Here is a 110,564-nt window from a genome sequence, read left to right on the forward strand (position 1 = left end):
CGCTGTCTTGATTACTCTAGTTCTCCAGTAAGTCTTAAATCAAATAGTATAAGCTCTAGCTCTTTTCTTCTTTTTTGAGACTGGTTTGTCTATTTTTGGTGCTTGGCATTTCTATATTAATTTTAGAACCAGTTTGTCATTGTCTACAAAAAGTACCACTGAGATTTTTATTGGGGTTGTGTTCAATCTATAGATCAATCTGAGGAAATCAACAAACTTGAGTATTCCAATCCATCAACATGACGTGCCTCTCCATTTATATGCTTGTATTTTTTATAAATAGGTTTACGTATTTTATGCTATTGCAAATGGTAACTTTTATTTCATTTCTCAATAGTTTCTTGCTAGCTATAGAAATACAATTGATTTTCTTTTATAATTTGATAAGTCATGCAATTATCTTTCTAGCTGCAAATATTGAATTCGTAACAATAATAATATTGTTATTTACTTGTGTTATCTATTAAAACAAAACAAATCCAAAATACTGATGAATGGCAGGATTCACATTGAGTTTGGGGCATTCGTTTTTTGTATAAAATATTGTTGAGTGAACAAGTACCAATTCACACTAAAGTGATAGGTGGGAGAAAATGCTATAGAACATTGTGTTCCTATAATATACAGCAAGGATGATTTTAAACTTTAAGTTTCTTAAGTCCCCATATGAAAGCATTGTAATTCATTTACCTCTTTTTTATGCTACCAGACTTTCTCTACTCTGTAATATTCAATGTTCATCAGCATAATATACCTTACTATATTTATGCATATGTATCTATTTATACCAAACAATATATTTAAGTTACAATATTGTTTAAAGTTAACAAAATAGTTTTAAAGCATAGATAATTTTGTTGAAGCATATTAGATGGTAATACTCATAGTACTTAGCAAATTTTGCCTTTATGGAAAACCAATACATATCACACTTGGATAAAAATACGAAAGTAGAGTATACATGAAGGTTATGTTGCAACTGTATTCATTTCTTTATTTTATTTTTTCTTTCTTCTCTTTTTTTTATGCATATCCTTATATACTGGTACTTTGTTTCTGTAGGAGATATTCTTAAAAGTAGGATTACTGGGTCAAAGAATATGTATATCTAACAATAAAATAAACATCCATGAACCCATGACTTCACACAGATTGAAACATTTCTAATCTTCTAGAAGCTGCTGGAGGTTGCTCTCTGCTCCATTCCCCCTAGCCTCTCCATAAAGGTGACCATCATCTGAAGGTTATGTTCACAAATTTCTTGCTTTTCTTTATAGTCTACAGAAAGATAGACAGAGACTTACCTAAACAATATATCTTGTTATCTTTATTTTTAAGCTTTATAAAAATGAGTATTATGATGAAATAATATTTACTTTGAAGCAAATTTTGATGACTAAAAAGTTCTCAATAAACACTTAAATCAAATTGCTGGTATTATTTGCATAGTTTACAAAAATGTTACTCTATAAAATATCTAGATAACGTTGTGTTAATAAATATCAATAGCTCTTTGATTTAAAAGTGATGAAAGACAACCTAATTATAATTGTTTTTCATATATCCACATTTTCTTTCAGTGGTATGAAACTGTCTGGATATTTAAAAATAGGTTACTTTGGCAAGAGAAAACTTGCTGAACTCTGGAAAGTACAAAGTAGACACAATGGACGGTTTCTGAACCTGGAGAAGAAAAGATAATTTTCTATAAATGATTTTTTTCACATCTGTGTTTCTTATATTCACATGTAGATATCTCAATTGCTGTATTACCAATTTGCTTCACTAGATGGAGATATGAGGCATAATAATTACAGATGCCTTCAAAAAGGAAAAATAACAACTTGAGAAAATAATTATTTGTAGAGGAGAAACTATTGCTTGTAAGATGTCATCTTAAAGGATATGATCTTCCATGTAGTGAATTGTTCGCTCCAGGGAGAAACATTTGCTGGAGATTGATAATGAGTACTTTATTAGTGAATAATAATTCATTAGTGAACTGAGTGGACTCCTTCTTTTATTCACTCACTCATTTGTTCATTTTTTCATTCAGTGACTAAGCATTTTTCACACCTAGTGTGCCCAACATGGCCAGGCAGCGGGGATATGGAAATAGGAACACAATCCCAGCCCTCAAGGAGCTCACAGCCTCAGTCAAGTAGGGGAGATAAGTACATAAATGATCAATTAGAATACATTTGGGGAAGAACTATCGAACGGATTCACATGAGGTTCAGTGATGGCATCAAGAAAGAAATGACTAGCTCTTATTGAGTAGGAAAAGATGCCTGGGATGAGTTTTAAGGGATGAACAATTCAAGGATGGGAAGAAAACTATAGCAATAGTCCAGACAAAACTTGGTAAAGACCTGAACCAAGTGAGTACCTCTGGGATAGAAAGGAGGAGATAAACGTACAAGATATGGAGGAGGCAGAATAGGTTAACTAAATGACTAAATGATTGCAGGGATCAGAGAGTAGGAAGAAATTTCCTAGATAGTTTAAGGTAAGTGCTGTGGAGGTCAGGATAAAAATTCAACATGACAATGAGAAACTGAAAACAATTTTAATAAAGCACCGCTACTCATATCTTAAATTGTAGACTGCCTCCCCACCCTTTCCCTCTTCTTGAGATCTCACCCCATTCTCTGTTTGCTCTGGCATGTGAACTTGTTCTTCCTGCTAAATGAGTCAGTCTCAGTTAGATTTGTGCTGACATGTATTAAATTTCCTGTAAAAGTAAGAAACTAGTGTGTCATCCCTTTCTCTCCCTCTCCTTTTCCCTCTCCCTCTCTTTCCTTCTCTTGCCTTCTCTCTCTCTCACACACGCACGCCACACACATGCACATACAGGGAAAAGCATATAGAAAAAAGTATAGTGTCATTTGTAGAAAACTACAAATAAAAAGATGTGGAATGACTATTCATACAGCAGAAAAACAACCTTACACTCACAACGAACTCTAAGAAACTGCAGTTTTTACTATTAAGTGTTCTTAAATCCTGGAATGGAATATGGGTCTTACTGCAAGTATCTAAATCATGATACATACTCATCTATTTGCAATAGTTTTCTAAGCTGATTTTTAAGTTCTATTGTTTTATGCAAAAGATTAGAGATCTAGAATTTTAAAGTTTCTGTTTTTGGTCTTCCTTTGAATTTCCACTGTGAATTTAGCTATGTTTTCATTTAACACCCATATGTTGAAGTTTATCTGTCCCTAACACAGAGAGTATATTAATATGTCCTCAGTGAGTGTGTGAGAGTCAGCAAGAAGAAGACTTGCCATGACCCCACAAATCAGCCCAGACAGCCCTGGAGGCAACTTGAGAGAGTAAGAGAGAGCGAAGAGAATCTGAAGTCACAGAGAGCACCTTCCGAACAGGTAGAGTGGAGCAAGCACCAGAAAGAAATGAAACTTTAAAAATTCTGACTTGCGTTTGAAACTTTTGTGTTTTTTTGATTTGCATAATGGGGAAGCAGAATGAATTTACATGTGTATATTTGAGTCCCATCCAGGGATTCTCCCAGCCTCCCATTCATGTCTTCATGTATATCCACATCATTTCTGTCTACATCTGTACCCTTAGCTACACTCAAATCCACTTCTGTATCTTCTCATCTTCTTGCTACCTCATCCCAGCAATCAAATAGAGTGGACAGAAGAGCTTTGGGAGTAACCACAAGGCAACATCGGACGATTAGAACGAACTTGACAAGTACAAACTCCATTGACCTTTATAGTATATTTCTGAGAAAATTTACAAAGAGTTCAAGTCAAAATCGTTTCAAATGTAACACAAGCTGGTGGAAGGAGCATAAGAGGTTTATATCAAAATGTCTTGGGCCGGCCCGGTGGCATAGTGGTTAAGTTTGCTCCCTTTTGACAGCCCAAGTTTGCGGGTTAGGATCCTGGGTGTGGACCTACACCATTCATCAAGCCATGCTGTGGTGGCAACCCACATACAAAATAGAGGAAGATGAGCATAGATGTTAGCTCAGGGCCACTGTTCCTCAAGCAAAAAGAGCAAGATGGACAACAGGTCTTAGCCCAGGGCCAATCTTCCTCACTAAAAAAAAAAAGTCTTGATTTATAGTGATTGATTCTAGGGCTGGAGTAAGAGAAATCTAATCGAGCCTGGAAAATCTTGTGTCAGAAAATAAGGAAATACTCAAAACAATAACAGCCTCACAATGATGAGGCATGACAAAAGAATACAAGATCCAACTTACAAGAGTTCCCAATGGCCAAAGTTGAAACAATTTCAGCAAAAAAATAAATAATGATAGCCTTCGGTTATAATCCATAACAGAAAATAAAAATCCATCAGTCTATACATATTGATATAAATACATTACAAAATTTCCACCACGTAAGTATCACAATATTAATTGTTGCAGGCAAGATCCAGTGATACTGAAATCCATGGGTGAACGTTTGAGGGAAAACAGATATTAGCAGAGTCCCCATGTATCTCCTGCAAGATATTTATCAATTACAAAGGAAAAATAGTAAAATGACAGTGGAGAAACCTGGCGGACATGATCTCAACCAAGAGATCAAGGTTCACTTCACCAGTAATAAGACATATCAACATGTGTATTTCCTGATAAAATGCACTGAGAAAGACACTTCACCTCTGTGGTATTTGTGCCAAAAATACATAACTTCAATCTAATCTGGGAAAACGTTAGACAAATCCCAGTTGAGGGGCATTCTACGAAATACCTGAGAAGTACTGTTCAAAAGTGTCAAGGTCATGAAAGACAAAGACTGAGGAACTCTCCCAGATTAGAAGAAGCTAAGGAGACCTAACAACTAAGTGCAATGTGAGTTTGTGGACTCGATCCTAGAATGACAGTGTAGTCTAGTATAGACAGTGTAGACAGTCTAGTGTCTTTTTGACATTAGAGGGAAAACTGATGAAATTCAAATAGGGTCTGTAGTTTAAGTAATAGTATTGTACCACTGTTAATTTTCTGGTTTTGATAATTGAACTGTGGTTGTGTAATTGTTAACATTAGGGGAAGCTGGATGAAGGGTCCACCTGAACTCTATGTGCTGTTTTAAAACATTTCTATAAATCTAAAATTACCTTAAATTAAAAGTTTTATTTTTTAAGAATTTGGTTCAAATCTCAGCTCTAGCACCTTTTAGTTCTGTGAACTTTCTGGTTATCCTTTTCCTTATTAAACAGGGAGCTAGGATGGATGACCCCTAACCCATTATGGAGAATGGGTTGCTCTCTTACCCACAATATTTGCCTTCTTTTACATCAGCTGGCCAAAGGACCATTGATCAGCAGTTGTTGAAAAGGAGAATCTTGACAACAGTTGTAAAATGATATTTTCAGGTAATTCGTCTCTGCAGTTCAAGTTTCCAGTTTAAGGCAGAATGATATAATTCTCCAGAATGACTGGAGAATTGTTCCCAGTTTATTAAGGGTCAGAAGCTGCTTTAATACATATTATGCCAAGAGGAAACTTACTCTCCCAAAAGTATTGCTAAAGAAAGAGAATTATAGTCTAGAAGAAAACAGAAAAATAGAATACTACCAGTTAAAGAGCAGTGGAATTATGAGGGGTCGTTTTGTTTCCAAGTTTCTTTAATGTCATCATTGTCTTTTTAGAATTTAAAATACATCTGCTAGAAAAAAAATCCTTGTGCTTCTAATGCGTAAACATATTGCTGAAACTGGCCACCTCTGTAATCCTAGCATCTAGAGAGAATGTCCCAGGAATGCTTTGGCAGCTAGAAAATAAATCAGCTTGGCAGAGTTCATTTCCCTTGATACCCTCCCACACACCCACATGTGCATGTCTCTTGACCACTACGGACATTCCATGCTCTCCCCTTCCAACAGCATCCACCTCCCTGTTCTCATTCTCCATGGCCCTTTATCCCTGTAAATACACAGCATCTAATTCAAGCATGAATCTGGGCTCAAGGATACAATGCCCCAACTAGGATGGATCCCCTTTTCATTATGTTTTCCAAGTTTAACTAGGTTTAGTTGTTGACAATCAGAAAATTTCGTCTTATTGACTGTTCCATTTTTTCTCTAGTTTTGAAGTTCTACTCATCAAGGTTGTCCTTCAATGCAACAACCAAGTGTTTTTAATTTCTAAGTGTTTAATTTCTAAGTGTTATAGGAAGTTGAATTTTGGGTTTTTTTTTTTTAAGTATACCAGAAAGTTTCTGCAATCAAATCTCTGTAGAGTAGAAATCACCCAGAAAACTTTCTAGGAGCCTGTTTAGAATGATTTACTTTCAGAAAAACTAGCAAGACCTTTTCATGGGCCTCACCCTCTGGAGTGCTCACAGCCATGTGCCCCAAGGAAAGCACATGCTTTCTGCATTATTTAGCATCGTTACAGCGGTAAGGAAATTACATGGTGGTAGTAATGGTGTTAGGTCAGTACTTGTCGGGATTGCATGACCCCTTCCAGTTGCCTGGAGCTCCACTCAATTGTTTAATGGTAGCCATCTACTCAGAGGTGGCTCCTTTGACACCAGTCCTAGGTTCTACCAGGGAGTGCCTTTAATCTCTAACTGGGATTAATCCAAATATCTGAAGTTTTATCCCGTTGAGCACCAAAAAAAAATTATTTAAACTGTTCTTGATGGAATGTTCATGTATTTACTCTTACTTGAATTTAAAATAGACTATATTGCATATAATTTAACATTTCTGGGTAAAGCCTGTTATAAAATGTGATGCCCTGTGGCTAGGGGAATGTATAGCATTGTCTGATTTTGTTTCAATTATTCTAGGACCACACTCTTTTGAATTCTTAGGTCATACTTTCAGTTTTTCGCTTTCTCCTTCACTGTCAGGGTGTCAGGCTATTTACTATTATCAATGTGCCTTCCTGTGTACTTTTCTGCTACTTCTAATCTGATGTAGGCTTGGGGATGAGATATCTGGGATCATAACACCGTGTGTACAATGGGATCCATAGATCCAGAGGGAGGCCTGCTAATGTCTCACATTATTAACATGCATATGCTTTTAATATGATCCAGAAGAAGTGAAGGAAGCTAGAAAGAAAAGAAAATGACTCAGTGGACTTCATTCTTGAAAAAAATCTCCTTCCAGCAGCAAAATTACAAACACATAAGATTATATAGTTCTTTAATTGAGGCATATTTCATACACAATAAAATGCACAGATCTTCAGTGTACAGATTAAGTTTTGACCCTACCTAGGTAACCATTACCCAAAGCAAGATACAGAGCATTTCGATCACCTCCGTGAAACCAGCAAACAGGTAGACATTGATGATTAAGAAGTTAGGAGCAAAAGTCCTTTTCCTTTTTGCAATTACTGATTATAGCCTTTAGCTGTTCTCCCGCTCATTGTTAACTGTGCTGTTTAGGCAACATGCTATCTGACTCCCACTAGGTTCCTATAGATAACGTCTCCCTGGAGCCTGGGTCACCATAGTAATGGGTATTTGAGCTGTTTTTCAGGGATTAGAACCCCTTGTCCTCTTCAGGCCTGTTGAGACCACCAACCCATCAACTGGGCCAGCGCAGATATCCGATAAGCGACTTTTTGACGTCAAGAGGCTAAAACTCCTCCCTCAGATCATGCTAATGCCGCCTTTTTGTGAACATGCATCCTATGAAGAGCCATGAAGTCTGACTACGCTTGCGCAGATCATCAATTATCTCACCTCTCCTCACCTCCAACCATCTATCTCCACATTTCAGACCACTTTGCCCCCTATCCCATGTATATCCCTGAGTCCCTGTTTTCAGGGAAGTGGATTTGAAACTCATTCTCTTGTTTCCTCACTTCACTGCCTTGTGATTAAAACTCTCTCTCTGCTTCAATCTTGTTGGCTCAGTGTTTGGCTTTCTGGGTGACGGGCAAAAATGAACCTGGGTTCGGTAGCACCTGGAAGTTCCTTGTGCCATTTCAAGCCAATGCTCCCTTCCTTCCACCACCACATACACGTCCAGAGACAACAGTTGTTCCAATTTCTATTGCTATAGATTCATTTTACTACCCTCGAACTTTACATAAATGGAATCATGCAATATGTACTCTTCCATGTCTGGCTTCACTTGTTCAGTATAATGTTTTGGAGATTAAACTTATTGTGTGTTATTGGTGGTCCATTTCTTTTCGCTGTTGAGTAGTAATCTATGTACAAATATGGCACAATTTGTTTATCCAGTCTTCTGTAGATGGAATTTGGATTGTTTCCAGCTTGTTGCTTTTATAAATAAAGCCCTATGAATATTTGTCTTTTTATGGACATATGTTTTTGCTTCTCTTTTTTTTTAAGATTGGCACCTGAGCTAACAATTGTTGCCAAACTTTTTCTTTTTTTTCCTGCTTTATCTCTCCAAATCCCCCTGGGACATAGTTGTATATCTTAGCTGCAGGTCTTTCTAGCTGTGGCATGTGGGATGCCACCTCAGCATGGCTTGATGAGTGGTGCCATGCCCACGCCCAGGATCTGAACCCACAAAACCCTGGGCTGCTGCAGCAGAGTGCAAGAGCTTAACCACTTGGCCACGGGGCCAGCCCCTGTGTTTCTCTTGAGTAAACACCTAAGAGTGAATTTTTTTAATGGGTCCAATCTTACTACTTGTTTTTATAATGACTTATATTTACATAATCATTTCTTAAATATTATTTATTGGCTTTTAATTTTTAGAATTAACCAAAGACAAAGCAAGTGAAATATAACTGTAATTTCAGAAGAGAGAAAAGACTGGAGAAAAGAGCATGGCAGGTAAAAAGAACAGTACATGCAAAGCCCCTGAGGAAAAAAGCATTTGACGTGTTTGAGGATCTGAGTGAAGGCCATGTGGCTGGAGCATAATGTGTGAAGGGAATAGTGGTAGGAGATGAAGCTGATATGTACAGCTGGGGTCAGATTATGCAGGGCCTGGTAGGCTGCATTAAGCATGCTAGATTTTATCCTAAACCCATCCAACGAATGGTTTTAGGAAGCTGAGTAATATGGTCCATTGTTCTCCATGGAGGAGATGGAAGTATAAAGGAAGAAGCAGACAAAGCTTCATTAGTAAAGCTTTGGAGAGATGGGCGTGGCCTTTTGTAGGCTAGAGATGGAGAAACACGTGCATATTTGAGATATATTTTGGAAGTAGAATTTGAGCTCATGGCATCAACCAAATGAATTTCTAAGTAAAAAATATGGGAAAATTATTTTTATTTTTTTAAATATTGGCACCTGAGCTAACATCTGTTGCCAATCTCTCTTTCTTCTTCTCCTTCTTCTTCTTCTCCTCCTCCTTCTTCTTTTCCTTCTCCTTCCCCTCCTCCTCCTCCTCCTCCTTCCTCTTCTCCCCAAATCACCCCCAGTACATAGTTGTGTAGTCTAGTTATAGGTCCTTTTAGCTGTGCAGCAAAATTTTAAGTAAGTGTCCAGGCACTATTTTTGAAATCTTAAATTTATCATCTTTTTGGCGTGGGCTGGTTTTCTATAAATCATTAAAAGATATTGCCAGGACAGCTAAAAGAAATGAGACAAAGGAGAAAAGGCGAGCAAAAAAGCAAAGAATGGGATAGAAAAAGAGATTACCTATTTAATTTCAAGTATTAAGGAGCCAGTCCTAAAAACAGAGAAGTGGGGTATCAACAAACGATGCCTTATTGCAGCCCATCTCACTAAGCTTTTCGAGAAGGATGGGCACAGAGACCTGTTTCTTCTCTTGGTTTCATATCTGCCTCTTTGATGAAATAGGGAAACACTCAAGCCCTTTACTACACAGTGGTGCAGAAACGTTGCTGTCCCCAAAATACGTTTTGTAACACGAACATATGCTTCTGAAATCACTTTAAAACGCATTTTATTTCAGTGAAATAAGTCAGACACAGGAAGACAAATACTGTATGATATCACTTATATATGGAATCTAAAAAAGCTGAACTCAAAGAAACACACTAGAATGGTGATTACCAGGGGCTGAGGGGTGGGGAAAAGAGGAGATGTTGGTCAAAGGGTACAAACTTCTAGTTGTAAGATGAGTAAGTTCTGAGGATCAGATTTACAGTGTGGTGGGCCGGCCCCGTGGCCGAGTGGTTAAGTTTGCGTGCTCTGCTTCGGCAGCCCAGGGTTCAGATCCTGGGCATGGACATGGCACCGCTCACTAGGCCATGTTGAGGCGGCGTCCCACATGCCACAACTAGAAGGACCCACAACTAAAATATACAACTATGTACTGGGGGCGTTGGGGAGAAAAAAAAAAAGAAGATTGGCAACAGTTATTAGCTCAGGTGCCAATCTTTAAAAAAAAAAATTTACAGTGTAGTGATTACAGCTAATAATACTGTATTGTATACTCGAATGTTGCTAAGAGAGAAGATCTTCAATGTTCTCACTACAAAAAAGCAATGGTAATTATGTGACATGAGGCAAGGGTTAGCTAAAATCATTTCTCAATGTAAAAGTGTATCAGATCAATGTGTTGTACATCCTAAACTTACACAATGTTATATGTCAATTACATTTCAATAAAGCTTGAAAAAATAATACACATTTATTTTACTAGACTCATTCAATTTGGGATCTAGCCAGTGGCCATGCCAAGGGATAGTGTAAGGAGACTTTACTCATGCCCATCATCTCCTTCGGTCCCCCTGTTGAAGCTCCCAATAAATACACAATAAAGAATAAGATACATGCTCTACAAATGAAGCTTCGAGGCCTATCTGCTAACCCCACTGAATTAGTTTTCTAGGGCTGTTGTAATAAATTACCACAAGCTGAGTGACTTAAAACAAGAGAAATTTATTCTGTCACAGCTCTGGAGGCCAGAAGTCTGAAGTCAAGATGTTGGCAGGGTTGACTCCTTCTGGAGTCTCTGAGGAAGGATTTGTTCCATGCATCGTTCCTAGATGGTGGCTGCCGGCAATTCTTGGAGTTCCTTGGCTTGTAGATGCTTAGCTCCAATCTCTGCCTTCATCTTCACATGGCCTTCCCTACTATGTCTCTCCATGTCTTCTCCTTTTCTGTTCATTACAAGGACTTTTACCATTGGATTTAGGATGTACCCTAAAGCCAAGACAATCTCATGTTGAGATCCTTAATTTAATCACATCTGCAAAGACCCTATTTCCAAATAAGTTCCCATTCACAGATACCGGAGGTTAAGACTTGGGCATAACTTTTTGGAACCACAATTCAACCCACTACACTCACCTTCTAATCTGATTGCTGCCTCTAAGCCTCTCCTATAGAAATTCTGGAAAACCTCTGAGTGTGTCCTCCTGGTTCTCATCTACAGTTCACCACACAGCACGAAAATAACTACCAACTACTGAGTATTTACCAGTGACAGGCACTGTATATGAACATCTATATATGAAAAGAGTGCTGCTATTTTAAATTAATCATTGTTGTTAAAATCTTACTTATAAATAATTTTTAAAAAGCTAACGGTGCCACAAGATTTCTGATGAAGAACAGCAGTCCCTTGTCTCATCATCCTTTTCTAATCCCTTCCTATCCCCTAGAGGAAACTGCATTCAGTTCATTTGACTTTCTGCTAATTTTTACATCCAAGATTATAAATAAAATCCTTATGCTGCTATTTCTTGATTTTTCTATTTTAGACAGTATTTATTGACTTCTTATTATGGACTATGAGAATTTTGCCTCAACTCCTTCATTTCTTTTCCCATTCTCCCAATAGGGGGAGAATATGACAGTTTTGTTTACTTCTGAGCTGAGTAGAGTACTATCATCATGATATGTTTACTTGTACAAATTTTGTTTTTCCTGGAGTTAACAATTGCCTTGTCTTAGTTTTTTGTGTATATACATTTGTTATTCCCAAACTATCAAAATCATTGTAAAATCACTCTTACTACTATATTTTCTCATGGCCAAATGCGTCAGGTAATCCATGAATTCCATTTTTCTTGATGTGGGGGACTTTTTCCCAGAAGTGACCATTGTCCTGCTCCAGTTGAGGCCTTGTGCACAGTTGTCCTGACTCTTCCCTTCTCCATCTATTGAGAATTCCTCCTGCTTCTCTTCTATATTGGAGTCGCTGTTTCCTGCCCTTTGTGTCTTCTTGGTTCACTTGCCCCAATTTCATAAAGCACATTATCCAGTAACTTCTTGAGAAAGAAAACATAGGAAGTACCATTTCTGAGACCTTTTGAATCTGAAAATGTCTTGATTGATAGTTTAATTTGATACAGAATGCTTCATTTAAAAAACATTTTTTTCTCTACATTTTACAAGAGTTATTTCATTGTCTCATTAACCTCTGAGTTGCAGTTAAGAAGTTTAAGTCTAAGTCTAAATCTGCTCCAACACACATTTTTTTAGCCAGTCTCCCTGTTTTAGCCAGTCGCCCTTATTCCTCATCCATGTCCTCAGTGGTGTTTGGTGCTGCCAAATCCTGAGCTCTCCCAGTGTTCTCTGGAGAAAATCAGCTTCTCCTCATTGGTGTCCCTTTCCTCAGGCCCTTAGGTTCAGCTTTCTTGGGTTGAGGTTTGAGCTTGCTAAGTCAATTACATTCCTCCATCCAGGGGTGACCACAAAAATACTCAACCACTAGGAGGGCATAAGCACTGAAGGGACATTGCCTAAAAACAATCAATAGGGTCATATTAATGTCAACTGATGAGTGCCAATTAAATATTTGCTCTGCCTCCATCCGATTTCTTTTTTCCAAAACTGGTAACATTTCATGTTTATTGTTGTCTCCTTTCCTATTCTCCTTGTCCTTAGGTGTGTTTGCATTTTTATATTCCTTTACTATCATTTTGGTGGGACTTCAGCATAAGTAGAAACAAATGTATGTGTTTAAAAGCTGTGTTTAGCAAAAAGTCTACAAGATGCTCTATTCTGTTATCACATTTACTCCTTAAACCAACCTTATTGTGAAAGGTATTAGCTCCATCTAACAGAAGGAAACTGAGGTACAAATATGTTTACAATGCTTTCTCAAGACTGGATAGGCAATCATTAGTATGGAACAAAGTTCGAATCAGTTGGTCTGGTTCCAAAGTCATGCTCTTGCCTCCCAAAGAGCAAGTATCTCTCAAAGTCCACGGGGGTAATTCCTATAGCCCTCTCTCTACATTAATATGCTTTTCCTAACCTTCTGCTAGTTACACGTTTTTCGAAGTAGGTCAGCTGTCCCCTTGTATTGGAAGCACTTGGAGGTGACTGTTCTAAATGTGGATTCCTGGGTTCCACCCTAGACCCACTGAATCTCAGTCTCATGGAGGTTAGAGATTGAGATTTGCATTTTAAACTAGTTCCTCAGAAGATGATGATTCCTAGACATTTTGAGAAGCATTGCTCTAGTCAATGTATGCCTCTCCAAAGCAGTAACACCAACCATGCCTTACCAACCTGAAATACTTTTGCTCTTGGGTGAGTTGGGTAGGTCTTAGTGAGTCCAAGCTGTTACACATTAATAGTAGAAAAGAGTATCTCAGATAAGTGAGGGGCAATATTGAGAAGTAAGTGTTCAGAGTCATTTTTCCCAGTATAGAATATCTAAAAATGCTACAACGAAAAACCCCCATAAATATGCACTACAAAAAGTACATTTTTAAAAGCTAGCTTGGGATAAAAATAAGGCAAATGGTAAGAGGACCAGAAAAGACTAGAAAGCAAATCCAAAGGATAAGCTAATGTTTGCACTGATCCTGGTGGCTGGGACATCCCAGGGAGTCAGGAGACAAAGCCTGAAGACTGAGCAGGTGGAAGTCAGACTGTACCCCCACACAAAGTCAGGCTAAAGATGACGACATTGCAGTAAATGAACCAGATAGATTACCCACCACACTAATGTTAGTTGTGAATCTGTTAGAAGAGAATGTTGTGAATAAATTTGCTGTGAGCCCTTTTGAGGGTAAGCATTGCTTAGATACCACTCTAGAAGCCACGCCTCAGAGAGGCAGCTACAACACAGTGGTTAAGACTGTGACCTCTGGAGAAAATTGTTTGCGGTATGATCTTGACCCCATCATTTTCTCATTGTGATCTTGGACAAACTCTTTAACCTCCCTGGGTCTCAATGTCCCTGTCTGGAGACACATAGCTCACAAAGTTGGTGTAGAGATTATATTATTAAATACACGTCAAGCGCCTTCACCAGTGCCTACACAAAGCAAGCTCTCAGCAAATCTTACCTGGGATTACGTACAGTGGTTCCCTGACAGCAAATGTGAAGCAGACGAGGCTCTTTGGGCTTAAGCTTTTAATGTCCAAATAACACCCATTTAGCTTAGTATATAGAAATACAAAGAGTGGTCCTGATTTCTGGTATAAACATTGGCGAGTTATTTCTTTAACATCCTAAACACTGTGAGTATAAGTAGTAGATGCGTTCATAACTACTTCTTCATAGATATGCAATTCCACATATTAATTTCAGGGCCTAATTTATTCTGACTGGATCTAGTCCCTCCTTCTTGTTCTCTGTTCTCATCTCCTGCCATTGGCCCATCACTGCCAGCTCCGGAAACACAACCTCAACATGGCCTATGGCCCATCCCAAACTCAATTGTTCACCAGTTCTGCTGCTGCTATTTATTACCAAATTGGCTTCTTTAACACTTTCAAACATTCTGCTTTGCCAAGCCTGTATAACTTCTACATAAAGTCAACAAACAGCTGTTGATTTTTATAGTCACCACACCCTCTCAAACGCTAGAAAACCGTCAAATTCCCTGAAAGTAAATTTCATATTTAAAAATATTTTTTAAATGGAAAAAAAAAGCCCCCTCTTTTACTTGAATTGTGTCTTATGGGATTGGTCATGAAACTTTAAGTAATAGAACTTTGGATAGGTTATTCCTAGCACCCCAAATGTATCCTGCATTATATCCAGTCATAACTCACTGACGTCATAGGTTGGAAAGGAACATTCAAAATGAAAAGTGGTGTTACAGATCTGGGAAAATTTTTTCTTCTTCACAAGCTTCCTTTTAGTCTTAAATCAAGTTTTAAATATGTGGAAATTAATTTAAAATTACTCATTAATGACTTTCCTCTTTTGATTCATGTAACTTTCAAACAACCATTATTTATGAATATCATCTTGTGAATCCCCAGAATCAATTGGTTTTTAAAAAGGTGAAGCGAACAATCTTGTCATAATGTTATTTTTACAACTGTGAGCAAGGAACCCACAGCAAATTCCTGCTGCATCTCATATTTTAGAAGGAATTTTTCCTGTAATATCCCATACTTGAAATTTAAATATTTTGTTCTGACATGCAAAAACCAAAGTTTAATGTAATGAATGAGGGGGCCATGTTACTGATTGAGAACACAGCACAAAAGCAACAGAAGAATCTTTTAATAAGAGATGGCTCAAAACAGCCAAAGTCCAACCTACATAAAGCATTGCTCTGCCTTGATTTGCTTGAACAAGAAGTTCTAGTCACAAAGCATTCACCATGGGGATTGTACTTGGAGGATAAGAACATCTGGACCCAGCCATAGTAGAGTAGAAACAGATGGCGACTTCACGGAGGGAGAGATGTGGCTTTTCTACTGCTGAGAGGTGCTCATGTTTTTCCCCCTGTTTTCCTAATAATAATAAACAACTAGGATAACAAGGAAATTGCTTAGGTGTCTCTATCTAATTAGCTTCAAAAAATACTTCATAGTTCTAGAACTTTCCAAAGAAATTGTACATTTGTATCACAAGATGCTATAGTAATAAAACATTACATGTTAAACAAAATATCAATAAAGATCACATCATTATCTTTATACCAGAAATATTTCATTGGATTTTGAATGCGGCCTAGTGCTTACTTTGCTGTCTCCCATCATCCCTCCTCCTTCACCAAATAAAAAGGAAATTACAACATTGTTTAGTGCATATATATAAACTTTGAAGCTAGACTGTCTGGGTTCAAATCCTGACTCAGTGGTTCACTAGCTGTGCCCTGGGGCAAACAAGTTATTTAACTTCTCTGTACTTTACTTTCTTCATCTGTAAAATGGGAATAATACCTTATAGAGTTGATGTGAGGATTAAATGAATTAACTTAATACATGTCAGCACTTAAAACAATGCCAGCACATAGTAGGCACTCAATAAATGTTATGTTAATTTTATTATAATCTTTCAACAGACCTTTCTTCAGGCTGATCATTGATAAATTACGAAATTCCTATCCTTCTTTTCAGTGCCCAATATGATAGGAAATCATGTTGCCTCAGGGACCAGTGGAAAGGACATGGTGTTGGGATCAGAAGATTCTTCCTCAGACACGGTGACAACTGTATAACCTTGAGCGAGTCCTTACTTTCTGCGACTCCCACAGTCATGCAAATTCACTGAGACGTCAGATGCCCATCACCTAAGCTGCTACCTAGGACTCACACAATAAGCAGTTCTTGATTACTGGAAAAAATGGATATCTGTAAGATTCTCTGGGATGTTACTCATAGTGAGCCCTTCTTTATTAAGTTTGTCAAAAGTTGTAGCAGTCAACAAAGCTCTTAAGAGAAATTAGATAAGGAAACAATGTCCATCAGTTCTGAAAGCTTGGTTAAGCCAATTTTGAAGACTAGATTCTAATATTAGGCCAGTTGGTACCCAAAGGTTTCTCTTTGGTTTCTGCTCCCTATAAGCCAGGGGTTCCTGCCTTCAGGAGCCTCATATATTACGTAAATGAGTGAAACAGTAGAAGAGGGAGTGTTAGCAGCCGTGGAAAACGGGATTGCATGGGCCCCATCAGAAAAAGGATTCTAATTAAAACATTCTGTCCAAAACTCATCTGTAGGCCAAAGTCAATCCTCAAACAACCAGACATCAGCTTTTGTTTTTGCTTTTTAATTGGTATATTTAACTGAACGAGGTTTACATTAACTGGTATTTAGTCTTATTTGCAGTTTTATGCAGTTCTTTGCTAAACTTCTCTTACTAAATTCCTAGATATTTATTCAGGGTGTCCTTTCTCCTCCTCCGTCATCTACTGATGATGCTAACACCATGCATATCTTGCAGCTGTCAGGCACTGTTAAGGGGTATGGCTAGCTTCTCCTAGGAGCTCATTAAAGCCATACCCAGGGGAGTAACTGGAATCATTCAACACTCATTCAACGGGTATTTAGAGAGCACCTAGTCTGAGCATAACCAAACATTACGGTGACATCTAGGCAGGCTTTTCCATTTTCCAGCCCCCATTTTACTAAAAGGATTTGGATTTAGCAAATCATGTCATCAGTTTCCTTTCTTATTCCTATAGACAAGCTGGTGCCTTCCATTTATCAGGAGTAAAGCGTTTTTTTCCTTGTTACTTATAAGTAAAATCACGGCAAATCTGCTTCTAACCTTGCCATTTCTGAGCTTGCTCTAAAGTTGTTCTGAACTCTGTTCAAGTCACCCAAGCCAGGATCTATGAAGCACCAGATACTCTGCTCAACCACATGCTGAGGGTGGTAGGGCTTTTTGTCCCTCTGGGATCTGTGATCTAAAATGACCACCTGTGACTCTGGTAGACATAAAATGGATAAACAGAATTGTAATTGCACTACAAAACCAGACGAAATACAGGGCTGATTTTAGAATGGTAAAGCTCGTAAATTGGTTGTCAGAGGAGAATCACGGCTGTTACTTTAGTCCCACTTACATTTTTTGTTTGCTCTCAGAAATCAGGTTGTTCTCTCCTCATTTGATAGTTGAGGAGACTGAAGCCTGATGGGGTAAACACCCTGCAAATCCTCACAGAGGCTGAGAGACCAGACCTCGGGCTCCTGACAGACAGGACACTCTGCACTGCGCAAGGATGGCCTCCTCCTTTCTGTACTGAGCAACAATCGCCAATTGCCCAAAACCCAGAGAGTGTTTTAGGAACATATTAACTTAAGAATTTCATGTTAGATGTGAGATGACAATGATGATGATGAAGAGTAGGGTTTTTTTTTTTCAATTTAATACATTTGATTGAGTGAAAAGTTTGTGCCAGCCACTGCCCTGAGCCCTCAGGTAGCAAAGACGATTTTCTTGAGGAAGACAAACACGTGAAAAACACTGCAACATAATCAGTGCTGGAAGGGAGGTACTTAATGGGGGCAGGGGACACAGAGGAAGCTCCTTATCTCTGCTTGAGGATATCAGGGAGGACCTGAGGAGTCCCCAGATGGACAAAGAATGGAAGGGTATCTGTGCATTGGAAACAGCATGTGCAAAGTTTGGGAAATGAGAAAGGGTGTGGCTTCTGTAAGGAACCGTACACAGTTTGCAGGATATTTGTGTCAATGTAGGAAATGTGCCAGATCTTGAAGGGCCTTCCATCTCATGCCGAGAAGTTTGGATGATTTCTGCAGACATTTGGAAGTCACTAAAGAGGACTCCCTAAGAGGAATGTCATGGTCAGATTTGCATTTTAAAAAGGGTGCTCTGGCTGCCATGTGTGGGATCAATTAGAGGAGGGCAAGATAGAGGCAGAGCAATTTTAGAAAATTAATGAAACAATACAAGCATGAAACGATAAGGCAGCAATAGGGCTAGAGCAAGCAGGGATAACACTGACACAGCTTTGATGACCTGCTAGATGCAGGGGGCTAGTGAGAGACAGGAGAATTTCAGAGTGACTCCTAAGCTTCTGACTTGAGGGGTCAGTTGTGTGATGGTGCTTTCAGAATATAGGGTAGATTGGGGAGAAAAGAGGATGTGTTGGGTTCCAGGTTGGGAGGACCATTTTGAAGATGGAAGGAGCAGGTCAAGAGCTGGGAATATATATTGGAGAATTTTCATCTTGTGGGTGGTAGTTGAAGCTCTGAGTGTGGATAGGGTTGCCTGGAAAGATGTGGAGAGCGAAAAGAGAAAAGTAATGAGGACAATACCAGGATGGCCAATACTTGAGAGTAAGAAGAAGAGGTGAAGCTGACAAAGGGAAATAATAAGTGGTCTGAAAACAGGAGGAAATCCAGGAGAGAGTGTGGTCATGGAAGCACATGAGAAGTGAGTGTCAACTGTCACCAGAGGCCAAGTAGGACACAATCTGAAAGGGAGACATTGAATTTGGAAACCAGAAAGTCATTTATTTGTTCAAGTCAGTGAATACGCATTAAGCACCTATTAAGTGAATATGCTGCTCAAGGCACCAGGGATAAATCAATGAACAAAACAGAAAATAAAAACCCTGCCCTCTAGGCTTACATTCTAGTGGGAGACACAGACAACAAACAAATAAATATGTGAAATTTTAATATGTTGGATAAGCACTATGGAGAAAAATAAACAGGAAGGAGGTGTGGAGTTGGGGTTGAGAGAGATGTGGATGCAATGTAACATCGAGTGATTCAAAGGTTTTGGTGAGCAAGTGCAAAGGCCTTGAAATTAGAGTGATTTTTACTTGTATCAGTTTCAGTCTAGTGAAAGTAAAAGTAAGACTGCAGCGACTTGAAGAGTGAATGAGAAGAAAAAGAAGAAAAGAGCTAACGAAAGAGAAAGGAATGGAGTAAATAACTTCTCCATGAAACCTGATGCTAAAGAGAAGGCATGAGATCCTAAGTGCAGGTAGAATGGATGGGGAAAGAGTAGATGAAGGTTTGGAAACTGATAATTTCACAGGGTGGAGGCTGGGAATCGGGGCTGCGAAGCTGCACAACTCCAGGGACGTCCGTTGCTCCCTGTAATTGTGAGATGGGGTCTTCCCAACTCCCTCACTCCATTAACTCCATTTTTGCTATGAATTAGGAAGCAAGGATGTCTATTTTCAATAGAAAGAGAACAGTGATGTCATGTGGGGCTTCAACTGGTTGGGACACTAATAGTAAAGAAATAAGTAAAATTTCTCGAAAGAGTTGATGTCAGAAATAGAAATGAAAGTTGAATCTAGGGACAAGCAAAATGGTGGCCAAGTGGCACTGAGAGCTGGGAGGATGGTTGGGCCATACACTGCACCCTTCACTCACATCATCTCACCCAATCTTGCCAACAGTCTAGCAAGAAGAGCTTATTCTGACTTTCTGGATGAGAAATCCGAAGTCCACCGTGGGGAAGTACCATGCACAAGCTCATGAAGCTGGGAGGTGGTAGAGCCAAGATTCCAGAGATGATGAACTTTCCCCTACAACATGCCACTTGAGATACAAAGAGGAATAGAATATACAGTCGCTGCTCTCAGCTCTCACACACTATTGGGAACAAAAGCATATAAATAACTATAAAACAATGAGATGAACGTGAAACTCGTTTATGAGCAAAGTGCCGTGGGAATATAGGCTTGTAAATTCTCCCAGGCGGCTGTATATTTACGGTCAGCAGGAAGGGAGAACAGGAATGACGAAGGCAAGATATTAATAAAATCTCACGATAATACAATGAGTATCCTTCACTGCTACTTTATTTTAAAATATGTATCCATCATTTCTCATTTTGAACCAGCAACTTCTTTAGTTAATATGTAGTTGGTTATTATGAGCCTGATTTGCAGATTTTTAAAAGTAGAGAGTTTAAGACTCATATAGTTAAAGTGAAGTGCTTCGAGATACGAAAACTTTTACATTTTGTATAAGGAATGAGGGAAATAGGAATTTAAATGTATAGTTATAGACTAAGTGTATATATAGATATAGCAAAGACTATATCTAGTTTTTGCACGAAGAAACGCTAGAAGGAAAAACCAAAAACCTCTCGGGTAGAGGTGTGGGGAACGATTAGAAGGGATAGGCATATAAGTGAGACTTTTCTGAGTACATCCTTTTACAGAGTTTTTGTTTGTGATCCTTGCAAATGTTTTACATATTTTTAAAAAAGCAAACCCTAAAATTAAAAACAGACTGAAACAAATTAATCAAACTATGTATCAAATGGGTAAGATAACCACACAGAGACAAGAATTTTGAATGAATTTTTTAACACAATGCTCTGATTATATATCTTACTCCTACATATTCTAAGGACAAAAATAATTTTGAAGACATCTTAAACTGCACCCTGTACTTCTATTTTGAGTTGTAATCATAGCATTTTTGAGAGTACTTTGTGTATATTGTAGAATAAAGCAAATAAATACTTTGAAATTATTAGAACCAAGATGTTTAGTGTAAGAAAAACAGTGTACAAATATGAAATTATAGAAGTTAAGAAAAAATGTAATGTTAATATCTGAACTGACCTGTGCATCAAAGGACACAATCAACAGGTGAAAAAGCAACTTAGAGAATGGAAAAAAATATTTGCAAATCACATCTCTGATATAGGATTAATATCCTGATATATAAAGAACTCCTACAACTCAATAATAATTTTCAAAAAACAGATAATCTGATCAAAAAATGGGCAAAGGACTTGAACAGACATTTCTCCAAAGAAAATATACAAATGGCCAACAAGCATGTGAAAAGATGTTCAACATCACTAATCATTAGGAGTATACAAATCAAAACCACATTGAGATATGACTTCACACCCATTAGGATGGCTACTATTATTTTTAAAAAACACAAAAATAGCAAGTGTTGGTGAGGATGCGAAGAAATCAGAACCCTTGTGCACACTGTTGATGGGAATGTAAAATGGTGCAACTGCTGTGGAAAACAGTGTGGCAGCTCCTCAAAAAATTGAACATAGGATTACCATATGATCCAGTGTTGTCATTTCTGAGTATATACTCAAAAGGATTAAAATCAAGGCCTTAAAGAGATAGTTGTACACCCATGTTCATAGCAGCATCATTCACAATGGCCAAGAGGTGGAAGCAATCCAGATATCCATCAGCTGATAAATGGATAAACAAAACGTGGTATATACGTACATTGGAATATTATTCTGCCTTAAAAAAGAAGGAAATTCTGACACTTGCTACAACATGGATGAACCTTGAAGACATTATGTTAAGTGAAATAAGCCAGTAACAAAAAGACAAATAATGTATGATTACACTTATATGAGATACCTAGAGTAGGGAAATTCGTTAGAGACATAAAGTAGAATGGTAGTTGCCAGGGGCTGGGGCAAGGGTACAACGAGGAGTGGTTGTTTAATGGGTTTAAGGGTTTCAATTTTGCAAGATGAAAAAGTTCTGCAGATTGTTTGTACAACAATGTGAATACATTTTACATCACTGAACTGTACAGTCGAAAATGATTAAGATGGTAAATTTTGTTATAGATATTTTACCACAATTTTTAAAAATCTGAATCAAAACAGCAGTATGAGCTCCTGATTTTTAAAAATATATTTCTTAGTGCTGTCCTTTGAAAGGACCAGAAGCAATGGCATCCTTAGTCTTGGTTTCTCATGCCATTTCCCACCAAAAGGACCAGAACTCCTTAGACAAATGCCTGATTTCAGTCCTGGGCAGAGAAATACAAGATGAGCCCAGGACATCTTAATGCACCAAAAAGCAGGAAAGCTCTGAAAGACTAATGGGGATGTGCCAAAAGGACACAAGAGCCAGGGTGAAGAGGCTCCCACTGGACAGATCCAAACAATCCGGACATCAAAAGGAATAACTGATTGTAAAATATTAAATTTTTAAAACTCGATGAGTTCATGGAGACAGAAATTATTACACCAACACCTTACCCTAATATTTGATAATTAAAGGGGAAGAATTAAGCATTCATCCTACCTTTTTGTAAGGAACTGTAGTTCATCGCCAGTGGATGAGGGGAAGCTCTACGGAAGAATGCAGTTAATAAATGTGGAAAGAATAATAGAAACAGAAAATCACCATTTTGCTACCTCCAATAAACTTGTTGATTCAGGCAAAGATTATATATGGAATCTAAAACCATTAGGTAAAGTGTTGTAGAGAAACAAGATATTCACACAGTGCCAATGTATCACCCATAGATTACTTACTAATTACAAAGGGAAACATTATCAAGAACTGTGAAGGGTCTGAGAAAGCCCTATCTGCAAACTGACAAGGTAGCCAGCCAGTCTCTTGGATATCTTCAAAAGACACAGGACTTCTGGCTTCATGAGAACTTATTCCTCACTGTGTATCAGCATTTTTGTGTTGGTTCCTCAAGACCCACAGGGCAAAGCAAAGAGGGCCAGGTGACACCTGCACACCATGGGTTGTATAACAATGAAAGAACCCTGAACTTAGGGAACCCTAATCTTTTATACTGGACAGTAAGCATGCCTGCCCTTGGCTGCAGAGACTGACACTATGTCTACCTTCCAAGGCTGTTTGCTATCCAAACTTCCTCGAAAACATAGTCCAGCGGGAAAAAAGGGCATTCAGTGCCTTGCTCACAAGTTGTCCAGAAAAACGAGAGACCTGTGGAGAACTGTCTCTCCATACATACACAAAGTGGAGAGGTCTGGCCATTGCCACCTTAATCAAGTGTTCAAACTTAGCATCACTAATAATGGGACACCTGTGCCTCCTGATGGGCTGCAACACAGAGCACACAGGCTCCCTATGAGTCTTCACACGGAATTGAATCAAATCTTTAAACATAACGTCCCGGTTACAAGACTTACCAGGAAGAGAGGGACAAGTTACCACCACCAGGAAGCAATCAGACAAATCTACATTTGACAAAGACAACTGGTCCAGTCAATTTAAAAAATCAATGTCGTTTTCTAAAAAAGGATACGTGGAGGGAGAATCTAGTATAAAAGAAGACATAACCAAATACAATGCATGAATCTTGATTGGATTCTGAAGCAGAAAAAAGACACTTTGGGGACAACTGGGGAAATTCGAATGTGGACCGGATATTAGATTATTTTAAGGAATTGTTTTCTTAGGTGATAATATGGGTTTTGCAGCTGAATGTCTTTATTCTTAGAAAATACATTTTGAAGAGTTATGTATATCTGCAACATATATTCAAGTTGTTCAGCAACACACCCACTCACTCAGACATTAGATTGAACTACAGGAAATTTTTCCTATTCAACCATTTTCTATTACAATTTCATATGGTTTAACCTAATAAATAAACAAAACAAATATAGCAAATGTTAACAGTTGTTGAATATGGTGGTTGATATACAAGTGTGATTGTACTATTGTTTTGACTTTTCTGATTATTTGAAAATTTTACTAATAAAATTTTGAGAAAACAAAATAAGAAAAGAGATAGTTTGACATAAAAACTCACTGAGGAAGTCAATCCTGCCTTTGCCATTTAGTAGCTATGTGACAGCCATGATGCCAAGAGAAGGTTCTTGGGGAGGGGAAGGGAACTGGGAAGGCTTGATTCCATCCACATCCTCCTTGGGGACCCCACCCACGCAGCCCCAATAAGCATAACCCTACTTAAGAACAGGGTAATTTAGCACAAGTTTCCTAAGTACTAGATTTTTGCTCCTAAGGCCCACCCACCAGATGCTACGTGACCCAGGCGAGTTACTTAATTTCTCCAAGGACTTATTATTCAGTAGATCTGAAGGATGAAGAGGAAAGAGGAGTTTAGGATGACTTCCAGATTTCTGGCCAGAGTGACACCTCAGGAAGAGGAGGCGTAAGCATCCCTGGGTGGTTGGGAGCTATTTCAGGCCAAAGGACTCAAAGAGGAAAGAGACCTTCTCTTTAGAAGTGATTTGGGTACTGTCTAATTTTAACGAAATGGGATTTCTTTCTGTACCCCAAGCTGATGAAGAGGAATACAGCAATTATGTCTATTTTCCAAATGTCCTATAACAAGTACATACTGCTTTACTTTTAAAGAAAAATTATAAAGTAGTTCTGGTATAAAGCTCAGAAACAGCAAAAGCTGACACAAGATTTTGTATATTATGAGCCATATTTTTAATTGAGCAATTATATGATTATGAGCTAAATAGTAAGCTTTCAAGTTCATGCATTTGAACTTAGGAAATAAATTTACATCAGTCAATGAATAATAATAAGATGCAGCTTGGTGTGTTTCGGCAGCAGCTGAGGGAGAAACTGACAACAGCAATAACTGCATGCTCAGGGCACCCACACTGGCAGCAGAGGTGGCATACGGAGAAGAGGTGGGCAGTGAGAGAGAGCTCACGGTTGGAATGCCGGGAGACAGAAGACATGACAGGGCAGCTGGGGCTATGAGCCATGCAAGATCCCCAAGGAAGGAAGAAACATGGGTGGGGCAGGTTGGAGGTCCAGTAACACCACCAGGAGCAAATTCTACTATTAGTAGAAATAAGAGCCACACGATGGCTCACCAGTTAGATTCCTAGGCATTAGTAATAGGTTACCCCTGACCCTCACCCTAACGCTGTAAGGCAGGATTGTTACGTTTGGTTTTTGTTTTGTCAAAGTTAAAAAAGAAAAGAAAGGCAAATAGTACAGGAAGACTTACAGCAAAAAGCAATTGTTCCTTGCTTTTTGCTTCCCAGCCTCAGACCCACTTTGCAAGTGCAAACCACTTTTACCTTCCTGGCTTTCCGTTGTCCTGCTGATGCTCTCCAATGGTGTATAGATAGACCATTGAGATGCTATTCATTTATTGACTCCTGCAATGCCAGGTCAAGATTCAGCTTACTTAGTATCACACCCACACACACAATAGTTACATCACTATTTTTAGTTCTATTGTTCACTTTTGAAACTCTCATTTCCTTAAACTTTTGTTTTTAGTTCTCTCAAACACAGACAGCATCTCTTGGCTCTCCATTTTGTGAGGAGGAGATTTGAGCTCCTACCGCTCCTAGACTCCCCTCCTCTACTTCTACCTCCAAACTTTTCATAAAGCTGAACTCTTAGATTTCCATGACTGAGAACATTTCCATTCCCTTCTGCAACCATAATTAAGTCTTCTATAATTGGTCCGCAGGTTAGAGTCTGTTAGATCTAACAGACAGTGACCAATAAAGAGCACTAACACCAGGATGTTTATGAAAACTTTCCTTCACGGAGAGCAAGAATTGTGTTTTTCTGTAATCAGTGTCACAACCTGTGCTGCTCAGTTGCTCAAAATCTTGGTTAGTTTGATTTTTGATGCTTACCGTTTTCTTTTCTTATTGAATGAGGACAGCTGTGCCACCTTGTCTGTTCTATCTATTGCATTCTTTTTTCTCTTTCTTTTTGAAGCCCACTGACGTCCTATTCTAACTTGATTCACAGTTGGATTTGGACTTTCTTATAGAGTCTTTTTAAAAAACATTTCTAGTTGCTTTTCTTCTTTTCATGCATTCTTTGCTTATAGTGTATCTTCAAGTTCCTCCAACTCTATGTTATATGAAATTCTTTTCTTTCCTGAAGCCCTATTCTTGCTGCAATATGAACTGGTGGCTAAGTCACCCACACAGCTGACATTCTTGGTCACATCTGGTATTTCCTGAATCCCACATCTTCCTCATGTTACTTTGTTGTTTTACTGATGGAATACATGCTCAAATAAGTTCTTACGAAAAGGTGTATGGCAAGTAAGCTTTCTGAGTCTTTAACAATGTCTTTATTTTGCCCTCACAAGTCATTTGACTGGGTATAGGTTTCCCAGGTCAAAAATCATTTTTCCCCTGAATTTTGAAGCTGTTATACCACTACTTCTAGTGTAGCTATAAGAAATCTAATGCCGGTATGATTCTTGTTTCTTGTAGGAGTTGGTGTTCCCTCACCCCAGGAAAGCTCTTAGGTTCTTCTCTGTATAACTTGTTCGAAAGCTTCAGATGATGTGTGGTTTTTTTCCCTTCCCCCTAATCAAAATCCAGAAGGCCCTTTTTAATTGAAAGCTCCCATCTTTAGTTCTGTAAATTTTCATTGTATTGTTTCTTTGGTATCTTTCTCTCCTTAGTCTTCTCTGCTCTTTCTAGAATTCTTATTGGTCTCTTATTGAACCCCTCTGGATTGATCTTGTGTGTGTGTGCATGTTTATACTCTCATATTTCACACATTTTTGCTCAAGGTTTTGGGAGATTTTCTCTACTTTATCTTACAATCTTCTATGGAATATTTCATTTGCAAAAGTTCCTCCCCATTTTATGATTCTTGCTTTTTATAGCATCATGTTCATGCTTAATAGATGCAATGTCATTTCACATCTCTTTAGTAATAAAGAATTAGTTTTGTAGGGTTTTTATTTGACCCTTCTTATATTCCCTGAATTATATGTTTCCTCTGGGGTCAGTTTTTCTCTGTTTAGCTTTCTTCATCATACTGTAGGCTTTTCTCAAATATTTGGGCATTCTCAGTTGTCTGGCTATTCTTAAGAATGAGACAGGAGAAAGACTGACTAGACACTCTAAGCACAGGAGTGGAACTTGCTGACCGGCGGGCTTCAATTTAGGGTAAACAGCCAGAGATCTGTTTGTTGTGCTGTGACCCCTCAAATGCCGGAATGTAGATGGCTTCGTGCTGGGGTACCAGTGATGACTCTAGATGCCCAAGTGTTCTCAGAAAGATCCTTCAGTGTCTTTTAAAAAGTCCCTGTTGGTCATTTTTTGGTTGGCTGGTTGGTTTTGCTCTTTTCTGTGGTCAAACTACCTAGTTGCCGGGGTTCTTGGCACCAGAGTTGAGGAGTGGTGTGGAGGATGACCATTTCATACACAGACCTTCACTGTCTTCTGTCTCCCCTTCATCCAGGAACTTCTCTGAGTCCCCAACCTCTGCAAGGTTCTACCACATAGGGAGGCACCCTCATCTCCTGCAAGACTCTTCAAGCATATCCTGAGCTATAGCTTCTTCTACTCAGTGCTCTTCCAAATACTCTGTCTTCCAGAAATTCATTGAAATCACTTATCCTCTTGTTCTCTAAACCCTTTTTGGTGTGTACCTTTTATATCCCATTACTATAAGTATAAGTGAGTCTGAGAAGGGATAGGAAATAAGTATGTATGCTCAAATCCCCAACATGAACCAGTAGCAAGGGTAGGTATTCTTCCCATTTTACACATGGAAAACAGAGGCTTATGTGATTAAGTGACTTGCCTAAGATCACGTAGCTAGAAAGGGAAGGGCCAGGATTAAACTTGTATTCTTTTGACTATGCTAAACTACTTCTTTTTGTCCAAACCATGACTCAGCTGGTATGACCTGGAAAAAAAAGAATTTACATAATACTATGAGTTTTAAATATGCTGTCACTTGTGCATAAAAATGACTCAGAAACTGCCCAGACTAAAAACTGTGCAACATCATTTTACAATTGCATACCTAGAATACAATGAGAAATCATCAAAGTCATAAAACAACAATTTTATATTGGGTGGGTCAGGTTGGAGTGGACCAGAACTCGAGGAGAGAAAATTGGTAGGAAAGGCTGGATTATCATTTGGGTAACGGTGGCAAGGGCTTGGCACACTGAATGCTCTCAGCTCTAGCAAATCTACTTTAGAAGTCACAATTGGGGAGCAATTGCCCCAAAGAGGTGGTGCAGACTCCAGAGCAGTGGCATGGATGGAAGAGACTTGTTAGGAAGACAGGGCACCCCATCCACTTGGAAGCCACTCTCTCATATGCATTTAATAATTGTTAAGTGACTGCCATGTGCAGACACTGCAATAGACTCTAGAGACACTTTCACCTTCAGCCAGGGTGATATCTGCAAAAGATGAAGATCTCTTTGTTTCTGGAGACTTCTAGAAATCAAAACCCTACAATATCTCATAGGAACACATCACATTCATAATGGTTTAAGATTTAAAGTATTAGAATTGTTCTAGTTCAACTGCAAAGGTAGTTTTGAGGGCTTTTGAATAGCTAGTCATTTATTCCACAAATCTTTATTGAGCTTCTAGTTAATGGCAGCCACTGGGGCTAGGACCTAGGGACACAATGGTGAAGAATACGAGATTATTTCTAATGTTTACCACTTATCCACCAAAGACAATGCTGAGGCACCTAGTTTTCTCTTTCTCAGAGGCAGAGGCCAAGTTATCTTCTAAGTATGAAATGTAGAGATTGACTCTTGTTAGGGCCACAGAAAACTGGGGAGGTGGGTGGTGAACATGCTATTAGCTGGTATTAGTTCACTGTGATATTAATTTAGATGCATGATATCCTGCCGAAGAACAGATCTTAACAGAAGATCTTTCTGCTCACAGTGTTTTTCTCTAATTTTCACCTTTCCTGTGGCTGTTTTGGTCTCATTCTGACACTGTAGGAAAATTCACTGTGAAATCTGGAACAAGTGAGCATGTACCCTCTGTCCTCAAAGGTTGGGACACAAGCCTGTGAACTTGGAAAGAGAACAAAGCTTTCTAGTATGATAAACAAAGAAAATGGAGATTAAAAAGTCTGGTTTCCTCTTTTTTGCATCAGCACATACCAGCTGTCAGATCCCTCTGAATAATCTATTTCTTCTGTTCCTGAAAGGTAGATATTATTATTACAGCATTTCCAGAAGGAAGTATATTTTAATTTTCAATAAAAATGGCCACAAATGAAGTGGTAATGCAAAGAACAGAAGAGAAACTTTTACAGCTATAGTATTTGCATTTGTGACTTTTTCCCGTCTAATTCCACTTTCTCCACTGATCCCTGAAACCTCGCCAGCAGGCTGACACCCTGATAAACTCCAAAAGGAAGAAGGAAAACAGTCTGAAAGGCAGGGAGGGTGTGGTCGCTAGAGGGGTCATGGTGAACAGGAAGAAAAGTGCAGCTACTCCAGTGCATGCAGATAAGGCATGAGGTTCAAGGGCTGAAAGGAAGCACACAGATTGCAGCGTGCCCACTTGGTACTGGTGACAGACTTCCAACGGAGGAGCCCCACCTTCGGGTTCTTTTGTTTAGGCCTGACTTCCAAACAAAGCAAGCTGGACGACCAGTCCTAACATCAAGCAGAAGAAAGCTTCCTTCCTTTGGGAAAATCTAGTAAAGGCATCTCTCTAAGCCCTCTTATTGCAAAAACGGCCTGCTTTCTCCTGAAGTTTCTGCTGTTAGAGAAGACTTGCGAAGGCTGTGATAGCAGAGTGCAAAGAGGTAGGCATTTAGGATAAAAATATGAGTGCACGTCCATCCAACCCTACAGGGCTAATTCCCCTCCCTGAGCCTCAAATTCTTCCTCTGTATAATGTGGTCGGGAGGTTGAATCAGAAAACAAAAGTGGTTCTAAATTTCTAAAAGACTTCTTTTCTCTATTTCCCTCTTTACCTCTTTCTTCCAATTAAAAAAGCTTAAGCTGTAAAATCATAATCCAGTCTACCTACTTTCCACATTTTTTTCTGAGTGTGCTGTGGAGTCGACTCTGACTCCTAGTGAGCCTACCCAGTCTTTATTGGCTCCATCCTTTCACCTTCCAGCTCTGTATTTGACAATGCTCCACTGCCCTTCACAGGGCTTTCACAATCAACTTTTTTCAGAAGCGGCTGGCCAGGTCCTTTTTCCTAGTCTGTCTTAGTCTGGAAGCTCTGCTGAAACCTGTCCACCATGGGTGACCCTGCTGGTGTTTGAAAACCGGCGGCATAGCTTTCAGCATCCCAGCAACATGCAGCTGCCACAGTATGACAACTGACAGACAAGTGGCGTGGTTCCCTGACCTGGAAACGAACCCCAGACTGCAGGGCGAGAGCGCTGAATCTTAACCACTAGATCACCGGGCTGGCTGCTTCCCATATACCCGAGATTAATTTAAGCACATTCTGAGTAACATGATAAAGTTATCTTTAGAAACATACACACACCAGTTTCAGAATGGCACCCCCTGGGGTTCCTGCTGCCAATTTGGTCCAGGAACACAAAGTCAGCATCTTGATGTCGGGCAGTGTCCTGGCCAACACCCACTACCCACTCCAGTTGGTGCTTTCTCAGAAGACAACACCTTGCTTTCAAAACTGTCTACTTTTTTGCTCAAAACAATGATGGATGGATGGATAGGTCTTCATTTGACTCACTACCTGAAAAATCAGCTTCTTATGTTATTTCCCCAAAGCAGAATTAACTCACATAATTTTGTGTCACATACCAGGGCTCTTCCTTGCATAAAAAACAGTAAGATATCACCAAACTCTGGCCTGAAAGTTCTTCTAGGATATCTTGTGGTATCACCATTCCTAGGTGCATGGTAGTCATAAGTGACTTCATCAGCCAAATATGAAACTGGTTCAATACTGCCCCTGTAGGTGTCAAATTCTTATGCATTTACAACTTAATAAATTACCATTCAGGGTTGTATTAGCAAGTTTGCTTTGTTCCAGCCCTTTTATAGTTGAGACTCCCAGATTTCTGTTTCAGGTTGGAATTGGCAAATGAACTTTTCAAAGCATTTCATCCTCACAAGTCACATCTTGTCATCTTTCACATCCACATGAGACACCAAGCCCTATTTCACTCTTGTTTAAATTCTATTATCATTGTTATTAGGAATAAACCAATAGAAATAGGATTACAAAGGGAAAGGCTCAGGATAAATAACTTCTTCCTTATAAATTCAAACACAGGTGCACACACACATGCTGGTCTGTGTGAGTTACTTCCTCCCCACATTCTGTCCTCCTGCACAAACAGTTATACAAAACAGTCCGCACAACAATGTGAGCAGCTGGTACCACAACCTGAGCAAAGGACCCCAGTTGTGTCAAGTCTCAGGCTGACTCTTGGTCTAGATGACCAGCTTCTCCACGCTAAGAGTACTTGTGGTTTCATCCTCTTCATTTGACCCAAAATATCCCGGGAGGTCCAGCATCCTCTGCTCGGCTTCAGTGAGGCCGAATGATGTATTGTCGTAGAAGGCGAACTCGGGGTGCGCCGGGAAGCTCTGGCACTTGTCTTTCCGACATTGAGAAGGGCTCAGAGGACTGACCCTCTGGTAGCTATCTTTGGGGGCAGTGGGGGAGGGCTGCTTCCTTGAGACACTCCTGTGACTGGGGGACGGTCCCCGCCGAGCTCTGTGAGGCTCTGTTCTCTCGCCTCCTGCCACCAATCCCGCCTGACGATCCCCTAGGTCTGGCTTCCTGGTGGGCTGCCCCAAGGTGTAGGATTTAGGGAGGGGGCTTAGTGGACCAGCGGTTCCACCTGCCCCTTGGAAATGGTCCAGTTTCTCAGGAAGCGCGGCAGCACCCCGACTCTGAGGCCTGAACCTGTCTTCTGCCTGGTCCCAGGTCCGCGTCCTAGAACTGTAGGCGGGGGCCTGCCGTGGGGTCAGGGTAGACATGCTCCTCTCCCTGAAGGGCCGCGCCTGCTTGGTCTCGTGGAAACTGGCTGTCCTCCGGAAGTGGGAACTCCTGGGGTGGCTCCGCTCCGACAGCCCCCCTCTGCTGCCCACGTGCCTCATCTGGGATTTGCGGATCACGGTCTGGCTGGGGCTCACGGCACAAGTGGCCTGCGAGACCCCGACATCCAGCCTGGAGGGAGGCCTCTCCCCGGCGCTGACCGCGGGCTGGTCCAGAAACGGGGATTTGATCCTGAACTTGTTTGCGGCAGCTTCTTCCGGGTTCTCCAAGTCTAAGGGGGAGACGGCGGCGGCGGCGGCGGCGTCGATGGCCGTGTCTGTCAGGGGGCTCTGAGACACGTGGTACACCTTGGTGGTTTCTGTCAGGCCTTTCTTTTTCATCTCCTTCAGCTGCTGCTGGGCAAGGCGGTAGCTGAACAGCGGTGGGATTATCTTCTGCGCGTTGGACTGGAAGCTGTCACTGCCGGGAAGCGTCGTCCTCGGGAGTGGCCGGCACGCTGCGCCTGTAGGTCAGAGGGATGCCCATGTCCCCCGGGCCCCCCACAGGCCCGTCACCCCCATCCGAGAAGCTCCCGCGCTGCTCGCTCAGCTCGCAGATGTTCTCCTCATCTGAGTTCTTCCGGAAGCTGGGCGAGTGGAGGGAGTTGTGCCGAGCGGGGGTGCTGCACTTGGGGGGGCGGCCGAACTTCCTCCACAGCGTGATGAGGACGGTGGCCACGATGATGAACAAGCACAGCGAAATCCCAGTGACCGTCACGATGTTGTTGGACTTCACCGGGCCCTGCGGCTGAAGAGGAGACGGGCTGGATGGCCGGAAAGCTACAAAAAAGGGAAGAACAAATGTATTCTCTAGTAGTGTTTTCTCTGGTGGTTTTCAGGTCTCTGAGAGGCTTTTCTAAGAACAAAGATTTCTGGTCCCACATCTGCATCTCTGCTGGCAGCTTAAGCCAAACTAAGAAACAGAGACCCATGTAAGTGAGGTGACCAGATAAGCCACACTTAAGGTGATTCCTGGACTCGGGGGCTCCTGCTGACGCTTGTCTCACATTTTTCACAAAGAAGTAGCATGAGGAAAGTTTCAAGGTAAAATCCAGGTTTTTGCTTACAATGATGTAAACATGGGATATCTGTAGTTAAATGTACCTTTGAGATGCACGTTGGAAAATTCCTACCAAGTATAAAACTTGAAATGCAAAATAATTTAGGTAGGTTGTACCTAAATTTGCACATCTCGAGAGAAATTGATAGGTGAAAGAAGATCTTCGGTAATACAACAGAATTCATTCCTCCCTTCTAATACCCAGGAACTGTCTTTCCTAAATGTTGAAGCCTCTGCTTTCTCATTCTTCTATTTTCAGCTGTCCACTTCCCTTCCTCCCTTCCAAGTGGCCTTGAGTTTTCCTCTTCTTCTCTGCTCTCTCAAACTGGTTTGTCCCACAGTCATCAAAATGTTTCAGCAAGGCTCAGAGGCCAGCGGGGCCTCAGGCTGTACTGCCACCGAAACACCTGGGAACCTGAGACCACCTAATGCCACCAGGCCTCATCTCCCTTTCCTCCGTGGTCACTGTCCTCCATTCAAGCCCTTCCAGTCACCTGTCCTCTCTCTTCTTGCCTACTCTCTTATCACCACCAGCTCTCTGCGTCATCTGCTAGACCCACACTCTCCCACTCTCTCCTCTCCTTTCTACTGTACCCTGTGGTAACCAACCTCCTCCACATCCGGAATCTCTCCACCAAACACTCCCTTTGCCTCCTTGCCTTACCTGAAGACTGAATATCCTGCAGGACACAGCTTCCCCCTGCCCACCCTCTTGGGTGGAAGCTGTGACACATACTTTATAAGCAAACAGGGCCAGAAGTAGGGTGTATCCTGTCTCCTCATTCCTGACTGCCATTTTCAACCAACTCTTTCACCTCTGTATAAAACTTCTACTCTTTTGATGCCCGTGCCATCCACCCAAACCGCCCCCGACTCCTCCTTCAACTCTGTTATCTGCCAACCTCGTGGCAGCCATCAGTCACTAGTACTTGAGTCCTACTGGAGTCCCAGTGCTTCAGTGTCCATCCAGCATGTCATACCTTTCCGTTGTCTGCAGCTGCTCCTCTTCTGAAATCTTGAACTTCACAGCCCACTTTCTGGCTGTATCCTCCCCTCTCCTTCACTCATGATTACTACACTGGGTATTCAACCTCACTGCAACTTCAGATTCCCCAACCCTTGCATTTTCTCCCAATCTGCCAGCCACCTCCTGGCCTCACTTCTCTCCCTACACCCATGATCCATCACTTAAACCATTCTCCTGCCAAAACCTCAACTCTCTGGCCACTAATACTGAGCTATAGCCCTTTCCCTGCTCTGCAGCAAAAGTCCATCCCTAGATAAATCCAGGAATGTGGGTGTGGGAATCCCAGCAGATTCTCAGCTGCTGCACCCAGGCCCTGAGCTCTGGTGGAGAAAATAATGCACCCATGCAGGCCAGTGCCTCTACGCACTGACAGCGCCCAACCTCGGCTGCCCATAACTCCGTCCATGGCTCCCTAAGCAATTCTCTCTTCCATCTTCCATTCCAATAAAACTGCCTCAAAGTTTCACCACTTTCCTCACGCCCCCACCTAATCCCCTTCCTTGGCAGTCTGCTAGGTCACAAAAATAGACACCATCAGGCAAGTACATTCCCAACTTCTTCTGCCATCCTCTCCTCCCCCATAAACTTAGCAGCAGGCACATCTCTATTTACCTCTTTCTCTATGGAATTAGTGGGAGAAGTCTCTTCTTATAAAGCAAGTCCGCCCAGTACTCTCTAGGCCACCCTTCTCCAGGGGGATCGTCCCTTGGTACCAATTATCTCCAGCTTCTCCTTTGTGCAGCTCCACAGAAACATGCTCAAGCTCTTCTCACTTTGTAAAGACCTTTCTAGAACCCTCTCACTACTGCCATAGCTGTATCTTGCTCCTGGTATTCCCAGCCAAGCTTACAGAAAGAGGAGTCCACATTTGCTGACTTACTGCTTCCACATCGTCGCCTCTGGCTCCTGCAACCTGTCCCCAGGATTCCAATGAAACGGGTCCTGTCGAGGTCATTAATGATCTAATAGCCAAACGACAAATGCAAAGGCGCTCTGTCCTGATATTCCTTGACTGCTGCAGCACTGGTTACTGTCTTGACACTTCCTGTGAGTTTTTCTCTTCTTGGTTTCAATGATAACATTCACTTAACTAACTGGCGAGAAGAACATGAACTTTGGAGCCAGGGAGATCTAGATCTCATCCTGGCTGCAATAGCTCTGCTCTCTCCATCAGCATCCCAGACACCTTCACCTCCACATGCCCAAGACTCATCCTCCTCCCCCCAGAACCCCCCAGTACGATATGTCCAATCTCAACGGCATGGCCCTGCTGTCCATGCAGTTGCCAGTACCAGAATCCTGGGTTTCATCCCTGATGCTTCCCTCTCCATCACTCACCACATCGGAGTCTTGGAATCCCTCTCTCCTCTGCATCCCCACTGCCAGTGCTTCATTTCTTACCTGGGTTAGTGAAGAACTCTTAACAGGCCTTTCTGCTGCCACCCCTACCCCTTCTGATTTATATTCCACACTACAGCCGAGAGATCTCTCTAGAATACAGGTCCAAACCTTCACAGCCCCTCAGAATCTGTCTCCTGCCTACCTGTCCAGCCTCGTTTTTACCACTCCCTCCTGACACACTATCCTCTAGCCACATGAAACCATTTTCCATCCTCTGGGTCTCTTAATGTGCCACTTTCTTCCATTGCCCCCTTTGCTAAAATTTCCCTTCTCACGTATTTCACCTGGTGACACCTACTCAGCTTTCAAACTTCAGTTCAATCATCACCTCCTCCAAGAATGGAGGTGTTCCCAGCATACGTTATCACCCCTGTAAGCATCCATAGCAAGCTGTGGATACCTTCATCATTGTAGGCTCTCTATTGTACTGTGTATTGTGCCTGTTTATATGTCTGCTGAGCTACTATATCATAAGCCCCTTCCAGACAGGGACATGTCTTATCCATATATTCCCAACCCAGTCACAGTAACTTGCACATAGTTGATACTCAATAAATGTTAGATTAATTAATTGATTCATTATTAAAAAGGTAACTGCAAAATGATCAATATCCCACCAGACAGAACGTGGGTACAAGGGCTATTGGATCCTCCCACTCTTGTATTGAACAAGATGGACCAAATTAATACAGAACTACCCTCAGACTTTGGCACAAAAATAGCCTTTCAAAGCCAAACAAAACTCTAAACTCTCAACCAAGTGAAAATAGTTGAATGATGACAGACTTGATTGCTGACTCATCACTTCTTCCATCTGCAGTGGCTGCTTAGGTCAGTGGGTAGCAGCATTGCTCCGGTACATTATGGAACCCCTTACTTAGCTGTCATCTCTGACTCTGGCTGGTTCCCTGCAAAACTATGGCTGGAGGAAAGCCCAAAAGCTGCGGACCTCGCCCATCTCTGCCTCATCTAGCCTTTCCCCCTTCACCAAAAGTGATGGAGATTTCCTGATGCTAAGCAGCCTGCAAACAGATCTTTACATTTCCAAAGAGTGGAAAATAGGTTGAATAGGAAAAAGAGAACACTTGGAAGAAATGACCATTTTTACCAATGTAAGCATTTAACTGAGGACCACTTAGAGTAGAAGTAGGGTACCTGCAGCACTTACCCTTTTCACTAATTTATAATGTACAAATTTCTAGTTCCCGCCTGGAATTAAAGAGTTGAGATGCCAGAACATGAAATAATACCACATATCCTAAAAATGATTGCAAATTCCAGGCTGTCGGTGCTTCTAGAAAGCTAGACTGGCTTGTATATTAAGGCAATTATTCAAGATAGGTAGCTTAGTAGATAGGTGTCATATCTAGGTCCCTGCTTTCTAGCTTTATGGTCTCGGGCAGGTCACTTACCCTCTCTGGGCCTCCGAGTCCTCATCTGTATGTGGAGATCATGATGTACCTACTTCATATGTGCAAGGCACTTAGAAAAATGCCTGGCAGGCAGCAAGCTCTCAAGATTTGAGCCCAACATAATAATCCTTACCTCATAGAATTATTGTGAGCTGTAAGTGAGCTAATGTATTTAAAGTGCTGGCACATAGCAGATGGTCAATAAATGGTTGACACTGCTGTCACTTCCAAGGGTGCAGTAGAAGCCAGTGGCAATTAATTTTAAGTTCATCTTAGTATTATGGAACTCTACATGGAATATCTTAACCCGATTCTGTTCTCCCAGAATTGAGAGGAGCAGGCATATGTGGAGGAAGTTATACACAAGGAAGGAGCTGTGGAAAGTGAAGAGGACTTGAAAAGAGCAGACAGAGAAGAGAGCCTTAGACAACAGCATGAGACACAACTGGAGAAAGAACAATTCAGGGTGGGGCCCAGGGCTTATGAAAGAAGAGGGGCAGGGTGAGGGCTAGGAGAAGAGCCTGGGCCTGAGGCTGTAATAGGAAAACCCAGAAGTGAGGATATCCTCAGGATGCTAGAATAAAGAGAACAAAGCCTACAGTATTGGTTGGAAAGACGAGACAGCAACAATGATTTTCTAAGGCCACAGGCCGGGACACTGGCCAGGATGTAGCCAGATGCCTGTGGTTTTGGCTAAAAGGTGCTCTTTAGCCAAAAGTTGTGTTGGGAGCCAAACACAGAAAAACACCTAACTTCTCCCTATCCCAAAGGGAAAAGGAACTAGGGATGGTTTTTTAACCTGGAACTGGACAGTGGAAGAAGGCAGGACTTGACAGAATGACTTTATCTGAGAGTTGGGACCAGAGCAAAGGCCAGCCAACTAAGTGGAGGGCTGATTGTATATCAGAAGGTGGGATGGTGTGTGGGACGAGCAAGGAGCCTTTATTACTATAACCTATGCCAAATGAATGGGATGCAGCTAACTAAGTCATGTGAGCATCACATCTATGGACCATACACATCACTTATTGAGCATCTACCAGTGTGTACCTTCAAGATGCTTAGACGATTAAGGAAAGGTCAGTCTCCAGGTGAAGGAAAGATGAAATCTCCCCACCTTCTCCTCCTGGGTAGGGGTGGTATGGAATACATGTAGAGCCATTCAAGGGACAAGACAAGCTGTCTTGCCTCGTTCTGACAAATAACCGTCTGTGTGGTCCCCTAGGGCTTCTCTGGGATGATAAGGAGAAGAAAACTTTTTGAATGTTTTCCCACAGTTTTGGTGGGGAGAAGTAACAAAACAAAAAAGCTCTTGGGAAGAAATGATCATCCCACCCATTTTTGTATTTTTAAAAATTATTTAATATATCTGAAGTTTTAAGTTAGATAGATTTCCGTGTCATTTCCTGATCTTCCACAGTGGTAAATGCCCTGTCATCCCACTGGCCAGTTACTCCCAGTCATAGACACACTAAGGAATACAGGGTTAGTACAGCCAACAGCAATAAGAGAACGTTAATGAGTCCACCCCCGAACTCAGACTGGTGACTTTCAGGCAGCTTGGGTTCAAGAATCTCTCAGATGGAGGCTCTGAGGAGAGACTCCTGAAGGCAGAATACCTACCAGCACACTCCTCCAGGGAACACAGGGAGGTCTCCGAGGACATTCCGGGGCAGCAAGGTCTGGAGCGGAAGGAAGTCAGGCACACGCGGCGACGCTCTCTGACACCATCCCCACACGTGACACTACACTGGCTCCACGGCTGCCACAGTCCCCAAGTTTCTGCAAGGACATTAGCCATGCTTTTAATGCTAGTTCATTTGAGAATCAGACTTTAACTGTACCCAAATGAAGCAGCCAACTCAAATCTCAGGTCTTGAAAAGTCAGTAAATAAAAACATTCCTAAAGATGTGAAAAAGCTGGAAAAGAGTGTTGCTCCTACCCTTAAAACAAAGAAAGGCTATATAATCTACAAAACACTAACCTTCCTAGAACCCCACAGAGGTAAGATCACAGGGCCACCAACTAGCCTGGAATATAAGGAAAGACAGGATGCAAACACTGCTTACCTGGGGCAGACACCAGGCCTCATATAAGCTGGTGAGAAGTCATCTAAAAATGTAATGAACTGCTAGAGGCCTAGTATGGGCTAGCATGGGAATATAGGACCCCTGGGAGCCACATATGCAGGGGGAATTTGTACCCATTTGCAGGCTCTTCCCGGATCTCAGCAGATGCTCACAAGGACTGAGAGCAGAGAAAGCCTCCCTTGTGATGGAAGCCCAAGCAGGGAAGGAGCAGCGCTGTGGGAAAGACACAGACCTCACCCAGACCCTCCTCCACATCTGCTCTATCAACAAAAGCCTCGACCACTGGGGACAAGGCAGCAAACCTTGTAACTCTAAGAGCACCGGTTGAAACTCAGTGCCACTACGGAATGGAGAAGGAAGAAAATCCTTCACCCTGGAAAGGAGCAGACAATATCCTGGGCCCAGACTATGAGAGAGCTTCTAGCACTGGGGAGGGGCAGGATCATCAGGAAGGCCCCATCACTGAGACTTTGGGGCACAGCACTTGCCTGAGACTAAGGCTGAACTGGAACAAGAGGATGCTCTCCCACACCCATTGCCCGACCCCCATGCTGCACCAGGCCAGCAATTACCACGTATCAAGTAACAACAGTCTACTGCTGAGGCAGGGGCAAGAGTGACAGGAAAACCTCTCTGATGTACAGGCTCAAGCCTAAAGCTGAGGGTGCAACAGAAGCATGGAGAAAAACCCTCTGGCAACCCAACTCCTACCCTAATCACAAAGTAACATTAGAAAATTTTGAACTCTGTCATGCACTGAAGGTAGCCATAGCAACAGCAAAAGCCCAAACAGCCCCAATTCCTTACCACATTGACCCAATCCCCACACTAAAGGCCTAGCAAAAACAGGGTATGCCCATTTCCAGGCATAAATACTATCTGTCGGTGTCTACAATTCTAAAAAAGATGTCCAGCTTTCAAACAAAAATTGTGAGATACACAAAGAAGTGAGAAAAAAACCATAAACCATCTAGAGACAAAGTAATCAAGAGAACCAGACTCAGATGTGACCCAGATATTGGAACTATCAAAGAGAGAAGTTAAAATAACTATAATTAATATGTTAAAGACTTTAGTCGAAAACATGAGCAAGATGCATGAACAGATGGAAAATTCATCAAAGATTCATAAGCTTAAAAGAATCAAATGGAATGAAATGAATAGCGTGCTAACAGAGATGAAGAATGCCTTCCAGAGGCTCACCAGGAGACACGACACAGCTGAGGAAAGAAGCAGTGACTCTGAATACAGATCAATAGAAATCACGAAAACTGAAACACAAAAAGGAAGAAAAGAGTGAACAAAACAGAATAGAATACACAAGAGGTCTGGGACAATATCAGATAGTCTCTTATACAAGTAACTGTAAAATAGCAGGAATGTATTATGTGTTTATAGGGCATATAAAGTAAAATGTATGACAACAATCACACAGAGAATGGGAGGAATGAATTGGGAGTGTACTGTCACAAGACCCTTACACTACATGTGAAGCAATATAACATTATTTGAAGGCAGACTGAAAGCAATTAAAGATGAATATTGCAAATTCTAGGACAACCACTAAAAAACATTTTAAGGTAGAAACAATAAACCAACAGTCTAAAGTAAACCATAAAAAATATTCAATTAATACAAAAGAAGCCAGAAAAAAGGGGGAAAAGAAACAAAGAACAGATGGAACAAATATAAAACTACCAATATGGTAGATCTTGGGGCCGGCCCCGTAGCCGAGTGGTTAAATTGGCACGCTCCACTGCGGCAGCCCAGGGTTTCGCTGGTTCGGATCCTGGGCACGGACATGGCACTGCTCATCAAGCCATGCTAAAGCGGGGTCCCACATATGCCACAACTAGAAGGACCCACAACTAAAATATGCACCTATGTACCGGAGGGCTTTGGAGAGAAAAAGGAAAAATAAAATCTTAAAAAGAAAAAAAGCTGGTAGATCTTAATCCAACCATACAATGATTACAGTAAATATAAATAATCTAAAGACACCAATTAAAAGACAGATTGTGAGACTGGATAAAAAAGCATGACCCAACTACATGCTGTTTAAAGAAAATACCTTAAATACAAATACATAAATAGGTTAAAAGTAAAAGGATGGAAGAAGTTATACCTTGTGAACATCAATCAAAAGAAAACTGGAGTGGTTATATTAACGTCAGACAAAGTAGATGCCAGAACAAGGAATACTACCAGGGATAAAGAGGGACAATACATAGAGATAAAAGGGTCAATTCAGCGAGGAGACTTAACAACCCTCACAAGACCAGAGCTTCAAAATACATAAAAAACACTCCCCAAACAGTCATTATTGCTTGAGAAAGGCAAACTTCTCTTCCAAGCATAGGTGCAACCACTCCCAGATAGAATAACTGAGTAGTCCCCTCTTAAAAAATAATCCTAATTGCCTACTCTATCAGCACCCATCCAACCCCAAGACCCATCAGGTCACGCCAACACTAGGCACCAAAACAACCTCTGCATAAAAGCCCTTCTTCATCCTTTATGAAAAAAAACTCATACCGCAGTCAAAGGTATATAAAGCACTAGGAAAACATGAGGAGAACGTGGAGGGCAGAGACATTCTCAGGTGAGCCAAGTGGTGCAATCTTTGGAGTGAGTGACTCATGGAATATGAGTTCTTCACAGCAATTAAAAGTTTCTGGGATCTTCACAAGAGTGGGAGCATTACAAACCAGTATCCTGGACTCACATCAACTGAGGTGTGGTAATTATGTTCCACCCAGAGGTCCAACTGAACACAATATCGGTTCTGTGCCTCCCAGATCACACTGCAGCTCCTCAAAGGGTAGAACAATGAGCCGGCTTTGTCCTCAAGCTTCAGAGCTGTCCAGACACTAAGCCCCCAGTGCTCGCAAAGCTTTGGGACTCTCATAATAAAGTCTCTCTAAGTTAAAGTATTATGATTTATTTTTCAAATATCTACTAGGAATTCCACTACTGTGAAATCTAAATTGAAAATTAAGTCAATGTATAGTTTATCCTTCCCTTGTGCTCATATTTAAGACCACAAAAGGGAGAATTACAAAAGCTGAGAATCTTTCTGTTATTCTTTCTTAACTCTGCCTTTACTTTACATAAATGTAATTTATTTAAATACTGAAAGTCATTTGTCAAACGGAAAACAAAAATTTCATTAGTAGGTGCCAGAAAAAAATGAAAGTTTTAATAAAAGCTTGAATCTTAATGTCAAAAATCTCATTTTGAAATGTTGTGTCCTTTGCCCTTGAAAGTGAAATCACAGCTTATATGATAATCAACAATGAAAATAAGCAAACATTTAAGCTACGTTTTGTCTTTTTATTTCCAGATCAAATTAATCAAATAAGAAACACAGGAAAACATTAAAATAAAGCAATGGAAAAATTTAATCAGGCAAATAAAAAAATGCCTTAAGTAACTCTATCTGTTCCCTGAAGATTTCTACTAATAACTTTGAGAGAAATACTTGGCAAAATGGGAAGTAATTAAATAACTGTAGTTCATGTTTTAGAAATGAAGAGCAAGATGACCAATATTCCAAATAGTCTTAACTTTATGAATGGAAGGCTGTCTGTTTTGTCCTGTTTAGATGTCCACACATGCGTTCACACTCCATAACAAACCTGTTTTGCCAGGATAAATACCTTTCAGGCCACTCGAGAGGATAGTAATTCTGAATGAGCAAAATTTTTCTGGAATAGTAGAAGGGAGATTGTTTCCACCCCAAGACTATCTGAAGGAACGCAGCCTGTGAAATATTCACATCTGCAAGACATTTCGCTCAAAAGACTAAGGTAACTAAACAAAACATGCTGATAAGAAGATTCTACTGACATGAGTGAGTAGCTACAAGCAGCAGTAGGAGCAAAGTCTCCTGGATAAGCAGTTCAGATTTTCTGGGCACAGAACAAGGCTCACTTATATTGGACAAATCATGCTTCTGCCTGGGCCAGTGGACTCCAAAGTGAGTTGTATGTCGCTCAAGGGGGTGGGCAGCACAAGACGAACCCGTGAGAGGAGGAGGAAAATATTAGAACATTTTTTTAATCTAAAAGCTTTATATTGTTTAATACATGGATTGACAGCTGATTATATGGGAGGCACCATAGAATAGTGGTAAAAGCAAACTGTCGAGCCAGTCTAACCACCAGTGGTGGTTTAGCCACTTAACCACCATTGACCTTGTTCAAGTTACTTAACCTTTCGGTGCCTCCACTTCTGCACCTATAAAATTGACAGTATAATAAACCTAACTCATAGGGCTGTTATGAAGATTAAATGGGTTAATATTCATAAAGCACTGAGACCAGTGCCTCATGCAAAGTAATCACTATATAAATGTTAGCTTTATCATGTCACATGGTCACATACAGCACGTCAGCTGTCCTAAAGGGATCCCAGAGGAAGAGGGGGAGCTGCACTGAATGAAAGGGTTTTACTGGTTCATTCACTTTCAGAGAAGTGACGAGTATTACAGCATCCAAGGGTCTGCTTACAGGGATTTTTAAATTATATTTTCTAGTTTTAGGTAAACTAACTCACAAAGTAGACAAGTGGCTTAATCCGATTTCAGCAAAGGATTAAAGATAAAACCATTATCGCAAACAGCTACAAATAAGAACAAAATGACAGGGGTGACAGCACTCCTATTCTTGGTAAAAAGCTCCTGTTTAGTCATTAGGAAGGAAAAACAAGATCATCTATTCGGAGAAACAAAAAGACGGCCAAAAATGTTAAAATATCAAGAAAACTATGTATTAAATATGTACAATTTTTGTCAAAAAATAAGTAAAAGAATAAAAATATGTGAATATGAATTTATACCCTCTATCAATAATAATTCTCAACTCAAATATATATATTTTTGGCCTTGAGATACAGGGTCCATACTCCCTATCTGAAACTCTTGGGGCAGATGTGTTCAGAATTTAGAATTTCTCAATTTCGATTTTTTCAAGTTATTACAGTGCCTGTGCTGTATATTACTAACACTCCCCTAGTGGGATCTCAGGCAGCATCCCATAACCAAACGCATTAACATTTCTGCAGAGAAAAATATAAACATTCACACTAAATAGGATAAATGAAAATCATAAATAATCATTTTTGGCAACATCTATTATATATTTGCTGTAAATCGTTATTTACACACTATCTTCAGGCCCCAAGGAGACAAAAATCCATAGGACTTAGTGATTTATTATTCATAGGAGCTGAAGGAGAAGAGGAAGACGCCTGGGTTTCTGGTTTGAACAATGAGATGGGAGGTGGAGTCCAGCACTGAGGAGCAAGATTAGGGGGTAAGATGATGAATCCAATTCCAGGTACATTGCTTTTGGGGTACCTGGGAGCCATCTGAGGGGTGACAGCTATTCAGCAGCTCTTGGATGCAGGGGAGAGGCGCCAATCTGGAGTCATTGGCCAGGACAGTAATCACTTAGGAAGTGTGTGAGGAGTAAAACAATGCAGAGGTCCAACACTGAAGGGATGAGAGGAGGTGGTGGAACTGGCAGGCAAAGGAGACAGCCACGGAGGTAGGAGGTAAACAAGGTGAGTATGAGGTCACAGAATCAAGGTCAATGAAGATACGGAGGTCTGAAAAGCACCCCCGGATTTGGAGACCTGGAAGTCATCTGCTGGCTGCTTTAGTGACACCATTTTCAAGGGAGGGGTGTGGGTTTCGAGTGGGTTGAAAAGTGAATGTGAAGTGAAGAAATGAACCCCAAAGTGTAGGCAACCTTTTCAAGAACCTGGACTATGAAAGGAAGAGAGAAAGAGGGTCTTAATTGTTGGAGAACCAGGGGTTGAGGGGCGGGGTCTGTTTTGTTTTTAGATAAGAAAATTAAGTACATCTCAAAGTTGATGGGAATGAGCCAGTAAAGAGGGACAGTTAAAGACAGGAGAGAGAGAGGATAATGATTAACACAAGTTTCCTGAAATGAGCGGAGAGGCTGGGATCCACAGTGGAGAGGAGGGTTGACCTTGTACCAGAGGAATGACACCTCTCCTCCGGTGACAGCAAAGAAGGGGGAGAGGATGGGACGATGCCTGTAGGTCTACATAGATTTCAGTGGGAGGGCGAGGGAGCTCACACCTGATGGCTTCCAGCGACTCTGTGTGGTCAGAGGCAAAGTCAGCTCTGAGAGTTAGCCAGGGAGTAGGTGAGGTCCAAAGAGAAAGCAGGAGGTCTAAATGAGCTATTGTGGGGAACAGGAGCAGAGCCGACCAGGGTGCCTTACTGGGTGGCATGGTGAACCCAGCTGAGAGGAGAGGCATGACCCACCCACACTGGCCCCAGTGTACTTGGGTGTGACCTTCTCGTCCAGCTTGGGTACAGTGGGCGGCTGGCAGATTGCTGGATCCATGCAGAGCTGGGGTGTGGCCTGGCAGGTGCAACGGAAGAACAACAGGGCAGAGGAGTTTATGGTATTAGTAGGAAAGTGATTAAAGGGATGGGCCACAGAATCTAGGCCAGATAGAGAGGTAAGTGCAAGCAGGGAAGTGGCCAGTGGGCAGGGACAGAGTTAAAGGAAGGGGACGTCTTCTAAAAAGAGAATGTGGGTGAATTTGGAGCAAAATACACTTGGAGTTACAAAGATGGCCCAGGTTTGGGCCATGAGGGGGCACAGGCTCAGTAGGGAGGAAGGTAAGAGCATATGTAAGTGACCCAGGCAATCTCTGCCAGATTAGCCTCTTGCCAAGACCAGGCCTGCACCCAGCAAAAGGGAAAGAAAGGCAGAGGAACATGCGGGGTGGAGGGGATGGTGATAACCCCCTTTCCTGTGATTAGCTAGGGCATTACCCAAAGAATCCAGAATTTGAAGAAGTTTAAAAATCTTGCCCTGTAATCTCACTAAGCACACTTCCTTCCTCTAAGGAAGGAGATGTACTCAGCTGAAGGAAGACAGAAGTTACTAAACACGATTTGGGATTTAGCTTTGAACTCTGATCGTACCTGCCATGGATTTGCCATGTGACATAATAATATAATTTTTAAAATATAATGTAATAATAGCTAATGTTTATTGGTGCTTCCTATATGCCAGGCACTATGCTAAGAACTGTATCCATTTCCTTCATTCAATTCTCACAACTCTCTGAGGTAGATACTCTTACTATGTCCACTTTACTGATCGGGAAACCGAGACCTAGAGAGGTTACATGAGTGGCCAGCCAGGTCTGTTTATCAGGACTCTTGACTTTTTATATAAGGATGATAATGCCGTTTGGGACATTATGAGGAATAAACCATAAAAATTATGATACAGTTCATAGAAAATTAAGTTCACTTAAATTCAAAATCATAATTTTGATTGCATGAAGGCATCAATTTGATTTAAAAATTTTTTTTAAAATCTCAATACCAACCTATATTTCTCTGAATTAGCATGCACTCCTTCTCCTTTGTGGAAAAATGGCTTCCGCTGGAAACACCAAAGTCAAAACAGTACTTATTCCTCCCCATGTCAAACAAAGTGCAGTTGAATACTGTTCTCCTCTCTCCCAAGTTCAGGCTGTTTTCAGCCAGTCGAATGATCGCTTCCCCAGGGTGTCTGGGGGCTTCCTTGAAGACGGCGACCACTCCTTGGACAAAGATGCATGGTGGGGGCAGCACCATCACCTCCACCCCAGACTCACATGTGAGTTCCGGCACCATCACTAGTTTGTATCCAAATTTCTGGGGCAGGTCAATGGGTCCTGTGGAGGTAATGACCGAGTCTCGGCCAAGCAGCTTCAGCACCACAGTGACATAGGCTTCAGGCCCCACAGGTGCACAGCCAAACTCAACCCATTGGCCTTGAGAGAGTTCTGTCCTCTTGCTAGTTCTTATCTCCAGTGGCTGTCCCTGACTCTTTCTTGCCTCGGGAAGACTGTTGGTGAAGATGACATCCACCAAGATGTTGGGCTTGTCCACAGGGAACGGGCACAGTGGCTGATTGGTAAAAAGGCCCACCTGGAAGGTACCTTCTGCTGCCTTGGATGTCCTATTTAAGTCAACGTGAAAGACAGGCCATTCCACCTTGGGAAAGGCACTTTTCTCCCACGAGGGGATGGGAGTGCTGTTGTCTGCTGCTTCTGGAGTCATCATGAACCAGTAGTTGCCAGCCTCTTTGAAGTAGAAGCACTCAAACTCGAGCGTCCCCTGGGACTGGTTGGTCAGAAGGTACTTGGTGGTAACAGTCTGGTTGGTGTCAGCCTCCAACAACAGGACAGATACATTCCTCAGCATCCCATTAGCACCATCGAAATAATGGAAATCCACAGACACCGTGTGGTTGCTTAGCGCTACATGGCCTGGCTCTCCCAAGAGGAGGTATTCAGCTTCTCCAAGAACTGAAATGAAATGGTCAGAAAGGGCTTTAAAAAGGTGTTTTGAGCAGGACTATTGGTGCCATTGAAGAAAACAGCATTTTAGACACAAGAGAAGTCTGAACTGAGCCAAGGATGATGTAAAATGATGCCGAGTGCTTATCCTGGGAGCTGGGCACTGTGCTGCTCCCATTCTAAAGGGGCTTGTTCCTACATTTCATCTTTCATGGTTATGTTTAAAGTAACTAATCAGCGATAAATACTCTGAACTCACAACACTGAATAATGTAATATATTTGCAATGAAAATCTACAGTGCAAGAGTAACGACTCTCAACATAAAAATCCAACACCTCACTTTTCTCACTGTAATCAAATTCTGGTGTTTAAGTATTTGGGGAAAATGGATTTACAGTGAAGTGAAAGAAAGCTTGGTTTAAATGATATAATATAAACTGCTCTAGACTATTTAAAATGTAAGATCCCAAATATACTTCAAAGTTATTATTTTCTGATATTCAAGACAAGTACTTGGGCATTTTCACCAGTAAAGGAACCAGTGCCCTTGGTTTGTATGAGACAGAAGTATTTAAAGGAATAAGAAATGTTGACACTATTCTCCAAGGATCATCCAAGGGGTAGAGTGACCATTTATGAAGTAGCCTGGCTTGCCCTTGACAATTTTAATGACATTACAGTAAGTCCTATTGGCCTAGAGAGAAGAGATGACTACTAGCCCACAAGTATCACTCAGTTAGGATCAATCATACCTTCTTAAAAAAGACCTATCTGAGCAGCTGAAGTAGAGAGTGGAGAAAACAGACACACAAGAATCCTTGTTTCTATTTTGAATCTTATCCAAATACATATCAAAGGAGACAGAATTTGGCAAAGTAATAATCAGCTGGCCCATGGTTGTGGTAAGAAATAATTCTAGACTTAAGGGGCTGCAGCATCCTTTTGGTTGAAAAACAACATATGTATGAATTTGTTAGTCTTAATATGTATACATAATATAATACAATATATTATATTAATAATAATAACATACACATCCTATATGTCCAAAAGACTCAATGTGTTGTTTGGGTTGGTAGTCTTTAAATATACCTTACATGTATTCAATCAATGATTGTTAGACTCAGCACATGAATATATGGGCACATAAAGGTTTGGGTTTGTTTTTTTTTAATTAGTTCAGCATTTTACCCATTTCTTATTTAAGATGAGGTGAAATAAAATACATAAAACTTGGACAGACCTGAATGCTTGATCACCACTTGCTTGGAAACTGTAATATGATAAAGCTCTTTATTTTCACTTAGTCAGTACAGAAGTTGAGGGATACTCCCCTTTGGATGGAGATGACTCAAGTTTGAGGAAGGAAGCTGATTTTGGAGCAGCTTGGATACTGGTTCAGAGCCCACCTGGTAGCTTTTTGGGAATAGGTGGCTAAAGAGACTGCAGTGCTCACCATAGCCCAAGGAAGGAGCTAAGACTGAGAACACATGTCAGATTAATTTGAATCTGATGGGGCAGGATGGTTCTGAGATGCATTTTAAGATCGAGAGGCATACACCCCTTAGCTAACTAATGAAAGCCTACTGTCAAGGACAGAGATTGGCAATGAGGCAGATCAGATTCTGATTTGATGGGCAGCCAGCTAAAGAAAGAGACACACGTGCTCACTTGGAAATGGAGAAAAAAGATACAGTTGATGGGTACAAGCAGTGGCAAAGAGAGAACTTGCTACTTTACTCTAAAACCTTTGTTTTTACAAAGAAGAATACATTCTCATTTGGAAAACTACAGTTTGGTTGTATCATATCCTGACTACTACAGTACAGTCACGACTCGCTTAACAGTGGGGATATGTTCTGAGAAATGTGTTAGGCGATTTCATCATTGTGTGAACATCATAGAGTGTACTTACACAAACCTAGATGGCATGGCTTCCCACACACTAGGCTATATAGTACTAACCTTACAGGAACGCTGTCGTATATGTGGTCCATTGTTGACTGAAACCTCGTTATGGAGTGCATGATTGTAGAGTGTTCTCTATTCTCTCATTTCTTCTCTCTCCATTCCTTTATTGTATTTAAAGTAACTCATGTCTCAATATAAGCATGTTTTCTTTTAAAAAAACTAACTGGTAGCAACATATTTAATCAACATCAAGTGATATTGATAGAGAAGAAGGGAAAAAATCCAGCTCTATGAAAATATCTCCTTTTCCCTCAGTAGCTTGTGCACTCAACTTCTATGTTCTGCTCTATTTTACACTCATTCAACTTTTATTTTTACATTCCAGTGAGATATTTTGCTCTCAACAATGACAAACATCCTAGCAGATTTTATTTAAATAGAAGACTTTGGTGTCTTTATTTACCATTTCGAAACCAAGGACACTTTTATAATTTTTTGTATGAGGCTGTTACACATAGAACAATCTGTTTTTAAGTAGGGATCAATGATTCTAAAAGAAATGAATCCCAGATTGGTTTTCAGTAAATCAAGCATCTTCTTGTTTAACTAAACTTCTTAAAAAGAAAAGACTAGGGAAGGAGATTCCCCGGACACAATGAACAATATACACTCTGGTCTAAGTGGATATGCCACTGATACGAGACGAGCCAGGATGCTCTGTCTCTTGAATCATAATTTCTTCATCAATTTGAAAACAATTTCCACTCTCATACCATCAACTGCTTAGATGAACTGCTATGAAATATTTCGAAATCATCAAAAGAAAAGAGTATTACATTGTTGAATCTATTGGTTCAGTAGTTGCATACAACTGAGAAATGAACTCTATTTTTTGAGGCAAAAATGCAGTCCCTTAAGAGAACCCAGGGTTGCAAGGATCACAGTCTAAAAGGTACTGCACTGGAGACCCTGCCTTGCCTCCTCCACACAGGGTCGACATCAATGCATTTCTAAACCTCACGCTGATGTTTCTTTGTTGACACCTATAGCATTAAGTATGCTCACAATACTCACCACAATCACAGAGCACCACCAACAAGCGATTTGAAAAGTCTTTCAACATTTGTTTCATTCTGATCAGCAAAATCCCAGGTCTTTGGTCTCCTCATGTCCTTTCTCGCATCCAAATTGTGAATTTTTTTTTCAAAAACACCTGAAACCAGAACCTCAAAAAATGGATGGCTCTGTTCAATGTGATTCATAAAATAGTAATCATGAAATGATAAAACCATTCTAAGAAGTCAAATTTCCTAGTTGGTACTGAAAACAAAATAAGGAGGACACTAATTTTTCCCGGGGAAATGATCTGTAATTCTGCATGTCCCTTTTGTTCCGTGATAGAGCACCTGTTAAGAACATTCAGGTATGCCCAACACCAAGATTGTCTTTGCGAGACAGCAAGTCTTTCTCTTTATAGCACATCCTTACATGGAGAGTTTGCTATTATTTGCTTAATTTCATCAAAGCCAATAGCCAATCTAAATGATACATCTGCTAGTCATTTCACAATGATTAATATACTAAATTTTTGCCAAAGTTTCATTGCACTGTGTAGACCTGCCTTGCTTCCACAAATGGGCTTACCAACACTGTCTCTCTTACACAATTGGTGTGTTAGTAGGATTGCTTCATTTCTTAATGCCTAGGAGCTCCATCAAAACTATCAGACCTTTAGAAAAGATACCCAGGGTATTACAATTAAATGAGAACTCCCTGTGACCCTGAGTCCCTTGTTTAGGGCACTGTAAAGAGAAAACACAAACAACAATTATCATCTTCTGTCAGTCTTCCAATACTTGCCGCTGCTGGTATCCGTCAGGAGACAGACGATTTCATGCGGCAATCTTCCCAAAGCACCTAGGAGGGCAGGAAAGACCCTGCTGGCCTGTGGTTCAGAATGACTTGTGGAAGGAGGCACTTTGATATAAACAGACTGTTAGGTGATAGAATAAGATGTAGGGCATTTAAGTGCCACTTTTTTCATACCAAAGTCTAGGAAACTATGGGCTACTAAACATAACCAAATGTATATTTTCTTAATGTTTACATTCCCATTATGCACAGCTAATATATTTTTACTAAGCATATTATATTCCAATATATGTATGTTACATCCCTTTAGATAAGACAGAAATTAATGGAATGTAAAGAATTGATGGAAATAATAAAAAATTCAATGGAAAGAGAACTGGTGTGTCTCCACGAGCTTTTTTTTTCCTTTTGAGGAAGATTAGCCCTGAGCTAACATCAGCTGCCACCATCTTCCTCTATTTTATATGTGGGACGCCTGCCACAGCATGGCTTAGCAAGTGGTGCGTAGGTCCACACCTGGGCTCTGGGCCCTCGAACCCCAGGCCGCTGAAGCAGAATGTGGGAATTTAACCGTTGCACCACAGGGCTGGCCCAGGAGGTTCCTTTCAGTAGAAATTAGCTGAACAAAGGAAATACTGGACTTCCTCAAAGGGAAGCAGAGATTTGAAGTGTAATTATGCAAATGATTAGAGCTCCCTCCCCTCCCTAACAAAAAAAAGGAAATTCAGTTTTGCTGGAATTAAGCATAGATTGGACCTAATCTTTTCCTTGAGCGGGGATGGGAAACTTGGCCAAAGACAGCAGGTGAGCATCATTGGATCTCCTGGGCAAGTGTGGGTGCTGAGGGCACTTTAAAGACTTCCTTTAAGTCACTGATCCTCAGTAACCAAAGAAAGGAGGAGCAAGGCTGGCCCTGTGGCTGAGTGGTTAAGTTTTCGAGCTCTGCTTCAGCGGCCCTCTGCTTCAGAGGGTTTCTCTGGTTCGGATCCTGGGGGCGGACATGGCACCACTCGTCAGGCCATGCTGAGGCGGCGTCCCACATGCCACAACTAGAAGGACCCACAACTAAAATATACAACCATGTACTGGGGAGACTTGGGGAGAAAAAGCAGGAAAAAAAAAAGATAAAAAAAAAAAGAGAGGAGGAGCAGGTGATCTGTAGCTCCCAAAAGTTGAACTTGCTTCTCCCAAACTGCTTGCTTCCCCATGACAATCATTTCTTAAAGAAGCTCCTAATCACAACTGATTTTGCAATTATAACACATTTTCCTTCTTTGAAAATGACCAGTAAAACACAGAATTGTGTGATAATCTACATTTAGAGCTGAATGGAAATGGAATTATAAAATACACCAGCCTACCTGAAAATCATAATAAGGATGTTTTTTTAAAATGTTCTCACTTTTGAAAATAAATGCTCAATTTTTACCAGCTCAACCATTAATTTGAAGATATTAACAGAACACCCCAGAATGGAATGGAAGGCTGGATAAAAAGCACTACACTTTTTAAAGAAGATAGCATGCTTCTTTAATTTTCCTTTTTTTACACCTTGCTTGCTTTTCTTCCAACGTGTTCCCAATACACTACTGGCTACTTATGTTTGGCTTGAGAATCATTTTGAGAAAAGAAGAACTTAGGTGTATTTCATACACATTTTAAGATACTTCTATATAGCATTCACATACAAAAACGTTTACAGACAAATTTTAAATGTATCTGTTGTGAATATTCTCAATGGCTAACAGCATCATGCCAAGCTCAGATCCCATGTTTTTGCTGAAACCAGCTAAGAGAAACCCCTACAGGGTCTTCACAGCTGCCGAAAAAGAAAATAAATTACGCTAAAGTCCATGGGACCAATGACTTACCAAATAAAAGGGAAAATAAAAATAAGCAAAGTGATTTTTGACCCTTCTGACAACCACGCACACGCTCGTGTGTGTATATATCTAATAATAATATTTATTAGGAGGAAATCCCTAATTCCAAAGCAGCTCGTGTAAACAGGCCTTATTTATATATTCGATCGGCTCTACCCTGGTCCCCCGGGCTGGACGCAGCTTCCCTAGAAGCTGGGCGCTCCCCACCTCCACTCAGCTTTCCAAAGGCCCGCAAGTCAAGTTCATACTTGGAAATCCAGCCCTGCCCGCGTCGCCAGCACAAAGCCCTCTTAAAATGAGGACTGTTCTGAAATGCTTATATCTCAGAGAGGATTTCTTTTTAGAAAGACCCAAACTTGTTCTGAAACGCTTCGCATCCCAACTGGGACTCAACACCCCGCTACCGTCAGCCTCAGCCCCTCGGCCACACCTGCGCCAGGGGAGAGCCGCGCTCGCGTTAAAGCCGGGACTCCGAGATGCGGAGAGGCACACTTTTCCAAGCGCGTTCCTCGGCGGCAGAGGCTGAGCACTAAGAAGCGAAGGCAGGGGACCGGGAGCGTCCAGGGAACGGGAGTGTCCACCTGTGCTTTCAGGCTGCGGGGAGGGAAGGGGCGGCCGGGTCCGGGCGCACTGCCGGGCCCCGGCGGAGCCACCGGGAGCCCTCGCGGCTCAGCAGCGCCCGCCGGATCGCGGAAGGCTCTTCTTACCTCTCGGGACTGGTGGGCGCAGCAGCCCGGGCCGGGGCGAGCGAGGCGACGAGAAGGGTGGCAGGAAGGAGGCCTCAGGGGCCGCGAGGCAGGGCGTCGAGCATCCCGCGTCCCAGGACTGCGCGCCCTGGACAGCAGCGCCGGGTTCCCGCAGCCCCGCCCGGGCCCGCCCCGAAGGCGCGAGGAGGGCGGCACCCGGAGGGCCGCACCCGGAGGGCGGGGGACCTTGGCGAGCGGCCACGTCTGCCCCCGCCCTCTCTGGGCTGCGCATCCTTTCCTGCCCGCGCCGGGCGAGCGCGCTGCTGGACGGGAAACCCGGCAGGAAACGCTCCTGGCCGGCCAGGGCCTGCGGGAAGCGGGTGCGGAGCCCCGAGCGCGCACACACCCGCAGCCCGCAGGCTGGACCTGGATTTTAAGGACAAGCCAGCAGTCTCCCACCAGTTCAAATTCAGTCACTTCCCCAGCGTCATTTTCTTCTGGGGTAACACAAAAGTCAGTCGTTGAAGTGCATAACTGGTGGGTTGTAAACTTGGTTTCCCAAATGTCATCGAAGAGTTTCAAAAGGAAGCAATTCAGGTAAAGTGCATCTTCGTTTTCTTAGCAGCCAGAAATGGTTGTTCAATAAATCAAAAAGAACATTTAAAAAACTCTAATCCGCATGTGTTAAAGTTGTCTTCTTAAAAGAACACAAGAGGATGGAGTTCACCTTAAGAGCTGTCATTTTCGAGTCCACTGTGAAGTGCAACGCACTTCACCATTTGCTTTTCTGTTACACAAAATACACCACTTGACAGACAAAACTAACGTGTGGTAGTAGAAATCAGAGCACGGTGGTGGCCTCTGGGGAGCAGGTGATGGGAAAGAGGCACCAAGGACCTCTTGGGAACGACAGATATCTTCTATTGTTTGGTGTGCGATTTACATGGATTTTTTATGCATTTGTCAAAACTCATCCAACTTAAGATCTGTGCATTTCACTGTGTAAATTTTACCTCCATTTTTTTTTAATGTTTTAAAGATTTTTATTTTTCCTTTTTCTCCCCAAAGCCCCCCAGTACATAGTTGTGTATTTTTAGTTGTGGGTCCTTCTAGTTGTGGCATGTGGGACGCTGCCTCAGCATGGCTTGATGAGCGGTGCCATGTCCGTGCCCAGGATTCAAACTGGCGAAACCCTGGGCCACCGAAGCAGAGTGCACGAACTTAACCACTCTGCCACGGGGCCAGCCCCTACCTCAATTTTTAAAACAAAAAAATACAGCATTTGCAGGTCTTTGAATCTAACTTAATCTTTTAAAAGATGGCACAATTATTCAATTATCAGTTTACCAGAGGTACTAAACTTGCTAAGTATTTATCTTGTCAAATAACTAATTCTAGCAGTATTCATTTAATCTACCCAAAGTTTCAAAAGAGGCTTTAAAGTCATTATCCACTTTCACTACCAACAGAATTATCTAGTCCAATATCCATTCATCAGCTCAAATTGGGATTCCTTTTCAAATGCCACAGTCCCTGGCATTTTCAGTTTTAAAAGCAAAAGCTCAAGGCAAAGAGTGGGCTTTGGAGTTAGATACAGCTGAGATTAATTCCAGCCCTGCCTCTGTAACCTTGGGCAAATTACTTAATCCCTCCTTTCCTTCACTATAAAAGGCATATAATAATGGTTATATTGAAGTTTTCTGGTGACTGGGTGAAACAGTCAGAAAGCAACTTGCTCTGCGTTAATCTTTCAAAGACACTCTCTCCCCAGGACCTCAATCCAGGTACAAGTGGCTGGTTAACGTGCTTGGTCATTTCTTAAATAACAGCTTTATTGAGATGCTTGGTCATTGTTGCCTTCATTAGAATTCTCACCAAACTGTATTACTGTCTTTATTGGACAGTTAAAACAGTTTAATCTTTTCTAAAAGAAGGCACATAGACTTGAAGGGAAAAAAAAGCTTTCAAAAGGACAGCGGTATGTTCTTGTCAGTATTGAACTAAAGCTGGCTGTCTAGATATCCTGAATTCTCTTTATGGGTCAGTGACTGGTCTAATGATCTTGTGCAAATTGTGTGAAAATTGTTCACTATCTCAATAACATCCTTTATACAAATGGAGAGATCTTGTATTTCCCTAGATAATACCCTGAGAGAAAAGCTTTAACTGACTCCTGATTATCAGGGCACAAGGAAGGACACGAATTACCCAGTTTTCACACTGTAATAACAAGATCTTACATGTGTGTTAACCTGACTTTTCTGGAGTGCTTCCCACATCATGGATGTGGCCTGTGTCATGGAATTTGAATAAGATAGTGTATCTCAGACAGGCTGAGCCCTGACAAGTCTGGTTGAGAAGCCCCTTGGGAAGAAGGGTAAAGGACTGATTTAGGTTTGTGAGTCAACTCATGGCACATTATAATCCAAAATCGCTCCATTCAGTTAGTACTTAACCAGGATCTACCTTGTACAATCACTGACTTAGGAGTGGGAATTCAAAAGTTGTGTCATATGAAAGTCCTTGAACTCAAAGAAATCCAATTTCTCTATTTTATTACGGCATCAAGACAACAAATAGAGAGCAAGATAAAACACAGTCAAGTATATGAGACGGACAGTAACTCTTAGGGAGTTTAGAAATAGAGCTGTGTACTGGAAACAGATTTTTCTAGAGCAGGTGGGATTGAGCAAAGCATGATTTTGATTAGTGGGGGTAGGGGTGTGAGTGGGAAGAAGGAACGATGGGAAGTCTGGACAGACAAGGGGAAGCGTCCCAGCAACAGGAAGAGGCACACCTCACGCTGTTCCCGTGACCCAATGCCTGCCACCTACTGACCATCTCTTGGTCCTCGTGAGTCTAGTTTACCAAGCTCTTCCCCTCCCACGGGGCCTTCCCAGGTCCCTCCCTCAAAACGAAAAGCTCCTTCCTTGTCTTCCACAGCGTGGTACCTGTGCCCCTTTCATGGCATGGACTTCCTTCCATCTTCAATTAAGGTTGCTCACATGTCTCTTTGCCCAACCGGGCCACCCTCTTAAGGGCAGGGGCTGTATCTTATTCACTTTTGTATCCCCACCAATGGCCCACAAAGCTCCTCACACAAATTCAGTATGTATTAAAAAAAAATGTGTTTTAATTGAAGTGACTGGGAGATAAAAAGTAGGATAAAGTGGAGCCAAATTATAAATAGATAGATACACCGGAGTTAATTCATTCAATAACTATTTATTGAGTCATACTGTGTGCCAGGCCCTGTTCTGGCCTCTGGGGATCTATCCATGAACAAACCAGAGAAACATCTCTGCCCTGTGAGCTTACACTCTAGAAAAATGGATGGGATCAGCAATAAATTTACATAAATTCAACCATCCTATTCAGGAAAAAAAAGGATCCATATTTAAATAGTTTATTGGTGCTGTAAAAGTCTACTGTTGATGTGTAGTTTGTATTATATATTGTACTTACTATATTCATAAACTATTCATCCTCATGTATCACACTACAGGGAATCTAATATAGAGAACTTTATTGGCAGTTTAAGAGATTCTCAAGGATCATTTTGAGCATGCTCGATTTCATCCTTAGGCAGTCTTTAGCACAGTCTTTGAAACCTAACTACCTTATAAGTTGTGACTCTACTGAAACAAAATGAAAACTCTGAGATTGTTGGGCAAAGAAGAACCAGTTTAAGTATTTGAGCATGAGAATGCTGACAATCACGTCTGGTCAGATTTGTCTGGTAACAGGGAATGAGAGACAGTACATTCACATGAACACACAAGGTCAATCAACAGTGGAATTCACATCAGGAATTAGAAGAAAACAGTTCATGAGCCATTTCCCATTCTTTTAAAACTAAAATAGTAAGAGCTTGAGGTCATAAATATTTATAATCAACTCTTGATTATAAAATCTAAACAAAAAAATTGTAACATACTGGCTTATTCTAACTAAAGGTTTATCATTTTCATATATTTTTCAAAGAGTATTTAAAAAGAACGCCAAGAAACATCGTTTTTAAATTTTGCAAAAACTTTACTCTATATACATTAATTCCAATCATTTAATCCTGAAAGCAATCTTCACTTGTACAATGTAAAAAAACTTTTGACAGTATGTGACTAGAAATATCCCATTACCATAAAGCTACAAACAGATTTATGCTCCTAAGAGCAAAGTTAGGGAAGCAAAAATAATAACCACACCAGTGATAAGCACCAAGACAGAACTTTTTTGCACTTAGGGCCTGATTGGCTCTATTTAAACAAAACCTCTACCAACAGAGGACCAAAATAACACCTTATTTGGCAAAAAAAAAAAAAAAAGAGAGAGATAAAAATATACATACAGAGGTCTGGAAACAGTGGAGAATGCCCACTTAAAAAATTAAACAATGAAATTATTCATATTTGTCTTTTAGTTAATGTGACATTTGCAAAATATATTCATATGTCACTTTTCTTCTTTAGTTCGCCTTATACAATTCAGGTTGTGCCATGTTTGTTAATGTTGTCACACTACTGTAAATCAATATGGTGAACAATGGGAGTTTGCTGTAATGAATCCGAACCATGAGAGCTAGATCCAGGAGCCCAAACAACCTTAGTTGCAACTCATTAAGCAGTGAAACAGATTATTTATCTTTGTAATTTTTACAAGCCGTAGCCAGATATCATGTGTGTGTGCGTGCGTGTGCACGTGCAAGTATGCCAGAGCAGTGAGAGCACAACTCAGAAGGGAGTGACATAAACAGGCTCACACAAGGACCCAAAAGATTTGGGCAGCCGACACTGAATTTCCCCAAAACAAACCTGAAGCTGAGCAATGGGGGAATTCGGGGATCTGTCATCACAATATAGAATCAGTGACAGATTTGGAGAACAAAGACTAAGTAAGGCAGGATGCCTCAGCCACAACATTCCCATGACACTGGAGGACACAAAGCAGTGACAGCCACTCTTCAGGCAGGGATCAGGGACAGACTCTGCCTGCACTTGGAGGGATTCCCTGGGTCTGCGGCCGAGGGTTCCTGCAAAGGCAAAGGGTCCCCAAAGGGCATCTGCAGTAGCCTCAGGCAGTGGCCCTCCACCTCACTCAGTGAGAATGTCTTAGGGACCCCAGAGTGTGGCCCTGGGTATCCCCTCCTCCTGGTCTCAACCGTTCTCTGGATACAGATACTATCCCTTCCAGAGACTTGGTCAAAAACTATTGCTACCTTCCACTTCCAACTCAGTCTCAGGAAGAGGGTGTTCTCGTCCCCGTGGGGTCCCTGAGTTTGAGGTAATGCCGACATACTGTATGCTGTACCACAGTAACATATGAAGGCAGGCAAGTCCACTTGAAAACTCAAGCAATCTAAATTCAACATCAGCCAGTTTTTGTTACCTCGGTAATACTGTTTGGTGAGATAGTTTCTCCACACAACTTATGATGTGTGGGGTAAAGAAAAAAAATATTGCTAGAATGTGATAGAAATATTTTTAAAAGTTCAATGTTGAAACTCCTTAAGGGAAGGAAAAGGAGACATTTTACTTTTCCACTGTCTATGTTCCTGTCCTTGGCTTCGAGGTCAAAGAGCACCAAGGTTCCTGTTAAGCTAGTTCAAGCTTCTCCCAGCCCCTCCCCTGCACAACAATCCTGGGGAATTCCTGAGCCGTCTGCTTCCCAAATTTGTAATCTTATCTCTGGGCATGTCTACACAGCTCTTTAATTCAGTTTCAAAATCCACAGTACTTTTTAAACAAAATGACATAGTTGCATTCTTTAAATGCCAGCTATGAAATCATCACTTAAAAAAAGAAAGAAAGAAACTACTCAGATTATATATACGTAAGACAAATAAAATTCTCTCCCTTTTTAAGTGCTTTATTTGGTCTGCTGCAGACATGCGTATGGCTGCTTCCAAAGAAAAGCCCTTAGGAGGAGCTGCTGACAGCATTCCGCAGTTTGATATTTGTTCCAATGTTGTCAGGTTCTTAGACGACACCGTACATATGACTTGCTTCATGAAAACCCCCCAAAATGGGCACATTAGATACAGGAAAAAACCTTATTTATAATTCAGTGAATTTTTCTCACACCAAAATAACACTCTAACCTGTCCAAACATGCAACTTCTCCTTATCTTCCCCCATGAACTAAATTCCTTTCCTTAAAAAATAGTCAGACTTGAGGATTGAGTGAAAAACTACCATATTTCAAGTTCAACTCTGAGGGTTCTTTACAACTGTAGCATGATTTCAAATTCACGTTGTCATTCATTTTTCTGTATTTTCCTATATTTATCCTAAATAACCTTCCTGGACCATTATATTTAGGGAGAAATTAAAAGGGTTTTATATTATACTGCAAAGTTCCTGTAAATGCTCAGTTTATCAGGGTTTACTCTGAGCTCAATGTCAGACAACCTCTACATGACGCAAAGATACAGACAAGAAGTATTTCAAATACAAAACCCTTAGCTCTGTGTCATAAATAAATTTGGGTAAAATCGCAAGCCTTCCACGGAATCATCTCGGCAAAGATGGCCCATCTTCTCTGCAAGAAGCAACCTAGAAATCAAGAGGAAAAGCCACAATCATGTGTCTGTTCAGAAACACAAACTACAAGGTGTAATGAAGAGCAAGGACCTTACGTACCGTTCTTTGGCCAGGAGGACAGACATTCCTACGAGCTTGGCAAACTCTTCTGACGTTAGGGATCCCTTGTCTGAAACCTAACAGAAACACAGAGCAGAAAAATGTGATGGTGTGGACCGTCTAGGCGCCAACCTAAGGAGAGCGTCCACCAGTATACTCAGGAATAACGGACTGAATTTCCTACTAAATGTAAGAATATCCACTACAGAACCACCTCTTCTTCACTAATGTTTAATTCTGCAAAAGCTGAAGGACCCAGAACAAACAGAGAAGAGGTTAAAATATCACGAAGTGCATAGTAAAACAGTGCAGGAGTACAAAGGCGCTACAGTAAAGCTTAAAAAGAACTATTGGCTATTCTAAGAAGGAACATACGACAAATTCTAATTGAGTGCATATTACACGCTCCACTGAGGACCCTTATCTACAGATGTAGTTTAAAATATGTGGTAGAAATACCTATAGTCTTGGGATTTTCATCTAGCTTAAAATTAGAAGCATAATAAATATGAGTTATTCAAATTATACAGGCTCGCCGCAGAGGCTATGAAGGCAGTAATATTTCAAATATCCTAATGAGTAATATTAGCAGTTTGGCCAGCAAAAGCCATCTAAACTACAGTTGCTTTTCATATTTTTTGAAGCAATTATTTCACAAAACAACTTGTGATGTTTTATAATGCTGCTTATGTGGGTGTTACTGAAAGAAAAAGTTCAGTCATGGGTAACATTCTGATTAACAGAGTTAAGAACCTGTTCTCAACACTGGGCATCAAATGAAAAGAGAACGCCTCACTAATTCTATCTCCTTACTTACAAGACGTTACGAGTATCGGTAAGTTTCAAAAAGCTTTCAAAGTATAATTTTGATTACTATTTATTCATTAATGATAAACTGTTTTTAATTGGGTCTTCAAATGTTACTTTTTAGTAAAGTTAAATCCAAAAGGAAATCCTGTTTCTCAAGTTGCTAAGCATCGCGTCTTGGTAGCAAGCCCTAATAACCAGAGGAAGCCGGGTTCACATACTGTCTCCAAGGCTGAGGCCACCATTTCCTCTTCCTTGTGGGCCTGAAGCTCAATTACCATGACGCCGCTGTCGAAAACTCGGAGCCTACAAATCGCAGATGGGAGAACAAAGCCATGAATATCCGGGATTTTCAACCCCTGAGGAGGCGCAAGTATTTCTTGATATCTTTTATGCCCAGGTATGAGGGGAAGAATAACACAAAATAACCTTTAAAACATAACGACCACAAGCAACCATGGCATAACTAAAAAGCTCATGAATAAACAGGTAATAAAATTATGAACTATAATCCAGAGGCTTTTCTATAATCCAGAAATACGTATGGCTACTTTTTTTTAACCTGAGGATAAGGAAAATGTAATTCACAGCTCAATATTTGCACTTCTAAGCTTCCAGAAACTAACGCAAAATGTCTAGGGGAGGAGGCGCTGGTTACTCTGGCCTCATGGGAGGTGCCTACATTCTACTCTCACTGCCCTCAATCCACAGCCGTCAGACTACTAGCACCCGCAGGCCACGCCCAGCCCTAAGGATGGAGGCCAGAATGACAGAGATGCTTGTGGGCCCAGTGAATTCTGTTCACACGGAATGTAATTTCAAGAGGGGCGATATGGTGGCTGGCCCTGCAGGACGGCACCTGGCAGCGCTTGCCTGTCCACTCTGTGAGGAGCAGCGACTACAGCCAGCAAGGCCCCGCGGAGGACCTTTTACCTGAGAGGTAATTTCAGCGCTTCCAGCATCTTGCACGCATTCACTAAATCTTCTGGCGAGAGCAACTAATGGGGAAACAAATCCAGTTTACACTGAAAATTAATAGAGTGATGCTATATAATTATAATGACCACTGAAACAGAAGAGCAAACTTAAAGCATCGTTTATCAAGGATTTTAGGTAGCTTAATCACTACAAGGCAAAAAGGATTAACAAAGAAGCAGACTTCTACTCATTAAAGCAGTGCTATCCAACAGAAACAAAATGCAAGTCATAAATGTAATTTTTAATTTTCTAGTAGCCACATTAAAAAAATAAAAGGAAACAGGTGAAATTAGTTTTAATACGTACATTTTATTTAACCCAATAGGTCCAAAAATTCAACACATTATCAATACAAAAATTACTAATGAGATATTTAAGAATTCTTTATTCTGTACTAAATCTTGTAAAGTCAATGTATAATTTACACTTAGAGCACCTCTCAGTTTACATTAACTACACTTCAAGTTCACAGTGGCCACACGTGGCTAGCTAGCGGCTACCCTTCTGGACCACATGGCCTTAAAGACTCAGCCCATGTGGTGGCTGACAAGCACAGCTCTGAGTCACAAAGAATGGCTCCAGAGCCAGCCCAGCCTGGGTCCAAATAATTTGCCATGGTCAAATTATTTAATCTTTCTAAGCTTCAATTTCCTCTTCCCCAAATTATCCCCCAGACAGGGACAGTAAAAGTAGGCCCCTCACTGAGTTATTGGGAGGCTAGATGAGGGAACCCTTGCAGAGTGCCTGGCGGATGGGGAACACTCACTGATGGCAGTTATGATGACTATTGAAATAAGAACAGAGCAGAGGCTTAGCTCATGGGGCAGGCTGAATGCTGGAGAGACAGGTGTGGGTCATTTGCATGGAGCTGACACCACAAAACTGATTTAGAGGGCACAACGGTGAGAACCCTGGAGGCCAAGGACATCTGGGTGTGAAGGGACAATGAGAGTTGAACAGCGGCTGCAGATTCAGAGCCAAAGAAGCAGGGCAGCTTTTTCTGTATCATTTACAGGCAATTGGTATCCAACCCAGTTAATTCAAACAGGTGACTATCACAGAGAAGGGGCATCACACTCAACCTTATTAATCACAGCAATACGAACACAGAACATTAGAGCTGAAAGGTATCTGTGCGTCCAAACCCTTATTTTAAAGGTAGAAAACCTGAGTCCAGAGAGGTTAAGTAAGCTACTCAAGGTCACTCAGCAAATCACTGGCAAAACCAGGAACAGAATCTACCTCCTAGACCCCAGGGCAGTATTCTATTCACTGCACCACACTGCTTCTCCAAATAGTTTTGATATTCACAACCCTTCCTCAAATTCTATTCACTATAGGGGAATTTGTACTATATTAAGAAAGTCTATAATTAGTTAAAAGAATATCTAAATATTCTATTCTTACTTCCATTCCTCGAGCTCGGTTTACTAAACAGTATACCTCTGTGAGTGACATTATTCCTCCTCGTCCCTGTTAAAAATGAAACAAAAGAAGTATTACGTTACACTTAGCACCAGTTGGCATTTAACAGAAATCACAATCAGAGTGAAATCAGAAATCATAAAATTTCTTAAGAAGCTTTTAAAAACTGTATTTACAAACAGGAAGTCCTGTTCAGATACCCTGAGGCAATTCAAATTCAATACTTGGACTTGTCATTATTACTGTTTTAACATTTACTCAACGAAAAATGGGGCTCTCTTCTTTCATGTTTCAGAAAGAGTATTTAAATGTTTCAAGTTATTCCAACTAATAAATGAAAAAAATCATAGAATTAAATAGGAATATCACCATTTTACAACCCCTAATAAAGTAACAGATCTCCATAATGACTACCAATGGCTGCCAACATCACAAAAAAAGACGCTCAGACGTTATGCACCTCCTGATGCATGGTGCTGGTGACTGTGGCTGGTGGTACTAAACCCATAGGAGATGAGGTGAGTGCTTCCGCTTTTGGACTAATGTGCATTCATTCCTCCGTTTACATTTCCAGTATAGTCATTTTACCTACAACCCTCGAACTGCTGACGTGCACCGGCCTTATGCTCTCCTCTGGCACCATCACACCCTCATGCCGTCTGTTGCTGAGGTTGAGGCGGTCATCAGCTGACCTGGGAAATCTTTTTGCAATGGCAGCTTTTTGGTTAAAAATTTATCCTGGGTTTTCATCTGTGGCAGTTATATGCTCCACTGCTCCAGGTTGGATTTTGAGCATGTAGGCATAGCCTCAGAACCTAGTTTTATTTAAAGCTTAGCGGCAAATACACTAAAGTATTAATAGTGTATGTTTTTGGGTGATGGGACTATAGGTAATGTTTTCCTCCTCCATGGTTTTTGGTTTTGTTTTGTGTGTCACTGTGTTTCTTGTTCTGGCTGCTGTAACAAAATACCATTGACTGGGTGGCTTAAACAACACACATTTGTTACTCATACTTCTAGACGCTGGGAAGTCCAGGATCAAGGTGCTAGCTGGTTCCATGTCTGGGGAGGGCCCTCTTCCTGTTTTGCAGAGGGACCACTTTGCTGTGTCCTCACATGGCAGAGAGCGAGCACAACCTAGCTCTCTGGTCTCTTATAAGGGCGCTAATCCCTTCATGAGGACTCCACCCTCGTGACCTCATCTAAACCTAATTACCTCCTACAGGACCCTCCCCGCCCGCAAAATGCCATCACATTGGGGTTAAAGGGTTCAACAAAGGAATCTGGGGTGGGGGGCCCAACATTCAGTCCGTAGCGTTGTGACTGATAAAGGAGCATGGATCCTGCAGTCAGGCAGACCTGGGTTCGAATCCTATCATTGCCACTTAGCAGCTGTGTGACTTTGGGCACAACATGTATCATGTCTAAGTGTCGTTTTCTCCGTGTGGCAGTTGGGGTCTTGCTGTTCGCCTCACCGAGTTGCAGATCCTTCAATGAAACAACACATGCACGTTCCTGGTGGGCGCTCAGGAAGTGTTTCTCTCCCTTCATCTGCCCTCTCCTTTACCACTGAGTTTCAGCGCAGTGAGTGCTGCATGAATGAACGGCTGGACAGGTAACTGGTCTCCTGTGCTGTGTCCTTTCAGTGACCTGCATAATGCGGCTGCCGGTTCCTTCGCCTCCGCGTTTGCTGCCCTGGTGCTCTGCCCCACTGAGCTTGTGAAGTGCCGGCTACAGACCATGTACGAAATGCAGATGTCGGGGAAGATAGCCAAAAGCCAGAAGTAAGCACCGCTTGGGCACAAACATTAGGTCTCGAGCATGTATTGAGTATTTTAAAAAATATATTGTACTAAAATTAAGTGACAGATATAGAAACAGATGTGTCTAATCCAAAATACTGTTTCTAGAACTTCTACCAATCAGAATAATTTTCTGAACGGACTATTTGTGGTGGTCGGACCCACCCCCCAGGCCACAGAACATCATAGACAGGTGTTTAATACCCCAGAAGTGATGAAGCCAGGAGCTTCTACCCCTTTTGACCGGTTGAGGGCATAAGGCATGATCCCCAGCTGTTTTCGGAGGCACATGGCAGACAGCTTTGGAACTGTGTGTGAGAACTGAGCCTTCATAAGGGCCGCTTTGGTTCTGAGATGAATATTTGATGCCCTTTCCCAGGTTTCACGTAGATGTTCAGGCTGATCACCTCAGATCCCCGCGGTAACTTTCTTTACGCCCCTCCCTAATCCTTCAAGCGGACCTGCAAAGGGCGCCAGTTCTGGGAACACTGAGCAGGACCGTTGTGAGCATAGCTGCCCTTCAGATCAAATTCCTCTCCAGCTCAGTCTTGAAAGATCCTAGTTACCCTGTGAAGGTGTATATGTCACGTAATATGATTTATTTGAATTGTAAAGCAATTTATTATCCTGATTAATCTCAAAACTTGCTTATTTATCTTCACATCTGGCTGACTGCAGTTCTGGGGGTGAATATTGCTGTGGTTAACTCAGACCCTGTCAATCCACTGGGGAAAATTGGTAGATAAATTGACCATTTTCAGAGTTACCAGTCCCCTTGCAGCAGCGAGGCTGGGGTTTGTAATAGAGCCCAATTTCCTGCACCCTTGGGATTCTTTGCAACCAATTTGAATCTATTATTCATAGCCCAGAGTCCAAAACTGTGAGTCTTTAAGACTTTTTATTGAGATAGTATGTGTACACAGTAACGCGAACACACACAGAAATCGTAAGTGTGAAATGAACATGCCTTTGTAACCAGTGCCCAAGAAGTAGGACGTTAATAGCCCCCAGAAAGTTGCCCTCATGCCCCTTGAAGTGGTTTAAGGTATTTTTAAGGAAAATGGTTAGGTCCAAAGGACTTAGGCAGATGGACAGCTTGCGTGAAAGTAAGTACTGGCTGACTGTATTTTGGGCATAGCAGTGGCCACGCAGGGGTGTAGAGTAGCTTGGGGTTAAGACTTGGATGGGAAGGTAGGCTGGCCGTGTCGAGTTGGGTTACTTTGTTACGTTCACATCCGAGGATGAGAGCAGCGTTGCAGGAAGGACCTGGCTGATGGATAATACCCGATGAAGCCTTCTGAAGTCCGAGGAAGGAAGATAATCATCAAAAGCAGGTGGCCTTTATTACCTCTGGGCTTGGTCCTTCATTGGTCCAAACTGAGTCACCTGCTCTCTGAGAACAAAGTGAGGAGTGAGGGGTCCGCCAGGCTGCTGAGTGTGCGGGTTCTGCGCTCTTCCTGCCACGGCGCACGTACTCGGGAAGAGGAGTCTAGATGGACGGGGTGCTGTGTTCCGGCTGCTGCAGGACTCGGATCTGCTTAATTAGAAAGCCTTGCACCCCTACCTCTCTAAGAACTAAGTCCTGGTGCTTCTTGCCTTACAGGAGCTGTAGCTCCATTCTTAGAATTTCTTTTGTCTTGCCTTAAAGTAATGTTTAATGTTACTTGCTCGTTTCCCTGCACTGACACAGAATAAGACAAACCCTAAACACCTGAACCAATTTTCTCAGAACATAGCAGATCAAAAGAAAGGTTGGGGAGATAGAAATCGAGGGAGGTAAGGGACTGGGCAAATAGGATACCGTTTTATTCTTGCTGAGTTTGGACAACTCCTTATTGTAATTTCACTTGTTCCGTATTGAAAAATTGGATGTTAGCTTTTTTACATCTTTGATAATATGCCTTCTAGAAATGTGTGCATCCATTTTAATGAGATTTCTTTACCCTGGAGTAGTTCAGGTGACAAAGGTTGTTATAAAATAGCTGTATCTGAGCTTCCCTGAGATTTCCTTCCCACAGCGGCCTTTTAGAATTCTGGTTCTCTGTTTACAGATTCAGCTGCTTCGCCTGCTGTAACTGTCTCTCTGTGTCTCCTCCCAGTACAGTTTGGTCTGTCGTGAAGAGTATCCTTAGGAAGGATGGCCCCTTGGGCTTCTACCATGGACTCTCGAGCACTTTACTTCGAGAAGTACCGGGCTATTTCTTCTTCTTTGGTGGCTATGAACTGAGCTGATCGTTTTTTGCATCTGGGAGATCAAAAGATGAACTAGGTAAATGTATTTGCGTGGACGGCGGGTGGGTTGATGGTGTCCGCTTCCCGACTCTATGGTTGCTGCGGATTCTGTGCACTCTGCGCCGCCTTGTAGGGGATCCACCTGGCACTGGGGAGATTCTAAATCACAGAAAGTAACAGGGCCGAATGATTTCTAGCATCTTCTTCTGGGCTTCATAATTTCCTCAGGACAGGGGCTGGAGCAGCACATCCCGAACTTCTTCCCTAGAATAACATTTGTGAATTTCTTCTGGATCTATTTTCGGGAAGAAGAAATATAGAAATTACTTTCCCTGTGGGAAATTACCTATAAGTCAGCTTGCAATAAACTTAGAACTTGGTAATAAGTCTTGATAGTGTTTTGAGAGCAGTGAAAAGTGTAGTTCTTTCTAGTTTGTTCTGTTTAGCTGCTGGATACAACCATATCAATGTTTGAATCACATGGGTGATAACTTTTTTCTTGAACACCTCCCTTCATGGTTGGTGGACTTATTCTGGGGTTGGTCAAGCTCCCAGGCTTAACTGCCTTGTTTAATAAGACAACGTTGGTTTTTCATGGTAAAGGAAGAATCAGGGCTGTGGGGCATTAAGATAGTTAAGAGAAGGCTGATAAATGCCTCACCCTGCATTTCAGTGGCCTCTATTCTCATTCCTCCTGTAAGGCGTTGCCATGCTGCTGGGGGCCTGCTGATTCTAGGGGCCAGCCCTCCAAGGATGGCACAGGATGGCCACAGTGCCACAGTGATCAGCCTCAACATGACCCTCACTCGGGCTTCTCGTCCTGGCATGATGAGGGGTAGACGCAGGCCACCAACCGGAACCTTATGCTCTTAGAGCTTCGACAGTCTCCTCAGGGAATTGTGTTTGCAGCGTTTTTGTTTGTACCTACCTCCGGCCACTGCCATTGGCCTCTGGAAATATCACATCAGCTGCCCTTGAGACAAAATACTGTTTGCTAATTTTCTTCTCTAGGCCCTGTCCCTTTGATGTTAAGTGGTGGCATTGGTGGAATCTGCCTCTGGCTTGCTGTATACCCAGTGGATTGTATAAAATCCAGAATTCAAGTTCTTTCCATGTCGGGGAAACAGGCAGGATTTCTTGGAACCTTTATAACTGTTGTGAGAAATGAAGGTGAGTCTGGTAATGGCAGAAACAGGAGGTATGTTTAGAGGGGCTGGTCATTTCGGTGCTAGTCTCATTGAGGTGGTCAGGTGTGTAATTGCTTTCTTCCCCCGCCGCATATCCCTTTTCTAGTACTGTATATTAATCCACATTTGTGGATTTCTGTTTCCAACCCCCTGTCTTTAGTTTAGTTAGTTAGTTAGTTTAGTTAGTTTCATTACTCTCAAGAAAATTTAAAGTTCTTATTCCTAACCCCTGGCCCGGGTACCTGTCAGGATTCTTTGTTCTCAATAGCCTGGAGGGAATTGTTAACTAGGGGCTTTGTCTAAGGGAATAGGTGTTTTGAAGTTAGCACCACTTGTTTTACATAATGTATTATCAGAAAATGATCTCTAAGAACCACGAAGGGATTTAAAAGAATGTACAACATCCTTAATGCTAAGACTTCTGGAATTAGAAATGCACTGAGCAACTTCTGAAGGTAATTTGCTATCAATTTTTAGAGTTAAGCAGGAGGATAAAGATTTCCCAGTTAATGTTTGTTTAAAGCCAGTTTTATGCAACTAGTGAGTAAAGTTCTGTCCTTCCAGCATCCACTGTACGTCTTAAACCTTGGGATGTGAATGTCCCTGTCTTGATTTTAAGAGAGAGAGCAGGAGCCAGCTCCGTGGCCGAGTGATTAAGTTCGCGCATTCCGCTGTGGCGGCCCAGGGTTCGGATCCTGGGTGCGGACATGTCACCGCTCGTCAAGCCATGTTGAGGTGGCGTCCCACATCCCACAACTAGAAGGACCTGCAACTAAGATATACAACTATGTACAGGGGGGGTTTGGGGAAATAAAGCAGAGAAAGAAAAAAAAAGCACCATAACAATATGCAGAAATTGTTTCGTTTGTATCCCAAATAGAGTGCAGACATCTTGTACATTACTGATAGTAACCCCTCTTTGAATTTGTGTAACACTTTATGGTTTTACAAAGTACTCACACCTCAATTATCTAACTAGTTCTTCATAACTACCTTGGGCAGTGCTAATGCTAGAAACAGGTCTCTGACTTCAACGCTGGTGTTGATGCTAGAAACAGGTCTCTGACTTCAGTGCCGGTGCTCTTTCTGCTGGCCCAATGCCTCGTGGCCCTCACCCCCCAGGAGAAGCTGCAAGGCTGCTGCCTCCTGTGGCTCTGTGGTTGCCTTCTGTCTGCCCACGTGAGGCCTCAGCTCTACCCAATCCATTTACCAGAAGTTAACCAGGTGTGGAATTGCTATATGTTACCTAAGCATCAACCAGCTTTGCTGGGAGACCTGACACTTGTCCTGTTTCTGTTAGTTGATTTGTTTCCGTCAGTCCAGGGAAACCCGGAAATAAGTCTTTCCATCACTCGTTGGTTTTTAGTGCTATTGGCTGGATTTCTAAGTGTAAAAATATCTATGCTTTGCAGCTTTGTGGGGTGGCTCCAAGGAGGGGAGTCTCAGTCTTCCATCACCTTTTATCTTCTAGGAATAATGGCCTTGTATTCTGGACTGAAACCTACTATGATCCGAGCGTTCCCTGCCAACGGGGCACTATTTTTGGCCTATGAATACAGCAGAAAGTTGATGATGAGCCAGTTTGAAGCTTACTGACGTGTTCTGGCGAACCTAGATCCAAACAGGCGTTTGAGGACTGCAGTTCATCTCAGGGTTTCATGGAGTACAAGACCAATGTGGAATTATTTTGATTTTGTGGGAAATTTGTTTTTGTCTTCTCTTCTTCTGCTTTAAATCTTCAGCTTTATGGAAGGACTTCTATTTTGCATCATGTAATTTCTGCTCATAATTGTATTGAAATAGAAAAGTTACTGCTCTTGTCCTTGGTGGGACTTTCAGGGCGAGCTGCTGGCCGTCTGTACCGAATCTGAAAGGCTAAATATAGTTATATCAGGGCTTTTGCGTAACCCTGTATGTGTGTACATGCAGTCTGGATGGCTATGTGTTGTGAGTGAAGCACACTTTGTTCCATGTTTGATCTCAAATCTCACCAGGAAAACCTAGAGGCGTAAACCACGTTTCATAAAGATGGTTATAAGTGATGGCTTAAGCCATCCTATATGTAGGGTCTCTTTTAAAATCTGCTTAACACCTATACTATACTAAGTGGTTAAAGTTTTTAAAAAGTTTTCCTGTGGTGCTTGAAAACTAAAATATCCATCTGTGTTTTAAAGAGGAGACCATACCTGCATACTGGTGTGGCTTCCATGTTCTTGATTTAAGTTTCAGAGTAGGCATCCTGGATTTTCCCAGGATGCTCTACTGTTAAAATAGTGCCATTCATTTTCTAGGTGGAATCATATTCTACACTCTGATGTCTTGTTGGGTTTGGCCTAGAGCATCAGGCCTTCGGGCAACAGCACGCCCTCCCCTGTGCCAACTTCCCTTCTCCTCTCCCAAAGAGCTTCCTGTCTGCTGGGCTTTAGGTTGAGGAAGGGGCTGAAGGGAGGGGGCTGTGCTGCTGTGCTTTGTGAAGTCAGCTTGTGGCTGACAACAGCCCTTAGCTTCTGTCTTGCTCCTGGTCTGGGTGGGATTCCAGAGTATTGTGTTGGACCATCTATGGGCTGTTGATCTACTTTGAGCCTCTCACTCATTACCTGCACCAATTGGAAACCCATCCAGCGAGCAGAGCGCCAAAGCCAAGAGAAGCCCTCGTTCCCTGTCTGGTGACTGAGTGATGGGGCTCATGGGTGGAGTCCTCCCATCTCGGACAGAACTAGACACAGTGTAGTGTTTGCACTCCACTGTGAGTAATGTCTGGGCTGACCCATTCTAACATGTCTCAGGATCCATACTGCTTGCCTTGCTTTTACAGTTTCGGAGCCTTTCACATTTGGTACTGGCAGTCAGTGAATTTTAATGATGACCATGTGGGGGTGTGACTTTATAAAGCAAGGAAACAGGAAAAGTCGTTTTGTTAAACTCTGCCATGTATGTGTACTAACCACAACAAAAACCCCAGTTCATCCGATCCCCAGACTTGGGGATGGGCAGCTGCTCCTTGGCCACCTGGTGTAAGAGAGTCCTCCTCGGCACCACTAAAGCAAGCCGCCTCATTCCATGCCACTCCAAGACCAGCAAGGGCTCTCGCAGTAAAAAGTGTTCTTAAGCAGCCTGTGAGACTGAAAGCAGGCAGCCTGACAATGTTAATAGTAGTCCATACCAGGTGTGTCTGTCCCTGTTGGCAGAATGTAAATAATTTTTCTACCTTGCTTTTCTCTCCGTACTTAAATGGTCAGTAGCTACTGAGGGGTGCCTCATCTCAGCAGTCTTGGCTTGAAGCGAAGTAGAAAATGGGACTGGCTTCCAGCAGGAAGTGAAGTGCTTCAGAGTCTGTGGTCCCCCTGCCCGGCGCCTGTGGGTCGTCTGGGGGTTAGCCCTGTTGGCAGCAGACCCTCTCATGTTGTCCTTTAAGGATTGAACTAAGTGTCTGCAGTAGAAGCCGTCTGAGGCAAGGAAGAGTGAGTTGGAGTAAGGAATGGAAACCAAAGTCAGGAGAATTTTTTTTTTCATTCTGTTTGCTTAATTCATGGTTCAGTATTTGGGTACAATTTGTACCATTTCAGATTTGTACTCCAGACAAAAATATAGTAACTTGAAATATTGTGTTTAAAGAAATTCTATTGTTCTATCATCATTAAATTATTTACCTAATATTTGAGCATATGATGAGTTGTTTTGTTTAAGTACTTTATATCCATGCAAAGAACTAAGTGACAGTGATGTTTGAGGCATGTTTAGTAATATTCCGAGGTGGTGGTTTTCTTGCAACAAGCATTGGTTTTTGTCAGCAAGATTCCTGATGTAAAATTATTTCACTGTAGGTAAATGGACCAAAATACACACTTTTTATATACACTGGCGGTATGAATCTTGGCTCTCTGGAATCACTCCCCCTGCACCAGGCTGTGGATGGGACGGGACTGACTTGGCAGGATGCCATTCTATTTTTTAAAATAGTTAAACTTCTTGCTATTAAGTTTTGGATAATTCTATTTCAGATTAGTAAATTCTGTTTAAGAAAACCAGTATTATTCTGATGTATTATGATGGAAGTTTCTTGCATTGGTCAAAGAACGCTTCACAGTGGGTTTGAAGAAAGCAATACCCAAGAGGCCCTAAACCAGTTCTTGTTAGGTGAGCAAAAGCAGGGGAGTGTGGTGACTCAGAATTGCCAGAAATCTTGATGCATTTTGGAGGATTAGGGGAGAGAAACCCCAACTGTAGTCCCCTTTATTTCTAAAAGCAAGGTTCTTAAAAACTGCGCTTTCCTTCCCTTGTTGTTGGCAGTATTGAGAAAGGTGACTGGCTCGGTTGAAGAGTGAGATCGCAGTTTTTCCCCATTCCCCTAAGCCCGCCGCCACCTCTGCCCTCCGTGGGTTGTTGCTCCAGGAATTTTAAAGGAAACCGTACAACGTATTCTGCCACAACACGTTTCTGTCACACAAATACAGGGAATAAAGTAGTCATAACGTGGAAGGAACTTGAAAGCATGTTCCTCCAATAACTCTTCCTCCAAGGGAAGCCCAATTAGGGGAGTAAAATGACAACTTCTGTCAGAAAAGCAGACAGCCTTCAGCTACGCTGCTGCACCGGTAGCTGGGACCCTTTGTGGGCTATTTTGAGAGGAAAAAAGAGCACCATAACCAGGCAGCCTGCCAGGATTGCACGGCTTTCTGTGCCACCATGATGCCCAGCGGCTCAGAGCTCTACTCCCATCTGTGCCGCTCTGCCACCCACCAGCCCTTCTCTAAAGTACGGCTCTAGGTCCCCTTTAAAAAAGATACCTACGATGGCAACTGCCAGATAGTCTGAGCTGCCAACCTGGGTGGTGAGTGGTTAGCATGCCGGTTACGAAGTTGCTTAGTTGGAGTGGTCTGTCCCAAACCCTATTTTTTCCCCACGAACTTGTTTTTTTTTTTTTTTAGTGTGCTTTTTGCCGAGCACAAGGTTTTCAGGAATGAGTACACTGTTTTAGCACAGGCACCGGTTCTTATCAGTTGCTACCTCTCACTTCTTGATAAATTCAACTTGGTCTAGACTGTTGAGAGCCTTGCCAATAAAAGGAAAATCACTCAAGGATAATTTAAATAAAGCCAAACTAGAACTGTTTTCAAGGACAATTATGGCCCTGAGATAAGGTTGCAGTGAAGGTACTTAGAATAAAATAGCACCCAGTACCAATGAGAATATGATTTCCGGTGGACACAGGGCTAGCGTGTGTTTATGACAGAAAGGTGACCTTTCCTCGTAGTTCCACATCACCCGAGTGAAGTTGGTTGTGAGTAGGGGTGGGTTGTAAAATAATCTAGATTTCTCCAGGCAAATATTTCCTTTGGCTTCACTGATGATGTTACACAAAAGCAAAAGTTACTGAGATTCTTTATCCTTCATGTTTACCAAGATTCTGTTAGCCTCCCCGACGTCTGTGCCTGTAGAATTAAAGGAAGCTCGTCACACCGTGCGGTGCTTGGGGCAAGAGAGAAGTGTGTGTTGGGGGTGGGGGACTGCTTGTGGAATGGTTCTTGGGGTTTGAAACAGTCTTTGCTGCCAATGTGATGTTTGCTAACAGACAGTTTATAAATCAAGTGGAGGAAGAAAATAGGGATTGCCTTTCTAATAAACCTGAAATTACAAATGTGAAAGCGGGGAATACATACTTGTTCAAAAATATATAAGTAAATGAAATAAACCCACAGTATTGGGGAGAATCGCATTTTTAAAATATCTCGATTATTTTGATATGAAAGTTTTATTTCAAAGTTCTTAAAAGTGGTAACTTTTAATGTTCCTGTTAGTGCTGTTGAGTCAATTCTGACTCCCAGCGACCCTGTGGACAGCAGAGCAGAACCCTGCCCGGTCTTTTTGTACCATCCTCTCGCCTTCCAGCGCTCTATCAGACAATTCTCCGCTGCTCTTCACAGGGTTTTCATGGCCAATTTTTTTGGAAGTGGGTGGCCAGGCCCTTCTTTCTAGTCTGTCTTAGTCTGGAGTCTCTGCTGAAACCTGTCCTCCATGGGTGACCCTGCTGGTATTTGAAAAACTGGTGGCACAGCTTTCAGCATCACAGCAACATGCAGCTGCCACAGTATGACAACCAACAGATGGGGTGGTGTGGTTCCCTGACCAGGAAACGAACCCAGGCCGCAGTGGTGAGCACGCTGAATCTGAACCACTAACCCCCAGGGCTGGCGAGTTTTCCTGTGTACTGTGTTCCAAATTTATCTCAATACAGATGAAAACTATGTGTGAAGTATATTCCTTCAAAGAAGAAAAAAAAACTGCCACTGACATTTTATATTTGTAATAGATTTCTTAACACATGTACATATATGTAAATAAAAGTACACTGTCAAAGAGACAGGTTTTTAAGATGTCAACATGCAGTAGGGATTGAAAAGACGTGATTCTATCCTGGAAAGGACACTGTGCTCAGTCAGACGTTAGTTCTGGCTTGAAAATATATCTCGACTGCAAACTTTGGACCGTAAATTTTCCATGTCTTCTGTTTATGGGGATTATCCAGTTCGCTTCTTGAAAGATAAAGCCTAGAATAGAAAAAAAATCATTACGTTTAATTTTGGGCTAAGAGGAAAGCCATGCAGCCGGGCCCGCTTGTTAGAGCTTTAGAAGAGACCTGGCCACGGTTAGGCTCAGCCCCTTCTCAGAGCCCGTCCTCCCACCTTCTCTAGGGAGACGCAAAGTATCTTAATCCTCAGTAACACAGCAGTAACAACATGTCGTCGATTCTTTTAACATTGCCTGTAATGGAGTTAATGACATCTGGGTTTAATAAAATAAGTTTCTATATGTGACAAATCAGCCAGAGAGACTCGATGTGTATTAAAACCCAGTAATAAAATACTGAGTGTCTTTTAAATGATGAAGCTGACATTTTCAGCTGATTAAGAATCTTGTAACTAATAAAAACAGCTTTACTAGGTAGTATGGAAATTTAAATGTTAAATCTTTAGAAACACATAAGTGAGGAGAAAAGTCATCTAATTTGTTGCCTCTCCTATATGATTATGGTGTTTTAAAGGAAAAAACTGTTCTTAGCAAGAACCACTTTTCAGGAGTAGCATCAAGTGACGTTCTGCCCAGATGTCTATATGAGGGACTTTGTTCCTGTTAGGAATCAAAGTTTATTGTTTGCAAACATCTAGGGAAAAAATTGCTAGAAATTTTCCATTAAATCCAAAGTTCAGTCTATCAGAACCCATTAGATGTGTGTCGTTGTAAGTGTGTAGGCCGGATGTTCAGTTCAGTGTTGCGTCACTGGACTTGTGTGATTAGATTTAGTTCAGGGTTGAAGGAAAGGCTAGGCTTGCATGTAGTGAGAACTATCAATTCATGCCACGTACAGTCACAACCACTTCTTCAAAACTCACCTGCACAATGTTTTGAATATTACTTTCCTTTTGTATTTCATGGTATGGTGATACCAATGATCTGAAATTTTCAGCACCACAAAACATACTCCTTAAAGTGAAGAACTTATAGACTCAGGAATGAGTTTCCAGATATGGTAGAAGATTCTTTGGAATAATAATCTTCAAATCAATTAATTTTTAAAAAAGCTTTCCCAATTTAGTTATTAGAAAATCCTTTTAAATGGGAGACTATTAATGATTTTTGTTAGCTGTCTTTATGATACTTATTCTGTCTTATAACTTCTGCCATTGATATAAATGAGTCAATCAGCTTTTAAACTAGCTGAAGCCTTGCTAGGTGATGCCTTCTTTTGGAAGAGAATTTGGTGGTGGCCGGTCATCAGTAAATCAACACATACTGAGGACCTGCCATATTCGAGGTACTGAGCAGACTCATATTAAACTTCCATGGGAGGGATTTACCACCACACCCGAGATCTGATTATAATACATTTTAACTTATAATGCAGTCCTATGGTATAGACCTTGAGGATGATGCAACAGGGGGTCTCAAGAATAACCATATTTTTTAAATACTCAGATTAAGATGGGTAAGGCAATGAAGAGTGGTGACTAGAGGACTTTTTGGTTTCTATAAATTGAGCTTATGGTAATCAGCAAAAGACTTGCCATTTCACCTTACACATACATTGAAGATGAAGCCATTTCTACTGGATTATATCATAGCCATACCTGTTTTTCATGAATGATGTATGAAACCAGAAGAAAAACGGGCATTTGTCATAGTACTTAGGAATATTCTAAAAAGACATGGTTTAAAAATAAAAGGTTATTTTTCATAGTAAAATTGATACCAAGAACTAATCATTCCAAAGTGATTAAAATTCCTTCCTTTATTCTTGTTTATCAAACAATTGTAGCCATTAAATATGCAGCACTTACAGTCTTTAACATTACACTTAACACACAAAGGAGAAGGCTTTAAGAGACGGCTCTTTTTTTTTTTTTTTTTTTGAGGAAGATCAGCCCTGAGCTAACATCCGCCACCAATCCTCCTCTTTTTGCTGAGGAAGACTGGCCCTTAGCTAACATCTGTGCCCATCTTCCTCTACTTTATATGCGGGACCCCTACCACAGCATGGCTTGTCAAGCGGTGCCATGTCCGCACCTGGGATCTGAACCGGTGAACCCTGGGCCGTCCAAGCGGAATGTACGAACTTAACTGCTGCGCCACTGGGCCGGCCTGAGACTGCTGTTCCTGCGCCACTGGGCCGGCCCGAGACTGCTGTTCTTTTGCTGTTTCTACCAAAAATTTCAAGGAAATCTATTTTTTCTGTGATAGGTATTTATAAATGTAGACAGTGGTCTTTTAATCTGGTTTAGATAGTGCTAAACAGAATCTACTAAGGATCTATGATTATTTATGCCCAAATATATTGTCCATTTCTACAAGGAGCAGCTGCATTGGATAATTAACCGTCATTATTGATGATGATAAAAATACCTAAATTTTTTGAAAGTGCTTTCATCTCATGGCCCTGGAAAATCACAAAGGCCAGGTATTACTAATGTCAATGGGTCAATGCCGTTACACCAGTGCTTCTGCTTGGTGTAGAGACCACTGATAGAGAATTCAAACTGGTCCATTATTCAAGGGGTAACCATCCACTGTGGGAACAATCCAGGTCACCTGCTTCAACATATTTACCATTTCAATACTTAACAGATTCTCTCCCAACAGGGAGCAAGCAGCAGCTGAAGGAAGGCACAGGAAATAAGTTTTAAATTGATCAGCATATTTACTTATTGGCAGTTCTCTTTGGTGATTTAATAGGAAGATGAAACTACTGAGGCTTAGAAATTTGTTATATACAGAATAATACACATTTTTTTTTGAGGAAGATTAGCTCTGAGCTAACATCTACTGCCAATCCTCCTCTTTTTGCTGAGAAACTGGCCCTGAGCTAACATCCATGCCCATCTTCCTCTACTTTATATGTGGGACGGCTGCCACAGCAGGGCTTGCTGAGCGGTGCCATGTCCGCACCCGGAATCCGAAGGTGAACACCGGGCCGCCGAAGCAGAACGTGCGAACTTAACTGCTGCACCACCAGGCTGGCCCTACTCACACATTTTATGACTATCAATATAAACTATATACGTGATATTCAGAGTAATGACAATGGCAGACGTTCAGTTTTTCATAAAGTAAATATTAGATTAAAACTACCATTTACAATGTATTATAAATCAATTCAGAGGAAAATAAAATCTCCCTCACTTTAAAGTATTTTGTAAATTATGGGGAGTGATGAATTTTTTTTTTTTTAGTTTGGCACAAGCTAGTGTTATTTTTTAATTTTTTTAATTTTTATTTTTTTCGGATGTACATCATATTTCAAATTCTGTATACATTACATCATGTTCACCACCCGAACACTAATTATAGTGCATCCCCTTGGGGAGTGATGTATTTTAAAGATACAAAACAAAAATGTGATCACTGCTATAGAGTAAAACATACCTTTGTTGTTTTAACATCTTGGTTTTTGTATTTTTTTCTTATTTGAAAGTTAATCCATGCAAATTGTATAGAATTTAGAAAAAACAAATGAGCAAGAGAATTTTAAAATTACATATGCTTTTCTTTTAAAAAAAAAATTATAGATCTGACTTGTTGCTTTTCTTTTCTCCCTCTCCCTGGCTAGGGATTGACATCTCCTATCATCTCCCTTGTTGGGAATTGTAGCAAAGGAAATCCCAAACCAGAATCAAAGACCAGACAAGAATAATGGCATAGGTTGTTTCTTGATTACTCACGGAGGAAGAGAAAAATTGCACTTTCACGTCGTCATACAGAGGTGGACAGTTAACTGGAGTAATTATCACTCTGTCTGTTTCCACATCATGATGTATCTGTGAATGAATACATGGAGTTCAGAACTATAAACCTAGCTAATAATGAGATAATGAGTAGAACAGCAAAGTTCACGTTCACTTATTGAGGCTTCCTATATTTATTGAGTACTCTTGGTCTCATAGCCCAATCACATGTATATCTACACGTTAATCATTATTTCTATAAAGTTGCAATACTGTTGTTTACATTTTTGAAAGGCCAACATATCTGAGGGTTATGGTGGGGCACTGTTGAAAAGCAAGTATTCAATTTTCTATTAGAGGTTTACCAAGTAAACTTTACTGTTGAATGTGTGTCACTCAATTTTCATATATTAGGAACATGCTAAGAAGCTCAATTTTAAAGTTGATATTCACATTCAAAAAGCAATGCATAATTGGTCACGTTCTATCCAAAATGTTGTGATTGCTGATGGGATCATAGACCTTGTTCCTAGCAGACTGCTGGATGGAGTGGCCAAAGATATGTCAAGTTTCTGGAATGAGCAACTTTGAAGCTATACTGAATATTTCTGTTATTGCTTCATCCTTGTATAATAGTGGCACCACAGTGAGAAAGGTCTATACTAGACCTTGTGAAAAATACAGAAGAAGGTGCAGACTCAGTTGACGCTTCAGGGAGCTATACACATAAGGAACAATAGTAGCATGGCATATAATGACATGTCAAGTTGTATGATGAAGACTGAGTGTGCTGTTGTGTGCTTCAGGGGAGGTTAACCAGAGGTATAGAATGAGAAAGCTTCACTAAGGGGGTAGAAATTGAGTTGGGCATGGAAGGACTTGTATAAATGAAGAAGAGCATTGAAAAGATAATCCAGTTCAGGCAGGAGGCAGCTGGGGGTGGGGGATGGGGCCAGAAAGAGGAAGGGGGAGGAAAGACCAACAAAAACATGAATCAGACATTATTGTGTTCCAAAGGCCAAAGGGGACCCAGTCTACTTGGAGTGGAGACTGCAGGTCAAGTTATGATGGAAATAAGCTCAGGTATGATAGGGCTGTATCTTGAGAGTTGAAGAGCCAGGGAAATAAGAAGGAAGTTGTTGAAGAATATGGTGGGGCATTTCCTTTGTGACAAAGTGGCCTGATAATTATCACATATAACATTTATTTAGTGATTAATAGCTCACAAAGCAACTTCAACTATATTATGTAATTTAATCCTCACAACACTTGAGATGTAATCTTTATTTTACAGATAAGAATACTGAGCCAAATATAGTAACTGGCTTTGACCATGGGCACGCAGTTTGTCTTCTGCTCTACCTATAAGCTTTTCACAATGAGAGCAGTATTTCAGGATGCATATTGCAGGATCCTATATACTGCATTATAAGGAGAAAGAAAAGGTAAGGAGATGATTGTAGAAATCTAGGCGTGAGCAAATGAGGTTCTAGACTAGGTGGTAGCAATGGGAACAGAAAGGAAGGGAGAGAGTGAAGAGAGATTTCAAAGGTATAATCAGCGGGAATTGGTGACTAACTGAATATAGGGGGCCAAGGCAAAGAGAGAACCAAAGATAATACCAAATTTGAAGGCCTGAGCGAGAGAATGCTGGTGTCATTTGCAGAAGCAGAGGAAAAGCTCATTTGATAAATACGGATTGACAAATGTGTTTGAATTGTTAGGGCAGAGACTGTCCATGTTGTAGCTCCAGTATCTATCACACAGTGGGTGCTCATAAATATATTGAGTGAATGAAAGAAAAAAATTATAGTTTAAGCCAGGGGGATGGATGAACAGAACCAATAATAGAGTATGTGTGGAGAGAAGAACAGAAAGCCAAGGATCAGGCCTCGGTGAGTGCCCTCAGTTGGGAGGGGGGCACAAAAAGAAGGGAAAGGAGTGCTGTTGGAGAGGTAATAGTAGAACTAGAGACAGAAGCCTGAGAATTTTAAAAGTTAATTTTTCTTAGACCCATTAAGGAAGCTTGCTTATTGCTTCAGAAAAGGTCCATAGTCTTAGGCATTTCTCCAACATGTAAGAAAACATTGACTACCAGCTCCCATTGCTTTGGGTAAAGAGATTCCTCTTGCATTGTTTCTCACAGAGCAGTTCCATGGGACATCTGAGTTAGAATGACTTGGGACATCACTAAGTCTAGAGATTCCTGGGCCCCAAACCAAATTTCCTGAATTATACTTTTGGGGTGCAACCTAGGAATCTGCATCTTACAAGCTCCTAGGTGATTTTCATGCACACTAAAATTTCACAATCAGTGCCATCCAATAAAAGGACCATGAGGCAGCATCCCACAAAGCACAACCAGAAGAATCTACAACTAGAATATACACCTACGTACTGGCAGGGGGTGGGGGAGAGGCCTTTGGGGAGAAGAAGAAGAAAAAACAAATAAGATTGGCAACAGATATTAACTCAGGTGCGAATCTTAAAAAAAAAAACAACCAAAAGGATTCCTTTAAAAAGAAAAAATACTCTGGTAGATTCCTGGGAAACTGCTTGACATTTATGGAAAAATGAAAGACAATGCAACACTCTGAACTGAAAATATATTCTGGAAAATGCCCTGAAAAAACTAGTTTGAACAGTGAGTTTAATTTAGCTCTGACTAGGGACACTCAGTCGGATGGTAACCAGAAAGCAACTTGGCCTCTCTTTGTGGTGAGCACTGGTCTGGGGAGGTCAAGATGCTGATTTGACATTGAGATTGAGACAAATACCAGAATTTTCAGTTCACGTGCTTTCTCTTACCCTACAGTTCTTGGAAGCAGCACAGACAAAGACAATCCTTTTACGCATTATTATTTGTACTTTCAGATCACGTCCATTTCCATTTCCAACACCTGAATGAAATTAAAAAGTTAGGCTGGTTAGAGCAAAGATCAAAATGTCTCCCCAATTAAAATTATGGATTAAAACGAGAAAAGATTATCCCAGCTAACAACGTGTCAATATAGAAACATTTGGGACATGCATAGATTTTGTCTTTGAAGGACAAGGCTTTAAGCCCAAATCTGTCTCCTAAAGCAGACATTATAAGGCTGGAGAAAAATAAAAAGTCATATAGGTCAGCTTCTAAGACTTAGAATCTCATCTTTTCATCTTTCTAAGAAAAAAAAAAATAGAAAAGGTGACTTGCAACCTTCCTTGTTAATGTGTTTCTTTCTTCAGACTTCTAATCATGATGTTTCTTAACAAATTTAAGTCCAGTTCCTAGCACAGTCTCTGAAAATATCGAATATCTGTATCCAAACATTTCTACGGTGGTCAGGATGTATTTACAGACAGATGGTTTCTTGCTCCTTTTTCAATTCCAATGGCCCACTTCCCTTAGCATTTCCTCAAAGGGCTGGTTTCTCAAGCCTCCAATTAATTTTTATTGTTTTCCTTTCAACCCTGCATATTTCACTTAAATATGCATGGAACTAAAGGTACAAAACTAAAACAAATATTCAAATAAAGTCATATACTAATCATTCTTTTTTTTTTTCCAAGGAAGATTAGCCCTGAGCTAACTACTGCCAGTCCTCCTCTTTTTTGCTGAGGAACGCTGGTCCTGAGCTAACATGCATGCCCATCTTCCTCTACTTTATATGTGGGACGCCTACCACAGCATGGCGTGCCAAGCGGTGCCATGTCTACACCCAGGATCCGAACCGGCGAACCCTGGGCCGCTAAGAAGCGGAACATGTGCACTTAACTGCTGCGCCACCAGGCCCCCCATATACTAATCATTCTTGATTGTTCATCTTATATTATGTTTGTGTTGCTTTCTCTAATACCGTATTATTTTTTTTTTATGTTTTTTTTATAGCCTTTTTTTTTGTTAAGATTTTATTTTTTCCTTTTTCTCCCCAAAGCCCCCCGGTACATAGTTGTATATTCTTTGTTGTGGGTCCTTCTAGTTGTGGCATGTGGGACGCCGCCTCAGCGTGGTTTGATGAGCAGTGCCATGTCCATGCCCAGGATTCAGACCAACGAAACCCTGGGCCGCCTGCAGCGGAGCATGCGAAGTTAACCACTCGGCCACGGGGCCAGCCCCAAATACCGTATTATTGATTTGTCATTAGGAATCATGGTTTCTTTGCCTCAGCTCCCTCTGTCCTATTCCAGTTGCAAATCTTCTTCCTACTGATGTCTACCAGAGATCAGTAAAATGTAGAACTAAACTAAGTCAAATGCTTATCACATGACAAGAAAAGGGCATTGATTTATAAGCTTAAATTAATTCTCACACCTTTAAAATTTTTTAAATAATTGAAGTATACTTACATGACTTAAAAATAAAAGGTAAAACAGATGAAGTGAAAAGTCTCTGTCTCACCCATCTTCCCGTTTAGTTCTCCAGCCCCAAATAGATAATCGCTACTATTAGTTTCTTGCTTTTCATGCATACATAATCAAATATGAATATATATTCTCCCAGAGAATTTTATATGTGTACACACACACAAATATGAATCCACATTACTGCCCCCTTTTGTCTTACAGAAATTGTTGCATACCATAGTACTGTCCTGTACCTTGCATTTTTTTAACACACATTAAAAATTTTATTTAACTCCTTAATTAATAAGGAACCAGTAAAATGTTACAGCTGGTTCAAAGTACTGCACATTTATAGGCAAATAAGGAATGATGAATTTACAGATATAAAACTGTCAACAATCAATCACTTTTCACTGAACACAACTAATTTGCTTTTCTATGTACAAAAATTATTTGCATTATTATCAGTTTTCTACAACTTACAGAGTTGTAGAATAGCTTAAAGACCATGAGAGGTGGAGGGAACCACGGAAGGGCACCCTAGACAAGATACTGCCTGTTTCAAAGTCTTCCACACTTTTTCCTGACAGTCTCCCATCCCCTTTCTGTTGTGATCAAAACAATCTGAAAGGAAGATTATTATTCCAAAAGAAGGCTGGTGTCATTAGGTTTGGCCTGATGATTTACATGGTGCAGCAAGAATTTTAACTTCCCATAGAGGCCTTCTTAAGTTGGCCCCACAAGCCTAGACCCACATTGTACTGAACAGCTGCTATGGTCACAACTTTCTATCTGGAAGTCTTCATGAGGAATCTCAAATTGGACTTTTAAAATCCTCTATTTTATGTTAGCCCGAGATTAGGAAACCAAATGCATGAAATTCTCCATTTTTCACCTGCAGTACTTAAAAATTTGGGTTAGTTCCTCTGTTCACCACATCTGCACCTTATGGTTTTACTAAATGTCTCCACAGAGTTTAAATAAAATTCAAAATATTAAGAGAGAAGTCACAGTCTTAGGATACAATATCAGACTGGAACAACATATGAAATTCTAGAACTTATTAAAAACATTTCTAAGCTTAGGATTTTGAGAAACTAATCTTATTCTCATTGTTCATATTAGAGAAATGCATTAAAACTCCATTAAACTAGGAGGCCGCCCCGTGGCCGGGCAGTTCAGTCCGCGCGCTCCGCTGCCGCGGCCCAGGGTTTCGCTGGTTCAGATCCTGGGTGTGGACATGGCACTGCTCGTCAGGCCACGTTGAGGCGGCGTCCCACATGCCACAACTAGAAGGATGTGCAACGAAGATATATAGCTGTCTACCGGGGGGATTGGGGAAGATAAAGCAGAAAAAAAAAAAAAAAGATTGGCAACAGCTCAGGTGCCGATCTTTAAAAAAACTCCATTAGACTAAATGCCTGTTTGCCTGTTTTGAATAGTTTAATACTCACAGAAGTTTGTATAGATACTGTTATTCCCATTGTTAACAAAGAGGAAACTGAGGCAGAGTGTGCACTCAGGTACCATACAGGCTCTCACACCATCCAGTTGGTCTATAGTTGGGTTTAAATTTCTTAGAGGAAGAAACTGCTCCAAGAGCCAACTGTGTTGCCTCTCACTCTGTGGAATAAAGCAGCCTTGCAGTCTAGTGTGCAGGGCCCCACTGAGTGTGGGAAGGAAGGGGAGCAAAGCGCTTCTGACCTCTACTGGGCAGCCTCCTGTTAGAACAGGCTGTGTTTCTAGGCTTTGCCTGCATGATGCTTGCTTGAAAATCTAGACCAAAATTTCCCACAGAAACAATGCTACTAGGTTGAAGTTGGTTTCAGAAGCCAGAAACCTACATAATCTGTTTGTGGTAATCCACCAAAATTCCTCACCACCACCTCTTGGTGATGGTGATATGGGTGGGTGTGTGTGCATGGAGGAGGTATGTAAATAATTTGAAAAAAGCATTTTATATTTTAACAACTGTAATCTATCTTTTCAACTATGTAGTATATATATATTTATTTAAAGATTTTTTTATTTGTAAATGATTGGATGAAATGCTAAAAAAAATAAATATCTAGATCTTACTTTGTGTGACTCTTCAGAATGCTGAAAACACTAGGCTGTCTGGGTGGTTACCAATGCTCTGGCACCATTCCACCCATGAGAGGTCCAGCACTCAGCACCTCCTCATGGTCTACAATCTGGCTGTTGCTTTAGGGATCAGAAGCCTCACCCCCTGCTGCACCTCTGGCAGTGAGAGTGAGGCCCTATCCCCTTTCTGCTGAGACATCCCTGCCTTCCCACCTCCTGGAGGTGAGCTGTGCAGGAAAGAGAGGTGAGTGATGGAGAAATAGAGACATGGGACTTGAGGCCAGTTCCTCTCCCTTCCTTCCTTTCTGTTCTTTCTCAAGTTCCAGAGATGGACGATCTGACCAATTTTCCTGCCTCCCTGGGCACTGGTGGATCCCAGTCTCTCTCCATCATTCTTGAAGCAGGCAAACATCAATTCTTTTGAAGCTTATAAGGATTTTTACTCCTGGTAATAATCAGTAACAGTTGGGGCGTTGAAAGACACCCCATACAGCCCAGGTTTCTCTCAACCCTTTCCAGGCTCATGTGGATTCAGGTAGGGAAGATCTAAGCACTGTCCCCTCAAGAAGCTTTCCCTGACCCCCAGGCTGGGTGGGGCCCAGACTCTGTGTGCTCCCAACACTGTGGTCAGCTCTTTATCTTCGTACTCATTCCGCCCCTCTGCTAACCACCCAGGGACTCCTTAAGGGCAGAGAAACACTAGCGTGGGGCTGGCCCAAAGCAGGTATTCGGTAGTTATTTGTAAAAAGAATTTGTGGCGACAAAATTCATTTGCTGTTTGGGCATTTAAGACATCTTGATGGAGCTGCTGAGAGTGAGGGGGCTACAGGTGGAGGAGGGAGGGCAAAAGGAGAGACCAGGGTGGTGAGAAAACAAAGGGTCTCTGAAAGGAGTAGGTGAGAAAATGGTAGAGATGCTGCTGCCAAGACCATCCCTGAACTAGAGGTGGGTATGAGAGAGAAGTGGTCTCCAGGGCTCACAGGCCCTTCCTCTCTTCTGCATCAGAGGTTCCACTCTGAAAAGTCCACCTGGGCTGAGACCAGAGCAGCAATAAGAACAAGAGAAAAGGGAAGGGGATGGACCCCCCAAAGTGGTGATGGGAGAGGAACGGAGAAGATGTCTAAGGGTTGCTAATATGACCACAGCACTGCTAGGCCAATAGGAAATTCCAGGGGGAGGGGTTCATATGTGAGGATACATAAAAAGACAACTGTGAGTTGGGATTGTCTGTTTTATATAACCGTAAGGGAAACTCTCTCGAATAGTAAGAACACTGGCCTTCCTGCCCAATTTTCCAATTATACTAAAGCACTTACCATGAATTGAATGAACAATAATTTTTTTTATCATAAGTATCCTTCTTGGAGGAAGATTCATATTGTAGATATTTTTCACAGCTGCAAAGTATCCAACATACCTATTCTGCAAAACAACAGAAGCCTCAGTTTAAGTGGAGATGAAAAGTCTAAAGTCAGCATTCCTGATTTTTTTTCTATACATAGAACTTGTTAAGGAGAGTAATTAATTAAGGAAACATTTATTGGATGACATTATATGAATCTACATACATGCCATTATAGGCGTTTTTATATATGTTGCCTCACGACTGAATATCTACCTTAAAAAAAGATACTGAACTAAGTGCTGTGGGGAAGGAACAAGAAAGGAGCCAGGTGTTGCTTATAGGCTGCTATGACTGAGAGGTTGACCAACCAGAACCAACAAAGCAGTTTCAACAACATTACAGTGAGATGCAGCTAACTGCAACTGTGAAAAAGGTCGATCCAAGGGTAGAAGCTTGACTGTGACGGAGTTAAAGGAAGGCTTGTGGTTTGGTGGAGAGTCGCCTCCTAGGCATGAGAGAACTGCAGATGTGAAAACTCAAGAGGAAGACTTCTCTAGGCCAGTGGTAGATACATATTCTTCTCTCGTTCCTTCACTTTGCATTTCCCCAATTCTATTTTCAAGGAAGCCCTGTCCTTTTTAGTCTAGTTCTTCTCCTGTGGCAGGCTGCTCACAAGGGCTCTCTCCTTGAATCTTTCTTCAAGAAGCTGAAGAGTTCAGGTACTGAATCAACTGGACTTAAAAGTTCGCGGACTCTTCTGCACCCAATGAGAAGTGTTAAATTAACTGCCATACTTTGCATTGGAAAGGGCCAGTCAAGGGAAGCGCTCTTGCAATTTCTTAACTCAGAGGTGGATGAAATGTAGTCTGTAGAATGGCCCACAATGCAGGGTCAGAATTTGACGGTATCTGAGAATTACCTCCCCACATGGAGGGAACTCTGTCCTGGGGCTTTGCCAACACAGCTCAGAAACCTGGGGCCGGGTCCTTGTATTGCTCTCCCAGTGAATCAGAAAAGATTCTGTTGTAGCCTAGGGAGTGCCAGTTCTGGACCAAAGTTAGAGAAACTGTGCATGACTACAGAAGAAATGGGGAAGGGAATCTGTACAGCGAGAGTCCTTGAAGGAGTTACATCTCGCGTCCCCTTGGCTTCTGCCACTAGATTCTTGATCTTTCATTAAAGGATGTAACCCATCATGGCCCTAAAGCTGCTCTTACTCTCACTCTTCCTTCTCCTTCAGCCTAAAACAACAGGGTTTGTAACAGAAGTTAATAAGACAAGCATCTATTTAGTAAGCATTCACTACAAACAAAGGAGATACTATAAGAGGTGCTTTGGGATGCCAAGGTTGGGAAGATGGGTAAGACATGGGCCTTGTCTGCAAAAGGGGCAGAGAAGTCACCACTTCAAATAGCTAGAGAATAATATAAAGTCACTTAGTCCCTAAAAGAAACACAAAGGGATATAAAAACTGAAAAAGCAAGAGACTACATCAGGCTGGGAAGAGAAAAGGACTCCAGGAAAAAGGGTCCACATGAGCAACAGCATGTGGGTATAAAGTGGTACCAGGCTGAGAAACAGCAAATGGTCCAAACGTGTTAGAGCGTAGGACATGTGAATGTACATTATGGAAGAAATGGCTGGAAAAATAAGATCTTGATGCCAGATTAAAATGTTTATATTTGTTGCCCTTGGCAGAGGGGAGCCATTATGGATTTTGAGCATGGAAATGTCATGATTAGAGCCGGGCTTCAGTAAGTTCAAGTATTACTTTTAGCCTATAGCTTATTACTATCTTTTTTTTTTCTTGGGTGTGGCAGAAAAGTATCAGTGGATAAGGCTGAGTTCTTTTGCCCCAAACTAAACTTCTAGAGCCAGCAGTTACTAAATTTCCAGAGCCAGCTAACAAGGCCAAGGTTATCTATTCAGCTCCCATCACTTCATTCAAAGAAAACTTTCTTTCACAGCCGCATCCACATCTACTTAACAATTGCCAACCAACTCTCACTTCGGTTTGAGAGGCAATATAGAAAAGGCAAAAACAGATGAGATGCTGTGCAGAGGATGGGAAATAATGGGCTTCAGAGTCTGACAGATCTAGACTTGAGTTCTTGGTTCAAAAAAATTTCACTGAACTTCAATGTTCTAATCTGTAAAATGGGAATCACAATGGTGCCCTCTCATGGAGTTATTGAGAGTATTAAAGGAGATAATGAATACAAAGCACTTAGCCTGGTTCAACAAAGTCTAGTATGTTGTAAACTCTATAGGATAAATGTCCAAGTTCCTTCAATAAACAAAGTACAAGGAATAAAGAAGAGAGATGGAAAACCTATAAACTAAAAGAGACTTAACAGACAAAGAAACCAAATGAAATGTGTGGCCCTTGTTTAGACCCTGATTGAAACAAACTAAATTTAAAAAAAGATTTAAAGATAATTGTGGAAATTTAAACATGGAGTAGACATTTGAAATTATTAAGATATTATTAAGGTATAATATTCTTAGATGTGATAAATGGTTTTAAGGGTTTTTTAAAGAGTCTTTATGTTAGATGTCACACTAAAATATCTGTGGGATAAAATGATCTCATGTCTGGGATTTCCTTCAAAATAATCCAGGTATAGAGAAAGGATGGAGAGTGAGTGTGTGTGTGTGCACGCGTGCGAGGAGAATGGGGAGAGAATGGATGAAACATGGTTGGCTATATGATGAAATGATTGTTGAAGTGGTGAGGTGACTGTAAGGAATTTATTATATGATTGTCTTGACTTTTTGTGTGTGTGTGAGTAAGTTTCACCCTGAGCTAACATCCATTGCCAATCTTGCTCTTTTTTTTTGCTTGAGGAAGATTGTCCCTGAGCTAACATCTGTGCCAATCACCCTCTACTTTGTATGTGGGATGCCTCCAAAGCATGGCTGATGAATGGAGTAGGTCTGCACCTGGGATCTGAACCTGCAAACCCTGGGCTGCAGAAACAGAATGTGTGGAACTTTAATCACTTGGCCATAGGCCGGCCCTGTCTTGACTTCTTATATTTGAAAAAGTCCACAATAAAATGTTTTCAAAAGGAAAAAATAGGGTAATAGCATATATTTCACATGGGTTGTCTGAATATTAAATGAGCTAATATATGTAAAAGTACAATAGTGACTGGTATATAATGGGTTTTTGAAAAATGTTAATTTCCTCTTTTCTCTCTCTTTAAAAACACAGCCTCCCCATCTCTCTTTCTCTCTCTCTCTCTCTCACACACACACATGTGTGCACATACACACTTGTGATGTTCTGCAAGGGCTGAATTGTCCCAGTAGGGGTTTGTGAAAGACTCAGTTCCTTTCTGCAGGGAAATAAAAGGCTGATGACTTTAGATATTTTCAGAGGTCTGGAACCTTAGAATTGGACCTTCCTACTTTGGGAGGGGAATCAACTCCTGAATTCTGTAAACAATAACCAATATAAAATGGAAAGCAGGATGCTCTGGGGAGAACTCAGTGCTTGCAAAGCACAGGCATGCCATAGGCATGGCTCTCGGGCCCTGGGAAGGAGCCAGGCCTGTCACGGGGCACCCAAGTGCTGCTACCTGATCACCAAAGGAGAAAAGTCTGAATGAAACTAAGTAATAGGCACCAATCTTAACCAAATTCCCCAAAGAACCCACCTTTTTTTAAAAAGAAACTTACCTGGGAAGGAGTTTCTACTCCCTGAAATTTAGAGCTGCTGGTTTTATCTGTTCGTCGTTCGCCAAAATAATAAAGGCTCTCCTATAGAAAAGGGGACAATCCAATCATGGCTCATTTTCACTTTCCTTTCCTATATAAGGTATTCTTAAAGTTTCCAAGGCACATTATTTCCTTAAATCAGTGATCTTTGGGCAGAGGCTATCCAATATAACAAAACTAAGAAGGCAACATGAAGGTGTGCTCTCATCCAAAGGTTGATAAAGACATGGAGTTTCAGAGTTGGAAAGACCTTAGAGATCATCTGGTCCTTCTTCCTACCTTTCCACTTTACAAATGGGGAAGATTGAGACCAAAAGAAAACCAAGTGACCTGTCACGGAGACGTATGCAGCCAGTTGAGAGAGCACAGGCCCACAGCATAGGTCTCTGGCTCTCAGTCTAGGGCTCTGGGTCAGTGGCTTTTGATCTTTTTATTTTTTTATTTATTTTATTTTATTTTTTTTTGAGGAAGATTAGCCCTGAGCTAACTACTGCCAGTCCTCCTCTTTTTGCTGAGGAAGACTGGCCCTGAGCTCACATCTGGGCCCATCTTCCTCTACTTTATATGTGGGACGCCTACCACAACATGGCTTGCCAAGCGGTGCCATGTCCGCAGCTGGGATCCGAACCGGCAAACTCCGGGCCGCCAAAGTGGAATGTGCACACTTAACCGCTGTGCCACCGGGCCGGCCCTGATCTTTTTATTTTTAAAGCTACAATCTACATTAATAAACCTAGGACACACACACACACACACCCCTGAAACAAAAGTTTCACAAAATAATACTACCATTTGACATTTTCTATTTAATCTATTTTATTTTATTAAAAAACATGCTGGTCACAACCCAATAAGTTGATTTACAACTCACTGATAGATCATGATCCATAGTTTGAAAAACACTGTCCTAGAACATCCATTTTATAATTTGTGTGTCTCAAATTAGAAAAAAAGAAGATGGTGGAATTAGAGTGCTGGGCATTGTGCATAACCCACAGCTCCTCTTATCTGGACTGGCGGCCAAACGAGGAGCAGAGCTGCTGAGAGTGTGTCCTTTAAGTGGTAACCTCTCAGCAAGATCATGGCAGAAAAAAGACTGACGACCCTACTTAAAGACGTAGAAACAGCCCACTCTGTCTTCTCACAAATTTCTAGAGGGCACAGACCCCACATATACTGAGTACGCAAAGATAATAATATTCGGGCAAGACTGCTCTGAGTTGAAAAATGATACCGTCTGTCTTCCTAGCACTTCTGAGGATGTTTAAGGTCCTTTGGAGAATTTACCTCATCAATCTTGGTACTATTCTTGTGAGGAAGGAAGAATTCTGCAGTTGGTGGGAGTAACAGCAGATCTGGGACTAGGGGAGGCGAGTAAAACCTCTAGATTGCTGAGTATTTGTACAATTGCATAACTTGGACCTTACTCATCTCATCTCAATCCTGCCCCCATTGAGTCCTGTTTCTATTTAAAATGTTGCTATTGTATACATCATGGAGTTTTTGCATTAATTTTTATTTTTGAAAGTATTGAATTAGAATATTATTTATCTTAATTACTAAAATTTTTGGCATTCCCTTAATTTTTGTGCCCAAGGTGAGTATGTCACTGACAGCACCCTCATCTTGGCCCAGAGTAAGAGGTACCTAGGTTAGTTACTAACTAGAGCAAGTTAAACAAGGATGTATTAAAACCAAGCTTTCTAATAACCACCTCTCCAATTACATTTTCATAAGTACCATGACTCAAAGGATCATCTTAACATCCTACCAGTAAGGTTTCAGAACTAGCGAATTCAATCAGCACAGGACAGAGTTGATAGTAACATCTTTCATACCTCTGCAGTTACAAATATTTCACAGGCAATCAGGCAGGCACAAACCATAGTACCAGTCCGTCCTGGAAAAGAAAACAGTTAGTTCATGAACCAATGTTCATGGTAATACTTGGTATAAAAATACTCTTAGAAATATCCCAAGAGTTCATTTTGGATTGATTTTCTTTCACTCTGAAAGTGCTTGTTCAAAATATTTCAATTCAGAAATAGCCAAAGCTGTTTCACTGCTCAGAGGTTCCACCTGGAATTCTGCCCTAACTCTGTGCATGAACGCACATGGGCACACCTATACCGTTCTTGAGTTACTACTGCTGGGGGCTGCAGTAATAGGCAGAAGCAATCAGCTCTGCTCTAGGACTCCAAAGCTAAAGAGCTGCTTACCAATTAAGACCTAATTACATACCCTGTTTTTCTAACTAAAAGTACCTATAAAAGATAAAACATGGTCAGAACCCAAAACACTATCGAGTATTTGAATACCCTTTACTCCTTACATTTTCATTAGAGTTTTTAAGTGTGTTACAAAACATATATGAAAGTAAAAAGAGTAGTATAATGAACCCCCATATACCTGTTTCCCAGATTCTATAATTATCATGTTATATTGCTGTACTTGTTTAATTTCTCTTCCTTCTTCCTTCCTTTCTTCCCTCTCTCCCTCTTTCTCTCTCTTTCCTCTATAGCATTGTAAAGCAAACCCTTGATTTCATGTCATTTCATTCTCGAAGTCTCTTATGTTTTATTCCAATTGATATTTTTGTCCTGCCATACAAAATCTGAGTTTAAAAAACATGTTACTTTTATTTTTACGATGATCTGTAGCTTTTGTCTTAGCCAGTATATGCTGAACTTATTTTATGTAATTCCAAACTTACTCTTCTAACTTGAGATGCACTCTATTTTCTAGTCCTTTTTTGTTTGTTTGTTTAATGGACTACTAAACTTATTTTGCAACCCATAGTTTGAAAAACACTATTCTAAGCCAAGTGCTTCCAAAGAGGACTTTGTACCACCGTCTGCTATTACAAATAAAAGCTTCTTGCTAAAGGAAGCTACTGACCATTAACAACCTGGCTCTCAGTTGTATAGACTGTTAACATTTCAATTTTCAAGGACATTTCTGGTCTCTATAACTCTGATATTTTCCCATTTGAAGAAAACTTTTGCAGATTCATGTCCTTGTGACTGTAGACAAGTACAAGCACAGACAAAGTAGATGCTCTCTCATCCAGTCAAGTCGTGTACAGCGGGGAATCGTAAAAATGATACATACTTGCCTCCAATATTTTATTTTAACTTAAAACATAAATGTACATTCATTCACTAAACTTCTGATATTGGACCAAGGTTTTAACATTTTGAGTGCCCCCAACTGGAGTTTTTTCTTGGAAAGGCCAGACTCATGGTATAAACCATTGCCTCATCCATATTTCTAGCTTCAGATTCTTCCGAGCAATCTAAGTGCAGGATCCTTCTAGATTTTACTACTGGAATTTTTCTCCCAATGTTTTACATTAGTCGTACTTGCATTTAATTCAGCTGCAATTTTGGTTGTAGGCAGTCAGCTTCATTGAATCTTCTTGAAACATTCAACTTAGGTTTCATAAAATTGTAACTCTTTCTGTTCACTCTGACATTTTACAGATCTACATAATATTTGATTATTTGACATAAGTATAATAACAAGTAGAACTGGCAGACACTGGTGGAAGCAGAAACACATAGGCATACTAAAAAGAAGCATACTAGCTACAAGTTTTCAACATGCCAATGGACACCAATAGGTGTGTTTATGGAGGGAATGGAGAACATGAAATAATCCACCAAGTTGGTCAGATGGAAGTCGTAAGAGAGCTTTTGTTATCCTGAAGTCGGCAAAAGCATCTTGCACCTCTAAATATAATACAATTTTTGGCTTTCATAATGATAACAACTAACATTTGGGTAATGCTTTACAGATCTCATATAATCTTTACAACACCTCAGTGAGGTAAACAACCTGGCATAAAGAAACTGAGGTTCTGTAAGTTTAAGAAACTTTCACATAGTCAAATAGCTAGATACCTTAATGCCAGCTTATATGACCTTTTGCAACAATCCTTAAACTTTATTCTTTCTCAAGTGGTGTCCATCACCCTTCCTCACAATGCAGATCTTATATTTCAAGTTCTTGAATCTATAACCAGAGCACTGAGGTGATTTTCCAGACACCAAGAGTGGTAGCTCTATGTATGTATGTATATATGTATGTATGTATGTACGTGTGTGTGTGTGTGTGTATCCCTTAGAGTTGTTTAAAGCATTTAACATGTAACTGAAGCAATTTCTCATTCAAGATTTTCAGACCAAAATAGCCTTTTGTCAGTTTGACTGCCTTGCTTGATACAATGAATGTCTCAAATGAAAATGTACTTTGTAGCATCCATTAAAAAAGACTTTGAAAGAGCTAGAGACGCTTAAACATTCACTCCTATTATTTAAATAAAAATATGTTCATTGTATATCTACTAGAAAAAGACTCAGGAAAGATAAGTCTGCTGCTAAAAACTGATAGCATACCAGTTGAAGGATAACAATAATGGCCAATATTATCAAGCCATTGATACTTCTTTCAGATAGATAATTTTCACATTTCATTTAATCTCTAAAATAGGACCATGAGGTTGGAACTGTCATCATCCACATTAGAAAACTATTAGAAAACTAAAGCATGGAGAATTTAAGTAATTTACTCAATGCCGCAAAATTCTTTAACGGCATAGTTGGGATTTAAACCTAGATCTTTCATTTCAAAGCCTGTGCTTTTAATCATTATGTTTTGATAACTGCAACTTTTCAATTTCTTTTCTTTTTTTTTTTAGTCTCTCAACCGGGAAAAAAAATCCAATTGAAAAGGATAGACTAAACATTGGTAAAAGACATGTATAAAAGATAGCTGATGGAGCTGTGAGAGAGTTCTCAGTTAATCTAGTCCTTGGGCCCAGTGGAATTATTTTCCAGAAAACTTAGAATTCCTGACTGGACAAACTTGCAAAAGAGATTCCTCAGCATCCCTGGATATTCCTTATGGTGGAGAGCAGGAGAGGTGTGGATAGCCTAGAGCTGATTCATTTCCTGCTTTGCAAATCAGGAGGTAGTGCATTTCCCAAATTGTAAGCCAGTAACCTTGGTGTTAATTTAGGGAGAAATTTTAACACAAATATACTTAAATGGATTTGTTGCATACACATAAAGAAAAGCTATGATCACTCAAGCCCAATGTGAATTTTCCAAGTTCTGGTGGATTTATTTCACTGATACTCTCTTGATACTCTTTATACCCACTTTTCCCTACACATCTGTACGCTCACAGTACTCCTTGTGTGACGTCTCTGCTCAAATGTCTTTGTATTGGTAAGACCTTCCTTGACCATCTACATATCAGTTAGCAACCTCTCTCCCATTACATATTCTCCTTATTTTTATTTTTTCAATTGCACGTGTCACCATCTAATACACATATTTTCTCTGTAAACAATAGACTGTGGTCTCCATGGGAGATGTGCATGTATCTGCTTTGTACACTGTCACATAAATGCATCTAGACAGGATCTGCTGTTCAAGGCATGAATGAATATATTTGCTCTTTCAATTTATCTTGTCATCCAGTCCCATGGCCACTCATTTTTCTCATTTTGTTTTCACTTCCTCATCCACCTAGAAGTATGACGGACAATTTCACTGTTGGTTTTACCAATACTAAATAACAGTGCCAGTAACATTGCCATTCTTGCTTCTGGTCCTTTTGCTGTGCCCATTCTGTAAAAACCTAATACTGGGTCCATTTGGGCACCCACTTCCTCCATTCCTACACCAGAAATGTAGAGACAACAGAGATGCAGAAACACCAGAGATACAGAGAACCGCTGGAGAAAAATCACACAACTTTTCACGTTGGTAATAATGTCAATTAATGGTCTGACACTTAAGCTAGACCCTCACTGCAGCCAAAACACTTCTCAATGGTGCTAGTCAGTTCTTTTTCTTGGTTCCCTTAGAATTTGGTTGAAATTTTCCCTACATTCCTTAGGTCGCCAACCCAATTGCCTTCCCACTGACTCTGAGTTTGTGTCTTCATTTCTTTCTTCCCAGAGGCAGGATCTCCGATAACGTGTTGCCTCCCTGAATCCCCCTTACAAGCTTCCTGTGACTACATCTATTCCTGTGACTACACCTCTTCCCTTGAATCTCCCTTGTGAGGAGTTTCTCCTCTTAATTCAGCCAAATCCTCCACTTGGGCTCTGGATCCCATCCCCTTCTCTCAACTCCGGGTTTTGACTTTATCAGGCCCTACTCTTCTGTATCTTCAACCACTCCCTCTCTTTGACTCCTTTCCCTTGGCAAATAAACATATTCAGCTCCCCTTACCCTATCTTATAAACAACACTCACTATCAGCCCCAAATGCTCAGACAACTAACTTCTCTCTGTCCTTTTACAGACAAGCACCTTGACTCTCTAGTCTACACTTGCTATGGTCACTTCCTCCTCATTAACGATTCTGGTGCTGGCTGTCTTTAGACTCTATTTTAATAATTATAATAGCTACCATTTACTCACTGTTTACTATGTATCAGGCGCTCTACTACACAGTGTAATATGCATTACTTCATTTTAATTTCTTAACAATCCTTTAAGGTAAGTATTACAATTCCCATTTTACAGATGGGAAAACTGAGGTTTTGAATGGCTATCTAACTCACCTAAATGGTTAGCGATGGTCCTAGGTTTTAAATCTGGACAGTTCAATGCTAATTATCCCACCATTACCAACTGCATAATAATATGCACACTTTGAGAAAGACTGTTCTACATCAATGTATCTATCTTAGTCTTGAGCTCCTTTATATCCCACTGATGTGACTGCCTTTTCCAGTCACCTGCAGGCTTGCTTGACTCCTCTGGTCTTTTCAGTATTTCTTCACTGCACCTGGATCACTGTTTTTGGAGTTTTCTTTGCTGGACCCCCTTTTTTTTTTTTTTTTTTTCTTCATCTGAGGTATTTTGTTATTTATCTGGCAAATCTGGCAAGGAGGTTTCTCTTACGTTTTCCCATAAAAGATAAAAGAATATTTATTCTAAGAAATCTAAAGAGTTTTCTTTACAAGGGTACTGAGAATATTAAATCTGGGTACTCTTTGCATTAAAGTTCAAGAAATCTAACAAAGATGATTGAAAGTTAAAAAGACTATTTCTAAATCAAGATGATAGTTTGAGCACCAATGATAGATTGAAAACTTCCACCTCTGTATCAAACATATGGAAATGATAAAGAAAAAAATGGCTGAACTCAAAAATAAAAAGGCAAGGAAAACTCAGAGGATCAGAAATGGAGAGAGGAGTCAAGCTGGTAGGTAGGAGTTGAAGCCAAGAAACCTCAAAATAAACTATTATAGGAAAAACAAAAGGGTGAGAGGATCCACAGAATGCAGGAAAGTAGATAAAAAGAAGCATAGAAAAATTGTGGTAAATATAAAACATATAGCTGAATGTCATAAATAAGTCCAAATATGTCAGCAATTGCAATAAATACATTGAAAATGAAGATACTGAGATTGCATTTTTAATGATGCAGGTATATGCTCTTTAAAGAGACATATCTAAACCAAAATGACACAGAAAGGTTGAATGTAAAATGACGAAAAATTTATAACAGAAATAACCCACTGAGAAGATATAATAATCATGTATTTGCATGCACCTAACAACACACTATGAAATATAAAAAGCAAAAGTTGATAGAATTATGGGGCTGGCCCCGTGGCCGAGTGGTTAAGTTCGCGCGCTCCGCTGCAGGCGGCCCAGTGTTTCGTTGGTTCGAATCCTGGGCGCGGACATGGCACTGCTCATCAGACCACGCTGAGGCAGCGTCCCACATGCCACAACTAGAAGGACCCACAACAAAGAATATACAACTATGTACCGGGGGGCTTTGGGGAGAAAAAGGAAAAAATAAAAAAATAAATCTTTAAAAAAAAAAAAAAGTTGATAGAATTAAAAGAAGAAATCAACACACAAAATAGTTGATACAAAGAAATAGTAAAAAAGAAAAGAAATACTAAATAGAAAGATTTGAGTAATATAATTAATAAGATTGATTTAATGGATAGATAGATAGATAGATAGATAGATAGATAATGGATAGATAGATAGAGGAAAACTGATACGAATGACAATTTAAAAAAAAGAGGCTGCTCTGATGTGCACCAGCTGAACACCAGCCCTCCAAACAATCCTAAAGGGAAATCGATGAAAGACATGTGAACACAGAATAGTCCTCTCTCAGAAAAAAGAAAAAAATGAAATTTGAAATGAATGTTTTCCTTCAAGCAGGGAATTAGCTTTAATTAAAAGAATAGTGAAGCCAATTGCTTGAAATTATAATATTTTAGGTTGAGCCATGTGAAATGGCCATTTTTATAAGTAAAAGATGGTCCAAAACTGACAGTTCCATGTGGTTCAACCTCTATATTCTTCATTTATCCATGGTATTGTAAATTGCTAACATATACAGAATATTTCAACCTGTGGATCTGGAGACAGAACTTGCCTACTCACTAATGGGCTTGAAACTAGTTTTCAAATAAGACTAAAACTTGATTCTACTCAAATATATACGGCAGTTTTAAAGAGTTATGTTTTCCCGGAATTCAATATAAAAAACCATTTTACGGCTCACCAAAAACATAATTCTTTGTCAAAAATTGTGAAATATGCTTGGATGATTATTAAAAGTCTAAAGTTGAATGAGAGAAAATCTAATTCAACTTAAATTGGTTAGATTTACTAACAGCTTTTTTTTTCTCATTTTACACCCACCAAAATCATCTTCTTTGTATCATTACACTATAAAAATTCCAGTAGATTTGGTTTTTGAAATAGCATCACTGTTGGTTCCCTTAACTTTAAAAGCCTCTCACAAAGTTTAAGAACAATCTTAAATAGAACACAAGTGCTCAGTTTCTAAACACTGTATTTTGACAGATTATTTTAGCAAATCAAAAATGAAGAAACCAAATAGTCAATAACAACGGAAATTTCTTAGTTTTTATTCCTATTTTCTTCCCTTCTTTACTCTCTGCCTTCCTCCCCTACTCCCCCCTTTCCTTCCCTTTCTTCAGTCTTGAAGCTAATATTAAAAAGTGTTAACAATTATTAACACTGATTAATAGCAGTATGTCTTGGTCTTGTACCTTAATATGTTTTTCACATTTCTCTAGAAAAAGAGAAATAAAAAGAAAAATGTTTTTACCTTTTCCACCTTTACAGTGAATCACCACAATGTTTCTTTTATCCTCAGCCATCCACTCAATGACTTCCTTCGAAAGAGTCAGCATCTCTCTGATTTCAAACGTAAAATTTTTAGTTGAATTAAAGTACTTCAAAAAAATTGAGCTCAATTCATTTAGCCCTCTTCTGACAGCCAACTTGGCAAGAAACTTACTTTAGAGTGGGCACATTGTGATCATCAATCATGATTCGATGGACCCTGTGGTGGAAACGCTTAGGATCGTAAGATCTTTCACCTAAAATAGATGATGAATGGGTCATATCTCTATATCTAATAAACAAAGTAAATGATCAAGTTATGAATAAGTTATGCTTTTCTGTTAGAAATTCCTTATTCACCTTTAAAAGGAGCTTTCTGACTGGCTCCTCCTGCTCTAAAAGAAACTTAAGGGTCTCAAAAATATAAGGACAGTAGTGGTTTGTCCATCTTGAGTAACCTAAGTTCAACCTATTTTGGTTTGCTTAATAGGACTTACTTTTAATTTTCTAGCAGGCTACTCATTACATTATTATAGGGTAGTTAAACACCACAGAGCAGAAGCAAATGTGGTCGACCAAAATGTTTGCCTCCTGAAAATGATAATTTAATGTAAAGGAAGAGGAGAAAATCAAGAAAGACAAAGTAGTAAGCTGAGATATAATCTGTTTTCTACACCGTTTTCTTTTTTTTCTGTGTAGGGCCCTGCTCTCCTCACACCCCACTCCTAGTGGGTTAGAGAATGAATTTGTTGAATTATCTGTCTTCAAAACAGGAGCTGGCAGGAAAAACAGAAATATTTTCTTCACCTAAAACCACTAGAGCATACAGACTCCTAAAATGGCTCCGCCTCTACCCCAGCCTCCTGTCTCGCTCACAGGGCACTTCGTGCTGTTGAGCTATCTTTTCCCACCAAATAGGGCCAAGAGCAAGATGGAGATTTTTTAACTCACTTCCCACCACTACCAAATACTTATGACTAAATGAAACGTAAAAACTGAATCGTCTTCTTACATGCAGTGATTTGTTTTCTATCTATAGTAGGAAAATATCTAGTTAAGTACGTACTGCATAGATTGTAGACTTGGTAGTGGTTTCGATGCTTGGTATCCAGGAACCGCACAACTTCCTAAAATCGATGGACACATATATTACATATATCCACATGCCACCAACATAAGCCACTTCCTAGGAGTAGCCTGAAATGGTTATTACCTTTTATTCACTTGTCCCTCACTTAGCACCTTTTAGGGGAGATTCAGGGACTATAAGAGTATGTGCATTCCAAATCACATCTAACCCACTGATAGTTTTCAAATAGCCCACAAGGTTGTGCTTGACTACCCTGATTAGCCTCTACTATAAATACACATTGTTTAAAGATACCAGACAAGGAAATTAGCTGGTTGACTAGTTTTAAGTGAATTTATTCCTACTCATTAATTCGCAGTACTATATGATTCTTATCTAGATCTAATTCTACATAGATATGTATTTTAGATAATGATCTGGATTTTACAATCTACCTAAGCACTACTTAAATAAATAAATGCAAAAAATGTATGTATGATTGTGTGTATGTGTGTGCATGACAGAAAAAGATAAACACATTATGTCAAATTTTAGATAAATGGTAACAATATGGAGAATTTCTTGGCTGATCTGTGTTTTCTTATTTTCTAAAATGAATATATATGTGTGTATGTGTATATATGTGTATGTTATACACACATATATGTATATATGTATAACTAAAAATAATAAATTGTGGTTATTATTTAAAATACAGTTAATATCACCATACTAATACAACAATATTTCCAGCAAACTTATCCAACTGCAACACACACATGTGCATGTATCTCTGCCAAAAACAAAAGTGACTGTAAAAAATGTCAAAAATTGATTAGTACAGTACCCTTATAGCAATGTTTACTGGCTTAATATTGAGAAAAAGAAAAATTAAGGTATCAAAATGATCAATTTGTTAAATTGGTTATCCCTGTCAGGAGGAAATAATAAATCAAAAAGAGAAACACTCTGAGTCTGCATAGCACTGTGGTAGGGGGGATAAATAGTCTTACACGTGTCAAAAATGTGTGGGATCCCTACACCAAGATAAAATCCAGATGGACTGAGGTATCAAATATACAAAGCCACAAATATCTCTAAGAAATGTAAATGAACATCAATCAATTCTTTGGATGAGGAAGAACTAAGGATTATCAATGGAAGATCAACAGATTTAGGTTTGACTTCACAAAAATTTGAAACTTCTGTTTAAAAAAAGCCACAGTACAACAAACAAATGACAGGAGATTCTTCAGTAAAATTGAGAGAATAAGGACTATGCCTAGTGTAATCTATAAACTAGTTATAGTAGTACAAACTAATAACACAGTAACAACAATTTAAAGATTACTCTCTCACCCTATAGATAAATAGGCCATAAATAAAAGTGTCAATTCACAAAAGAGAAAATCCAACTGGCTAACAACCTACAAAGATAAATATTTAGCCTCACCAATAAAGATGCCAAAACAGTAATGGAATGCCATTTTCACCCATAAAATTAGCCTTTCCTTTTTAATGAGAAGACCCAATGCTGGCAAATATGGCATGAAAATTCCTTGCAGGCCAGTTAATAAGTACATTTCAAGAAAAGAAAATTGAAGGTTAATATCTCATTAGTATGTACAAAAATTTCTAAATAAAATATTAACAAATAGAATCTAATGATGTATTAAAAAGGATAATACATTAAGACCAAAGGGGGTTTATTCCAGGAATAGAAAATATTGTTTTAATATTCGAAAATCTCAATGGAATAAGAGAAAAACATTTTGATTATCTCAGTAGATGCAGAAAAAGTATATGATATATTCAGCACCGATTGATGATTAAAAACTCTTAGCAAACTATAAATAAAATGGAAGTTTCTTAATCTGGTAAAGGATAGCTACAAAAAGCCTCTAGAAAATATCATTCTAATATTGAAATAGCTAATTCTTTCTACCTAAATTTGGGAACAAGGCAAGGCTGTCTACTCTTACCACTTCTATTCAACATTACATTGGAGGTCCTAGACAGCTGAATAAAGAAAGAAAAAGAAATGAAAAGTACAAAAAAGTGGGATTAAAGTAGTAAATTACATGATTATGTATGTAAAATATCCCAAAGAATATACAAATTAATTATTAAAATAAATGCATGAATTTATGAAGGGTGCTGGAAATACATACAAAAATCAGTTATATTCCCAGCAAATAATTAGAAAATGAAAATTTAAAAATACCATTTAAAATAGCATCAAAATCCATCAAATAGGGATAAAGCTAACAAAAGATGTGGAAAGCCTGTACAGTGAAAATACTGCTAAAAGAAATTAAAGAAGACCTAAATAAATTCAGAGATATGTTATGTTTATGGGTTGCAAGACTCAATATTTTTAGATGTTGATTCTCCCCAAGTCAAGCTATGTAGTCAATGTCATCCAAGTTAAAATACCAGCAGGGTATGTGTGTGTGTGTATGTGTAAATTAACAAGCTGATTCTAAAATTTATATAGAAATTCAAAGGACCTAGGAAAGTCAAGATAGTTTTAAAGAAGTACAGGTTTCCTGGGTTGGTGAGCAGGTGGAAATGCTCACCGGAGAAAAGTGAGAGAAAAGGGAGCCTGGAGAGGGTTTAGAAGCTTTGTGCCCCTTCCCCCATGCATTGCCCTATGCATCTCTTCTATCTGGCTGTTCCTGAGTTGTGTCCTTGTCTAATAAAGTGGTAATCTAATCACCAAGTAAATAAACATCAAATGAAGATGCTGTGGAAGCTGAGGAGCATGAGGTAAAAAGACTCAAGTTTGACAAAGAAGGAGAAGTCAGAGAGATGGCCAAACAACTTCAAGTGAAATTTCTTCAGTTATGATAGAAGAAACAAAATCATCTTCATCTAAGAATAAAGACAAACAAAGTAGTTGTATCAGGCAGCACTGTACAGAGCAGGATGAAGAGGCAGAAGAGAGTCTTTAATGACATCAACAGAAATGATCCCAGAAAGGAAAAAAGTCAAGAAAAAGAATCTGATGCCTTAACTAACTGTGAATGAAGAGACTTCTGAGAAAAATAACCAAATGGAGGAATCTCATTGGTCTCAAGCTGAGAAAGATTTACATTCTGAAGGTAGTGCAAATATAAGGCCCTGTAAGTAGCGACTGTGACTGCCATGAAACAGAAGAATTAGTAGGATCCAATACCAGTAGACGTGGAGAGATTCTCTCAGAATCATCCATGGAAAACGATGATGATGCCAGAGAAGTCACTGATGAACCAACAGAACAAGACTATTGGAAACATTTAGATGCAGTATTTTACATACAGTTCTAGTTTTATACTGTATCAAATTCCTATGTAATAAAGCGGAGGTTTAGTTTTACAAGAGAAGTAGGTTGTAAAATAAAGTACTTTATGGGATACATCCTGAGAGAGTTGTTCATATAGGAACAGTGAATTATCAGCTCCTCTGGGTCCTGCTTATTATTGACAATTTTTGGTGGGCGGAGTCTGGTTAATCAGTGGTTTGTGTATAGATTTTTTTAAATTTAGAATTAAAGTTTTTAAATGGGAAGGTAATAATTACAATTTTTAAACTTTGAGGACAGTATCACATTTAGTTTATACATACGCAAGAAAGCTTTTTGTCTTGTCTTTTTCTGACAGCTCTAGAAGTTTTCCTATTTTGGTCATAGTTTCAACATTTTACCATGTGAATTATAGGGTTTTGTGGTAGTTATATATTATTTATATTTATAAATATACATTACATATAATTCATCTCTTACAGAAACAGAAAAATATAAAATTTGCCTCCTTAGAATAATATTGTACATTTACATGTAATCTATTATACAGGGTATATTATATCACACATATAATAACATATTATATAATATAACATGTGATATAATACATATTATAATAAAATAATAAACATATATTATGTTATGTAATATGATTAAGTACAATTATATTTATATAATATATACCATATAATATATTATATATAAAATATATAATTTTAAATACAAATATATGTATATTATTCTAAGGGAGGCCATGTTATATTTTTAATCTTCTATAAGAGATGAATTTATATTATTATATAAATTATATATATTTATAGATGGAATAATATATATGTATATATAATATGCATTAAATTTTTTACCTGAAAGAGTATATTTTTAGGAGAATACTGCCACCTACATGTTATAAGTTATATTAAATTTATAACTCCATAGTCTGTTTACTGAGAAAAATGAGCATTTGTTAGATAAATACCCTTACCTTAATGGGATTCCTATAGAAAGAGTGTTTTCCAGAAGATGGGAATGACATGGCAATAATACGCCCTGGAAGTCAAAATAGTCACTATTACAGATGTTATTATACATGTGAAACAATAAATGAGAACTTAATTTACATATAATCAGACTCTTTTTTCATAAAAAAGAAATTTCAGGATTGAGAATGACAAAAAAGCTAACTAACCCTCAGAATAATCAACATAACATATTAAAATATCCAATATAATGACCACTAAACTCACACAGTGCTCCCAAGACTCAACTGCTTCCAGCCAAATGCAACAGATTTGTGTCGATCTCAGTCTGGAGCTGCCCCCATGGTGAGAATTTCTTATCTGAACACTAAAGAAAAAGGAGAGATCTGGGATCCAGCAATCGTGGGAACTCCCAGGGTGCTCCAGTGCTCCTGACTCAGAAACCTGAGACCTACAAAGGGTTCCAGCAAGAGAACAGGTCTCTCTGAGATCCTTGAGACCCAGGATAACTATTAGAACTCAATAAATTCTAAACCAAACAAATGGAGTCAGCTGAAACTTCCTTCAACTCCCTGTACTGTAACCAAGTAACCCTGATTTGGGATGACAATGGAGATTTTCCATTGTCAGGGTTAAACTACAAATATGTCACACTACCATAGTGGTAGATGTCTTCACAGATAAAGAATGCTTTAGACAAGGTAAGAACCAAAATAAACATATAATTACCCACACACAAGAAAAATGTGAAGTTAATGTAAGTAAATCAACAGTTAAACTTCACAAACCAGTAATGTAAGTGAGGTCTAAGTCAAATCCATCCTTCCTGTATCGCCGTTTGTTTCCTGAAACCTGAGAGTTTAAAACAATCATTAATTTGTAAAATATAAATCAACATAAAAATAAAGAAGATTATATACATATCTATAACACTCGCCAGTATTTCCTGAAACACAAACATTTTTCTGAATCACAAACATGTTTTGCCCACTTACCATCCTTCTGGTCAGTATTTCAAGATGTCTTTTTTGGTAAGCCAGATGAAAAACTCTCATCAGAATGATAAGTCGTAGAGGTCGAAATATAATTGCCAATCTAACAATAAATTTTAAAGATCCATTTTTACTACAGAAATAGAGGATTTTGTCAATATGGACTAAGTCTTGAGCAGTGATTCTTAACCAGGGGCAATTTTGTACACCCCACCTATCCCCAAGCCTCTCACCCACTTACCCAAGGGATATTTGGCAATGTCTGGAGGCATTTTTGGTTGTTGTAACTGTGTGCTGAGGGGGTGCTACTTGCATCCAGTGGATAGAGGACAGAAAAGCTGCTAAACACCAATGAACAGGACAGCTTCCATAACAAAGAATTATCTGGTCCAAAATATCAATAGTGCTGAGATTGAGAAACTCTGGTCTAGAGAGATAGCTATATGATGGATGCTTAGAATTTGTGGATTTAACTTTTGTAGCTTAAGATGAGCATGTTTCAATCTTTTCCCCATCAAACAAACTGAGGGTTCTTGTTCACCTGTGTTACTCCCATCAGTAACAGAGGTTCACTACACTACTAACACACATCAGGCAGGCAGTAGATTGAGATACTTCCCAAGTGTGCTAGCTACTGTCTCTCCTGCCATCAGAAAAAAAACACAATGGCAGAGAACTGATGGTTTGGACTAGTGCTTCTCTAACTTGAGTGCACACACTGATTCAGTAGGTCACTGGGGCCTGCGGTGTTTTCCTTCTTGCATTTCTAGCTCTTAGATGATGCTGAGGTTGTAGGTCAGAGGACCATACTGGCTCCAGCTATTTTCAAACAACTCCAAAAGCCTATCGCATAACATCAAGTTTCACTAGCACCTGAATTGAAGTCCTGGGAAGCTGGAGTGCAGAAAGAAGCAAGCTATTAGACTAATAAATAAGCCTAATGAGCCACACAACATCTACATCCCAGTACGCATTTGTTCTTCTTTTCCTCATCGCCAAAGTAGAAAGAAGAAAAGCCATCAGTTCTTCATACACATTTCAGTTTCCTGATCCCCAACAGTTCTGATTTTGCCTCAGCTTTCTTCATTCCAATGATACTGCAAAATTCCACCTCTGTGTTGCTATCCACGTCACCTGGTTTTCTGTTCCATTTGCTTTTTGAGAGAATTATCATTGGAGTCACTCAAGTTTTGCATATGCTCAAACCAATACTCTCTTTGTTATAGGAAAAACCCAGGAATTTCATGTGTAAGGAATTTGTGATTGAAGCTTAAACGGGAATTTAGTGGGAATTTCAAAGTATAGCGAAGTTAAAGTTAGTACAAGAGGCAAAGTCCCCAGTTTCTTCTTTGAGTGCTCCATCTTCTTCATTCAACCAAAGGTACGTAGTGCGTACACCCTTCATGGATCCCTAAATACCACCAGCCTTTAGTTTCTAAGTATGTGGAAATTTATCTAAACATTTCATTTTCAAGCAGCTTATAAGGCATAGAATCATCACATTCAGAGTTAAAAGATTATACAAAATGAAATCCATAGAAAACGCAAAAAAAAAAAGACAGTTTAAGAAACGTGAATCATGTCTCTTACCTGGGGATATCATTAAAATAACTGAAGTCATAAAAAATGTAAATTATATCAATCAGTAGAGTCAGCAGAATAATGACAGCATCTAAGGAGTTAAGTAAATCAGAGAAATATCGTTGCATCCTATAATGTAAAACAAAAAATACAAGTTTATGCTCCCCCGAAGAAGAGACAGGGAAATTTTAAAAGCAAGAATTATTTGACTCATCTCCATTAACAATTCTATTTTAATGAATTATCTAAAATGCATTTACTAGACTAGACTAAGAGAAAAGTATTCATATTCATTATTTTATACATATATATGACAAAAGCATAAATATTGCAGTTTAAGTTCAGTTAAGACATATAACCAAACCATCAAACAAGAGGCAAGCAATGCCTTCACATAGGTGGGAGAGAAAGGTGGGATGTTGGAGAGTACTGTTGGGCAGTGGAAGCTGAACATGTCACAGCCTTAGAGCAACCGCGGCTGTGAGGAGGGCAGAAGAGGAGCTTGTGAGAGGCAGACAGGTCCACTATTTTGGCCTGCGAACTCATCATCTGCCTTTGTACCTAGAGTGGAATCCCAATGGGCTGGTAGGGCCTCCCCTACAAAAGCTGAACTTGCACCCACTGCACCTTCCTCCCCCCAACGCTGGCTCCTTCAGCTGTGGGCACTGGTGATCCGCGGGAAGGTTCTAGGGTAGCTTCCACTTCTAGGGTAGCCCCTTTCAGGCTCTGAGTAACCCGGGAGTGGGCAACTGTCCTTAGCTCAAAGGCATGAGGGTAGAGTTCAGGAGGAGAGGAATCAAGCTGCCTTCTGAAAGGCTCTGGATGAAGTGAGGCCAGGGAACTTAGTCTCTGACTTCCACAGCAGTCCAGCTCTAAGGCTTGGCTTACTCCATCCACCTTCTCAGAAAGCCAGCAGCGGAGAAAATCAACTGCTGCCTCACTACTAAGCCTCGCTGACAGGATGAGCATGCCTCAGATCTCCTGTGTACCTTAACAAAAGTTTTTATTTTAACTGAGTTAGGGGATTGTTCACGATCTATTTTCTAGTATTTAATATGCTATCAGATTTTATTTAGATTCAATTCTTAATGAAAGTATTAATATTTATACTTCACATACATGTTCCTCTTAATAATGTGCATGTAGACACATCAGCTGCCTTGTCCCATTTTGCAAACCCATTAAGCTTTACCTGTTGGAGGAACCATCTAGAATACATTATTGGAGACTAGAGTGACAGTTACAACAAAAATATTAAAGCCCAATCTAGTAGAAATTGGGATTTGGATAGTTGTTTCTCTGGTGGACCGTGCCTTCGAGGAGAATTATTTTGATAAAGAGGGACAAATTTGGTTGTGTTGACCTGGTAATTACTTTGGGATGCTTCTCATAGCACTACAAAATAGCTTTATATGTTTTTAAAAAATTAATCAAACTTACCCTTCTACACATACTCGAAGAAGAACATCCATTAAAAAAAATAAAGCAATAGCTAAAGAAATTGAACGATATTCCAAAGGAATATACACTTTACTATCAGAGATGAATTGATCTGCGATGATAAGAGACATGTCCACAAAGACGAGCAAGATTCCAAATATTCTAAAACAAACAAACAAATAAATAAACAGAATAAAGATGAATTGGTTTTCACCTCTATAGTTAGACTACATTTAGCCCAGGGATCTGATACTAAAATGTCATTATTTAGGATTAAACTGTCAGTGGCAGGGAGAACTGTGTTGTCTTAGAATTTCAACAAAATTACTCAGTTTTCACCCAATAGAAGCATTTAGGAAAATAAAATTCCCACAAAACCACTTCATGTTATCATGCTCCTTTATAATAGACACATCAGACTAACCCTCCAACATAGAACTGTCAAACTGAATTAAAATTACTTATCTCTGCTTGTAAACTCTTCTTAAAATTCAAGAACTTTACAAGAGGTCTCTACGAATTTCTCATAGTAAATAAAACCTCATTAGTCTTGATAATTATTAAGAATTTAGTAATAAAAACCAAGTGAAAGCATGACTAACATAAGCCCTAAAAAGACCACTTTGACCAGTAAGATTTTTTCATCAGTGAGATTTTCAGCAAGTATATGATTACACATTAATGGATGTTTCTAGCATATGCTGGGCACATGAGAAGGACTTCAATTCCAAAAATATATACATGATTGAACTCTAAAGTAACTCCGAAGCCTTTCTCTTACGTATTCTAAACACATTATCCATAAATTGATTACACTATTTGTAGAATCTATGAAGATGAATTAATTAGTCTTCAAAGTACTTTTTTCCAATTGCAACACAAATTAAAATATTATAAATTTAAAAGGAAGCAAGTATATTGCGTGAAGCTGTATGATAGTATGAAATCTTGCCATCATGTGGAGAAGAAGCCTAAATAGAATGCTTTCAGAATTAAGGAGTAATTCGAGACAAATAAGGTATTTAATAAAACACTTTACTTGTAATTGTAGAATTTTAAAGTGCATGCATCATTATTTTTACTTTTCCAGGTAGGAAAAAACATACTAATATGTTACCATTAGACTTAGGGGAATGCCGTTTCTTTGCAATTCTTAATGTTCAGGTTAAACTAACCTTCCAAGATAAATTAGATTACATTATATGGGACACGGGGGCTATTTAGTAACATACTGACAGTGGAAATGCTTTTTTTTCTCCTCCTAGATCCTTTCTCATTAAAACAAAATTCACATTAAATGGATACATATTTAATTACCTCTTTTTTTAGGGTCTCACATACCTGATTATGAAAGATGATACAATTAAGTGTATAACTTTCTTAATCTCTTGGCTGCAAAAAGAAGTAAAAATAAAATTCAAGAGTTTTCAAGTTTATCACAGATTTCTTCTAACATATAATATGAATTTAACCAATAAACAAAGGCCTTTATAAATATAATTTTAAAAGAAAATTCTTCAGAAGTTGCATAACAAGGTGCTTTTTACTAATAACTAAAATTTTCACATTTCTGCTTCATGATTTTTTTTTTACTTTCATA

General features: G+C 40.3%; 2 protein-coding genes and 2 pseudogenes across 2 annotated transcripts; 1 reads left to right on the forward strand and 3 right to left on the reverse strand.

The window, feature by feature from the left end:
* Positions 1-31,139: 31,139 nt before the first annotated feature.
* Positions 31,140-53,868, reverse strand: LOC123288835 (thrombospondin type-1 domain-containing protein 1-like; annotated as a pseudogene).
* A 4,177-nt stretch (positions 53,869-58,045) lies between these two features.
* Positions 58,046-64,264, reverse strand: LOC139046615 (vacuolar protein-sorting-associated protein 36-like). Its single transcript, XM_070520587.1, has 6 exons — positions 64,146-64,264; positions 63,540-63,605; positions 62,088-62,152; positions 61,376-61,460; positions 60,348-60,424; positions 58,046-60,260 (listed from the first exon to the last, which is right to left on the reverse strand). The coding sequence occupies exons 2-6, from the start codon at positions 63,588-63,590 to the stop codon at positions 60,167-60,169; spliced, it is 372 nt and encodes a 123-aa protein (XP_070376688.1). The 5' UTR covers positions 63,591-63,605; positions 64,146-64,264; the 3' UTR covers positions 58,046-60,166.
* A 17-nt stretch (positions 64,265-64,281) lies between these two features.
* Positions 64,282-72,430, forward strand: LOC139046614 (mitochondrial ornithine transporter 1-like; annotated as a pseudogene).
* Positions 72,431-75,214: 2,784 nt separating this feature from the next.
* LOC123288843 (phosphatidylinositol 3,4,5-trisphosphate 3-phosphatase TPTE2-like) lies at positions 75,215-110,350 on the reverse strand. The gene is made up of 16 exons (XM_070520231.1): positions 110,306-110,350; positions 108,965-109,126; positions 107,534-107,653; positions 105,947-106,046; positions 105,740-105,803; positions 104,957-105,021; positions 100,686-100,746; positions 99,795-99,876; positions 99,603-99,691; positions 92,313-92,374; positions 90,436-90,516; positions 86,714-86,828; positions 81,804-81,874; positions 78,993-79,088; positions 76,905-76,972; positions 75,215-75,326 (listed from the first exon to the last, which is right to left on the reverse strand). Exons 2-16 carry the CDS (start codon positions 109,093-109,095, stop codon positions 75,215-75,217), a joined length of 1,317 nt encoding a protein of 438 aa, XP_070376332.1. The 5' UTR covers positions 109,096-109,126; positions 110,306-110,350.
* Positions 110,351-110,564: the final 214 nt, after the last annotated feature.

The sequence above is a fragment of the Equus asinus genome, chromosome 11 (assembly GCF_041296235.1).
Source record: "Equus asinus isolate D_3611 breed Donkey chromosome 11, EquAss-T2T_v2, whole genome shotgun sequence".
NCBI lineage: Eukaryota > Metazoa > Chordata > Mammalia > Perissodactyla > Equidae > Equus > Equus asinus.

Bases quoted from the DNA above. Each gene is read 5' to 3' on its own strand.
- LOC139046615 (XM_070520587.1), bottom strand. From the start codon at position 63,590: ATGTCACTCACAGAGGTATACTGTTTAGTAAACCGAGCTCGAGGAATG. The intron at 61,461-62,087 runs GTAAAAGGTCCT...TGCGATTTGTAG, and splicing joins GCGCTGAAATTACCTCTCAG to GCTCCGAGTTTTCGACAGCG. The intron at 60,261-60,347 runs GTACGTAAGGTC...CTTGATTTCTAG, and splicing joins GTCCTCCTGGCCAAAGAACG to GTTGCTTCTTGCAGAGAAGA.
- LOC123288843 (XM_070520231.1), bottom strand. From the start codon at position 109,095: ATGTCTCTTATCATCGCAGATCAATTCATCTCTGATAGTAAAGTGTAT. The intron at 106,047-107,533 runs GTAAGAGACATG...ATTTATTGTTAG, and splicing joins TATTTTAATGATATCCCCAG to ATTGGCAATTATATTTCGAC. The intron at 100,747-104,956 runs GTAAGGGTATTT...CATCGATTTTAG, and splicing joins TCTATAGGAATCCCATTAAG to GAAGTTGTGCGGTTCCTGGA.